The sequence below is a fragment of the Pteronotus mesoamericanus genome, unplaced genomic scaffold (assembly GCF_021234165.1).
Source record: "Pteronotus mesoamericanus isolate MK-2021 breed Mesoamerican mustached bat unplaced genomic scaffold, CSHL_Meso_final contig_40, whole genome shotgun sequence".
Classification (NCBI taxonomy): domain Eukaryota; kingdom Metazoa; phylum Chordata; class Mammalia; order Chiroptera; family Mormoopidae; genus Pteronotus; species Pteronotus mesoamericanus.
In genome coordinates, this window is record NW_026555150.1 from 5,424,943 (window position 1) to 5,569,121 (window position 144,179).

Below are 144,179 nucleotides of genomic sequence, written 5' to 3' on the forward strand. Positions count from 1 at the left end.
TTTTTCATATTTTGATGGGTCAAAATGAGTGCACGGCGGGGGTTGAGAATATTCTCTGGTATGTTATATAGTTTTATTTTTTATCTTCAGTCTGCCTGGTTTTTAATGGTTACTTTTTTTATTTGTTCCCCTATTTTTATCTGTTTTTGCGTTTACTTGGCACAAATGGCAGTAACTGGGTCTCTGTTCTTTATTTTCCCAACCAGGGAGATTAAAGCTATGCATTCTCTGATTAGGGAGGAGAAGTATGAACCATTTTCTCTCAAGTTTCCTTGGTTAGGGAAGATAAGGTCTTGTGATTCACCAGCTGGCTGTAAATTGCTCAAACTGTTTGGCTTTATTTAATTTTTTTTATCTCAGTTTCCCTATTCGACTAACTTGCTTAGGAATTTTTCTAGCTTTTTATTATCCTGTCACAAAAGAAGGTGAAGGGATCAGCCAAAGAGTATATATTCATCATCCATGGACACAAACAATGGTGTGGTGATGGCCAGAAGGAAGAGGGAGCAGGAATAGAGTGGAAGTGGGTGGAGGGTGATGGAAACAGGGACATTTGTAATAGTGTCTGCAAAAAAAGTAAGTTAAAAATAATAATAAATAAGTAAATCAAGAAATAGAAATACTATGCTGTATACCTGAAACTAATACAAAATAATAGAGTGTAAATTGTAATTGAAAAATAAAATTTAAATTTTTTTAAAAAGATTACCAAACCTACTAGGTTACAGGTATATTTTCCTAAACGTTCTTATGATTTAAAAAAAAGATTTCATTTATTTATTTTTAGAGAAGGGAAGGAAGGATGAAAGAGGGAAACATCAATGTGTGGTTGCCTTTCGCATGCCCCCTACTGGGGACCTGGCCTGCAACCCAGGCATGTGCCCTGACTGGGATTCGAACTGGTGACCCTTTGGTTTGCAGGCCAGCACTCAATCCACTGAGCCACACCAGCCAGGGCCTTATGATTTTTCTTGGTTTATTGTTTAAACATATGGTGAGAGGGAAAGGATGGAGGCAGTCGTTGGCTGTAGGCAGGCAAAAGTCGGGGAGGGGGAATGGGGACATCGGTAATAGTGTTAATAATTTTTTAAAATGAAAGAAAAGTATTCTAGTTTGGAATTTTAAAAAGGCTTTTAGCATTTTTAATACACCATCACATTGTCTTCTGACTCTGGATTCTGTTCAAAAGTCATCATCTATCCTATTGCTTCTTTGAAAGTAACCATCCTTTTGTTATGCCTTCCTTTAACATTTTCTGTCTATGATTTTTCAGCTTAAAATTGGTGTGGTTTTCTATGAATTCATCCTTTTTTGGGTCTACTAAATTTCTGGAATCTGTGTGTTGATGTGCTTAATTAATTTGGCAAATTTTAGCCATTATGTCTCCAAACATTCTTTCTAACCCATTCTTTTTATCTTCCACTTTGGCACTCTAATTCAATGCATGTTGTGCCACTTAACTATGTCTCACTTATATCTTATGCTCTGTTCTGTCCTTTCTATTTGTTTTTCTTTAAATCCTTCAGCTGGGAAATATTCTATTCACCTTTCTTTGAGATAACTAACACTATTTTCATTTATAGTAGTCTCTCTTACCTGCAGAGAATACTTTCCAGTAACTCCAGTGGGTATCTGAAACTACAGAAAGTACCAAATTCTATATATTTATATATATTTTATATACACAGTATATAAAAATACTGTGTATTTTTCTATACGTATGTACATACCTTTTCACTTTAAGGAAGCACTTTATGACTTCTTTTTAACATCTGAACTGTCAGCATCATTACTCTTGCACTTCGGGGGCCATTAGTAAATAAAATAGAGGTTATTTAAACACAAACACTGTGATACCACAACAGCTGATGTGATGACACAGATGGTTACCAAGTGACTAATAGGCAGGTAGTGCATGCTGCATGGGTGCACTGGACAAAAGGATGATTCACGTCCTGGGCAGAACAGAGTGTGACAGTATGATATTTCATCTTCAAACACAGAATGATACAAAATTGAAACTTATGGGTACTATGGACATTTTAATGATGTTAATTCTTCCAATCCATGAACACAGTATATGCTTCTATTTACCTGTGTCTTCCTTAATTTCTTTCTTCAATGTTGTATAGGGTTATACCCTAAGAATCTTAAAACACCAATTTAAAAGAACCTATGCACCCCAATATTTATAGCAGCACAATTTACAAGGGCCGGAAGCAACCTAAGTGCCCATCAGTAAATGAGTGGATAAAAAAACTGTGGTACATTTTCACAATGGAATACTACACAGCAGAAAGAAAGAAGGAGCTACTACCCTTTGCAACAGCATGGATAGAACTGGAGAGCATTATGCTAAGTGGAATAAGCAAGGGGGCAAAAGAAAAATACCGTATGATCTCACCTATAAGTGGAATCTAATCAACAAAACAAACAAACAAGGAAAATATAACCAGCAACACTGAAAGAACAAAGAAACCAACAGAATCAAGAGGGAAGGAGGGAGAGGGGGCTGGGAAAGGGAAGGGAAGGGTCAAGAATCATGTATAAAGGACTCATGGAGGTGAAGAGGGAAAGGATTGAGGGAAGGAGGGGTGGAGCGGGGCAGGGGAAAGTGGTGGCAGGAAAATGGAGACAAATGTATTTGAACAATAAAAAAAAATAAATTAAAAAATTAAAAAAATTTAAAAATATAAAAAATAAAAATAAAATAAAAAACAAAAAAACCCCCAAAACTGAAACTTATGAATTATTTTTTCTGGAATTTTCCATTACAGATTTTTGGACTGCACTTGACTGCGGGTAAATAAAACAACTAAAAACAAATCCATGGAAAAGTGAGACTACTGTATTACAAGCCTGCTATCAAGCCCATCTGAATTTTTAACTACCAATATTGTTTTAAGTTCTAAAAAGTCCAATTAAGTCTTTTAGATTTCTATATCTAATAATAATGCTCATATTTTCATCCATTTTATTCACCTTTCTCTTATTATCTTTGACATAAGAATAATTAATCTATAGTTCTTGTCTGTTAACTTCATCATTTGGATTAACTCTGGAATTTTTAAATTTTATTTTCTACTCTTTCTCCTATTTCTTGCATTTTTCCTGAGCCCATGATTATCATATTTTTATTATATGCTGGTTAGTGTGTATAAATGAGCTGTGTAGACTGGGGATCTCCCCGAGGGTTCATTCTTTTATTTATTAAACTAAAAAGCTGATATGCAGATCATGCCAACGAAATCAAGGGCTGAGCTGGGTAAGGGCTGGATTGCAGCTTTGATTAGTTCAGTCCATCTCATGTCTCTGTCATCTCAGTGGTGATATATGACACATGCCTTCACAAGACTCTGCTTCCAACAGGACTCTATCTAACCAAGCACTTCAAGACTCCATTTTCAGATTGTGTTCTTCTCTTGATTTACCTTTGTCATGCTAGCTCTTATAGCTACCCAAAGTTCTTCTAGATTTTCTTCCTCCCAAGACAAAAATTATGCCTAGAACAAGTCAGATCATAAGCCCAAGACTTTGCTCACCTAGGAAGCATGTTATGGTATTTGCACTGAGACTCGTCCCTTCCTCCCCCTCCCCGCCAAACACTGTAAAATGGAAACTTTACTTCAGATTGGTGCATCCAAAACTACAGGGCTTCTTCTACCTTTTATCCTGAGTCAGAGGGTTGCCTTCCTAGGATGTGTAGGAAGTCAGCATTTTTCATGTTGACCCCAGACCTGTTGCTGAGACTAAATATTGAGTAAGTGTGGCTGGGAGGTGGGAACTCCCTTCTTTTACCCAGCCCCCATTTAAACACTGGAAGATCTTCAACAACACCACTGGAATACTGAGGACCAAATCATCCTTGAGTCAGCTCTTGCTATGCTCATTCTCAAACTAGTGCTATTAATTTGAGGAGCATCACTGAAAGAGAACAGTGCTGTGGCCCCAAACTCATTTCTACAGCCAGATAAGATTCTGTCTGGGGAAGCAGAAAGCCATAAAAGAGACAACTCCAGTCTTTTCCCAAAGGATATGACTCCATTTACAACAGAGTGTAGAGAATCCTGAGGGGCATTGTCAAAAACAGTGGAAGTAGCAGTAAAAGGTAATTGGGAGGAGATTAGCAGATACACGTAGGCTAAACTGTAGGTCAACCAGAATTGCATGAGAAAACCAGGGAGGTAGCTAGCAAGAGCCCCCCTGGGGTCAGCATGTATCTCAAACAAGGCTTCAGGAACTATCAAAAAAGAGTGAATTTGAATAGATGGGCCTGCAGCAGCAAAGTATGCCTCATGGTATTATTGAAAACGATAGTGAAATTAAGCAGCTTTAATAGCTGACTATGGTCATGAAAAAGACAATTAAAGAGAGCCCTAGGAAAACCACTGTCATTCAGCATGACTGCACACACTCAAGACTGAGGAACAACACAAAGGCCTTCATACGGAAAGGAAATTGACTTCACAAAAATAGTCTATTCAAGTAAAAATAAACAATCAAGCAAACAATCATTTAAAAAACAAGGTTCATAGTGAGGGTAATCGGAATTACTACAACATATTACCTTAAATATCCAAATTTAAACAGAAATTATGAGACAAGAAAGCAAACAGGAACATGTTATCCATATATTGGGGGGAAAAGTAAGCTACAGAAGCTGCCTATAAGAAGAATGAAGATTTTTAACCATGGCTAACTTTTACTTCATAATGGAAAACAGAATGATTAAGTACGTTGATAATTCACCGACACATTTAAGACTTGTTAACATTTAAAGCTATAGATAGAACTCCTGAAGGAAAAACCCAACAAATATTATATCTGCTCAGTGGGCAACAAAACTGGAACTCAAGTAGACTAATTTCAAGAACCCAGGACTGAAAGAAATTAGATTGTGGCAGTATAAGTTATTCATTGTAAACTGAATGCTTAATCCCTGGTCTTTAAATAAGTACACTAAAGATTTTTTTTTTGCATATGAAGAGGTAAAAATTCCATAAACTTGCAGCAGTGCATCAAGCTTTCTGCCAAAATTTCTTGTTGTCAATGTTTATCTTGGGAACCACCCAAATATCAATCTTCTATTGAATTTCCATGCCTAATAGGTGCAGTGTGTCTCTGTTTAAGCTCTTCACTCTTCTACTTTAAAAAAAAATCTTACACTGCACTCTCTGGGAAGGGCACTCCATAATTATCAAATTCTGCTGTATTCTTAATAAAATTTGGAATGTTTTTTCTTCAAATACTCCTTATGTCTCAAAATATTTCCTTCTCTTTCTTGATGTCATACTATTTTTTATTCTTTATACTTTTCTTCTATAGATAGAGTGTTCCTTCTCAATCTCCTTTATAGGCTCCATAATCTTTTTCTGATCATTTCTGATCTTTCTCAAACTTATTGCCTGAGTTTAAAGTTCAAGACCTACATATCTGAATAATTTGATATTTTTTTTGGATTCAGATCCCTGATATGAGCTTAAGATTTGTATATCGAATTGTCTACCTGATATATCCAATCGGATTGTGCAACGAAAGTTCAACTCAACAAGCCTAAGGTTAAACATTTCATGTCTCTCTCCAGCTCTGTTCTTTCAGTGTTTCCTCTATCCAGTTGCCCAGACCATGAATCATCCTTGATACCTCCCATTCTCTCATAGGCCATACTTATTCCATCAACAAATTTGCTGATCTTACCCTCTGAGCCCTTCTTGATACCATCTACTCTTCTCCACTGCCTCCATCCTGGCCCAATATACTGACTTCTCTAGAATAGAATATTGTAATAGTCTAATAAATTGTATCTTTGTTTTCTTTTCTGCCTTCCCTTTAAGCAGTTCTCTGCACTGCAGCCAGAATGATATCTCAAAACACAAATCTAATCATACAGTCCTTGGAAGGCACTATAGAAAATTTTGAACAGAGTTTTCTAATCAAAAGCCACTCATTCTTCCTTCCAGGATGAACCCAAATATTGTCCATCCTTCTCTAAGAGATTTTGTCTTCCACAGAGGGCTTGGCCCCTTTCCAGATACAGTGGGTGACTCTTGATCATTCTTGCCCAGTTATAGTGGTTTTATTTCCCTTGTCAAGTAACTGTTTTAGCAGTGGGGATGTGATGCAATTTTGCGCAATGAGATATTAGGGGGAGCAGGCTGAGAATCCTCTGGGAAGGTTTTACTCACTTTTAGAAGGATTCTGAGACAGGGATGTTGATTGTTTTCCCTCTGAAAATTGATAGTAGCAAAATGATGCATGAAGCTATATCAGTAATTTAGGACCACAGGAGGATTCAGTCTAGGAAGAGAAGACAGCAAACAGGAAGGGTGAACTAAAACTCATAAGAGATCTCTGTCCCTGGTGACTTTGTTAAGTCAGTGAATTTACTAAATCTGGCATCTCTCTATCTCTGGAATTATTATGAGTTAATGTCTTTACAGTTTAGCACACTTCTGATTGGATTTCCTGCTAGTTATAGCTAAAAGCTTCTTAACTGGTATACATAGACTTGCTTAAAAACTATCAGTGGCTTTTAAATTATTCTGAGAACAAAACCAAGACCCTTAATATGGCTTACAAAGCCTTACACATTCAGGCCACTGTCATATTTCCCAGGTTCATCTCACACAGGTCTCTGTTTCACTATGGGTTTTTTTTTTTCCTTCTTCCAATGTATCATATTTCTTATGTTCTCCTGCCATAAGACCTGTATTAGTTTGCTGGGGCTTCTGTAACAAAATATCACAGTCTGAGTGGTTTAAACAACTGAAGTTTATTCCTCACAGTTCTGAGGTTGGAAGTACAAGATCAACATATCGGCAGATCTGATGTCTTCTCAGAGCCTTCTTGGCTTACAGATAACTGCCTTCTTGCTGTGTCCTCAAATGATCTTTCCACTATGTGCGCACATATTTGGGGTCTCGCATGTTCCTTAACTTCCTTTCTTTTCTTCTTATAAAGACACCAGCCAGGTTGGATTGGAGGGGCTCATTTTAATTTAATTGTCTCTTTAAAGTCTCTATCTCCAAATACACTCACATTCTGAAGTACTGGGGTTAGAACTTCTGTAAATTGATTTGGGGGAAACCAATTCAGTTCATAATAAGGTCATTGTAATTGTTAATTTTTTCCACACTCCCCACTTCTTCACATCCCCACACACCCAATTTTTCTGGTATGCTAATTGAGCCTTACACATGATTTATGCTAGATTCAACAGTTTTCTCTGAGAATTTTTTCCCTAAACTTTCCCTAATATCCAATTTCCAAGTCCAGTTTATATTTTTATATTTATTAATATAATGGTTTGTTATTTTAAGTGTATGCTACCTAATGATCAGTAATATGAAAACTGGCCATGTTCATTTTGGCTCATCAAAGTGATTATGGTTCTTAATATAGCACATAAAATATAACACAAACTCAATAAATACCTTTAATGAATGTGTGCCAGAATGAACACTGTATCACATAATCAGAAATATAAATATTGTTTCCAGTGATAGTTTTTTATGCACATCTGTATCCTTATTATATAGCACAGTGGGTAGAACATAATAGGTGCTGATTCATGTTTTCTCTCAAGGAATGAAAGAATGACTGTCTTATGCTTTAGGTAAATACAATTTTGCAAGATTTGTTAACTAAAACCATTGATTGTTTTGCTGAGTTAAATATGCCCATCATTTCTCTTCATCTTTCTTTATAGAAAGTATAAACAGTGTTTAACAACCATTGAAACTCAAATTTAGTCTGCAGTTTTATTTAGGCCTTCTTCTCACTTGTTTTTATAGTACGTGCTGCTTTTGTACACAGTACTGGATGAAACTTTTCTATATCCATACCATTTCAACTGTATATCGTGACTCTAATTCTTATTTCCTACCCAGGCTCTGAATTTGATACCTGTTTTTGGTAGTGACTACACATTGATGTTCAATAATGTTTTCCCATCTCTGATTTCATGTGTTATAACTAAGGATAAGAGGGGCTTCATACCCTCACATATAGCATTCTATAGCCTCAGAGGCTCATAAAGGCCACATTCTTCCTCAAAGTTGAACCTTTTTCACACAGAAAGAGAACTGAACAAGATGCAGGTATTTCATTATGCAACATATAACAATAATTATAATATTTATTTAGATGAATAATAGAGCTTTTCAGAAAAAAGAAGTGTGTGTGTGTGTACATGTACATGTGTGCCCATGTGGTTGTGTAGAGAGAGGGGGAGATCTCTAATAAATATACTTAATAAAGAAATCCTGATGTGTTTGAAATATGAAAGGGGACTATGATTGCATATGCTACCCCAAATTGAACCAAAAGTTTTAACTTCCTCTTATAAATAATTATGTAGATAAATGGGAGGAAATAATGAAAAATAGCTCTACAGATGAATAATAAATAATTGACAAAAATGACAATGAACACTTTTTAAAGGTTTTGCTATACAAATATCAAAAAGATAAAGATGAATGATGGGCATATTAATTCAGCAAATGTCAGCCTGAAATTATATCTATATTATTCGAAGAAAAGTTTAAATCATATAAATAAACCTTTCAAAATGAATCACTGAAAAAAAGATATAAAGGAAGAGAGCATCATTTCATCTAAAAATATAAAAGAGTGGTTAGTGTAGATTTTTGCATTGTTTCCTGGCATAAGCTCATAGCTTCCAATCATGGTCTCTTTCTGATTTGTTATATAACACACATGTCTTTCAAATGAAAGGAACTATACATTTTTAAACCAGAGATTCACTGATTATTATTTTCACGTTAAGTTCCAATGAAGCTGGAACAATCTAGCCCAAAGATTCCTGACATAGGAATTTGCAACTTTAGGTTATAGTTTAAGATGTTTTCTTTTCATATTTGTGTGTTGTCTAATCTATGCATTTACACTTGAGTTTGCCTGTCTAGGATTTCCCTAATTCATTTGGCTCCTTGTTATAAAAAATATAACACCATAGCTCATACATATCTTCAAATTTAGGAATGATTTGACATAGGGATAAAGGAGCAAATCAGTAACGCATGACTCATTATCTATTTCTTTATAACAAAATATCCAAAACTTAGTGACTTAAAACAGCATTTATCTCAGTTTTTGTGGTTCAGGCATAGCTTAACTCATTCCTTTTGCTCAGAGCCCCTCATGAAACTTCAGTCAGAGCATCTGGGCTCAACCTAGGTGTTTGGGGTGGGGATCAGGGTGTCAGGATCTATTTAAAAGCTCACTCATATGGCCATTGGCAGGCCTCAGGTCCTCACAATCAGCTGGTGGGAGATATCGGTTCCCTGTCAGTCTCTATTGGGCTACACGCAAAGGGGCAGCTTGCTTCTGACGGAGACTGAGAGACAGGGAGAGAGAGAGGGGGAAGGAGGGAGGGAGGGAAGAAGGGAAGGAGGAAGAGGGAGAGGGAGGGAGCAAAAAAGATATATCAGTGTAAAGCTATGGAGCTTTTGGAACCCAATCTCAGGAGTGATGTTTTATTGCTTGTTTCATATTCTATTTGTTACAAATTATTCAGTAAGTCCAGCCAACATTCAGATGAAAGGAATTACACAAGTGTGTGAATTCCTGGATGTGGGGAGCATTGGGACCCATCTTAGAGATCTTCTATCACAAATACCACAGAAAAGCAGAACAGGATAAGACTGCAATTAAAAAGTGAATTATAGAACTCGATATATCACTTTCGATCAAGCATCTTTCTGGTCTCAAAATAATATGATCATAAAAACCTCTGCATAATTATTTGACCTCTGACAGTTACTCATAAAATTATTTCAACAGTTACGGGATAGCTACTCTTCTTTGTCAAGGATCAGGAAACTATGGGCCTACAGCCCTGTTTTTGTAAAGAAAATTTTATTAGAACAGTGCCATGCCCATTTGCATATGGTCCATGACTACTTTTGTATTGTAACAACAGAGAAGAGTAGTTGATACTGTGGCCTATAGCTTGCAAAGACTGATTCTTTCACAAATTTTACGTAACTATGTCAATGATTTTAATTATGAGTGTCTGTAAAAAGCCAAGATTTTGTGAAAGGGTTTTTCCTTATAATACAGGCCCAATTCTCTCCATTTCACATCTGCGAAGAAACTAGATAAGCAAATCTCAATTAGATATTGTGTCATCCAGGAAGCTTTTCCTAGCTGCTAAGGATGAGTTAGATGGCCTTCCTCTATGCTACTGTGGATGTAGCTATATCTCAATAGCACTCAGTATATTCTCCTTTTTTATTGAGGTAAAATTCACGAACATAAAATTCACCATTTTAACCATTTTAAAGCGTATAGTTCAGTGGCTTTAAGTATATTCACATTGTTGTACAGCCATCACCAGTACCCAATTCCAGAACATTTTCATAACCATAAAAAGAAACCCCATACCCATTAAGCAGTCATTCCCCATTCTTCTCTTTCTGCAAGCTGTGGCAATCTCCTTTTCCTCTTTATGGATTTGCCTGTTCTGGCTATTTTATATGAATGGAATCACATAATATATGGCCTTTTATGTCTGGCTTCTTTTTCTTAGCATAATATTCTCAAGAGTCATCTACATTGTATTACGGCATGCATCAATGCTTCATTCTTTTTTATTGCATGCATATACCACATTCTATATTTATTATGTGATGGCTTTTTGGGTTCTACTTTTTGGTTAATATACATAGAGCTTATATGAATATTTGTAGAGAAGTTTTTGTTTGAACACCTGTTTTTGGTTCTCTTCATTGTTTACCCAGGAGTAGGATTGCTGGATCATACTGTAATTCATTGTATAATCATTTGAGTAACAGCCAATCTGTTTTTAATAGTAGTTGCACCATTTTACATTCCTACCAGCAATGTATGAGGTTCCTAATTTCTACACATCTTTTCCACCATTTGTTATTTTCCTTTTAAAAAAAATATATCCTAGTAGTTGTGAAGTGATATCACATTGTAGTTTTAATTTGTATTTCACCAATAACCAATACTATTAATCATCTTTCCATGTGCTTAATGAATATTAGCTGGCCCAATAGAATGAGTAAGTGTTCTCTCTTTTGTACTTTTAGGAAGAGTTTGTGAAGATTTTGTGTTAATTCTTCTTTAAACTTTTGGTATAGTTGACCAGTGAAGAGCACTTCTTTTTTGGAAGTTTTGATGTCTGGCTCAATCTCTTTGCTTGTTATAGATCTATTCAAATTTTCTTTCTTTCTTTCTTTTTTGAGTCAGGTTCATTAGTTTGTGCGTTTCTAGGAATTTTTACATTTCATCTAGCTTTTCTAATTTGCTGGCATACAGTTGTTCAGAGAATTCTCTTAATAATACTATGTATTTCTTTATGGTAAGCAGTAATGCCCCACTTTTATTTCTGATTTTAGTTATTTGTATCCTCTCTTTATTCTTAGTTGATGTAAGCTAAAGGTTTGTCATATTATTGTTCTTTTCAAACAACCAACTTTTGGTTTTATTGATTCTCTATTATTTTTCTATTCTCTATTTTGTTTATCTGTCTTGGAATTATTATTTTCTCTTTCCTTCTGTTACCTTTGGGTTAAGTTTGCCCTTATTTTTCTAGTTTTTTAAGGTATGAAATTAGGGTATTGGTGTGAGATCATTCTTCTTTTTTCTTCTTTTTTTAACATAGTCACCTACAACTGCTTTTGCTTTACCCTCTAAGTTTTGATATATTGCATTTTTATTTTCATTTGTCTCAAAGTACTTTTTAATTTTCTTTGTGTTTTCTTTTTTGACCTGTTGGATATTTAGAAGTATGTTGTTCGATTTCTATATATTTATGAATCTTCCAGTTTTATTTTGATTATTGACTTCTAGTTTCATTCTGTTGTGGTCAGAGAAGATAATTTTTGTAATTTCAACCTTTTTATATTTATTGAGACTTATTTTGTGGCTCAACATGTGATCTACTCCCTTTTACATGCATTATAGGAGCCCCATTTTGAAGGAGGCAGTATCACAAGATGAAAGTAACTGAGATTCATGAGTCATTACTTAAAAGAAATCTACTCAGGGGAGTTATTTAGTCCATTTTTACTCATGGCAGGATCCAGAAATAAGTTTTTATTTATGTTACACCATTGAGATTTAGAGCTTTTCACAGCAGCCACTGTCACTTGCCCTGACTAATGCAGATAACTGATATATTATTTTGGATGAAAAACTCTGTCTCAAACATTTCAATGGACTGGACCCATAGATCATATCAAACAAAAATATTGGAATAGGCACAGTCAAAAGTCTTCCACATGTGTCTACATTAAATAACAGTCTATAGCACTTTCCACTGAGGTGCAATTAGATTTAGATTCAATATGGAAAAATGTGTATGAAGAATCAGAGCTGTATGACAGCGATATTACTGCCTTAAGGGTTGGTGGGATCACTGTCACCAGAGACATCCAAATGAAGGTTACATGCACCATCACTTTCTAAGAAAGAAGTAAATGGGATTTGTGCCTCAGGCTCGATTTAGACTGAATTGTCTGTGAGGGACCTTCTTATATTTTATAGTCTATGATTGCAGGAAATGTAACTGGTAGTGGGGAGGAGCTGAGTGGTTCAGTAAGAGAGTTGGCTATATTAGTCAAGTTAAGCTATGAGAAAGACCCTCAAAATTTCAGTGCCTTATAGAAAGAAAGATTTATTATTTCTCATTCAACTTGCACATCTTTTGTACCTAAGTTATGGCCGTGCTCCATGGCTTGGCCATTTGAAACCTCGGGTTGAAGGAAGAGCCCTCATCTGAGGCATGCACGGTTTGGTGCAGATCTAAAAGAGCAACGGTGGAACCACACAGCCTCTCATCACTTCTGCTTGGATGAGGTTTACGTCCTTTCCACCCACATTCTGTTAGCCTAAGCAAGTCACATGGATAAGCTTGACAGCAATATAGCAGTGATGATAACCTTTCTACGCCAGGCAGACCCCAGGGAGATAGTGATGAATCTTATAGCATGGGGCACAGAATATTTTGCACAAATAATACAGTATCCCACAGTGACGTATGATGGTCCCACCCAGAAGTGATGTTTTTATATGTGAGGTAGGCTTGTGTGGTATGAATTTGTAGAGTAAGCCCTCTTTCTAAATGTTCCCTCAGTTTATCAGTGACTCTACCCTGAAGTGAATTAATTTGAGTTCCTGTGCAACAAGAGTAGCACAGAAGAAATAGGAATCTGATTGAGGAAGGGAGGTTAGAAAAGCTCTCAGTTTTCACTTCAATTCTTGATCCATTAAATAAGAATATTTTAAGTGCTCTTTCAAGGCAAATTTCTAGCCCTGAGCTATCACAAAAGGAGAACCTCATCTCAGATAATTAGATTTTTGATTTGTTAAACAGAGTTGTTACTGCTTAACAACTTCAAATCTACCCCCCCCCTTTTTGGGGGGTTTCAACTAGGTTTCACACTGCAATTTTTGTTCTGTTTGCTCTTGGTCTTTGTCCGATGGCCGGCTGACTCTTTATCTAGTTCTGGCTCCTTTAACATTTGATTTTCTTTCTGTCATGTCACTAATGCTATTTGCTCAACCATATTTTTAGTGTAGCTTTATTGCCTATACAGCCTGATATCATCTCTTGCTATGTCTTCAGTTTTTCAGCTCTTGCTTCATTCTGACTGAATAATTCACTCACCTGGTTGCCCCCTTAATTTTTCAGCTACTAGTTTAGACACTAGGTGGTGCTATGCTTTTATTGCTGCTCTAGGTTTAACCTGGAGTAATACCATTGATTCTGGTAAATGGGATGATTCTGGAGAATATAGATTATCAGGAGAAGGGGAAAGGCTTGGAAATCATAGTGTAGCTTAAAATAATTTGAACACACAGAAATGAGTCCACTTTACTAGTAGAACTAGGCCCTGGAAGAAACCAAATTTGAGGGAATCTTCTGAAATTTGTTGAAGTGTCACCTGAGAGAGAATAAACAAATGCTCAAAAAGAAGAGGAAATGAGAAATGAATGGGTGCTGTTATAAGCAAGTACACGATTATGGTGTAATGACTGAAGGAATCTTTTCATGTTGGCCTCATTTTTCTCTGTGAAGAGGGCTGAGAGTGAAGGATAGATGGAGAATAAAGGATTTAACTAAATGAATATTATTTGGAATAGCCACTTAAGGAATTGCTTAAGGAGCTGTCTAAAAATAGACATATTAGATTACAGAGAATTAGCCAAGTAGCTGTGATATTTCAGGATCAAAAATAAATCACAACACTCAGAGAGGGTACACTATCAATGTGTACAATATTTTTTGGTACAGTGAAACCTAAGTTGGAGCTATGGGTTCATTTTGTGTATTTTAAGTTTACCTAATATTAATCCTAAAATATTTCAAGGTTTATGGATTTATTTTTAAACACTGGCTATGCAAGAAAATGGAAACCTGAGAACTATTTCCTTGGCATTTTTTAACATCCTAAAGAGAGACAACAAAAATCATCCACAGTTAAATGAATGGAAGGGGTATAACTTCACAGCTGGAAGCTGGATTTGACAGTGAGTACCAGTGATAGACTATTTCCTGTGGAGGATATCACAAAGTAATACAGTAGCAGTCGAAACAACACTCTTTGTAACATATTGTACTGGCTTCATTTATCTGTTCAATGAATAGGAAATCTACTTAAGCCACAGTGCCAAGATATGCTATTTTTTTCACCTCAAATGCATTTTTCACATTGCCTTCGTGATAATGGAAAAAAAAAGTGTAATAAACAAAATGAATGTCTTTTATACCACAGAACACTTAATTCATGCAGTGAAGCTACAAGCTGAGGTTTCTGTTTGGGTTTTAAGAAATTGAATAATTTAAAATTCATTACAACAATGAGGCATTTGGAAAACGGATTTATAATCTCCATAATTAAATCTACACACTAGATAGTTTTATATGAAAAATGAGAATGTAGAGGAATACGGAAAATGTTTGCTATATTAAAATCATAAGTAAGGTACTTACACATGTTGACAAACTTCATAATGAATTTTGTCTCTTTCCAGACTTATGATGTTAACAGAATCTTTTGGTGAAGTTCAAAGTTTTATTTTATTCTAAAATTTCTATTGTCTTCTGAGAAGACATTAGCTTGAGTAAGAAAAACAATAAGATAGAATGGGTTCAAAAAAAGACCATAAAAATATAAAAAGTGCTAATCCTGATCCATGGTTGGAAGACAGACATAAACATTGTTACAGGTTTTTTCCTATTTTTAATTAAATGTATTGGGGTGGCATTGGTTAATCAAATCATGTAGGTTTCAAGTGTCCATTTCTTTTTTTTTGTTTTTTTCTTTTTTTTAAATTTTATTTTAATTTATTTTTTCAAATACATTTGTCTCTGCCTCCCCCCCCACCACTTTCCCTTGCCCCCTCCCTCCTTCCCTCCCTCAGCTCTTCCCCTTTGGTTTTGTCCATGAGTCCTTGCTGTACGATCCTTGACTTTCCCCTTCCCTTCCTTTTCCCCACCCCCCCCTTCCTTTTTGTCTCTGTTGATTTCTTTTCCTTTCAGTGTTGCTGGTCTTATTTTCCTTGCATCTTTGTATTGTTGGTGAGGTTCCACTAAGAGGTGAGATCAAATGGTATTTGTCTTTCGCCCCCTGGCTTATTTCACTTAGCATGATGCTCTCCAGTTCCATCCATGCTGTCTCGAAGTTTAGTACTTCTTTTTTTTCTGCTGCGTAGTATTCCATTGTGTATATGTACCATCACTTTTTGATCCAATCATCTACTGATGGGCATTGAGGTTGCTTCCAACATCAAGTGTCCATTTCTATGATACATGATCTGTATATTGCGCTGTGTGCCCACCACCCACAGTCAAATCATCTTCTGTCACCATATATTAGGCCCTCCTCCACCCCCAATCCCCTACCCCTTTCCCTCTTGCAACTGCCACATTGTTGCTTGTGTCCATGTGTTTTAGTTTTATATCCCACATATAAATGAAATCATATGGTTCTTAGCTTTTTTCAGACTGACTTATTTCATAATATTTTTAAGGTCCATCCATGTTGTTGCAAATGGTGGTATTTCATCTTTTTTTATGGCTGAGTTGTATTCCATAGTATATATGCACCACATCTTCTTTACCCAGGCCTCTATCAAAGGACACTTTGGTTCTCCCCATGTCTTGGCCACCATGAACAATGCTGAATGAACATAGGGGTGCATACATCTCTATGAATACATATTTTTGAATTTTTTTGGTAGATACCCAAGAAAGGGAATGCTGGGCCATATGGTAACTCTATTCTTAATTTTCTGAAGAACTGGCAGAAAAGCAGTCATTTTCTGTAGTGGTTGTAGCAGTGTACATTTCCACCAGCAGTGAATAAGGGGAATTTCCACCACCAGCAGAAAAAGGACTCCCTTTTCTCTACAACCTCTCCAAAACTTATGTTTTTGTTACTAGTCATTCTGACAGATGTGAGGTGGTATCTCATGGTAGTTTTGATTTGCATTTCTGTAATAGCTAGTGAGATTGAACACCTTTTCATATATCTGTTTGCCATTTATATGTCTTCTTGGGAGAGGTGTCTGTTCAGGTCCTCTGCCCATTTTTCAATTGGATTGTTGTTTGTTTGGAGTGAAGTTTTATGAATTCTTTTGATATTTTGAATATTAAACCTTTATCAGAAGTGTTGTTTGCAAATATCATCTCCCATTCGGTTGATTGCCTTTGTTTTGTTGTTGGTTTCTTTTGCTGTGCAGAAGCTTTTTAGTTTGATATAGACCCCTTCAGTTAATTTTCCCTTTACTCTCATTGCCTTTGGGTTCAAGTTCATAAAATGTTCTCCACAACTAAGGTCTATAAATTTAGTACTTATGTTTCCTTCGATGTAATTTATTGTTTCAGATCTTATATTTACCTCTTTGATCCACTTTGAATTAATTTTAGTACATGGGGACAAGCTGTAATCTAGTTTCATTCTTTTCCATGTAGCTTTCCAATTATCACAGCACTATTTATTGAAGAGACTTTGGTTCTTCATTGTGTGTTTCTGGTTCTTTTGTAAAAAATTTTCTGGCCATATACATGTGGTTTTATTTAAGTATTTTTAAAAAGATTTTATTTATTTATTTTTATAGAGAGGAGAAAGAGAGGGAGAGAAACATCAATGTGTGGTCGCTCTTCTCATGCCCCCTATTGGCGACCTGGCTCGCTGTCCAGGCATGTGCCCTGACTGGGAATCGAACCGGCAAAACTTTAGTTGGCAGGTCAGCACTCAGTCCACTGAGTCACACCAGCCAGGGTGTACATGTGGTTTTATATATGGGCTCTCAATTCTGTCCTGTGTATCTGTGTGTCTGTTTTTCTGCCAATACCATTCTGTGCAGATTATTGTAGCTCTGTAGGATTTGCAAATCAATCAATGTAATATACCACATTAACAAAAGAAAGGATAAAAATTGTATCATATGATCTTATCAATAGATGCAGAAAAAGCATTTGATAAGATAGACCATCCATTTATGATTAAAACACTCAATAAAATAGAAATAGAAGGAAAACACCTCATTATAATAAAAGCCATATATGATAGACCCTCATCCCATATCATAGTCAATGGTGAAAAACTGAAAACTTTTCCTTTAAAATCTGGAACAAGACAAGGATGCCCACTCTCACCACTCTTATTCAACATACTGCTGGAAGTCCTAGCCAGAGCATTAAGGAAAGAGAAAGAAATAAAAGGCATCAAAATTGGGAAAGAAGAAGTAAAAGTGTCACTTTTGCAGATGACATGATTCTGTACATAGAAAACCCTAAAGACTTCACCAAAAAAATTATTAGAAACAGTAAACAAATACAATAAAGCCATAGGATTGAAAATCAATGTACAAAAATTCACTGCTTTCCAGTATACTAACAATGTAACTTCAGAAAAAGAAATGAGAAAACAATTCCTTTTGCAGTTGCAACCAAAAGAATAAAATGCTTAAGAATAAACTTAACACAGGCTGTGAAGGATCTATATATTGAAAAGTACAAAGCATTATGAAAAGAGATAGAAAAAAATACAACAAAATGGAAAGGTTCTCCATATTCATGGATTGGAGGAATTGACATAATTAACATGGCCATATTACCCAAAGCAATATACAGATTTAATGCAATCCTCATCAAAGTCCCAAAGTCACTTTTTAATAAAATAGAACAAAAAATCACCAGATTTATGTGGATCCACAAAACAACCTGAATAGCCAAAGAAATTCTGAGAAAAAAAGAAAAAAGTAAGAAACATTGTCACAGTTTTAATGTCACTATAGTATCTCATCAATACTGTTATGTAGCTGAGGTGACTAAGAAAGAACTGGGAGTCAAAAGGGGCCAATTAAGGGTTTTTATTTGAGGTGAGACACTGTTATCTGGTGCGCTGTGTCCAAGCAGACTGCAGCAGCAAGGGAAAGCGCAGAAGGGTTTTTAAGGGTGTGTAGCAGACCCCAGGGGAGGGTGAGTCACCCTGTTGATCTACCCCAAGTGTCCTCGGTATGGGTCTTTGCAAGACAATGTTCTCTGATCAGGGATGGGCTGATTTGGACACAGGAAGTCCCGGAGGTATATGGGCCTTGTTTCTGGGAAAAGCTCTAGGGAGACGGAAGGGGCAGTGAGAATTCGATAAGTTTCCAACAGGATGCTGGTGGCTATGCCTCAGTTGCTTCTGATAGTGGGGAATCTCGTGGTCAGGTAATTAGCTGGTGACGCATACATTTTTTTTTCCAGCATAGGCAGTGATTTTGGTCCTCCGTGTCCCAGTATATTCTAACAGATACCCCATGTGGCATGGTTATTGACATTTTGTCAGAGACACATTATGTAATTCAACCATTTGTGTGCATCAAGGTTATATAAGACATTAAGTGAGAAAGCAGAAGTGGATGACCACAATTTCACATGGAATTCAGCATTGTATACACTCTCTTTTCAAAAATAAGGACAATTCATAATCCAAGAGATGGGTATAAAATAACATTTTAAAAGCAAGCAAAGGCTCTGGGTGCAATCAGAAGCTATTGATTTTCACTGTTACTGAACAAAATTTGTATTTAATTAGTGGTTTTTCAAACTACCTTGGCAATATGCATAAATACAGTAGAAAAACATACTACATTTATAAAATGAAAAATAAAAAGCTACTATTGTTCATGTCCAGAGAAAGAAATAACTTGTAGAAAAGTGTGATCATGGAGCCAGATCTGCACTGGAAATTTCCCCCTGACATATGGATGGCTTTGATTGATGATCATGGAATGCCAACTTATTTAAACATATATGCACCTACACACTCCATCAAAACTTTTGGACAGGAATTGATTATTCTTTAACTTTGATACTGCATTCAGAATATAAGATTGTTATCAGAACACTCAATCACAACTGGCAGATTACTGATATTAGCATTTTGTAAGTCTCTGTAAAAATATATTTTACAGTTTAGATATTTACAAAATAGAGAATCATCTCCCACCTATAAATTTTACAACAAGGGAACAGACAGATAATAACACATTTTAAAAAGGTATTAAGTAGGAAAACCTTTAGGAAATTATAAGAACAATAACAATTTCCTAGGTGGACTCCTTTCAAGTACAAATGTGCTCTGGAAGAGGGAAGGAGTGAGGGGGCAAGGGAAAGTGGTGGGGGGTAGGCAGAGACAAATGTATTTGAAAAAATAAATTAAAATAAAATTAAAAATAAATTTCACAGTATCCTATTGGCAAGAAGAAGTAAAGGGGGACTAGAGAGATTATCATCTAAGGGAACTGAGTGATAAGGTGTTTTGTAGGTGAATAACACATTAGAATGTGAAATATTACCTTTTTAAATAAAGCTTTAAATTTTTTTCACCAATTCATATTAATGTTTGCGCCTGTCATAATGTTAACATTTGAAAACGGCTTTGTTCAAATGGGGGAAAAAATAACAAGGCTTTCCTGGCCAATATCCAAAGATCTCTATGTGGACTTGATTATTAGCAATAACACACTAATCACGCTTTTGTCTCACGACCTTTGTACTCCCCCACTTCCTTTGCTAGAAAAATTTTTCCCTTGAATATCTATGTGCTGCTCCCTCTCATTTTATTCATGCTTTTGCTCAAATGTCCCAATATCAGAGAAAGATGAAAGGCTAGAATACATTATTTGATGCTGAATTAGAATCAAAGATAACAATAAGGACAGGTAGAGAGATAAGAAGGATAGATGATAGTTAGTTAGATAGATAGTAGTAAAGGTCTTCCTTGATATTGGTAATTTGTGTGTTATCTCTACTTTTTTTCTTGATAAGTAAAGCAAATTTATTGATTTTTTTTCTACCAAGGAACTAGCTTTAGATTCCATTGCTTTTGTCTGTTTCTATTTTTAATTTCACTGATTTCATTTCTGATCTTTACATTTGCTTTTTTTTTTTTTGTTTTGGGTTTAGTATGTTCTTTTTGTTTGTTTCTTTGTTTCTGTTGTTTGAAGATGTAAAGCTATGTTACTGATTTGAGAGCTTTTCTTCCTTTTAATATAAACATATATAGTATGAATTTCTTTCTCAGTACTACTGTACTTGTATCTCACAAATTGTGATATGTTATACTTTTTATTTATTTTTTTTTGGTTCAAAAATAATTTGTTAACTTCTCTTGATTTCTATTTTGTTCAATTGTCAGAGAACATGTTATCAACCATTTTTCTCTTTAAAATCTTTAAGGGTTGCTTTATGTCCAAGAATATGGTCTATATTGTTGAATGTGCATTTGAAAGAAATATGTTATTTTGGGGTTGAGTGTTCTACGAGGTCCATCAGTTTAAGTTGGTTGACAGTGTGTTTCCAGGTCTTCTCTGTCTTGACTTATTTTCTACTTTGTTTATAAATTACTGAGAGAAGAGTGTTGTTGTCTTCAGCTGTAATTGTAGAGTTTTCTATTTTCCCTTCCAGTTCTTTCAAGGTTTGCTTCAGGTATTTTGAAGTCCTGTCCTTACATGCATGCACATCCAGAATTGTCGTGTCTTCTTGGAGAACTGGTTTCTTTATTATTATATAATGCCCTGCTCTTCCCTGGTAACTTTATTTGTTCTGAGGTCTATTTTGCCTGATATTAATACAAATATTCCAGCTTTATTTTTGATCATTGTGTGTATTTTCATTACTTCCTTTAAATCTCTCTCTCTCTCTCTTACACACTCATACACACACACACAGAGTGTTCTTATACACAACATACAGATGGCTGTTAAAATTTTTATCCGATATGGCATTCTCTGTCTTTTAATTCTCACATTTGGACAATTTACCTTTAATGTGATTATCATTATGGTTTGATGAAAATTCACCAACCTACTGGCTATTTTCCTTTTGTTTCACCTGTTATTTTCTTCTGCCTCTTTTTTAGCTTCATTTGGATTAATTGAGCATATCCATGATTTGATTTTATCTCTGTTATTGATGACTCTATCAACTATAATGATTATATAAAATAGTGGAATTTAAAATATACATCTTTAATTAATTAGAGGCTTCCTTTGGGTAATATATCATTTCCTGTGTAGAATAAGGTCTTTTCAACTGTATATCCTAAATTCTTTTCTCCTGTCTTCTGTGCTATGTTTGTAATAATTTTCACTTATATATATATTTTAAAAATACAATGCTTGGTACTATTTTTGCTTTAGACAAGTAAGGAAAGATGTAGAACTAATTAAAGCAATAAGAAGACAAAATTTTTACCTTCAGTTTTTTTCAGTTTCCAGGGTTCTTCATTTCTTTGTGGAGATTCAAACTTCTTCCTTCTGCTTGAAAAACATTGTTTAACATTTCTAGTAGTGTATGTATGTAACAATGCATTCACTCAGTTTTTGTTTCCAGGGAAATTATTTATTTCTGTTTTTGAAAGGTATTTTCATTAGGTGTAGAACTGTGAGTTCATTTTTTTTTTACTTCAACATTTTATAAGTGCCATTTGAGTCCTTTGTGTCTCATGGTTTCAGAGAATAAATCTTCTGTAATTCTTATTATTCTTCTTCTGTATGTAATGTGTTCCTTTTCCCTGAATAACATAGATTTTCACCTGTTTGAATGTCTAGTTGTGTGTGTACACATGTGTGTGTCTTGGTAATTATTATTTTTTATGATTTTATTTATTTATTTTTAATGAGGGAAGGAGAAAAAGAGGGACAGAAACATCAATGTGTGGTTGCCTCTCTCACGCCCCTTGCTGGGGACCTGGCCCACAACCCAGGCATGTGCCCTGACTGGGAATCATACCAGAGACCCTTTGGTTTGCAGGCTAGTGATCAATGCACTGAGCCCCACCAGGCAGGGCTCTTGGTAATTATTGCATTTATTTTTCTCTGAGCTTCTACCATCTGTGGTTTGTCATGTGCCATTAATTTTGACAGACTAGTAAAAGTTGACTATGGCTACAGCAGCAATACAGTACCCCTGGGGGCACAGCTATAAGTGGAATGCACACTCATTGCAGGCTCTCTCCATGGAAGTCACTGGACACTTAAATCAAAGATTAGTGAGAGCCTGGAAAAGCATCCCTAATAGTACAAGCCTGGAAGAGGGGGATAGCAGCAGCAAATCCAGTATTTCTCCAAATACTTATTTCCTGTGCTCTGTTTTCTTTTTGGGATTCCAGTTACACATGCGATAGATCATTTGATATTGTCCTTCAAATACTGGTTGCTCTGAATTTTTATTTACACCTTTTCTTTCTTTGTGTTTCTGTTTGGATAATTTCTATGGGCATATCTTCAAGTTCACTGGTTCTTTCCTCAGATGTATCCAATTTACCGGTGACTCCAACAAAGGTACTCTATCACATTTACTGTTTTTCATTTTTAACCATTTACTTGATTTTTTCCATATAGTTTCAATTTCTTCTGCAGAATTTTGCCCTTTTATTTTGAATTTTGTCAACTTTATCAATGATAATATCTAACATATTAATCATAGTTTTTAAAAATTTTCTTTCAGATAGTTCCATTTGTTTCAAATCTTATTATGGTTTTGTTGACTACTTGTCTCTTGGAAGTATGCTATTTTAATTGGTGTTTTAATATAACTAATTTTTTGGTTGAATTTTGGACATCTTATGTAAGACAGTATAGACTGAGGTTAATACTTAAATGTCTAGGAACTGGCATGTCTTTGTTTTTACTATACTCTTAGTGTGGGGGTTGTGTGTGTATGTGTGTGTGTGTGTGTGGGAGAGAGACAGAGAGAGAGAGAGAGAGAGAAAGAGAGAGAGAGATTCTAGTCAAGAGTTGAGCAGGGTTTGGAGTTTCCTGTTGCTATTGTTAACCTTGGTGGGCCGGGCTTCAATTTCCTCTGGTGACGCATTATGTTTAGGTTGGGTTTTAACATTTTTATTAAATTTATTGGGGTGGGTTCTTGTTGCCCAAGGTTTTTTTTTTAAATCAGTGGCTTCCCCATAGCTTTAGACCTTCCCTTGGTTATCCCTCAGAGAGGGTCTCCTTTTAGATCCTCACAACACTCTTATCATTATTCCACTGTTACTTAACTTTGATGATGGTGTTCCCTGTTGTTTTAATTAATCCTTCATCCTAGGCAAGAACTGTGTCCCTGGGTCTCGTAGGTGTGACCTTCTCAATACTCTTATCCCTCTGCAAATATAATTCTTGGCCCAACCTTCTGCTCTCCCTGTAGATAGTATTTTTTTTCTTGTTCCTTTTTATCAGTTGCAGTGCATTTTCACCAGCCCCTTAAGGGTGAAATTTTGTGTTGCCCTTTCTTCTCTCACAGCTGAAGGTTTCTGTTCCATAGGTAAAATAGGAGAAACAAATCTGGGTAGGATTTGTGGTTGCCATTCCCTTCACCCAGACATAAACTATGAGAGATGCATTTTTGGATCTCACCAATCTTTATTTTGAGTGTCCAGCAATGTCCATGGAGAGAGCCTGCAATGAGTGTGTATTCCCCTGTGCCCCCAGGAGTTCTGTATTTTCTTTCAAGCCATAGTAAGCTTTTACTAATCTGTCAAAAATTTATAACAGTTCTTTTTTAATTTTGAAATACTATTACACTTATTATTCCTATTATAGTCTAATAAGAATAATAGTATTCTATTACAGGAAAATTTCAGAAGAGGGACTTCCTGTATGTATAGCATTTACCTGCTTTTTTCTTAAGGTTAACATCTTATGTAACCATGAAACATTGATCAAAACTAAGAAATTTATTTGGCATTATATTATTCACAAAAATGTTTATTACTTCTTTGTTCTTAGTAGCATGTGGCTATATCTTCTCCACATAACTTAAGTGCTTGCACCTTATCTCTCCTTGCCTGTCTTTCCTTAGATTTCAAGTTATATGATTCTCTGTAATCTCAGCTTTCTGATAGGTTCAAGAAAATGATAAATGTGCAGTCTCTCTAGCTGTGTTATTTTTGTTGTCATAAAGGTGTAAGTGATGCTCTTTCCAGCTTTTTATAACTTGTAGTCCAAGTAGAAATTGGGAGTAAACAAACATTTTTAAATGAATACATATATAAACAAATGATCTGTTGTCCACAAGTAAATTTGATATATAAGGGAAGACAAGAGAACTGTTTAAATATTAAGGTACATCATGCAGATTATTTTCTAATTTAGTATGTTTATATACTAACTTAGAGACCCATTTGGGAGCCCTTCATAAGTTAGACCTAAATGTACTATTTAGAAACATTTCACAAAAATATGTTTTTGCATTTTAGGTAAATATGTGTCAAAAGGTAGTTGTTTTTTTTTTTTCAAATTTGAGATTTTTTTTTAATTGGATCCATCTACAGGGTGCAAATGTAGAAAGCAATAGCTCTATGACCTTAAGGTCTAATTCAGGAATCTTTGGGAAAAGGCTAGATATGCTTCAGGTTACTCTCAGCTCTAAATTGAAAAACTTCTCTCTTTACACAGTTATATAAAGCCTAACTGTGGTAATATATTGGTAAATATGACCTTGTTATTTGTCAATGTGATACAATTACAATGGCTAACTAAATTTATTGAGTCTTTCCATTTTGGCGAATGGACAATAGTGTTTTAAGATATCAGCACTTAATGGCACTTAATGTTGTAATTGTTATCACTTAGAACATTTGGGGGCACAACTGTGGAATAGAAGGATTATGTTTCTGAAGACACAAGAAATTACACTCAAATTAAACATATGTGAGCTATACATTTCATAGCTTTTACAATAGAATGGGATTTCAGAGTTTATTTAATTCGACATTGAGGGAATGGAAGCTCACAAAAGTAAAGTATCATAGAAGATCACATGTCCAGTTAGGAAGAAATCTGTTTGAATCTTCTCACTCTGTGCCCTCGGTACTTTACATCACATGCATTGTTCCTTTGAGTGTTTGCTTTTAAAAAAAAGCCTACCAGAACTTTTATATAAAACATTTAAAAATATTTCATTTGTTTTTAGAGACAGAAGGAGGGAGAAAGAGATGGAAAGAAACGTCGATCAACTACCTCTTGTATGCACCCTAGCCAGGCACCAAACCTGAAACCCAGGCATGTACCCTGACTGGGAACTGAGCTGGCAACCCTTTTCTTTGCAGGACGACACCCAACCAACTGAGCTACACAGGTTTATATATATATATATATATATATATATATATATATATATCTCCATGGCAGTTCCAAAGATCTTAATATCTATAGAAATAAAACACTTTTAAGATCTTTGGAACTGTCCATAGATTAGTTTAGGAGTCACACAAGAAAATAAGTCTTGTTACTTTTGTCATGCTTAATATACTTAAATTGTTGGTAGAAATTATGCATAAGGAAAGATTTATATTAGTCAAATGCTCTCTCTCTTTCTCTCTGTAATCTTGGCACAAATGACAAACATCCACAGTACATAGTAATTATACATTCTCTAAGATTCTTTGCTTATTAAACTTAAAAGGTATGTAGGATGGTAATTGCCACTTAATCTACACTCTGTTTTGGAGGAAAGAAATTAACATATATTTATTTTGCAAATGCAGCAGTGGCTAAAATTGCACTGATTTCACAACATGATATTTTTCTTTATTTTAATGCCAACAACTGTGAAAAATTTTAATATAGCTCAAAAAATCTTATGTAGAGAATATATTGTACAGTGTGATATTTTCTATTCTCCATCCTTTGTTTAAAGGGAAATACTCCTAGACCTTATGACATGTTGGGCCTCAGATAACAGTACAAAACTTAAAAATTTCTAGGTTTTATTTTCAATGAAGACATAGTGTCTTTTGTTTACAAATGAAATACAAAAGCCAATTGCTTCTAATGAAATAATATTGTATGTTTTTATTCAACAAATATTTATTTCATAACTACAAATATACATATGAAATTACAATAGTGAAGAAAAAAGATAAAAATCACTGTCAATGTGGAACTTAAATTTTAACAAAAGAGACAAAAATAATCAAAACACATAAAGCATACATGATTTTAAATGGTAACAAGTGATGAGGTAAATATTTAAAATAGGGGAGCATGTTAGGAAATATTGGTCTGCCTAAAAGTATAGATGTTGGAGCTGGAGGAGGGTTAATTAAGATGGTGGCTTTTGAATAAAGACCTAAAGGAATGAAGGGAGCTAGTCATGAGTATAGCTCTCCCTTCCAGAGAGAAAAATAACATGTACGAAGATCTTAAGTCTAGAGCATGCATAGCAGGTTTGAAGAATAGCAAGGATAAGTTTGAGTGGGTAGATAGCAGAGGTTAGGGAAGGGTGGAGGATGACAGTACTAAAAAATGAGATTAAAGAGGTAACAGAAGGCTAAATCATGTAAGAATATGAAGACTATAGTAAGGAACATGTCTTGTTGTCTGTGTAAGATGGAAAGCCATTAAAGGATTCTTAAGATGAGGAAATATGCATTTAAGATGTGTTTTGTGTTAAGAGATAAGTGCCATGGTAAAAATAGAACAGCATAAGGGAGACCAAGTATTGTAAAGATCAAGGTAAAAATAAATAAATTATAAATTGAATGGTAAACTTCTTTGGAAAGATAGCATTTAAACAAATACTTTTTAAAATTAATAAAGTTAACCAAATAGATAACCATAAATGATTTCACTAAAGTTATAGGATAAAAACTAATTTTATTCAGAAATCTGTTTCATTTCTATACACTAATGACAAACTGTCAGAGAGAGAGATTAAGAAAACAAAAGAATAAAATACATAGGAATAAATTTAATAAAGGTGATGAAAGACCTGTACTCTGAAAATTATAAGACATTGAGGAAAGAAACTGAAGATAACACAAATAAATGGAAAGATATATTATGCTCATGGATTCGAAGAATTATGTTATTAACATGTTCATATTGCCCTGGCTGGTGTGGTTCAGTTGGTTGGAGTGTCATCCCATATGCTAAAAGTTTGGGGGTTCATTTCCGAGTCAGGGCGCATACCTACGTTGCAGGTTCAATCCCCGGACAGGGCAGGTACAGGAGGCAACCAATGGATGTTTCTCTTTCATATCAATGTTTTTTTCCTCTTTCTCTCTCAAATTAATTAAAAATATTTTTAAAAATGTCCCTACTACTCAAAGGAATCTATAGATTTGATGTAATCCCTATTAAAATATCAAGGACAAATTTTACAGAACTAAAACAAATAATTCTAAAATTCACATGGAACTGCAAAAGACCCAGAATAACCAAAGCAATCTTGCAAAAGAAGAAAAAGGTTGAGGGTATTTGCAGTCTGAGTTCAAACTATATTACAAAGCAATGGTAACCAAAACAGTATGGTACTGATGTAAAATCAGACACATAGACCAATGGAACAGAATACAAAGCCCAGAAATAAAGCCATGCATATATGTTCAGATAATCTATGACAAAAGAGGCAAGAGTATACGGTGAGGAAAAGATAGTCCATTCAATAAATGGTGTTGGGAAAACTGGATAAACAAGTGCAAAAAAAAAAAAAACCAAAACAAAACAAAAAACAAACAAAACCCAAACAAACATGAAACTCCTTTCTTACATCACATGCAAAAATAAACTCTAAATGTATCAAAGAGTTTAATGTGAAATCAGATGCTATAAAACTCCTAGAAGAATATACAGGCAGTAAATTCTTTGGCTTTGACCGTAGCAGTATTTTTTGGTGTATGTCACCTCAGGCAAGGGCAACAAAAGAAAAAATAAACACATGGGACTACCTCAGACTAAAAAGCTTTTGCAGTATAGGAAACCATTAACAAAATGAAAAGGTAACTTACTGAATGGGAGAAGATATTTATAAATGATATATCTGATAAGGGGTTAATATCTAAAATATATAAAGAACTCAACATCAAAAAACAACCAATCCAATTTAAAAATGGCCAGAAAACCTGAATAGACATTTTTTCTGAAGAATACATACAAATGGACAATGAACACATGAAAAGATGCTCAACATCATTAATCATCAGGGAAATGCAAATTAAAACAACAATGAGATATTATTTACACCTAACAGAATTGCTATGATTAAACAAACAAACAAACAAACAACAAATTACGAGTATGGGCAAGGATGTGGAGAAAAGGGAGTACTTTTGCACTGTTGGTGGGACTGCAAATTGGTTCATCCACCATGAAAAACAATATGGAGTTTCCTCAAAAATAAAAGTAGAATTAGCATATGACCCAACAATTCCACTTCTGGGCATTTATCTGAAAAAATCAAAAATGCTGATTTGACTATATATCCACCCTTATATATATTGTAGTATTATTTACAATAACAAAGATATTGAAGTAACCTAGGTGTCCCTAGGCAGATGAATGGATAAATGAAATATGGAACATGGTATAATACATACATATATATATATGTATATATATATGAATGGAATATTATTCAGACATATACAGAATTAAATCCTACATTTGCAACAACATAGATGGACCTAAAGGATCCTTTTAGTTCGGTTTCTGTAGTTGAACCCCCACTGATGAAATGTCAATGAACATGTTAATCAGAAAAAAGGGAGCCATATAGTGTAAAAACAAGAATATGCTGTTGCCATGGAATGGAATCTGTGGTTTTATATTTAAATGGGCTCCTTTGTCCAGTATCTTGTAGATATAACTATAAGATACATAATTAAGCCAGGCTTCTTTAAAGTAATTAGCTTTGGGAATAGAAATGCAACTAGAAACACAATTAATGAATATGTTAATTCCACCCTGTAAAATGTCAGGGGATAGTTGATCTTTATCCATGGCTTAAAAATGCATACCAGATTAAATTGAAGAGTCCCAAAAATATTTTCTTCATTTCTAAAGAACAAAACATAATAATGTTATTTCAAGGTTAAATATAAAACAATAGAAGAAATTCTTTTATCTTGAGGTTAATTAAATATAAATTATAAAAAAATACCAGAAGGCTGTATTGATGTATAAAAGACTAGGCAGCTAATAATGATTCTTAATAATGGCCAGTGAGAATAGAATCACACCACTCTCTATTAATGCACACTATTCCTTCCTTTTTGCAAATAAGCTAGCATTACCATAATAAACATGTAAAACATCATAAATAACTAAGTGTGTAGGCAGTAATAAATTACTTCTGCTCTAAGAAACTTACCAGAGGGAACAAATATTCTTCTGTATTTGGGGCAAGCAAAGCTCTATAGCAAAATCAAACATTAATTTCTTGGAAAGAATCTAAAATTTTCATTTTGTAGTGGTTTTCTTCAGAGGATTTTTTAAAAAGACTTTATTTATTTATTTGTTTGTTTCTTTGTTTGTTTATAGAGAGGGGGAAGAGATGGAGAAAGAGAGGGAAAGAAATATTAATGTGTGAGAGAAACATCAATCAGTTGCCTGTCGCAAGTGCCCCACAACCCAGGCATGTGCCCTGACAGATTGAAACCGGCAACTTTCTCTGTGTGGAACGATGCCCAAGCTACTGAGCCACACCAGTCAGGGCCCTCAGAAGATTTTTAAAAATCTGTTTCTTTAAAAAAATTTAAATCTGGTTTAAGTGAATTATTTAAAAAGAAATTAACCAGAAGTTATGTAAAACCTTATTTTAGACCTCAGCTAAAATGTTCCATAGTTGTTCAAATTGGTTGTTTTTGAAAATGTGGGTTACTTCTGTGCCTTTGGTTCATACAAAATTATACTTTAAGCATATGTAAAAGGTGTAATTTATTCATCTATCAAATATATAAATAACATATAAATAACAAATTAAAATCAGATTTAACTATTAATTTTAGCATATATGTCTGGGTTAGGCATAGGCCCCAGGTTTTATTAAGTCTTATAGTTTGAACTAAAATTTTCTTTTGACCTTCAGGTGTTTTCTACTAACCTCTGCTCATGTAATGGACATTTATAGAAGTAAAACAGAGTCTCATAATATTAAAGTCTGTGGAGACTAATTTGACATACTAACAATTTTACAAAACCAAAAAAGTAAAACAGCCAAGGGAAAGCAGAAAGAAATTGACAGTACCAAATGAGAGTGCAAAGTATGTTTTTCAACATACACCCCCCCGGAGACAACTTTACTAGGACTTGAAGTATTAAAAGTTTGATGATTGCTATTATCATTATTTGACTCATTCAGTAGGAGGCCATGTACCATACAATACAAATGATCAAGAAAATACACTTCAAGTATGCTGCACAACCCTGTTTATAACAGCATGGAATAAATGGCAGCCTCTATTTTACTGTGATGGGGTTTTCTTTAACAAGCCCCAGTGAGACAGAGCCTTTTTTGAAAATACAAATGCTACTATACCTAGTTCAATTATTTAGCTCCAGGTTTTAATATTTTTAATGTGCTTTAAAAGGAGACTTTCATGACAAAAGAGAATTTCAAATACCCTTTTCTTTTCTAAACTGGCCCTTGCAGTTATTTGACATTTGAGAAATATTCCCTGTCTTAAATAATCAGTTGGTTTCTTTCCTACGAGCGTTTATCTTTAGGACTCACAGTTCTTATATTGATTTTAATAGAAGATTCATTCCTGATTTATTTTGTATATTTGATTTCATTCTAGATTTTCTTTGATGAATAATGCAAACAAAACAATAGAAAATAAAAATCAACATGCAACATACTGCCTCATTATGCTCTTACATCATGCTCCTAATTAAGAAGGCCAATGCTGTAGATTTTTAGTAACACTTAGGAAATTCTATCTACAGAATATTAACTTATCTATCAGAAAAGTAGCATCGTTTAAATAAATATGGGCACTTTGAACATGTAGGAAACTAAGAGGACCAAGGTTCTTATTTTCTATGTGTATAGTGTGTCATACTTCTCTCTGGAAATTATGAAAGTCATTAATCTCTAAGAAGGTCACCTATTTCCAATGCCTCACCTCTCCCACACACATATGTATGCCCACAAGTCCCCACTTGGTTTGTTAAGTTTTCTAATTAAATGAGTTTGAGTTTAAAACACCTCTCTACCATCATTTTCTAAATATCATAGATAAACCACACAAAGATACCCAGTGCAGCCAAAGTTTACATATTTTAATGCTCTATTATATACTATTGTAGCATAGCAGAAACATGTTTTCTCATGAATTGTAATAAACCTTTAGAACTATATCTCACCAATGTGTAAGTTGGTCTTTGGTAATTTAAGATGCTTCTATGACACAATATTGTCAACTTAAAGATGCTGGTCTTCAGAAACAAATTAATATGAAGCATTTCTCTTTTTATTAGGCATAATTAAAAAGAGAAAATATTTATCATCTTTGTTTTGGCATCATAGAAAGAATATAAAATGCAAAGGCCCAAAGAGTGGGAAACTTTCATTGAAGAATAGCAAGGAAAAATGTGCCTAGAACAGATATAATAAGGTAAAAAGAGCAGGAAGTGAAGTTAGAGAAGAATAAAAGGAAAGGAGAATATCGTTAAGTGTTTGGGTTATTGTAAGTATATTTGTTTACAAAAGTAAGTTGAGAACCATTGTGATGACAAGGTCTGGCTTAGGTAAATGGATCTGTTTTTTGCAGTGTGAATACTAGACTGTGTATGTAGGCTGTGGCAGGGAGTGAGCAAGGGTGGGAACAGATAGAGCAGTTAGTAGGCTTTAAGTCAACCAATAATGATGGCTTCTTGGATCATGGTGAGAGTACAAGCTGTGAGAAACTGTTACATGCTTGGCATACATAAAAGATGGAACCAAAAATTTTGTTGATGGGTACAGTGTGGTGAGTGAGAAAGAGTTGCTATAAACTGATATGGGAAAAGACTGGACTCTTTTATCAGGGAGAAAATGAGGAATTAGATGTTTATCAGATTTGAGGAGCCTATTAGTAACTTACAGCTACTGTGGAGAAACCATTTGAGAAGATATACAGCATCTACAATAGTCATATTTTCTGATACCTTATTATTAATATATCAGTCAAGATGTCATTGATAGTATTATAAATGTTGACAATCTTGGTATTCATGACATATTATATAGTATTATATATCTCTTTGATTGTGAAATAGATTCTTAGGTTTTAAAAAAAGTGTCTCCTTGCTATCATGACACTGACAAGATGTGACAAATGTTTCCTCCAACTTAGAAGCTAGTTTAACAATCAGAATGGGATGGGTGGAAACATTTCTATCACAGGCATGCATCTCATCTTTCAAGTGCAACTTAGAAAATCAAATATAAAATTTTAAAATGAGAAAATTCATATGTCCATTTGTATTAAAGTACTGAAGGAAGAAAACTGTTTGCTATACCCTGTTGCCTAGCTTTATCCCTAACTCCCCAGACTTGCAAGAAGAATGTTACTAGTTTCTAGTGAATGACACTAAATCTCCTACACCGTGACAGGCACAATCCTTTGATAAAATAGGTTTCTTTATCTGTAATGTTATCGTCTGTCAACTAAAGTGATATGAAGTCACATCAAGGACAGAGTATAATGTGATTTGTGTATGGATACACTAAGTTTTCTTTTGCGTGAAATAATCTGATTTAAAGATATCTGACAAGTACTGTAATTATTTAAAGAACTCATGACAAAGTAGAATAATTTGTCAATATTGGGGACATAATTGCAATGTGAGTAGTCAAAATAATTGTGATTAAACCACTCTTTAAGCATTGTTTAGAAGAAGATAAAATGAGAATGACAGGGAATTGTGGTTGCTGACATTTAGAACTCAGGGAGAATTTTCAACCTATTTGTAGGGATTGTTGTCATGAAAAAATTTTTCCAGTTTTGATTTTGATGTTACAAATATATATGATAAGGAGTGTTCATTTATGTGGAATTGTCAAGTAAATTCTGCTTTTCATATGATGTACCATACAGTTTATAATTACCATTCTATCATGATAAAATAGTTTTATCACTCTCAAACTTTAGCAATTGTCCTCTCAGAATCTCCTTTTATTTTTCTTTAAATAAACCTAGATTATAGGACAAGTACATCCCTACATATTTATGTTAATCTTCTTCTGAGTCTATTTATAAATTTATTTATTCTTAATCATTTTATTTATATAATTGAACACTTTTATTTGGAATGGATGTCATATTTTTATTGCTTATTTGCTGTGAAATTTATCTATAACATTCTGTCAACTATGCATCTGTATTTACTTTGATTGTTTTGGTTGTTGTAAAGATATACTTTTGTTTAACTCTTAGCTTGGTATATTCTTTCTTCTTACCTTTAATTTTTAAGTTGTATCATAGTAGCACACACTTCAAATTCATAAATACTGATTTATGAGACCATTACCAAATGAATACAAGGTCATTTAGACTCCCAAAGAAAACTATAAATACTTTTTTTGTCATTGTAATTAGCTATTGGCCTAGCAAACTGAACAATACGTAATTCATTTAAAATCAGTTAAACACCTACCTTACTAATACTGCAAGAAAGTTGAGCATAAGCATCATTGTACAAATATGGTTCTGAATATAAACTGTGATGAAAGATCAGATTTCAGACTGCACACTGCTGTCCATATAATCTTCCTTTGAGTAAAACTTGTGTGTGTGTGTGTGTGTGTGTGAGTGTGTGTGTGAATATGTATGGGTGCCCTAAAGATGGGACATACTTCATTGTTCTTTTAAGGATAATTATTCATGCCAACACTATCATCATTAATCAGAAAATGATATTGAGTATCTCCTCTTTCTCAGAATATTTGAATCTCTGAAGTCCGATATATATTCTCCTGAATTTATTTTGTAGATCATTGATCTGACTCCTCTACACTTTACAACCCTTGGTGTTTTCAATTAGAATCACGGATTAAATTTAACTGATATTTCTATATTTTCAGCTTTTGTGATATAACAAGGCTTAAATCATTGAATTCAGTGTTTGAAATGGCATGTACAGTTGGGTGACACCCTATAAGATATTTCAAAATAAATGAAAGAGTTCATAATAATTTACTCAATCTAAACCTGATTAGACACAAGGTTAAAATATGTGGGAGTTCCATTTATGCCTAAAGTTAAGTATTTCTATATACAAATACCATATGATCTCGCTTATAAGCAGAACCTAACCAACAATACAAAGATGCAAGGAAAATCAACAACACTGAAGGGAAAAGAAACCAACAGAGACAAGAAGGAAGGAGGGAGGGGTGGGCTGGGGGAAAAGGAAGGGAAGGGGAAAGTCAAGGAACATGTAGCAAGGACTCATGGACAAAACCAAAGGGGACGGAATGAAGGTGGGAGGGAGCAAGCGAAAATGGTAGGAGAAAGGCAGAGACAAATGTATTCCAAAAAATAAATAAATTAATTTAAAAAATCTGTAAAAAACCAACAAAAAAACCAACAAAAAATGCATAGACTCATACAGTGAAGTTCTGTTCAATTTACCATACATAAATTTTACCTTAAAAGGATATTAAACTTTGAATGTTACATAAAAAAAGAAAATTTTCAATTGAAATCTTCATCTATACTAACATTCATACAGAATTGCAGCTTTAAAACTTACATGTGATATGTTCTTCTCTTCTATTACTAATAATACTAACAAGTAAGATGATATTCTTCTGGAACCTTAGTTAACATCCTTGTAAAATTGAATAGACTTCCAGTACTTGGGGCACCTGTTTCACTTATAGGCCAGTTAGATCTAATTTAATAAATAAAAATACATATGTTTTACCATATTTTTTACAGGATTAGAGCCTGTCTGAATTTAAAATTTTGATATTTTATTCACCATGGACTTTTTGGCATCAATTTTTAAAAATGTATTGGGGCAACATTAGTTAATAACATTATATAGGCTTCAGGTGTATAATTCCATAACATATAATCTGTATATTGTATGGTATGTTCACCACCCAAAGTCAAGTCTCATTCCATCAACATTTATTTCCTCTTTACCCTCTTCTACCTACCTCCATCTGCTATTCCCTCTTGTAATCACAATACTGTTCTCCCTGTGTATGGATTCTAGGTTTGTTTTGTTTGTTTGTTTGTTTGTTTGTTTAGCTTATCCCCTCACCTTTTCCACCCAGGCCCACAGCCCCTCCCCTCTGACAGCTGTCAGCCTCTTCTCTGTATCTATGAATCTGTTTCTATTTTATCTGTTAGTTTATTCTGTTAATTATTTCCACATATGAATGAAACCATATGGTATTTGTCTTTCTCTGGTTTATTTCACTTGGCATAATGTTCTCCAGATCCATCCATGACCTTGCGAAGGGGAAGAGTTCCTTCTTTTTTATGGCCAAGTAGTATTCCATCTTGTAAATGTACCACAGCTTTTTTATCCACTCATCCACCAATCGTTACTGGGCTTCAAAATCTTGGCTATTGTAAATAACGCTGCAATGACATAAGGATGCATATATTACTTTGAATTACTGTTTTGGGTTTCTTCCGATATATTTCCAGAAGTGGAATTGCTGGGTCAAAAGGCAGTTCCATTTTTAATTTTTTGAGGAAACTCCATACTGTTTTCCACAGTGGCTGTACTAGTCTGAATTTCCCACAACAGTATAGGAGGATTCCCTTTTCTCCACATCCTTGCCAACACTTGTTGTTTGTTGGTTATTGATTAAAAGCCATTCTTTTGTTTTGTTTTTACTGTTAAAATAGTTTTCCTCATCCCCCCCCATTATTCTCCCTGGCCCTCTCCACTCTCACCTCCTACATTGAAACATCCCCGCCCTGTTTTCTTTGTCCCTGGGTCTTTCATATATGTTCCTTCATGACCCTTCCCCTTCTTTCCCCCGTTATCCCCTTCTCCCCTTCCCTCTGGTCACTGTCAGTTTGTTCTTTATTTCCATGTCTCTGGTTCTGTTTTGCTCCTTTATTTGTTTTGTTGATTAGGTTCCACTTGTAGGTGAGATCATATGGTACTTATCTTTCACTGCCTGGCTTATTTCACTTAGCATAATGCTCTCCATTTCCATCCATGCTGTTGTGAAGGGTAGCACTTCCTGCTTTCTTCTGCTGCATAGTATTCCATTGTGTAAATGTGCCAGTTTTTTGATCCACTCATTTACTGATGGGCACTTAGGCTGTTTCCAGCATTTGGCTATTGTAAATTGTGCTGCTATGAATATTGGGGTACATAGGTATTTTTTGAATTGATGTTTCAGGATTCTTAGGGTATAATCCCAACAGTGGGATTGCTGTGTCAAAAGGCAGTTCCATTTTTAGTTTTTTCAGGAAATTCCAAACTGATTTCCACAGTGGCTCCACCAGTCTGCATTCCCACCAACAGTGGACTAGAGTTCCCTTTTCTCCACAGCCTCGCCAGAACTTGTTGTTTATTGATTTGTTTATGATGGCCATTCTGACCAATTTGAGGTGGTATCTCATTGTGCTTTTAATTTGCATCTCTCTGATGGCTAGTGATGCTGAGCATATTGGACAAAGGAGAGAGGAGCATAAAATGTAATAAAAATAGCCTCTTCAACAAATGGTGTTGAAAGATCTGGACAGCTACATGAAAAAAAATAAAATGAAACTTGACCACCAACTTACACCATACACAAAAATAAGCTCAAATGGATAAAAAGACTTAAATAAAGTTGCAACTCCATAAAAGTTCTAGAGGAGAATATGGGCAGGAAACTCAGATATTCTACGCAGCAACATTTTCACCGATATGTCCCCTAGAGCAAGGGACATAAAGGAAAGAATAAACAAATGGGACTTCATCAAAATATGAAGCTTCTGCATGGCTAAAGAAAACATTAGCAAAATGGAAAGGGAACCAACTGTATGGGAAAATATATTTAGCAATGATACCTCAGACAGGGGTTAGATCTCCAAATTATATAAAGAACTCCCAGGACTCCACACCAGGAAGACTAACAATCCAATTAAAAAATGGGCAAAGGATCTGAACAGACACTTCTCCAAGAAAGACATACAGAAGCCCCAGAGACCGATGATAGCCATTCTGACAGGCATGAGGTGATATTTCGTAGTGAGTTTTTTCACTGATTTTCTCTATTAATTTATTTTTTTATTATTTTTGCTATATAGATGTCCCCAATTTCCCCCTTTGCCCCCTCCACCCAGCCCCTGACCCCCAGCCTTCACCAGATTGTTGTCTGTATGCATAGGTTACTGCGGATATGCGTATGTTTTCATTAGTTAATCTTTTCCAGTTAACCCTACTCCTCTCCCCTCTGACATCTGTCAGTCTGTTACTTGTATCAATGCCTCTGTATTTATTTTGTTTGTCAGTTTATTTTGTTCATTAGATGTAACACATGATTGAAATCATATGGTACTTGTCTCTCTCTGTTTGGCTTATTTTAATTAGCATAATATTCTCCAGGCCCATTCAAGCTGTTGCAAAGAGTAAGAGTTGCATTTCTCTAATGACTAGTGATGTTGAGCATCTTTTCATAGGTCTATTGGCCATCTATCTGAATGTCTACTTTGGAGAAGTAGTTTTTCAGGTCTTTTGCCCATTTTTGAATTGGATTGTTTAGTTTCTTTTCTGTTGAGTTTTAAACGTTCTTTATCAGTTTTGGATATTAAACAGATGTATCATTAGCAAATATGTTCTCCCTTTCAGTGGGCCGTCTTTTCATTTTGTTGATGTTTTCTTTTGCTATGCAAAAACTTTTCAGTTTGATGTAGTCCCATTTGTTTATTTTTTTTCTTTTGTTTCTCTCGCTTCAGGCAACATATCAGAAAAAATATTGCTACTAGAAATGCCAGAGATTTTACTATGTTTTTTTCTAGGATTTTTATGATTTCAAGTCTAACATTTAAATCTTTAATCCATTTAGAGTTTATTATTTTGTATGGTGTAAGAAGGTGGTCTGGTTTAATTTTTTTGCACATATCTGTTCAATGTTCCCAACACTATTTATTGAATAGACTATCTTTCGCCCATTGTTATGAGCTTGCTTTCTCTGTTGAATATTAATTGACAATAAAGGTGCATGTTTATTTCTGGGCTCTCTGTTCTGTTCCATTGATCTATGTGTCTGTTTTTATGCCAGTACCATGCTGTTTTGATTATTATGGACTTGTAGTATAGTTTGATAACAGGTAGTGTGATTCCTTCAACTTTGTCCTTCTTCTTCAAGATTGCTGTGGATATTCAGAGTCTTTTGTGGTTCCATGTAAATTTTTGGTATATTTGTTCTAGTTCTGTGTTCTAGTTCAATATATCATTGGTATCTTGAGAGAAATTGCATTTAATCTATAGATTTCTTTGGGATGTATGACCTTTTAAAGATGTTAATTCTTCCTGTCCATGAACACAGCATGTGCTTCCACTTATTTGTATCTTCTTCAATGTCTTTCTTCATTGTCTTATAATTTTCTGAGTACAGATCTTTTACCTCCTTGGTTAAGTTTATTTTTAGGTATTTTAGTACTTTTGAAGCAATTGTGAATGGGATTGTTTTCCTCACCATATTTCTTCTATTTGCCTCTACTACTCTTCATGGCAAATGAAGAAATCATAGTTGAAAAATGAGGAGAGAATTCTCAGATAACTTTTCTTTAATAATGAGTATTTTATTTGTTTATTTTGACCATTTATTTTTATTAAGGTTACACTGCTCTAAAACTGTTATATAAATTTCAGGTGTCCAACATTATAATTCAACAGTTGTATACACAACTGTGTGTCACCACCAAATATCTAGTTTTCATCTCTCCTCACAATTGACCATCTTTTACCCTTTTTGCCTTCTTCTCAAACCCTTTGCCTTCTGGTAAACACCAATATGATTTCTGTATCTGTTACTTTGTTTTCTTTGTTTTTATTCTACATGAGTCAAATCACATGCTATCTGCTTCTCTGTATGACTTATTTCACTTAGCATAATACCATCAAAGATCATCTGTGTTGTCACAAGAACAAGATTTTATGTTTTTTATTGCTGAGTAGTACTTCATTTTATCTATCTATCTATCTATCTATCTATCTATCTATCTATCTATCTATCTATCATCATCATCATCTATCTATCATGACATCTTCTTTATCCATTTATCAGATGCCTTTTTGGGTAACATTATTCCTATGTTAATGAAAACAAATATGTTGGAAAAGACTTTTTAAAGCTATACTTGATATCATTGAATGCATTTGGTGTCTTATTTGTCTGGTATTATTTCCATAAAATGATAAAAAACAGAATTTGGTAAGCTAAATAGCTTCACAAGGTTGAGTTGATCATTCATATTTCAAAGGTTTTCTGTTATGTTCTTGCTGAATTCCAGGCTATCGTTGGAACTTTACCAACATTAGAACCAGGACTTAAATGCAGTCTACTAGCTCATTCGATTGTGGTGGTCCGTATGTCCTGGACTTGGGGACCAAATAATTTTTGGAGGGTACTTAATTTAGTTTTACAGCCAGAGAGTTGAAAGAACTTGCTGGATATGCTATTCAACTATAGACTTGTCCATTGTTTAGATAAAATCTTGTATAACACCACATTACCTGTGTCTCAAGGTAGTACTCCCAGTGAAATAAGAGATTATGTCTGACAGAGAGGCTGACCTCTAAACAAACATTTTAACATCTAACATCTAAATAAACATAGAAGCAGCATTCTCAGACTACCTGAATTGAGGTGATTCAGATTTAACTTGCTTCCCAAAATAGTTTTGGTATAAGTGTAGTCCCATCATATAGCAATTTTAGGCCATTTCAGTTCTTTGGAGAGAAACAATATTTACATTTGAATTTGCTGACAAGTTTGTCAAAAAATGACGAGAACAGTAATTTTTAACTGTTATAATGGTAATTACATTGGTAATAATAATCAGTATATAATCTCCCAAGCTGACTACATCAAATGGTACTTTGGATAGTTAGATGCACAATTTCTAGCATGTTAAAAATGTCTCATTATTCCAGTCACACTTTAAGCTTGAGCAGTCAGACTCAAAGTATTCTTCCTAAAGAAAAATTAAGAAATTTCCTCCATTCCTGACTTATGGAATTCGTGTCATCATTTATATTTATCTCATTAGTAGACATATCTATGTGCCAATCCTTGTCTGATGCACAAACCAAACAAAGTAGGAGCATTTCCAAGATAGGGGAAACTAGTAAAAATGACTTATTTGTATCCTAATTATTATAATTGAATTAAGTAAATCACACATAATTTTAGATAATATTCACATGAACCTTTATAAACTACATATCACCCACAAACATGTTGAAACTTCACAGGAGAGATCCATTTTTCAATAGTGCATAATTTTGCTTGTAATTTTAAAAATATTTTATACTCTACAGTTTTCGATAACTATAATTTTTCACCACTCTAATCCATACCACTTTAGAACATAGTAGTTCTATTTGACAAAAATCCTAAAGGAACCATAATAATAATTGTTATAATGACTAATGTAATCTGTCATGAACCAGGCTAGTACTGGTAGAACCCATTTTATTTGCCAATTACTTTCCCCCAAAATATTTTAATTTTATTTTCTACTACTGTTGCATTGCATTTCTTTCAACAGACAAGACTATAAAAATAACATTCAGCAGTAATTTCTGGCAGGAAGTCAGAGGTTTTAGAGACATTGGACAAAGGATACATACTGTGTGCTATATAGTTTAAAAATATATATGTTTATAGAATGTTGACATGGAGTTAGTAATGTAGTTCATATCACAGAACAAGATGCACATTTCAGGAGATGCATATAGAGCCTGTGACATTTTGTATTGGAAAGTCGGCCTCACTCTTACTAAAAAATAAGCCTTGGTCTCATTAGATCATTAAATTAAAATAACAACTATGATTTACAAATTAGAAATCCACAAGGAATAAATGATAGGTTAAACTTTGAGTTTTTAGGTATTTAAATTCAAGAAAAGGAAAATTGCACTTTTGTACATAGAAATGTGAAGAATAAGTTATTTCAATAAACCAGTCACTGTAAGAAAAAAGCATATCCTTTGGACTCAGACAAATCTCATTTGAATTTGAGCTCTACAATTAACTACCTGTGAAGTCTGCAGCAAGTTACTTAATTTCTCTGCTTTGGGTTTCTAATCTGTAAGTAGGCATAAGGAAATTTACCTCCCAGTATTGTATTGAGGATTAAGTGGGATAATGAATATAGAATGATGTTAACTGTGCATATTTATTGTAATACGTAATACCTTATTAATGTAAGTGTTTTACTAACTAATTTTATTAAGTTATTGTAATGAGACTAGATATCTGAGAAAGGCTTAGCCAGTCTAAGTTTTTTGTTCTTGCCCTATTTTTCCCCTGCTCTTGTCAGATTTCATCCTGGCTGCCTAATTTAGCATTTATAGGCTATCTTGCTATCTATAAATGTATATAGATATAGATAAAGATAGATATAGATGTATCACATTGTGTTTGTCTATAATTTTTTAATTTATTGTTGTTCGTTTACAGTCGTCCCACTTTTTCCCCCATTGCCCTTCCCTTCGCCGTCCCCCTCCACTCCCACTGTCAATCTCTCCCATTGTTCATGACCATGAGGCCTCTATTCACGTTCCTTGGCTACATTGTGGTTTTAAGCCTATGAAAACTTATTTCAGATTTGAGTCTTCCTCCTGGAATGTCCAGGCATGTCCATGGATGTAAATTATTTCTTTTATTCTAAACAAGGTTTCACAGTAATTTAAGCTATATATACATTAGGGAATTAAAAAAAATATACGTTAATCCACATATGGTCTGCTAGAATATCGACCTTCAAGCACTAAACAATGAACAAAAAATCAGAAAACCTCCAGCTTTTAATAAAGAGCTTGGATTCTTATAGTAAGAGACATAAGGCAGTTGACATCATGACTAGTTGGCTTACCATGACTTTTGAAAGATAAAGGATCAAGTTAGACATGCTGAGATGAGAAAGAAGTGTGATTGAATGAGCTTGGTTGGGAAGAAACAATGAAAGAAATGTTTTGTATATCAAAAAGTGGAAAATAAAGGATAGTTATGGGAAAGTCTATAAAGTATATTATGGGTGAGGACAGAAAGACTGACACAGCAGTGAGCTCTTCAGCATCTGGTAGAAGTCCATAGTGTTCTTTGATTGATCAAAAATAAGCTCCTGATATATTTTCAAACTATAGAATTCTTAAACCATTATTCCTTAAACTTGGTACAATCCATTTCTATAATTTTGATGTAACAGATTATTTCTTAATTTCTATTCAGGGTCACTCACTGTTTTCTCTTAGTTTCAGTACTTTCAAATTAAAGATGTGCACTCTATAAAATACTGGCAGAAATCCTTAAAACTTCCTAAATACTACATGTATGTATATTCAATTTCTTTTAAATGTTCCTTCTCGTTCATTTTCAGCTCTACATGGAGAATTGGTGATTTTACAACTAGCTAAGGTGACTCCATTTGGAATTGTACGTGGAAGTCATTGATGCTGTAGCAAAAGTTGCAGTTTGCTTCTCTTTAGTGGCTACAAGGCAGGGTTGCACTTTCTGTACAGCCTCTTTGTAGTTGGATGGGGCTATAACTAGTTGTGGCCTGCATTGTGAGCCATTTACATGGTAATGTAAAGCATTTCATTTGAGATGAAGAACTTTCCAGATCTTTAATTTCCCTGATATTGTTCATGCTGGTGATAGTTCTATCTGCCTAAGTTCCAGAATTAGGTGACTCTGAGCAGAGCCCCTAGACAACCAATAACAGGTTGGTATTGTATGTGAGAATAAAACTGCTGTTCTAAGCCACTGACATTTCAGAGTTGTTACTGCAGCATAATTTATCGTGATGAGATTATTAAATTGTTCTTAGCATCGTGATTAAACATCAGAGGTATGCACTCATATTTATTCCAGAAAAAAATACCACATCACTCAATGACAACATGTTTTTCATTTTTCCCTACATGATGTTCTTTCAGACCAGAGGAGGGCTCCATGTGTGGAGATGTTTTAGTTAAGCCCAGATTTTTTAGTGTTTAGCATTATATCAGTGAAATGCAAGAATTTATCAAGAGACTAGAGTTTGGAAACAGACTTGAGGTACTATATGGCCTGACACTCTGTGTATGTCTCTGGCTGTCCAAAAATCTTATCATCCAAATGACTGCCTTTATTTTCTTATAGATTACCCAAGAACTCCAAAAGTCCACAAAAACAGAGAAGGATCTCCTGATATAAAAGATAGCTAATGGTCTTAAAGGTATGTTTCCTTGCTCTGGTTGGTATGGCTCAGTGGATTGAGTGCTGCCCTGTGAGCCAAAGGGTCGCTGGTTCGATTCTCAGTTAAGGCACATGCCTGGGTTGCTGTCCAGGTCCCCAGTAGGTGGCGTGAGAGAGGCAACCACACACTGTTGTTTCTCCCCTCTCATTATCCCTCCTTTTCCCTTCTGTCAAAAAAGAAAAAAAATATGTTTTCTCTCCATTGGGGGTTAGGAGTGAACTCCTCAAGACCTATCAAACAGCTGCTATATGAAACATCAAATTCTTACACAGAAAAACAAATTCCTTAGAAAGCCAAGAAAAGTGGCATTAATTGCTACTGCTTCTTTTTTTCCTTCCTCTCTATTTTCTTCCTTTTTCTTTGTCTTTACACATGACCTTCACTTGGCACTCCTTCCCTGCTATGGTTGTCTCTCAGTTTATACACATTCTCATATTATGTTGTAAATAGAAAATATTTTGAGAATTTCTGGAAATAGAAAGTAACACAGAAAATAATACTAAGTTATTTGGGCTTCTATGGGTTTTAAATTCCTGGCTTAAGAGATCTATGAAAATTATTAACTCAGATTTTTTTTATCTTGATTTGTATGGCTAGAGTTGACACATTCTTTATACAGGACGATTTGAAATACTCATCAGTAGCTTCCTTCAGTGCCTGGTTGATATTTAACAAATGAGAGTTAACAAATAAATTGGTAATGTTCTCTAGAATAAGCATCATTTTTTTCATAAGTCTATAAAAGACTGACTAGGTTCATCTTAAATTGCCTAAATTTCCCATTGCATCCACAAACAAGGAGATGATTAGAGAATGGCACTGTTGGGAAGACAGACCTTCTGAAAAGGTATCTGGCTTAGTGAGTTGAAAAGAACAATGAGAATATACATAGAAATAGTTTAGGATTTTTTTTTAGTAGTTGAGTTTATTTCTTATAAAATCATCACTTAATTTGTGAAAAACAATAGAACAATCCTAATGTTTTACTCTTTTGTAACCAAGAAAATCTTTTTAAAGTTATGTTATTTAAAAAATTTTACTATTTCAAAACATACATAGCATTGAAAACTACCCTTTTCCACTGTTTTTTCCCTAAAACCCTACGAATAAAACTTGAAAGCAAATCTGCATATAGAGGGAAAGATTGTAACTGCTCTGGTTCCCAGAAGGAGAAAGTCCTCACTGCATGTAGGGAGCGCTTCAAAGAGTTGGTGGCATTTGACCCATAAGATGTAGTAGCTTTTCTTGTGATACAAAGACTTATAGGCAAAGGAAACTGTAATTCAAGACACATACATTCAGATGTATGATGTGTTTAAGAACATGTGCTATGGGTAGAACATGTCATATTAAGGAAGATTAATAGAAGATGAGGCTTGGAAAGAAAGCCGAGCCAAGCTGGAAAGCACCTTGTAGATCATTGTTAGGGTATAGTGCCGAAAACACATCCCTTTAGGTATTTTAAATTATTTTCCCAAGATCACATAAGTACTCATTAACAAAATTGAGATTTGAATGTAGGCACACTTGTCTCTAGAGTTTGTACTCTTTTTTTCTTCATTTTTATTGTTGACACTATTACAGATGTCCCCATTCCCCACACCTTTGCCTACTTCCACTCAGCTCTTACCCCCGCCCTTTCCTTCTGGCCATCACCACACTGCTGTCTCTGTCCATGGGTTATGCGTATATGTTTTTGGGCTAATCCCTTCTCCTTCTTTCATTTGTACTCTTAACCTTAACTACTATGTTGTAGATAAATTTATAAGTAACAGCTTTTTTCCCCTTTTAAAAAAATTTTTATTGAATTTATTGGGTGACATTGGCTAATAGAATTATGTAGGTTTCAAGGGTACAATTCATGATACATCATCTGTATTGGGTATTCACCACCCAAAATGTAATGACATCTGCTGAATCCCTTCACTGTTGCCATATAATCTCACCTAATTACCAAAGTGACATACCACCATATTCAGATCTGGCCACTCAAGAGGAGGGGACTACATTATTGTGGAATCTATGTTACCAGTCTGCCTATCATACGTGGTCTCTTAGATGTCCTCTATTTCACTCATTCTGTCCACCTCCACTAAAAGCAAAAATAAATACAAAAATACACAGAAAAGCCTTTAAATGTGTGTCAGTTTTTCTTGTTATTCTATTACAGTTGTCCCACCTTCCCACCTTCCCACCCCCACAGTCAATTCTCACACTGTTGTCCATGTGCACTGGTCATTCATACATGTTCTTTCACTAGCCCCTTCCCTTTTTTTCCACCATTATGTTCTTCTTCCTCCATCCCTCTGGCCACTGTCAGTCTGTTCCATCTTTCCATGACTGTGGTTATGCTTTACTTGTTAATTTACTTTGTTCATTAGATTCCTCTAATAAGTGAGATCATATGGTATTTATCTTTCACTGACTGGCTTACATCACTTAGCATAATGCTCTCCAGTTCCATCCATGCTGTCACAAATGGTAAGAGTTCCTTCTTTTTTTCTGCTGCATAGTATTCCTTTGTGTAACTGTACCACAGTTTTTTGATCCACTCATTTACTGATGGGCACTTAGGCTGCTTCCAGCACTTAACTACAGACATATGAAAAGATGCTCAACATCACTAGCCATCAAAGAGATGCAAATTAAAACAACAATGGAATGGGATACCACTTCACACTGGTCAGAATGGCCATCATTAATAAATCAACAAACAAGTGCTGGCAAGGATGTGGAGAAAAGAGAACCCTAGTACACTTTTGGTGTGAATGCAGACTGGTGCTGCCACTATGGAAATCAGTTTGGAACTTCCTCAAAAAACTAAAAATAGAACTGCCTTTTGACCCAGCGATTCTGCTGCTGGGAATATACCTTAAGAATCTTGAATCACCAATTCAAAAGAATTTATGCACCCTTATGTTCATAGCAGTGCTATTTATAATAGCCAAATGCTGGGTAACAGCTTCTATGAATAAAGTACAAGCTAAGGATCAAGAAGCAAGTGATAATTGTATAGAGGAGCATTCATAATAGTTGTCTTGTGGAAAATAAAGTTTGGATTGATGATTGAAATATGTTATTTTCATGGTGATCAGAGAGGAAGCAGAAGGTAGCCAAAAAAAGAACAAATATTCTCATACCTCAATTGATTCTATGTTAAGGTAATTTTGTATTTTCTCTGTTCTTTTTTCCCCCTCCTCCTGCCCTTCTTCCCACCTTCTGTGCCATTGTAATAGAGAGAACTGAAACTCAAGTCACCAAACCATTCTAACCATGTATAATTTAAAACATGCAATAGTTGTTTCTGAGGTATATTTTACAGTTAATGGACAAATAGGAACATACAGTGTATTTCTTGATCTTGTTTACAAACTCTAAATGTATGGTACCGTATTTCTCTTTAGATCTCTCACAGTGTTGTTTTTATAACACATTATGGATCTGCATTAAAATTACATTAACAGAGAACTCCATCACCGTATCTACTTATTACACACAATTATAAAACACCTTGCTTGGCTAAGGTATTCATTAACCTTTTCAGAGCTTATAATAAGAAATCTAATCACATGGAGGTGGTAGACTGCATGCTGAAAATGAGCCCAGTTGTCATGTATAGTAAATTTTAATACCCAAATTCTCTGTAAATTGGGCAGTTTTATGAAATTGAATGAGGAGACTCTATTTAATCAGCTTGAAAGTATGAAATTTGAATTCATTTGCACTGCAAAAAAAAAACTATATCTGAGATAAATGCTAAAAGAACATTTTAACTTTTTATTCTAATTAAAGTTCCTGCATTTATTAATTTTATTTCTCTTTATATGTTTTAAGACTTTTAAATTCTGATTAAAATTTATATTCAGTAATAACCATTGTTAATTTTTTTCTCAAATTCCAACATTCTCTTAAAATGTAGAGAAAAATTATGTTTCCTCTTTTTAATAAAGTTTATCTTAAATTTCATATTGCTTCTGTAGTGTATAATGCACATCAGCCCTGATGATTTGCCATATGTGGTGTACCTTTAATTCAAATTATTCTTAAATTTTTCGCATTGCTTGAATTAACCCTACTACACTGTGTATTAAAATTCTATACGTAAGAATAATTTAACAATCATAGTTAATTCCAGTTATCAAACTACTTACCTTTTTAACAGCATTTGGCATTATTAGTAAGTCCCAATTCCTAGAATATTTTCCTTCCCCTTGTTTTATAAGTACTCATTTTCCTCCTTCTTCTTTCAACATCCTTTTTTCTTATCACACTATTATTTAATTCTGGGCTTCCTTAGGGTGCTATGCATGCCTATTTTTATATTCTTATCCTGATTATCCTCTCTGAAAAACATAATTTCTTCCCTTGTCTTCGATTTTTATCTATATGCTAATCAAATTATTATTTTTTTTTTGCTTAACTACTCATTCACTTATTTAAGAAATAGTCTTGGCTATTTTGATATGTATTGGATTAGTCATAGTCTCTGACTTCTAGGAATATATAGACTAATGAAGGACTTGGGCAAGTAGATGTGGGGTCTTTTAGTGCAAAATCAAAGGTTTTGGTAAGTATTTTTGTGGTTGGATCAAAGTATATAAGGATGGGAGTGGTGAGGTATGAGGTATAAAGTCTTTTTTAAACATTTGAAGAAATATTTGCAATCAGGGGTTATTTTATTAAAATAGTATTTAACCTGGATGAATTTATACATGTAAATATTTTGTGATAGAGATAGTAATGTCTTAACTTTAATAACATCCGTTATTCATTTTAACAGCCTTTTCTGAAAACCAAATTCAGTAGTGCCTTATTACTGTATTCTCGGGATATTCAATATAGACATACAATTTCATGTGGCAAAGTTCTTAAAAATCACAGACACTAACAGAGATATAGACATTATCAGAGTAAGAATTGTCTTATTGTTAAGCATTTTAAATATATGAGTTGGTGACAGGTATATCATTTACTTATGCACTTGGCTCTTCACCTATATCCTTATTTTACCTATTACAACTAATTTCATCATTAAATAGTCTACAAATTATTTCTGACATAGAGATGCAGTTTTTGGTTTAAGAATTCTTTGAGCAAATTGTTGGCATAGGACAGACCACACTAAGATGATATTGCTATAAAATGTTATTAAGAACCTGAAGCTATTGGCAATTAGTTCTGAAAGCCAATATGTGAAAGGTAGAGATAACTATCTAGACATTTAAACATTCCTATTTCTTAATGGCAGTGTAAGGGAAGTGAAAAGTCATCAAATGATGCTCGGAATTATATCAACAATTCTTGTGTAAGTGACATGGAAATTTGACTAAAAGGAGGTGTGGATAATTTATAAATTTTAGTGCCACCTGTAAATATAGTCATGATTTTTGCAATTGCATTCTATTTCACGTTTAGTTGACTAATGAAAGTATACAGACAACTAAAGGATTTCTTGTTAAAAGCAAAGAGCAACCTTATCTTTAAAATATCAGGAAACCTAAGTGCTGAAGTACTAGCAATTGAGTTTTTAGCCCTCAACATTAAAAAATGTGTCTGGAGTAAATTTTTCTCATTATAAAATTGAAAGAGAAAATGCTTTTGAGATGCATAATGGTCAAGTGAGAGGCTCAGAAACTAAACTGTATTGATTCAAATATCAGGTCTACCACACATAAATTATTATGTTTCATGTTGTCCTTCAGCTCTCTTAAACTCTCTTTGCTTTTTTTATAGTCTTTTTTTGTTTGTGTCTGGGAGTTTTTTTTCTATCTTGTCCTCCAGCTCACTGATTCAATCCTATGCTTCATCTAGTTTGCTTTTAATTCTTTCTAGTGTATTCTTCATTTCAGATATTGTATCCTTCATTTCTTCCTGGTTCTTATTGATAGTTTCTATTTCCTTTTTAATGCTGATGTAATTCCTAGTAAGTTCTTTGCAGCTTCTATAGAGTTTCTCATAGTTCTTACTGAGCTCCTTGAGCATCTATATAACCATTATTTTGAACTCAATGTTTTATAGGTTGCTTGCCTCAATTTCATTTAGCTCTCTTTCTGGGGATTCCTTCTTTCTTTTTGATTGGGTGCTGTTCCTTTTTCCCCCATTTTAGATAACTCTTCTTGTTTGTTCCTGCATATTAGATTAGTCTGCTTTGACTCCCTGTCTTCATGGCGTGACCTTCTGTATTAGGAGACCTGTGGCTCTAAGTGGTGCATTCTTCTTGATCTTCTCAGCTAGAATCTCTTAGGATGCTCTTTATGCTGTTTATGTGGGCTCTCTTGTTGTAATTGGGTTTTGGTTGTTGTTGGATCATTCTTTGTTGTTTTTTTCCCTCCATCTGACTGCCTGAGAGTTATACTACCCACCACGTCTTGTCTGCTATTGTACATATACTTAAGGGGTTAACAGCTCTAAAACAGCAAGAAAGAGACTTCAGTTATCCATCTTAGGCTTTTCAGCAGCTGGTGGTCTCTTAGATATGGAGTCTCAGGCAGAATCAGTGTTAGAGAAGAATACAGGATAAAGGGGAGAAAGTGGCCCTCTTCATCCTTGGTTCCCTTCCCTCTTGCTCCTGACACATACCTGGGCCAGTTGTTTCTTCAGGCAACTGTAAAGTGTCTTGAACTTGTCCCAGAAGACTGCTGCTGCAAGTCCCTTCAGCCTTGCCCCCAAAAGAACTGCTCAGTGTACTGCTTTCTCACTCCACCAAGTTCAGGGCATCCAAGGCAGCTGAGAGAAGGGTGTATTCAGGCTGCAGGTGCTGCTACCTGAACTACTCTTTCCAGAGAAAACCATAAAGGTTTTAATATATATATTTCAATAATTAAAACTAAGGGTTTTAATTTATATGGCTCAATAGTTATGGATAAGAAAAGATTTTCAGTTTAAGATAATGGAATGCTAGAGACATCTGAAAGACAACTTATACAAATGCAATCACATGAAAATGCAAATGTCAATGAAACCACATCCCTAGAGATCTTCTGGTCAAATTTATGCACTGAGAGGACAAAGGGGAAAAAAGAAAGTGATACAAGCCCTAGAATTAAAAAAACCCAACACCTTTTTTCTATATAGCTCTGACAATCATAGTGGGGTCAAACATCTTTTTAACAACAGTTGAAGAAAATTTTAACATATCTCTGGCATTCAAAAGAGAAAAAAAGATTGCCTATCTAGAAATCCATACACACCATTTAATCATTGTAGTGGAAGGGCAAAATAAAAATAGTTATTGACTTATACTGTTAATAAAAGATAAAAATAACACATTTATTGAGCACTTACTATATGATCATCATTATTCTAATTTATTGCACATATATATACATATATATAATGCATGACAGCATTTATAGGTGAGATGGCAATAAAACTCATATATATGTGTACACATATATACAGAGAGAGAGAGAGAGAGAGAGAGAGATATGTATTGTCAGAAAGTATCCAGCCATGTACTAGGTACTATGAAAAAAGAGATATTTAATAAAGAAGATAAAGGATACAAGAAACATTGTACACAGGACAATTACGCTTCAGTCCCCTCCCAAGAAGGCACCTTGGGACCTCACATAGTTCTCCCAATTGCCATCAGTTGGCCCACAGTATTTTCCTGAATCTCATCGATGGTCTGATATCTCTTCCCTCTCAAAGATGATTTTAGTTTTGGGAAAAGCCAGAAGTTGCAGGGCACCAAGTCTGGGCTGTAGGGGGGCTGGGTCAACTGCGTGATTTGATGTTTCTCAAAAAAAACTCTGCATGAGACATGATGCGTGAGTGGACACATTATTGTGATGAATCTGCCAATCATCAGTTGCCCATCGCTGCAGCCTTCTGAATCATCTGAATAGTTTCTGCAGAGGAATTTTCAAGCTTACTGCAAATTTGATGCAGATTCATTGCTCTGTTTGCTCATTTTGAATGCGACATCCAAGAGTTTCAAGATGGTGGAGGAGTGAATAGAAGTCACACTGACCTCCTCTCAAGCCAAACTGGAATTACGATTAAATTGTAGAGAAATCACCCAGAACAAACAACTGAACAATAGTGAGATTGAAGCTTTATAACCTCAGAAAGGCAGAAGAATCAACTTTAGCACCTGCTTACCAACAACCTGATTGGTAAGAAGTACAGCGGAGACTTGAGAAGGCTGGCTGGGCACCCATAGGCTGCAGTGCCAAAGGGATATGTAAATGGCCAGTTGGATCCCCCTGAGAAGAGTGGGGTCTAAACCATAAGCAGGGACCCCCAGCCTATAACACCAGAGCCGAAAAAGTACACAGATAATAGCCAGCTGCGAAAAGTGACAAGGTTGCTGTCTGCCAGAGATGGGCTTCTGGGGACACAAAGAGACATTTAAAGGGCCAATGCATAGATTTTTGTTTGCAGCCACTTACCCTGGGCTCCAGCAAAGGCAGGGACAGAGTGAGGTAGAGACGCCTGAGTAGAGACAGGGGAAAGAGGTTTTGGCGAGAACTGAGGGAATAGCCTGTGGGATCCTGGTGCTGACTCATACCCCATATAGCAACAGCCATCTTGCTCAGGCAGACCACTCCCCTGAGCAGCAGCAGCAATGTGATAGGAAGAAATAGCCATGTCCCCAGGAGGGACTCTGCCCTGGCCATGCACTGGCTAAGCCTGACTACTGAGTGCAGAGTGACAGCCACATATAGTAGACCTCTGGCTAAGGGGGATACAGAGTAGACTAGAGACACCTGAAGAGAGATTGGGGACAGAGGTTTTGGGGAGAGAACTGAGAGAGTAGCTGTTTAGGGTCCATCAAGTTTGTGCATATTAAGTCATTAGATTTTATGCTAATAGTTTATTTTTCTTCTTTCTTATAATAGTCTTAATCTCTTTACAGCCTTATTAACTCTGGTTCATTTGCTATTGATAGTGGGATTGCAGAGAGAGTTATTTTTGCAGATGTGGGTTTGTATCCTGGGCTTTGTGGTTTTGTTCTGGCAGCACCTGCACAAAAATACACACTACGTGGTAGGTGGAGTGACCTTCAGTCAACCAGCTGGAAGGTAAGACCCACCAAGGAATGACCAAACAACAATCAAAACCCAATTACTTCCAGAGAGCCAACATAAATGCTATAAAAGGCAGCCAAAGAGCAGCAAACTCAGGAGATCAAGGAGACAGAACCACTGAATCTCACAGGTCTCCTGCCATAACTGTTCACTCCACAAAGTCAGGAAGTCAAGACAGATCAATTTAAGAAACAGAAGCAAAAACAGCAGTCTCAAAAATAATGGTAAGACAAAGAAATACGCTCCACTCTAAAGGAAAGGAGGAATCCCCAGAAAGAGAACTAAATGAAATAGAGGCAAGTAAGCTATTAGATATTGACTTCAAAACAATGGTTCTAAGGAAGCTTAATGAGCTCAGTGAGCTCAGAGAGAATTAGCAAAAACTACAGGGAAACTATAAGGAACTTACAGCAAACTATATCAACAGAAAAAAGGATATAAAAATTATCAACAAGGGGCAAGAGGAAATGAAGAATACAATTGCTGAATTGAAGAACACAGTAGAAGAGATCAAAAGTAGGCAAGATGAAGCAGAGTATGGAATCAACAAACTGAAGGACAAAGTAGAAAAAAGCGCCCAGAAAAAGCAAGAATATGAAAAAAGACTAAAAAAAAAAACACCCAAAAAGCAAATGAAGAGGCATTTAGGGAAATGCAGGACAACCTGAAACGTAATAATATCTATATAATAGGGATACCAGAAGGAAAAGAGGAACAGGAATGGATGGAGAACTTGTTTGAAATAGCAACAATTGAAAACTTCCCTAATCGAAAGAAAAAGTCACTTAAGTCAAGGAAGCACACTGGGTCCCTTACAAGAGGAACCCAATGTGGCCCACTGCAAGACACATCATCATTAAAATGGCAAATATCAAAGACAAACAGAGAATCCTAGAGGCAGCAAGGGAGAAGGAAGTAGTAACATATAAGGGAGCCCTGATATAGCTAGCATGTGTCTTCTCAATAGAAACACTACAAACCAGAAGGGAATGGCAAGAAATATTCCAAATAATGAAAAACAAAGGCCTGCAATCAAGACACATTTACCCAGCAAGGATTTCAATTAAAATGCATAGTGAAATAAAGAGTTTCCCAGACAAAAGAAGGCTAAAAAAAATACCTCCACCAAACCAGCATTGGAAGATATGCTAAAGGGACTGCTTTAAAAAGATCAATAAAAAGAGTGAGAAAGAGAGGAACACAGGTACAGAGGGAAAAAAATGAATAAGTACCTATCAATAATAACTTTAAATGTAAATGGATTAAATGCTCCAATCAAAGGTCATAGCGTGGCTGAAAGGATGAGGAAACATGACCTGCACATACACTGACTACAAGAGACCCACCTCAGAACGAAGGAACTACATACATGGATAATAAAGGAATAGAAAAAATATTCCAAGCAAATGGACAGGAAAAAAAAAAAAAACCCAGGGTAGCCGTACTTATATCAGACAAAATAGATTTCAAAAGAAAAGACATAAAAAGAAACAGGGAAGGACACTTCATAAAACTCAAAGGGAGAATCCATCACGAAGACTAAACATTGTAAACCTATATGCACCCAATATAAGAGCACCCAAATGTATATGGGAAATCTAGGAGGACTTCAAGAAAGATATTGACAGCAACACACACATAGTAGGAGATTTTAACACCCTACTGTTAACACAGGATAGATCTTCCAAACAAAATATCAACAAGGATATTGTGGAACTGAACGATGCATTAGACTAAATGGACTTAGCTAATATATATAGAACCTTGTATCCCAAAGGAGCAAAATACACATTCTTTTCAAAGGCACAAAGAAAATTTTCAAAGACAGAACACATGATAGGACACAAAACAAACCTCAACAAATTCAAGAAAATTGAAATCATAACAAGCATTTCCTCGCACCACAAAGCCTTGAAACTAGAAACGAACCTCAAGGAAAAAACTCAAAAACATTCAAACTCATGGAGAGTGAATAGCATGCTATAAAACAATGAATAGGTCAATAATGAGATCAAAGAAAAAATAAAAAACTTTCTGGAAACATATGAAAAAGAACACACAACAGTCCAAAACCTATGGGACACAGTGAAGGCACTCCTGCGATGGAAGTTCATAGCAACACAGGCCTGCCAAAAAAAGATAGAAACAATCTAACAATACAGCTTCAAGAACTGGATAAACAACAACAAACAAAGCCCAGAGTAAGTAGAATGAAGGAAATAATCAAGATCAGAGCAGAATTGAATGATACACTGACTAAAAGAACAATTCAAAGGATCAATAAATCCAGGAGCTGGTTGCTTGAAAACATAAACAAAATCAATAGCACTTTAAGTGGACTCATCAAGAAAAAAAAGGAGAGGACCCAAATAAATAATATCAAAAATGAAAGAGGAGAAATAACAACTGATTCCACAGAAATACAAAGGATTCTAAGAAATTACTATGAACAACCATATGCCAAAAAATTTGAAAACCTGGAAGAAATGGACAAATTTCTAGGAAAATATAACCTTCCAATACTGAATGAAGAAGAAGCAGAGAGTCTGAACAGACAGGTAACAGCTGGTAAAATTGAAGCACAAATCAAAAAACTCCCAACACACAAAAGCCCTGGACTGGATGCTTTCACAGGAAAATTTCATAAACCATTTAAGAAGAGATAATCCCTATCATTCTCAGACTATTCCAAAACATCCAAAAAGAGGGAAGACTCACAAACTCTTTTTATGAGGTCAGCATCATCCTAATCCCAAAACCAGATAAACATACAACAAAGAAAAAAACTCCTGGCTAATATAGCTGATGAAAATAGATACTAAAATCCACAACAAAATATTGACAAACCCCATCCAGCAAAAAGATTGTCCGCCATGACCAAGTGGGATTCATCCTAGTAATGCAAGTATGGTTCAATATTCACAAATCAATAAACACAACATATGACATAAACAAAAGGAAAGGCAAAAATCACATGATCATATCAATAAATGTGGTAAAAGCATTTGATAAGGTACGGCACCCATTTATGATAAAAACACTCAGGAAAGTGGGAGTAAAAGGGGCATACCTCAACATAATAAAGGCCATATATGAAAAACCTACAGCCAACCTCATACTCAATGGGCAAAAACTAAAAGCTTCTCCACTAAGATTGAGAACAGGACAAGGATGTTTGCTTTCACCACTTCTATTCAACATAGTATTGGAAGTCCTACCCACAGCAATCAGAGGAGAAAAAGAAATAAAATGCATCCATGTTGTAAAGGATGAAGTAAAACTGTCATTGTTTACAGACGATATGATAGTGTACATAGAAAATCCTATAGACTCCACCAAAAAACTACTCGACCTAATAAGTGAAGTGGGAGAAACAGCGGGATACAAATTCTATATTCAGAAATCGAAGCCATATTTGTACACCAACAATGAAATATCTGAATCAGAAATTAGGATTAAAAAATCTCCTTTGCTATAGTAACAAGAAAAATAAAGTACCTAGGAATAAACTTAACCAAGGAGGTAAAAGACCTGTACTCATGAAACTACACAACACTGAAGAAAGAAATTCAGGAAGATAGAAATAAATGGAAGCGTATACCATGTTCATGGATTTGGAAGAATTAACATCATCAAAATGTACATACTACCCAAAGAAATTTATAGATACAAAGCAATCCTTTTTAAAAATACCAATGATGTATTTCACAGATATTGAACAAACATTTAAAAAATTCATATGAAACAATAAATGACCCCGAATAGCTGCAGAAATTTTAAGAAAGAAGAAGAAAGTAGGAGGGATCACAATACCTGACATCAAACTCTATTACAAGGCCACTGTAATCAAAACAGTCTGGTACTGGCATAAGAGCAGACATATGGATTACTGGAAAATAATAGAGAGCCCAGAAATAAACGTATGTGCCTATGATCAATTAATATTTGACAAAGGGGGCAGAAGCATAAATTGAGGTAAAAATAGCCTCTTCAACAAATGACGTTAGGAGTTCTGGGCAGCTACATGCAAAAAAAAATAAAAATAAAAGAAAGGAAGGAAGGAAGGAAGGAAGGAAGGAAGGAAGGAAGGAAGGAAGGAAGAAAGGAAGGAAGAAATTCGACCACCAACTTACACCATACACAAAAATAAGCTCAAGTTAGATAAAAGACTTAAAATGGAAGTCGTGAGATCATGAAAGTACTAGAGGAGAACATAGGCAGGAAACTCTCAGATATCCCATGCCACAATATTTTCACCGATATGTTCCCTAGAATACGGGACATAAAGGAAAGAAAAAATGAAATGGGAGTTCATCAAAATAAGAAGCTTCTGCATGGCTAAGAAAAGCATCAGCAAAATGAAAAAGAAGCCAACCATATGGGAAAATATATTTGCCAATTATATCTCAGACAGGGTTTTGATTTTCAAAATATATAAAGAACCCACACCACTCCACTCCAGGAATACAAACAATCCAATTAAAAAATGGGCAAAGGACCTGAACAGACACCTCTCCAAGGAGGACATACAGAGGACACAGAGACATATGAAAGAATACTCAGCATCAGTAGCCATCAGAATGATGCAAATTAAAACCACCATGAGATACCACTTCACACCTGTCAGAATGGCCATCAGAAACAGATCCACAAACAACAGGTACTGGAGAGGCTGTGGAGAAAAGGGAGCCCTAGTCCACTGTTGGTGGGAATGCAGACTGGTGCAGCCGCTGTGGAAAGCAGTATTGCATTTCCTCAAAAAGCTAAAAGTGGAACTGCCTTTTGATCTAGCAATTCCACTGATGGGATTATACCCTAAGGAACTCAAAACACCAATTCAGAAGAATCTTTGCACCCCAATGTTCAAAGCAGCACTATTTAAAATAGCCATGTATTGAAAACAACTTTAGTGTTCAAAGGTAAGAGTGATTCAGAAAAGTATGGTACATTTTCACAATGGAATAATATGCATCAGAAAGAAAGAAAGAGCTACTACACTTCCTGAACACATGGATGAAACTAGAGAGCATCATGGTAAGTGAAATAAGCCAGGTAGTGAAAGACAAATATCATATGATCTCACCTACTAGTGAAACCTACTCAAGAATACAAACAAGTAACAAAATATAACCACTAACATTGAAATATAAAACAAACGAACAGTAGCCAGAGAGGATGACAAAGGGGGTAATGGAGAAAGGAAGGGGGAGGGTCAAATCAAGGAACTTGGACAAAGCCAAAGTGGGGAAAGATTGAAGGTGGGATTTGGGGTGGGTCGGAGGGAGTCGTGGCAGGAAAATGGAGACAACTGTGCTTGAACAAGAAAAGAATAATATAATTCAAAAAACTGAATTTATTGGGGTAACACTTGTCAATAACATTATTTAAATTCCAGTTTCACAACATTGTAATTAGACATCTGTATACTCTGTGTGCTCACCACCTAAAATCTGGTTACCTTCCAATACCATGTATTTGACCTCCTTTACCCACTTTATCATTCTCATATCCTTTCCTCTTTGGTAAGCACCATTCTGTTTTCTGTATCTATGAGCTTGTTTTTGCGTGTTTGTTGCTTTTTATTTTATATCCCACATATGAGTGAAATCATGTGCTTTTTTTCCTTTTCTGTCTTGACTTATTTCACTTAACATGATGTTCTTGAGATCCATCAATGTTGTTGTAAATGGCAAAATTTCATCTTTTATGGCTGACTGTTGTTCTGTTGTATATGTATACCATATCTTCTTCATCCAGTCATCTGCTGGAGGTTACTTAGTTTTTTTTTCATGTCTTTAATATTGTAAATAATGCTGTAATAAGTATAGAGGTACATATATCTTTATGAGTAAGCATTTTCAAATATTTTGGGTCAATACCCAGAATAGGGATTTCGGGGACATATGGTAGCCCTAGTTTTAATTTTTTGAGAAAATGTTATATTGTTTTCCATAGGGGCTGTGCCAATTTACATTCCTACCAGCAGAGTATGAGGGTTCTCTTTTTTACACATCCTCTCCGACAGTTGTTATTTCTTGTTTTTTTTTCCCTTGGTTTTTTTTTTGGTAGCCATTCTAACAGGTGTGAGGTGGTATCTCATTGTAGTTTTGATTTGTATCTCCCTAGAAGCTAGTGAAATTGAACATTCTCAACATGTCTTTTGACCATTTATATATATGTCTTCTTGAGAAAAGCATCTGTTCAGGTCATTTGACCTTTTTTTTTCTTGTTATTTTATTTTCAGTATTATTTTGTATTCAGGTATACAGCATAGTGATTAGATAACCATATAATTCAAGGAGTGTTCCATCTGATATTTCCAGTACCCACTCATCACCATACATAGTATTCTCAATATTATTGACTATATTCCCTATGTTTTATTTTACAGCTCTGTAACAATTCTGTAATTACCAATTTGTACTTCTTAATCCCTTCACCTCTCTCACTCAGTCCGCCATACCCTCTCCCCTCTAGCAACCAGCAGTCCGCTCTCTGTGTCTATGGATCTGTTTCAATTATGTTTATTCATTCATTTTATTCTTTAGATTACATGTATAAATGATATCATATGGTATTTGTCTTTTTCTGACTGACTTATTTCACTGAGCATAATACCCTCTAGGTCCATACGTGCTATTGCAAATGGTAAGGTTTCATGTTTTACGGCTGAGTAACATTCCATTTTATATATTTTCCACCACTTTTTTATCCACTTGTCTATTGATGGGCACTTGAACAGCTTCCATATCTTGGCTATTGTAAATAATGCTAAATGAACATAGGGGTACATATATTTTTTTTTGAATTAGTGTTTTGGGTTTCTTTGGATATATACCTACACGTGGAATTGCTGGGTCACAAGGCAGTTCCATTTTTAATTTTTTGAAGACTCTCTATACTGTTTTCCATAATGCCTCTGTGCATTTTTAATTGGATTATTTGGTCTTTTGTTGTTAAGTTGTATGAGTTTATATATATGTATATATATATATAAAATATATATTTTATACACACACACACACACACACACACACATATATATATATATATGATATTAGCCCCTTATTGGAAGTGTATTTGCAAGTATCTTCTTCCATTTGATTGGTTGTCTTTTTATTTTGTTGATTGCTTCTTTGCTCTGTATAAGCTTTGTAGTTTGATGTAGTCCTATACATATATTTTTTCTTTTGTTTCCCTTGTCTTTGGAGTCAAAGTCACAAAAATATCTGAGACCAATGTCCATAAGCTTAGTGTCTATGTTTTTTCTATGTATTTTATTGTTTTAAATCTTACATGCAAATCTTTAAACCATTTGAGTTAATTTTTGTATGGTGTAACAAAGTGGTCTAATTTCATTCGTTTGCATATGACAGTCCAGTTTTTCCAACAGCATTCATTAAAGGGACTTTCCTTTCTCCATTGTAAATTCTTGACTTGTTCTCAAAAAATAGTTGCCTGTATATGTGTGGGTTTATTTCTGGGCTGTCAGTTCTCTTTTACTGGTCTTGGCATCTGTTTTTCACCATCAATGATTTTGAATGTGCTTGAAATATAGGTTATATTGGGTTGGCCAAAAGCTCAGTTTAGTTTTTTCCATAAAATAAAATAAACATTTTTTATTTTCACCAATAACTATTGATTTGGATATTTTGAATATGTTGGCTAACTCCCACTATTGGCTTCCAGTGGGTAGAGTCCAGGGTGCTGCTAAACACCTTCCAATGCATAAGACAGCCCCACAGCAAAGAATTATTTGGCCAAAATGTCAACAGTATTAGAAACTTCACAAACCACTTTTGACACTTTCGATCAGTCACAGCACCTACTCCATGCACTGTACAAATCTTTTTTTTTTGCACTTCCCTTGCATTTTTACATCTCTTGAAATAATAAAGCATAATATGTAAAAAATGTTGCATATTTTCTTCAGTCTTCAACATTAATTGAATGGCTACACAAAAATTCAACAGTTTTGCTAAGTTTTTTTAAATGCATGCTGATATAACAGCTGTCACTATACAATCTAACAAAATTATTTCAAATGAAGTTAAAGAGAGCTAAGCACTACTAGAGCTATGGTACAGAAAAAACTAAATGAATATTTTGTCCAGCCCAATATCTCCAGAGGAGACCTAATTGAATATATAAAACAGCTAAGAAGGTTAAGAAAATAATAAAAATTAATTGAATGTCTCATAGGGAATAAAAATTATGATGGAATAGATGACAAATTTGGTTTTAGATATGTATAACCTGTGGTATCAAGACATCCAGAAAGATATCAGTAAGGAAATTGGAAATACCAGACTGGAATTTGAGAGAAAGTTCAGAGCTATAATGTCAAGGGAGAAAGAGAGAAGTAAGAAAATAATGTTGGAAAATAGCCTTGAGTCTTATTCACATTTATAATTGCAACACTTAGCATAATGCTTTCAAATTGTAACTACTTAGTAGATGTATGCTGAATAAATGAATGAAAAAAACAGAGTTTCATTTAATATAAAGAATAAGGGGAAAAGTCAGAGAGGTAAGAGTTTCCTTGGTATTAAGTTCTTGAAAAGAAAGTTCTGCGAAGTTTAACTGATGAGCACTTTTGGAAAAAAAACCCACATTAAAAGAAATATAAAGTAAAATTGAGAGAACAAGAGTAGTATTTTTGTACCAATTTCTATTTTCTACATGTCGCCTACAAAATGAATGGTATGATATACAGGTGTGAGCAAAAGTGGGTATACAGTTGTTCATGTGAAAAATAATACAATAATCAATAAATAATAGTACAAGAATAAACTCTGTTTCACATGCTCACAACTGTAAACCTACTTTTGCCAAACCCTGTATACTTTTCTGTGTAGCATTACCTGGCCCTTATTGCCTATCAAATAAAGCTGCCACACTATTTCATTCCTCTTTAGGCTTATAAATGAAAAACTTAAGATATCTATAGAACCATCTGGGTGGCCTCTTATTTTTCCTTTTGTATGGTAACTGAATTCTTTCTAAGCACAAATGAAATCAGCAGTTGATGAAAAAACTTTCCATTTGTAATAAAACATTTTGAGAATAAAAAAAAAGACATCTATAGAACTAAATGTAATTGGCACTGCACTGTGTGATTTTTACTCTCTCACTTTTTTCATTGGTGAAGTCATCCATGACTTCAGATGAGTATTTTCCAACAGACCACCAGTTTCCAAATGAAAACTTTTCTTTGCTATTACATTAGCTACCCGAATTACACTACTCTTTATCTTGCTATTGAAATATAAGTGGCTTTTGTTTAGTTAAGTAAAGTTATTAATCCAAACAATATCATAATCATAACCAGTTTTCTTTAGGAAAAAGTTTATTGTATTTCCAGGCTACCAATATTATTTATTTTAATTATATTTTATTTAGCATAGCATCATTCATCAGATCTTTTAAACTGTATCCTACTTAGAAGTCACTTTCACATTTTATAAAAGGATATGACCCTCCATAACATAAATTAACTTCCAAAAATATTTAAAATCTCTTCAATTGAAATTTTAAATAATAACTAAATTTATCTTCCTGATTGGGTAAATGTATCAACTGTAGAATGATAAGATAAAGAATGTTGTCTTTTCACATGCTTAGACTTTTACCTGTTTGTTGTAAAAAATAACCATTTAATACCCTTGGGATCTATTAAATCATTTTGTGATCAAGATACATTTTGTAATGGGAAATATATTGTTAGATGAATTTAAAGCACATTAAAAAATTTTAAAAATAAAGCACATTAAAACCTTAGACTTAATTTTATCAAAAAATAAAAGTAGCTAGTTTACTTGTCCTCTGCCTTTTCTAAAATTCTGCTGCTCAGTGAAACAATAGTCATCTTACTTTAAAACCATTTTGAGCACATCATTACCCTATTCAAAAGCCTGCAGTTTCTTACCACTACTTTTTATAAGATTTCTATTATCAAGTATCTATGGTCTGCATCGGCTCTCACTTTCCTATCTCATTATGCTCCAATTCACCAACTTTATTTTTAGATACTCTCTAACATGATTTTCTCTCTCCAGCCAAGAAAACTAACTTCTCATTCTTAACGAAGCTTTCTTACTTCTATATATCTGCCTCCACAGGTTAACACTCAATTGTTCAGTGACCACTCTCCCTGGTTATATTTATATTTGATTTCTATTAAAGACTTGATTTTAAAAATATCCTATTGCTGGAATTCTTCCTTCATTAGCACAAATCATATATACTTTATTCCTCTATCATTGATTTATACAACTTGCTCTAAATAATCAGCACTTATTTATGCATTCATTTTACACATTATTATTGTCATTTTCACAGTTGTCTCTCTCTAGGTAACTCATTATGACCTGATTTCACTCTAGTTCACATGTCTCTCTAAATTGGAATTCTAAGGCACATTAATCCAGCACAGCCATCTCCATGGGACAATATATCAAGCAAAGAACACTGGCTCTGGAGACGTAGCCCGCATTCCAGTCCTAGCTGCAACACTTACTAGTGGTTTGACCTTGAGTAATTCATCTAACATTTATGAGCCTCCATTTCTCCACATCTAAAATGGGGTGATAGCAGTAGCTGCTTCATAACATTAATTTAAAGATTAAATTAGATAAGCATATAGGACGCATTCAGTAACTGAAGGTTTAACAGTATTATTATAACCCATCCTATGATATTAATGCTGCTGCTGACAAAAGATGTCCTGTTTCTGGGGAACAGCTGTCATAATCTTGTTGCCCTTTGCAGATTTGCTCCACTGCGTGTGTACTCTACTGGCTATATCTTGCAAGCAGGCCACTCTCGCAGTTGTTTACATTACCCCATTTCCTCTATCCCTCTGAAATCAGCTCTGCATTCCTAAGGATTTGCTGAGAGATCATTTTTCCCATGTGGCCCCATCCACTTTGATGGCAGCAGGCAGTTATATTCAGAAAGTTAGTCTGGATTTTCATGTGTTCTGAGTAGAGTTGAAAGTGTTAAGTATTTTCAGGAAGGTACAGAGGAAATGATATAGGAGTTCAGAAAAGAGGGTACTTGTAATAAATTGTCAACTACAAAGATACTTGCCCTTTTATAATTTAATTTACTTATTATTCCTTATGTATGATAGGATATCTCATAGGCAAATATGTGAATAAAGAATTAAAAATTGCATATTTAAGCAATGTTTCCATTAATAATTTTAGCTAAAAACTTTACTAAGCCAATTAAAAATATAGATAGAACTCTAATTTATTGCTAATGGGTGTGTAAAATAGTAATACGATCACTTTGGAAAGTTATTTGACATTCATAAATTAAAAATATGTCTACTTCATGTACCAGAAATTTATTACTAGGTATATACTGAAGAAAAATGAAAATGAGTGCATGTGTACAAGGAAAGATTTGTACAGGTATGCTCTTAGCAACTTTATTGATAATGGGCCAAACAAGAAATATGAAAAATAAACCAAATATCCAACAAGCTAAAATAGATAAACAAATTGTGGAATAATCACAAAATGGAATATTATCTGGCAATAAAAAGTACAAACTACTGACATATGGAACATCATGGATGAATTTTTTAAAAATACAGTATGTTAATCCAGAAATGAAGCCAGGCACTGAAGGGTGTATGTTGCATGATTCAAATTATATGAGGTTCTGAATCAAACAAGGCTATTTACGATAATAGAGATCAAACAAGGCTAATTATGGTAGTAGAGATCAGAAGTGTTAACATGAAAGGCATATATACTGGGAAAGGTGTTGTCTGAAAAGTGGCATCTTTGGGGGTGGTGAAAATGTAATATTGATCTAGATAACTGTTTTTTTAAAGATTTTATTTATTTATTTTACAGAGAAGGGAAGAAAGGGGAAAAGAAAGAAAGAGAAACATCAATGTGTGGTTGTTTCCTGCATGCCCCCTAATGAGGGCCTGGCTCACAACCCAGTCATGTGCCCTGGCTGGGAATAAAACTGGGAACCCTTTGGTTCGTAGGTTGGCACTCAATCCACTGAGCCACACCAGCCAGAGCTAGATAATTGTTATAAGAATATGTATGTATAGGTAAAATTTCTTCAGGAAGTATACATTTTAGTATATATAAATTATAGTTCAATAGACAATGAAAAAATGAAAAGCAACAAAGAGGCAGATGTTTAATAAAAGCTGACTTCTACAATGTGTAAGTAATACTTACCTGTGGAGTTGGAAGAATATAAAAATCATAGATATATAGTTCATATATATAAATTGGTTTTTTATTTCTCTAACATATACTGTAATGAACTTTACTTTTTTAATTATTAATTTTTATGTTTTAAATTATATCAAAGTTATGCTGCATTATTGCTGTTGACATGGGGCTCCTGATGCCTCAAGACAAATGTTTACAACTTTTTTAAAATAAAACTTATTATTGGCTTGTTAGACAGGAAAATATTTGGCTAGGGATCACTTAATAAGAGGATAGTTGATTGCTGATATAGTTTACTGATTTGATCTTGTTCCGGTTTTGAAACCCAAGCATTATAGAGGACTATTTTTGTGGATGCATACATGACAGTATTGTATAGTTTTAAAGGTTCTTTTGCAAGTATTTATGCCTTAAGGCTAATGTTATATTTCAGTATTTTAAGACAAATTAGCAAATGCCATAGTACTGACAAAGTAATAAGCTCTGACTTATTTGAAGTGAGATCTCTCTCTTGTCTGTTCCCTCCATCATTCAACGAATTTCTAAGCTTTATGAAGAACTTAAAATTGGGATGAGAAACATCTAACCACATGAATGTAGAGTGAAGTAAACTGTAAAACAGGCTGCACAAAGCTACTCTGCAAGGGAATGTTCTTCTACAAGTGTGTCTTTGTTCAAATAAATTTTGGCTGACATTTAATGAACAGTGACATGTCAAAATAATTAATAACAACTAACAATTGTGTAGCACTCTCTAATTTGCAGAGTGCTTTTTGCAGGTTTTGTCTCATCTGGTAGCCTATTATATTTGGACAGGAACATTTAATGGGATGTTTTGTTTATAGAGTGTCCCGTAAACACAGTCCTGTTACTTGACTAGAAGCATTATGGACTTTATGCTTCTAGTCAATATGGACTTTAATTCTGAATATACCAATGTCTCTTTCATTTTGGTTTTGTGGGGAATTAAATTGGTAAACATAATTGGATTTTTCTAGATAACCACAGCTTACAGTTCAAAGGGCCAAGACTTTTAATTATAATCACTTTTAAGAGGAATCATTATAAAATCTACATAAAATTTTATCACCTATCATCTTTTTACAAGTCATGTTTCATGGTTTTTTAATCCTTGCCCAAGGATACGTTTATTGGTTTTATATAGAGAGAGAAACATTGATTGGTGGCCTCCAATATGTACTCTAACCAGGGATCAAACTTGCAGGCTACATATGTGCCCTGACCAGGAATTGAATCCACACTCTCTTCATGCATGGGATGACATTCCAACCAACCAAGCTATACTGGCCAAGGTTTGATGTGTTTTATAGTTAAAAAGTAATACATGACCACATTATAATATTTAGAAAACACACAAATGTGTAAAGAAGAAAACAAAAAGAATCCACATTCCTACAATTCAAAGATAAATATCATTAATATTTCAGTCTATTTACAGTAAAATATATTTCTAGGTGACTAAATATAGTTAGGTATTAATCATAGACTTTACATACTGTTTTATCTTGCTTTTTAAATCAATATTATCTCATGATAATAAGTTTCATATCATCCCATGTCTAGACATACTATAAAATTACTAGTCATATTTTCTATATCCTTTTTATCTACTTTTTAAAGTAATTGTGAAGTAATTGTATTATAATTTAATTAAGTAAATGTTTAATAAGTTTCACAACTGTGTTTACATTAAAAATTAAGAATGCTTAAGTTATAAACAACAGGCTTCAATCTATTCTCATAAATCTATATATCATACTACATAATTTATAAGGAAGAATTAAACAACCATTCAGTGAATAAAGAATTTATGCTATGTAGTTAGAGATAATCTTTTATAGAGTTATTCTGTGATTATTTATACTTATATAAATCATGATATCAATTTTTAGTATCCGTGAAAGATTACAAATAGACACTATCTAGAAGATTCTTAATAGGGTTAAATTTAAATGCAGCAGGGGAAAGTGGTGGCTGGAAAATGGAGACATATGTATTTGAACAATAAAAAAAAATAAATGCAGCATTCTCTAAGCTTCTTAGTATGCTTCCTCATCTTGAAAGACAAAAAGCTAATAATAAAATGCAATTTCAATAAACCAATAATTAATCTGAAATTTCAGAATATATATATGCTGTTCAGTATGAAGTAGAAAGAGATTGTAAAAGTAGGTTAAAGAGGTCTATGCAATTTTATGGAAAATGAACACATCTCTGTATTAAGGAATCAGAATGCTTCAAAGCACGTCCCACCCTTGAGATCCTAGGAAATATAACCTAAAAATGGTGGTGACATCTGCATTTGTATTGAGTGAAAGGTACAAAGATAGCTACCTACTCAAATATTCTTTATATGGATCCTCCTCGACATTGAGAATGACAGATGACAAATATAAACCCTCAGGGCTTTATTTATAAAATCACATCTGTATATTCACATTGGCACTGTTTATGAAAAGAGACAGGCTGAATAAAAATAGTCAAGCATGATAACTCAATGAAGGCTCAAAGAATGTTGTTAAACATGTAGTCAACTGAAAACCAGTTGGCCCTGTACTCTAGGGTTAATTTTTCAAAAAACCGTAATGTAAGTTTTCCTTAAAATTAGACTAAACCACAATTTTGTCTTTTCTTTGAATTTCAGTGTGGACACAGCAATTCTCCAAGCTCAGTGAGGACAGGAACCGTAGGCACTTTGTTCTCTCTTGCATTATTAGCAGCAAGCCTAGTGCCCAGATTTAGCCAGTGCTAAATACTTTTGTTAAATGGAAAAATACAGCTTGGTTATAAAGTAACTGGAAATTAGAAATAGGTCATTCTGGGGAGATTACATGTTGTAGGTATATATAGGAATATTCATATCCATATATATGTCTATCTGCATTACAAAGTAATTTTAAAAAAGCCTTGTTAAAGAAACTTAATCAATACTCTCTCTTCCTTTAAAATAGTTTCATTTCAAAAATATTTTTGTTCCTTTAGTGCAATAGATCTGAAGCAGGACGTTTTAAGCAAGCAATATGATGTAACTAGTTAATAAAGGTGTTTAATATTTTCAAGAGATATAAAAAAACTTCCAGGTATTATATAAGAAGTACAGAACAGGGGTTAACTACCTTCAGATATTATAGCAGGTAAGTTAGGTCTTTACAAAATACTGCCCTTAAATTTTTACTATTTTTTTCTTGTTCTATCTTTGGTACTCATAAGCTAATGTTCTTTAATTTTCTAAGAATTATCTTCAATGTAGTGTCTTTGAGAGTTCTGGCTGCAGTAGATACGCCCTAAGTCTGTGAGAGTTATTAGCTGGTGTTTGTCATTTTAAGTTTAAAACTATTTATGTAATCTGAATATATTATATTGCAGATTTTCTTTGCTCAAAAAAAGAAAAAAATTGTAAAACTCTTAAACAAAATAGTATTGTGTTCTGTCTATGTGTATCTATAGATATACTTACATATGTCTTTGTGTAGGTCTTAGACATATATATTCATTTTACTTGTGCTGGAGAGTGTTTTGTATGTCATTCGTTAAAATATGTCATCATTCGCCTAACGGTTTTGTAAAAACACCATAACTGCCATTCTACACATCAGGGTTATTGTCCTCTGTTGTGATATAAAAGCAAAATTTTGTACTTCTTATTCATCCCAGTGTTTTTTTGTGTTAATAAGTGGTTTATGCTTATCTTATCATTTTTATCCAGTGAATGTTGGTGTAACAAGATGACAGTTTGTGAATAATAGCTTGATTGAAATGTTTTCCATGATATTTAAAGAATAAATGCAGTTTTTAAATAAATGAGTATTTCAAAACAATATTCTGGTATGTTTTCCCATTAGAAGTGTGTGTGTGTGTGTGTGTGTGTGTGTGTGTGTTGATATGAAAATTTTCTGCTCTCTTTGATAAAGCTGTCAATGATCTCTCATTCAATTTAGTGGTTCTTTTATCCCCCACCCATTAGAAGTGAAAGAATGCAAATTTTAAATTGAGGTAGAGATATCAATGTACATAAAAACAGGCTCCTGTCAATATATAGAGAGTTTTATGGTGTTGGTGGGTTATCATTGTGTACTAGGGCCTAAACTCAAAATGTCAGGACTTAGGACAAAAAATGAAAGGGAGCACATTTTTACTGCAGGGGCTCTTTTCTCAGCTTCCAAACAACACTCCATGGGTTAGTTTAAAGACAGTAGCTCTTAGGTGAGAGCAGTAACTCTTTCAGTTTTGAGTCTCCCTATAAACCAAGTAGTAACTGAGTGATTTTTAAGTGTATTGAACATAATGCATCAGAGTACACGACTTTAGTAAACTCCTAGGGTTTTACCCCCACTTTACAGATGAATAAACTAAATTTCAAAAAAGCTAAAAACACTGCCCAAGGTCTCCTAAAACAAACACAAGAAGGCTGAGATTCTACCGTCCTCATACTGCAAAACCTGTGCTTTCTTTTCTTCTCTGTGATGTTTCCCAGTAATGTTAACACTGTAATTAGAAGGCTAAATTTTAACTTAAAGCCTTTACATGTATATCTCTTTCAAAATTTCTCTCGTTTACTCAGAAAAGCCATTGAATATAAATGAACATTTGCCTTCCCTTCAGTCAGTATTCCCTAGGAAAAAATCCCAACCATTTTATTCTACAGTGAAAAACTGCACTGCTATTTTGAGAGCATACTTATTGCATTGAATAGTTTGGAATGATTCACAGGGTAAAATATCAGTTTTTCTTTTTTGCTCCAGCTCTAGTTAGATTTGAAATGTCAGGTTGAGTCATTTCTCCATATTCTGGAAGAATGTGAGACAGTAGGGACTATTTGGAGATGCCAGACACATACAATGTGGCATCCAGACCAAGGGAAGTGATAGGTCAATGCCCGGCAGATGGCATAATGAGCTGGAGAGACTATTGGCAGATGGACTTGACAATTTAGGCAAAGCAAAAGAGCTTTTGGCTACCAACACAAAGCACAAGGAAGGTACTGAAGGAGTCTATTCCCTTCTGATGAGGATGCCAACTTGGATTTAGCAGATGATATGGTGAGGATGAGGCATATGGAAAATTGTAGGTTTTAGGTTAACTAAACCCTTATGTGTGTGTGGGAGAGCATATTTTAAATTTACCCAGTAATATTTTGAAATTGTCAAGGTAAAGTATAAATTCATAAGTTGCTTAATAATATTATAATGTTAAACTTTAAACCTTATTACAGCCTTCATGAGTTAAGCAAATTAACTTCAATGATATATTTGATAGGAAATGAGATAACCATACCACTTGAAACAACTATATGAAGTCGATTTTCTAAGCTAGATTTTTGCTGTATGAGTACTTGAAAGGAGGCTCTATTTTTTCAATTATTGATTAAGGTAGCTTTTTGTGTGTCTGGTGTTCTACCATTCCAAGTACATGATGAAACTATTAACCAATAATAAAGCATTGAGATGTTTTCTACAATAGTGATGATTAATTTGCTTCAGTCTTGTCAAATTCTTTTTTATCCATATGTAATACATGCAATGTTGTATAACTGACTGGCAATTTCTGGTTTAAAATATATCTGACCTTTAGATCCTGATGAAGTCTCTCCCAACTTTCTATGAAAAGATTATGAATCCATAGAAAATGATGAAACACATACAGCAAAAAATAAAAACAAATAAACAAAACAAAAAACAAAGGCCAGTATCTGAACTAATGAGACCAGATTAAGAAACTAGCAAAAAAATTGTCTCATAAAAGTAAGATTGGTGAGGTTATGCAATTCTATACTGTAGCCCATGGCTCAAAGTTCTGCGATATATACTAACCAGAACTCTGCTCAACCATATCTCTATTATGAAGGTACTATCTTATAAGGCAAACAGAATATGCCTACCTCTATCCATCTTTCTATGCTCATTGAGAGGCTGCAACTCCTCAAAAATGACAGGACAATTGGTAGTAGTATAATTAACCCTGGGAACATGTAAGAAAAATTCACAAATAAACTGTTATAGTTGGGTGATGGAAATTATAAATTTTATTGTACATTGTGGAATAAAGTTGCATGTAGAAAAAGTTATTAAAGTAAAGCAAAACTATGTTAAGTGCATGGCAACTAAAAATAGGAAATAGGACTCAAATATGTGGACATTAACCTATCCTCTAACTAAGGACCAAAAACGTGATTTGACCATTCTTTGAGTTGCCAAAGACTAAGATCAAGGGCAAACAACTCATTGGTTCTGTTGCCAAACATTTTGTCTGAAGAAAACTTGATTCATTTGAAAATAAGAGAAAAAAAAACTGAGCACATGGGTTATAAAAACAACACGGCAGAATGGGAAAAAGAAACATAAAATTTAAAAGGACAATATCACAGAAATAAGTTCCTGCAAGATTCAGAAGAAAATACCTTAAAATATTTTGACATTCTAAACGTAGTGCAGCAAAAACATGCCTTGAAGATACAAAAGCACAAAGTCATTTGGACAACTTTGTGAGACGCTGGCATGATGGGCATGATAAGTAAGTGTTTCAACATAACTAAAACTGCAATAGAAGATCAGGAAATTAAAATGCATGAATGACATAGAGACTAAAAAATCAAATGAAAGGATCAACTAATCCAGAAGCTGGTTCTTTGAAAAGATAAATAAAATTGATAAGCCTTTAAGCAAACTCATTAAGAAAAAAAGGGAGAGGACCTAAATTAATAATATCAGAAATGAAAGAGGAGAAATAACAACTGATACCATAGAAACAAAAAGGATCGTAAGAAACTACTATGAACAATTATCTGCCAAGTAATTTGAAAACCTCAATGAAATGGACAAATTTCTAGAAAAATATAACCTTCCAACACTGAATCAAGACGAAGCAGAAAGCCTGAACAGACTGTTAACAGCTGGTGAAATTGAAGCAGTAATCAAAAACTTCCCAGCACACAAAAGCCCTGGGCTTGACCGTTTCACAGGAGAATTTAACAAAACATTTAAGGAAAAGATAACCCCTGTCCTTCTCAGACCTTTCCAAAAAAATCCAAGAAGAGGGAAGACTCCCAAATGCTTTTCATGAGGCCAGCATCACCCTAATCCCAAAACCAGATAAAGACATAACAAAAAAGAAAACTACAGGCCAATATTGCTGATGAACATATGTTGAGGATGATGAAATCCTCAACAAAATTTTGGCAAACCGCATCAAGCAATCATTGAAAAGATGATCCACCACGATCAAGTGGGATTCATCCCAGTATGCAAGGATAGTTCAATATTTGCAAATAAATAAACATAATACATCGCATAAACAAAAGGAAAGACAAGAATCACATGATCAAATCAATAGATGATGAAAAAAACATTTGATAAGGCATAGCACCCATATATGATAAAAACACTCAGGAAAGTGGGAATAAAGGGGGCATATCTCAACATAATCAAGGGCATATAGGAAAAACCTACAGCCAACATGATTCACAAAGGGCAAAACTAAAAGCTTTCCCAATAAGATTGGGAACAAGATAAGGTTGTCTGCTTTCACCGCTTCTATTCGACATAGTATTAGAAGTCTTAACCACAGTGATCAGACAAGAAAAAGAAATAAAAGACATCCAAATTGGAAAGGAGGAAGTAAAACTATCATTGTCTGCAGATGACATGATAGTGTACATGGAAAACCCTATAGACTCCACCAAAAAAGTACTTGACTTAATAAGTGCATTTGGCAAAAGACCAGGATACAAAGTCAATATTCAGAAATCAAAGGCATTTTTGTACACGAACAATGAAATATCAGAATCAGAAATCAGGAAAAAAATCTCATTTGATATAGCAACAAGAAAAATAAGGTACCTAGATTAAATTTAACCAAGGGGATAAAAGACCTGTACTCAAAAAACTACACAATACTGAAGAAGTGAATTAAGGAAGACACAAATAAATGGAAGCATATACCGTGTTCATGGATTGGAAGAATTAACATCATCAAATGTCCATATTACCCAAAGCTATTTATACGTTCAATGCAATACTTGTTAAAATACCAATGAATATCACAGACATAGAACAGACATTTCAAAAATTTATATAGAGCCATAAATGACCCTGATTAAATGCAGGAATTTTAAGAAAGAAAAACAAAGTGAGAGAGATCACAATACCAGACATAAAACAATATTACAAGGCAATTATAATCAACACAGTCTGGTAGTGTCATAAGAACAAACACATGGATCTATGGAACAAAATTGGGAGCCCAGAAATAAATCCATGTCTCAATGGTCAATTAATATTCAACAAAGGGGGAAGAAGCATAAAATGGAGTAAAAATTGCCTCTTCAACAAATGATATTGGGAGATCTGGGCAGCTACATGCCAAAAAAAAAAAAAAAAAGAAGAAGAAGAAGAAATTCGACCACCAATTGACACCAGACACAATAATAAACTCAAGATGGATAAAAGACTTAAATATAAGTCGTGGCACCATCAAAGTCCTAGAGGAGAGCATTGGAAGGAAACACTCAGATATCCCACACAGCAATATTTTCATCCATATGTCCCCTAGAGTAAGGGACACAAAGGAAAGAATAAAGAAATGGAAGTTCATCAAAATAAGAAGCTTCTGCATGTCTAAGGAAAACAGTAGCAAAGTGAAAAATGAACCGAAAATATGGGAAAATATATTTGCCAATTATACCTCAGACAGGGGTTTGATCTCCAAAATGTATAAAGAACCCACACGACTCCACTCCAGGAAGACAAATGATCCAATTAAAAAATGGGCAAAGGACCTGAACAGACACCTCTCCAAAGAGGACATACACAAGGCCCAGAGACATATATAAGGATACTTATCATCGGTACCCATCAAAAAAATGCAAATTAAATCCACAATGAGAAACCACTTCATACCCATCAGAATGGCCATCATAACCAAATAAAAAAACAAAGGGTTCTGGCAAAGTTGTGGAGAAAAGGGAACCCTAGTACACTGTTGGAGGGAATGCAAACTGGTGCAGTCACTGTGGAAAACAGTTTGGAATTTCCTAAAAAGCTACAAATGGATCTGCCTTTTGACTCAGAGATTCCACTTGTGGGATTATACCCTAAGAATCTCAAAACATCAATTCAAAAGAACCTATCCACCCCAATGTTCATAGAAGCACAATTGACAATAGCCAGTGTTGGAAGCAAGCTAAATGCCCATCAGTAGATGAGTGGATCAAAAAACTGTGGTACATTTGCACAATGGAATACTATGCAGCAAGAAGAAAGAAGGAACTCCTACCATTTGTGACAGCATGGATGGAACTGGAGAGCATTATGCTAAGTGAAATAAGCCAGACCGTGAAAGACAAATACCATATGATCCCACCTATAAGTGGAACCTAATCAACAAAGCAAGCAGGCAAGGAAAATATGACCAGCAACACTGAAAGAAAGAAGAAACTGACGGGGACAGGAGGGAGGGTGGTCGGTAGTGGGGAGGGGAAGGGGAATGGTCAGATCAAGGAACAGGTGTGAAGGACACATGGATGAAGCCAAGGTGGGGAAGGACTGAGGGGGGGATGTGGGGGGTGGGTTACGGTAAAGTGGTGGTAAGTAAATGGAGACAAATTTATGTGAAAATTAAAAAAAATAAATTAAAAAAATAGGAAATTAAAATACATGTAGGAGTTACCAAAAAGAATAAATACATTATAAAATATCACATTAATAATGTAGAATAAAAACATAGGAATTTTATTGGAGTCCCAAGGGGAAAAAAAGCGGGGGAAATGTGAGTGAAAACAGTAACTATGGAGGAAAGAATATTGAGATCTAGCCTATGAACAACAGGAGTATCTGAGGAACAAATGTAACATGAGTTACAAAAAATAGTGGAATGTAACTTTCTTGAGTTGAAGAAATACCCATGTATTCATGTCAAAAGGGCTTAACTAAACTTCAGATAATGATAATGAGAAGAAACCTAAATCTAAGTATACGGTTAAACTTTTACATTATAAAGATACATTTTAAAGTCTTGTTGGCATCTCGGAAGGGAAAGCTAATAAAGATAACTTAGAAAAAAAAAAGAAAGCTGGCTCCAGATTTATCTGTAACACGTTAGTCCTAAAGGCAATATAACAGCATCTAAAGAGCTCTGGTGGGAAAAGGAATTGACATGTTTTATTGATAAGTTCAGCCATGAAGACTTCTGTGTGCAAAGGTGATATAAGTAAATCTTCATATATGGAAAGATTCAGAAAAGATGCCACTCATTTAGACTTTTCAAATAAGTTACTTTAGACCTTATTCCAGACAACTGAGAGAGATTTTTTTTTTTTTTTTTTTGGTTAAGAATGTGAAAATCATGGAACTAGCAGAATTTTCTTTAATCAGTTTGGACATCATGTTGAGGAATCATGGTGAGGAATTCAGGTAGATTCTGCAACCTAGAGACAAAGCTCACATTTGCAGTACTGTCCTCAGATGCTATTCTTCTTTCTTTCCGCTACTTTTCTAGTCTTGGGAAATGTGTTTTCAAGCCATGTCTTTTATTTCACAGTTCAGATGAAATCCTGTCATATTTAATGACAACTTACAACAATTATTGGCGGTGTACTACTCCAACACTTGTTAGAAATAGATAAACAATTTACATAGTTACTGTATCAGAACATTGTGCCAAGGGAATTGATGAATAATTTTGCACTTCTACAGAATCATACCTGTTTAAAGGAATACAATGGTCTTATTCATTATAAAGAAACCTGAATAGTAATTTACTATATCATGGAAACTCACTGATTGTTTTGACCAATTGCCGCTATAGACTGGTGTTTTGTTGTCTAGCATGTCTAAACTCAGGCTTGATAATAATAATACTTTGAGTAATAACTAAAGTTATGGCATTTATTTGAGAATTTCTAGATGGATCTTACTCACCAAAATATCTCATTTGCACTGGAATGTGAAATCTTGTGTAAAGGAAATTAAGAAAAGAAAAACTCAGTAAATGCAGAATTTTCCTACTCTTTCGACCAACACAATAATTACATTGTCAATATGATGGACCCAGATATACAACATTATTCATTTACTCATTCAACAAATATTTATTAAAGAACTTTCATGTATAAAGAACTTTACTGGGACCTAGATACTCAGCTGTGATAACCTTGTCTGGTTATCATCTCTTTTGCACTCCTTCACTCTTAGTAAACTTTTTTTCAAGCACATTGTAATATTCAAACCCTAATCATTCTATTTTGATGATTTCCAGGATTTAAAAATCCCATACCCGTGCCATAGTACAAAGCCGATATCTCCAATGCCACTCTTACCATTGTCTTCAGTTCCCTAAAGACTTTTATTTTGGCTGCTAATCTCTGACTTTATAATAGATCTTATGATATATAATGAGAAGGTTATTGAACAGAAAATACTGGGCCAGGGCAGGGGATGATGGCGGAGGAGTGAAAGGGAGTCACGCTGACCTCCTCCCAAAACCAAACTGGAATTTCAAATAAATAACGGAGTAATCACCTGGAAAACAATGGAACGATAGTGGGAGAGGAGCCTTGGAGCCGCGGACAGTGGATTCGATTCTCACACATCCCAATGGGTGAGAAGTGCGATGGAGGCTTGAGAGGGTGGGCTGGGTGCCCATGGGCACTGGCACCAGAAGGACATTGAAACGGCCAGTTAGCGTCCCCCTGAGAAGAACGGGGTCTGAATCATAAACAGGAACCCTTAAACTACAGCAGCTGAAGCCAATAAAATATAGACAATACGCAACCCCAAAAAGCTTAGGGGCGCTCTCTGCCAGAGACAGGTGGCTGGGGATGCAAAGAGACATTTAAAGGGCCAACGCAAAAGTTGCAGTGGCAGCCACCCTCCTTGATCGCTGGGTACAGGCGGCAGCAGGGTGGGCTGGTGCCTGGGAAAAGACTGGTGAGGAAAACTTTGTGAAGAGAACTGACATGGCAGCCAGTGGAGCCCGGGTGATAACGCACCTCCCACTCTGCAGCTTCCATCTCGCTCAGGCATAAGGGAATCAATTAACCTGCCTTTTGTGCGCACCGCACACAGCTTGTACGCCTGTGAACTGCTGGGCTGAGTGCAGACTGGCTGGGAGAGCCTTGAGGAGAGACTAGAAATGGAGGCAATGGGGAAAGAACAGGAGGAGGAACCGGGGAGTCCCGACTCCTTCTCCTTCCCATAGTCTCCATTGCGCGGGAAGAGGCCACACCCCCAAAGAGCCAAAAGCCGAAAAGCACACATAGACTCCCCCAAAACACCCAGTGCAGGCGCGCACACTTGCGCCAAGTGACCGGCGAGGGTTGGCAAGCATGTGTGTGACCCCCGCGGGCTGGTGAGTGCTTGGACTGGCCGGCAAGGCCTCCCACAGATTAGCACCCATACGGCCTGCGAAGGAGTGCACAGAGCAGGAAGGGCAGGCGTAAATTGACCCACCCGCCTGCGATTGTGGAGCGGCCCACAAAATTAGTAGAACTCCCCAGAGTCCCTGGAGGAGGGACAGAAACAGGATTAACCGGAGAGTCCTGGAACTGACTTCCTCCCATTTTGGTTGTCCCCATTAGGCGAGGGCAAGCAAAGCACCCAAAGGGCCAGAAGAGGGGAAAGCACACAATAGAAGACCCTAAACTGACCAGTGCCACGGAACTCGCCAGCCAGGGGGGCCATATGAGTACGCAAGGTCGCGAATAAGCCCCCGGTTTGGGACAAGCACAAGTGAGCCCCAGGAGGTGGGGGATCCTGCTGCGCTGGGAGCGTGCTCAATGAGCCCGCGTGAGAGTGCAGAGAGATCCCAAAAAATAGCTCAGCCCTGACCGAAGGGGTCACAGAGCTGCTCCAAGCAGGAGTCAGACACAGGCATTAGACTCCGGGAAGGCTCAAACAAACAACCCAAGGTCCTATAGGGTCAACAACTGACATCATTAGAGGCAGGCCCAGAAAGAAAAGTAAAGGACAAAAATACTTAACAGACTCTCACAAAAATGGGAAGAAAAAGAAGTGCCCCCCAAATGAGGGGAAAAGGGGACTCCCCACAGAGAGAGCTCAATGAAATAGAGGCAAGGGAACTATCAAATACTGAATTCAAAACAATGGTTCTAAGGAAGCTCAATGAGCTCATCAAGCTCAAAGAGAACTATGAGAAACTGCAGAGAAACTATCAGGATCTTACAGCAAACTATATGAGCCTGGAAAAGGACGTAGAAACTATCAAGAAGAAAAAAGAGGATATGAAGAATACCATTTCCGAATTGAAGAACACAGTAGACGGAATCGAAAGGAGGCTGGATGAAGATGAGGATCGAATCAGTGAGATGGAGGACAAGGTAGAAAGAAGCTCCCAGAAAGAACAAGAAATAGAAAACTGACTCAGAAAGAATGAAGAGACATTTAGGGAAATGCAGGACAACCTGAAACACACAGATATCTGAATAATAGGGATACCAGAAGGAGAAGAAGAGGAACAAGGGATAGAGAACCTCCTCGAAAAAGTGATGGAAAAATTCCCTAATTTGAGGAGAGAAAAGCTCTCATGGATCCAGGAGGCACAGAGGACCCCATCAAGAGGGACTCAAGGAGGTCCACTCCAAGACACATCATCATTAAAATGGCAAATGTCAAAGAGAAAGAGAGAATCCTCAAGGCAGCAAGGGAGAAGGAGAAAGTAACATACAAGGGGGCCCCGATACGCCTAGGAGCTGACTTCTCAACAGAAACACTATCAGCCAGAAGGGAATGGCGACAAATATTCCAAGCCATGTAAAGCAAGGGCCTACAGCTAAGGCTGCTCTACCCAGCTAGGCTCTCAATTAAAATAGAAGGGGAAATATGGAGTTTCCCCGAGAAGAGAAGACTAAAAGAACATATCTCTACCAAACCAGCACTCCAAGATATGCTAAGGGGACTGGTTTAAGCAGATGAACGAAAAGAATGAGGCAGAGAGGAACACAGGTACAAAGAGAAAAGATGAGTCAGTTTCTATCAGTAATATCTCTCAATGTGAATGGACTAAATGCCCCAATCAAAAGACACAGGGTAGGTGAATGGATAAGAAAACATGACCCACACATATGCTGCCTACAAGAGACCCACCTCAGAGCAAGAGACCTACATGGATTGAAAGTAAAAGGATGGAAAAAAAATATTCCAAACAAATGGGCAAGAGAAAAAGGCCAGGGTTGCCATACTTGTATCAGACAAAGTAGGTTTCAAAACAAAGGCCATAAAGAGAGACCCAGAGGGGCACTTCATAATACTGAAAGGAAGTATCTATCAAGAAGACATCAACATTGTAAACTTATATGCTCCCAATATAGGAGCCCCCAAGTTTATAAGGAATTGTTGGATGACTTCAAGAAAGATATAGAGAGCAACACACTGACAGTAGGGGATTTCAACACCCCACTGTCAAAAATGGACAGATCTTCCAAACAAAACATTAATAAACATATTGTGGCCCTGAATGACACACTGAATCAAAGAGACTTAACTGACATATATAGAACCTTACATCCCAAAGAAGAAAAATACAAATTCTTTTCAAATGCTCATGGCAGTTTTTCAAAGATAGACCACATGATAAGACACAAAGCAAGCCTCAGCAAATTCAGGAAAATGGAAATAATACCAAACTTTTTCTCGGACCACAAGGCCTTGAAACTGGAAATCACCCTCAAAGAGAAACTTCAAAAACTTTCAAACTCATGGAGACTGAACAGTACACTATTAAAGAATGAATGGGTCAATATTGAGATAAGAGAAGATATCCAAAAATTCCTGGAAACAAATGAAAATGAACAGACAACAGTCCAAAACCTATAGGACACAGAAAAGGCGATCCTGAGAGGGAAGTTCATAGCAATACAGGCTTACCTTAAAAAGACAGAAACATTTCAAATAAAAGACCTAACACTACAACTTCAAGAACTGGAGAAACGACAACAAATAAATCCCAGAGCAAGTAGAAGGAAGGAAATAGTCATGATTAGAGCAGAACTGAATGACATAGAGACAAAAAGAACAATTCAGAGGATCAACCAATCTAGAAGCTGGTTCTTTGAAAAGATAAGTAAAATTGACAAGCCTTTAAGCAGACTCATCAAGAAAAAAAGGGAGAGGACCCAAATTAATAATATCAGAACTGAAAGAGAAGAAATAACAACTGATACCACAGAAGTACAAATTATCATCAGAAATTATTATGAACAATTTTATGCCAAGAAATTTGAAAATCTTGAGGAAATGGACACATTTCTAGAAAAGTATAATCTTCCAACACTGAAGGAGGAAGAAACAGAAAGCTTGAACAGACCGATAACAGCTGGGGAAATTGAAGCAGTCATCAAGAAACTCCCGGCACTCAAAAGCCCAGGGCCTCACAGTCTCACAGGAGAATTTTACAAAACATTTAAGGAAGAGCTAACCCCTGTCTTTCTCAGACTATTCCAAAAAATTCAAGAGGAAGGAAGACTCCCAGACTCTTTCTATGAGGCCAGCTTCACCCTGATCCTAAAACCAGATAAAGACCCTACAAAGAAAGAAAACTACAGGCAATTTCACTGATGAACATAGATGCTAAAATCCTCAACAAAATATTGGCAAACCGCATCAAACAATACATTATAAAGATTATCCACCATGATCAAGTGGGATTCATCCCAGGGATGCAGGGATGGTTCAATATACGCAAATCAGTAAACGTGATACATCACAGAAATAAAAGAAAAGACAAAAAACACATGATCATCTCGATAGATGGAGAAAAAGCATTCAATAAGGTACAGCACCCATTTATGATCAAAACACTCAGCAAAATGGGAATAAATGGGACATTCCTCAACGTAATAAAGGCCATATATGAAAAACCTACAGCCAATATCATACTCAATGGGCAAAAACTGAAAGTTTTCCCACTAAGATCGAGAACACGACAAGGATGTCCGCTCTCACAACTTCTTTTCAACATCGTATTGGAAGTCCTAGCCACAAGGGTCAGACAAGAGAAAAAGATTAAAGGGATCCAAATAGGAAAGGCGGAAGTAAAGCTATCATTGTTTGCAGATGACATGATACTGTACATAGAGAACCCTGTAGACTCTACCAAAAAACTCCTCCACCTAATAAGTGATTTGGCAAAACAGCAGGATACAAAGTCAACATTCAGAAATCAAAGGCATTTTTGTACACCAGCAACGAAATAGAAAAAGAAGAAATCAGAGAAAAAATACCATTCGATATAGGAAGAAGAAAAATAAAGTACCTAGGCACAAATTCAACCAAAGACATAAAGACCTGTATGCAGAAAACTACACAACATTGAAAAAAGAAATTAAGGAAAACACAAATAAATGTAAGTATATACCGTGCTCATGGATTGGAAGAATTAATATTATCAAAATGTCCATACTACCCGAAAGCAATTTATAGATTCAACGCAATCCCTATTAAGATACCAATGACATATTTCACAGAAATAGAACAGACATTTCAAAAATGTATATGGAACCATAAACGACCCCGGATAGCCACAGCGATTTTGAGAAAGAAACACAAAGTAGGAGGGATCACAATACCGGACATCAAACTCTCCCACAAAGCCACCGTACTCAAAACAATCTGGTACTGGCACAAGAACAGACCCATAGACCAGTGGAACAGAACAGAAAGCCCAGAAATAAGCCCCGGTCTCTATGGACATCTAATATTTGACAAAGGGGGCAGAAGCATAAAATGGAGCAATAATAGCCTCTTCAACAAATGGTGTTGGGAGAGCTGGATGGCTACATGCCAAAAATTGAAATTGGATCATGAGTTGACACCATACACAAAAATAAACTCAAGATGGAGAAAAGACTTAAATAGAAGTTACAACACCATCAAAGTCCTAGAGGAGAACATGGGCAGGAAACTCTCAGATATCCCACGCAGCAATTTTTTCACTGATATGTCTCCTAAAGCAAGGGACATAAAGGAAAGAATAAACAAGTGGGACCTCATCAAAATAAGAAGCTTCTGCACAGCAAAAGAAAACATCAGCAAAATGAAAAGGGAGCCAACCCTATGTGAAAGTATATTCACTAATGATACATCAGATAGAGGTTTGATCTCCCTGATATATAAAGAACTCACTCGACTCCACTCCAAGAAGACAAACGATCCAATCAAAAAATGGGCAAAGGTCCTGGGCAGATGCTTTTCCAAGGAAGAGATTCAGAGGGCCCAGAGGCATTGGAAAGGATGCTCAGCATCACTAACCATCAGAGAAATGCAGATCAAAACCACCATGAGGTACCACCTCACACTGGTCAGAATGGCCATCATAAACAGATCCACAAACAACAGGTGCTGGCGAGGCTGTGGAGAAAAGGGAACCCTAGTGCACTGTTGGTGGGAATGCAGACTGGTGCAGCCACTGTGGAAAGCAGTGTGGCATTTCCTCAAAAAGCTGAAAATGGAACTGCCTTTTGATCCAGTGATTCCCCTGCTGGGACTATACCCTAAGAACACCAAAACGCCAATACAAAAGAACCTATGCACCCCAATGTTCATCACAACACAATTGACAATAGCCAAGTGTTGGAAGCAACCTAAATGCCCATCAGTAGATGACTGGATCAAAAAACAATGGTACATATACACAATGGAATACTACGCAGCAGAAAGAATAAAAGAACTACTAAACTTCGCAACAGCATGGATGGACCTGGAGAGCATTATGCTAAGCAAAATAAGCCAGGGGGCGAAAGGCAAATGCCATGTGATCTCACCTGTAAGCGGGACCTAACCAACAATACAAAGATGCAAGGAAAATAAGACCAGCAACACTGAAAGGAAAAGAAACCAACAGAGACTAGAGGTAAGGAGAGAGTGGGGTACAGGGGAAAGGGAAGGGAAGGGGACAGTCAAGGAACATAAGCAAGGACTCATGGACAAAACCAAAAGGGAAGGATTGAGGGAGGGAGAAGGACGAGGGGGCAAGGGAAATTGGTGGGAGGAAGAGAGAGACAAATGTATTTGAAAAAATAAATAAATTTAAAAAATAAAGTCAATGAGGTTTAAAGGCAAAAAAAAAATAAAAAGAAAGAAAATTGAAATCATAACTAACATTTCCTTGCAGCATAGCAAGGAGAAACCTAACAAGCATTTTCTCACACCACAGAGGTTTGAAACCGGAAACCAACCTCAAGAAAAAAAACTCAAAAACATTCAAACTCATAGAGACTTTATAGCATGCTATTAAATGATGAATGGGTCAATAATGACATCAAAGAAGAAATCAAAAAGTTTCTGGACACAAATGAAAATGAACACACTACAGTACCAAACCTATGGGATACAACAAAGGCAGTCCTGAGAGGGAAGTTCATGGCAATGCAGGCTTACCTAAAATAGATACAAACATTTAAAATAAACAACCTAACCCTACATCTTCAAGAACTGGAGAAACAACAACAAACAAAGCTCAGAGCCAGTAGAAGGAAAGAAATAATCAAGATAAGAGCAGAATTGAATGACACAGAGACTAAAACAATAATTCCAAGGATGGATAAATCCAGGAACTGGTTTTTTGAAAAGATAAAATCAACAAGCCTTTAAGTGGACTCATCAAGAAAAAAAGGGAAAGGACCCAAATAAATAATATCAGAAATGAAAGAGGAGAAAGCACGACTGATACCACAGAAATACAAAGGGTGGTCAGAAATTACTACGAAAAAGTATGTGCCAAGAAACCTGAAAACCTGGGTGAGATGGACAATTTCTAGAGACATATAACTTGCCAACACTGAGTGAAGAAGAAGCAGAAAACCTGAACAGACTGATAACAGCTGGGGAAATTGAAGCAGTCATCAAGATACTTCCGGCACACGAAAGCCCTGGACTGGATGGTTTCTCAGGAGAATTTTACACACCATTTAAAGAAGAGCTAACCCCTGTCCTTCTTAGACTATGCCAAAACATCCAAGAAGAGGGTAGACTCCCAAACTCTTTATATGAGGCCAACATCATCCTAATCGCAAAACCAAGTAATGATACAACAAAGAAAGAAAACTGCAGGGCAATATTGCTGATGAGCATAGAGGCTAAAATCCTGAACATAATACTGGCAAACTGCATCCAGCAATACATTAAATTGATCATCCACAATGATCAAGTGGGATTCACTCCAAGGATGCAAGGATGGCCCAATATTTGCAAATCAATGAATGTAATACATCACATAAACAAAGGAAAGACAAAAATCACATGATCACATCAATAGATGTGGAAAAAGCATTCGATAAGGTACAGCACCCATTTATGATAAAAACACTCAGCACACTTAGAGTAAAGCGGCATACCTCAGCATAATGAAGGCCATATATGTAAAACCTAAGCCAACATCATACTCAAAGGGCAAAAACTGAAAGCTTTCCCACTAAGATTGGGAACATGACAAGGATATTTGCTTTCACCACTTTTATCCAAATTCAGTTTTTAAAAATCATTGATTGTGACTTCCGAGTCTGTCCATGATTTCTTCTGTAAGTTAACAATGTTAAAACTCAAAAAAATATATGAAACAGAGGTTTTTCTATATTGCAATATCAAAAACCACACAATGGGAACTCCTCTTTCAAGCACAGTGGAAAAACAGGGAACAATTTTACGTTCCCTCTTGAAAAAACTAAAATTCTGGTCCAAATATATGAAACATTTCCTAGGCCTCAGACATTAGCCAACACAAGACAGTGATTCCTGTGAGGTGGGAAATAAATGAGGTGAGCCCTACAACTGCAGCCAAGCTACCTCCTGGAGAGAAGTTCCGTGATGCAATGCAGTGGGCAGAAGTTGAAAGGAGCCTGACAATCTCTTTGAGTTAAAGAAATAAGTTGAGAGATCAAGGAGGTGAAAAAGGCTAGAGTTCACAGGATAGAGTAATGGAGAAGTGAGGGGTGCTTTGAGAGATCTGCAGATCTGCAGAGGGTTCCTCTTGAGTCTTGAGCCAAGTATTGTTCAGTAGGTGCATGTGCAAGAATGAATATAGACTTCTTGTCAGAAGTAATGCAAGCCAGAAAGACAATAAAATAATATCTAAACTGTTGAAAGTACAAAGGGTCAACCTAGATATCTACAAATAGGAAAACATTCTTAAAAAACAAGAGTGAAATAAATAGTTTTTCAGAAGGACAAAACTGGAGAGAATTCTAATGGACCTACATAATAAAAAATGCTAAATAAAGTTCTTTAGAATGAAGACAATGATGCTAAATGAAAATGTGATTCTATACAAAAAATAAAGAAGGATAAGAATGTTAAATGTGTCGGAAAATATAAAAAAATTTTATAAAATTTTAAACAGTGGCAATTTCAAACAAATAATACCACTGTATTGTGGGACTTATAAAATATGTTACAGTACCTTTTAAAATAATGATAATGCAAAAGGTATGTAAATAGAAATATAGTATTATAAAGTTCTGTTGTTCTTAAATTATATGTGAAATACTATATTAATTGAAGAAGAATTATGATATTAACGATGCATATCACAACCCCAGAAAAAATGCTTAAATGAAACAAAGTAAAATGCCCATTAAATAAAGAGTAGATGTAAAATGGAATATTAAAAATAATAATTTTCCTCAATAAATGCAGAAAATGATGAAAATTAGTGAACAAATAAAATGTGGGACAAATTGAAAAACATAGGAAATAATAGACTTAAAGCTAAAAAAGTAAAAAATGTATTAAACATAAAATTTCTAAATGCTCAAAAAGGCAGAGACTACAAAACATTTAAAAAAGTCAGCTCTATCTTTATGCTATGTAGAGAAAACTTTCTTTCTTTCCTCCCTTCCTTCCTTCCTTCCTTTCTTTCTTTTTCTTTCTTTCTTTCTTTCTTTCTTTCTTTCTTTCTTTCTTTCTTTCTTTCTTTCTTTCTTTCTTTCTTTCTTTCTTTCTTTCTTTCTTTCTTTCTTTCGTCTTTCATTTTTTCTCTCTCTCTTTAACAAGATTATGCAACTATCATCACCATCTAATTCCAGAACATTTTCATCACCCCAACTAAAAACATCCAACTACCAGCAATGATCTTTATTCCCCTTCCCTGCACTTCCTCATATAATGTATATCTTTGGTGTATAGTTTCTTTTACTAATTAGAATAAACTTTAAATATAAAGATTGAAGATTAGTTAGAAGCAAAATGATAGAATAAGATATGCTATGAAAACCTTAATCATAATACATCTGGATTGGTTATATTAATATCAGACAGAGTAAACTTCAGAACAAATGAATATCACTAGAGGTTACAAGGGACGTTTTATGGATATAGTGGTTTGGTTCATTAAGACCTAATAGTCCTAAATGTGTATGTATTTAATAACAGATATTTACAGTACATAACACAGAAAATGATGGAAAGGAAAGAAAAAATAAATCCTCACAATTAGGCATTTTCATACTGCTTTCTAAGTAATAAGAAAAACAGAAATCATTAAGGATATAGGATACATGAGAACACTGAAAAAACAACTTGACCTTTTTGAATGTCTTGTTGGGAGAAGTGTCTATTCAGGTCTCCTACCCATTTTTAAGTGGATTTTGTCTTTTTCATTGTTGTTGTGTTGTATGAGTTCTCTATGTTCATGAAAAAAGAAAAATACTTGACTTAACTGACATTCATGTAACTCTAACAAAGCAGAATATACATTTTTTCATGTATGCATGGGCATTCTCCAAGATAAACCATGTTCAGAGCGACATAGCAAGTCTCAATAAAGTTGAACAGATTGAAACCATACTGTGTATTTCCTGTGAACCTGAATAAAATAAATTAAAAATGAACAGCAAAATGATATCTGAAATACACCTTATATTTAGCAATTAATTAACACCTTTGGCTCAAATAAGAAATCACAGGGGAATTAGAAAGTATTTTGAAATAAATAGTAATGAAAAAAGATATCAAACAAGTGAGAGACAACTTATATCATTTTTCAGAGGAAATTATATAACATAAATGTTCATATTAAAAAATAATGAGATAAGTGATTTAAGATGCTTTCTTATATCTATCTGTAAAATAAAAAAGCAAAATAAACCTCCAATAAAATGAAAGAATCAAGATAAGAAAACCATGACAGAGATAATAAATAAACAGTAGAGGAAATAAAAAGGTGGTTTTTACAAGAAGAAAAGACAATCAAAGGTCAATTGAATTGGTAAGCTTCTAGATTGAAAGGATTTAGAAATAGAGAGGAAACAATTATGAATATAAGGAGTGAAAAGGAGAAAATTACTAGAGATCCAACAGATATTAAAAGAATAAGGAAATATTATGAGTAAACATAATATTTATACCAATAAATTTGATAACTGATGAAAACAAATTCCTTGAAAGATACAATCTTCTAAAACTGACTGAAGAATACATAGAAAATAGAAATATATCCATTAAAGAAATGGAATCTGTAATGAAATACATTCTCACAAAGAAAAGTGTAAGCCAAAATAGTGGTTTCAATGGTGAATTCCATCAACTATCAAGGAAAAACTAAAATCAAATCTCTATAAACTCTTTCAGAAATACAAGAGGAAGGAATGCATCTCAGCTATTTTCATGAGGACAGAGCTAAACTAAAAGTTTAAAAAACATAAACACATTAGTAAAGGAAAAGTATAGACAAAATATTACTCATGAATATAGACAGGAAAATTCTTAACAAAATATTAACAAATCAAATATAACATTGTATAAAAAGTATAATATATTGTTACTAAGTGTACATCTGAAGAATGCATGCCTGGTTTAACATTTGAAAATCACTCAAGGTACTTCATGTGATTAACAGAATGAAAAAAAAATCCATGACCATTTCAATAAGTGCTTAAAGGACATGACAAAATTCAGCACCCACTCAGCCATTCAGCATAGAAACTCTAATATGATTAAGAGTAGCAGGAAACTTCCTGAGCTTAAGAAATGACATCCAGCCCTGGCTGGTGTGGCTCAGTGGATTGAGCCCTGGCCTGTGAACCAAAGGGCTACCAATTAACAGTCTCAATCTAGGATACATGCCTGGGCTGTGGGGCAGGTTCCCAGTAGGGGGCATCCAAGAAGCAACCAAACATTGATTTTTCTCTCCCTCTCTGTTTCCGTCCCTCTCTGTTTCCTTCCATTCCCCTCTTTGAAAATATATAAATAAATACTCTTTTTTTAAAAAAAGAAATGGCATCCACAAAAATCCTACATTTAACATTATATTTAATAGAATAATTATTTTCCTTAAAAATTGGAAACCAGCTCAAATGTCACCTCCTATAAATTCTATTTATGTTAATACTGGAAGATCTACATGTGCATTAAGGCAAGTAAAGGAAATAAAAAGCATGAAAATTGTAATTAATTATATTAAACTATATTTGGTTTTCCATAACAGTGTCAAGGCAATTTGAAAGGAAATTATGGTAAACAGGATTTTGGCTCTTGTGATTTTTGTCCCTTCATGTAATGCCTGTGTATGTTATGCCTGTGTGTATTATATTTCATGGCAAAAGGACTTTGCAGATGAAATTAAAGTTATAGACCATAAATAGGGTGATCATCCTGGGTAATCCACGTGGACTCAAGGTAAACAAACATATGGGTTCTTAAAAGCAGAAGAAGGCAGAAATGTCAGTCATATGTGTCAGAAGATGAGGCTGGTAACATTCAAAGTGTGAGTGGTACTTGACCAACCACTGTTGACATTGGCTATAGGAAAAGGGGTCCACAGGAATGGGGGAGGCCTCTAGATGTTGGTAACAACCCTCAGCTGCTAACTAGCATGAAAATGGAGACACCATCGTTATAGCCAGAAACAACTGAGTTCAGCCAATAATCTGAATGAACAAGGAAATGGATTCTCCCTTAGAGCCTCCAGAAAGAGAGTCCTACCCCTCAATTTTATGCCAGTGAGACCCATGTCATACTTCTAAACTGCTGGCAGTAAGATAATGAATGTGTGTTGTTTCAAGCTCCTAAATTGTTTGGGAATTTATTACAGCAGCAGTATAAAACTAACACAGGAAGCAGTGGTATTTTCAACAAATGAGGCTAGAATAATTGAATATCCTTATGTAAAAATATAAACCTGAATTTTTACCTCATGCCATAAATGAAAGTTAACACAAAGTTAATAAAAAAAGTCTAATGATAAAAGATATAACTATAATATTTATGGAAAAACATAATATCATGTCATAAAATATATTTTTCTAAACTAGAAGAAGTCAAATATTTCTTATACAGGATATGAAAGGCTAAAATTTTAATAGAAAAAAATTGATAAATTGAGCTTTATTAAAATAAAAAAATTCATCTTCTTTAAAGACACTTTTAGTAAAATGAAAAAGCAAAATGTATATTGGGAGAAAATATTTGTACAACATGTATCTAACCAAGGGCTCATATCTAGATCCTATAAAGAACTCCTATAAAACAATAATGAAATGACAAATAATCCAATATAAATACAAAAATATAAATATCTCACAAATGAAGGTGTAAAAATTATTAATAAGCACACAAATAGACTCTCAATGTTATTAATCACAAGGGAAATAAAAATTAAGATCTTAATGAGATACCCCTCTACACCCAGTAAAATAGCTAAAATTAACAAGACTGGTAACACAAAGAGTTTGCAAAGATGTGGAGTAAATGGAACTTTCATATACTACTTTTCTGAATCTAACACAGTACACACACTTTGAAAATCATCTTGTAGTTTCTTATGAATTTAACATACATTTACTATAACCCAGTTTCCACATAGAATTAAAATAAAAAATTATGTTTATACAAAGACTCGTACACATATTTCCATAAAAACTTTATTTATAGAAGACAACATTTGGAAAATATCCAAAGACCCTCAAGAGTTAAGTGGATACAGAAATTGTGAGATACACACACACACACATGCACACACAGGCACACACACACAATGGAATACTATTTAACAATTAAAAGAATAAATGGTGTTGGGAAAATTGGACAGGCACATGCAAACAAATGAAACTAGACCACCAGCTTACAATATACGTCAGAATAAACTCAAAATGGATAAAAGACTTAAATGTAACTAGTGAAAGCAGAAAAATCCTAGAAGAAAACGTAGGCAGTAAAGTCTCAGATATCTCTTGTCGCAACATTTTGCTGATATATCTCGTAGGGCAAGGAAAACAGAAGAAATAATAAACCAATGGGACTATATCAAACTAAAAGGCTTTTGCACAGCAAAAGAAACCACCAAAACCTAGAAAGAAACCCACTGTATCAGAGAAAATATCTGCTATTGATGCATTTGATAAGGGGTTAATTTCCAAAATATATAAGAACTTATACAACTCAATGCCAGGAAGACAAACAATCCAATTAAAAAATAAGCAAAAGACCTGAACAGACTCTCCTTTGAAGAGGACACACAGAAGGCCCATAGACATATGAAAAAATGCTCCTCACTAATCATCAGAGAGATGGAAATTATAACTACAATGAGACATCACCTCACACTTGCCAGAAAGGCTGTCATCAATAAATCAACAAACATCAAGTGTTGGTGAGGATGTGGAGCAAAGGGAAACCTTGTGCACTGTTGGTGCAAGTGCAGACTGGTGCAGCCACTGTGGAAAACAGTATGGAGTTTCCTCCAAAAACTAAAAATGAAACTGCCTTTTGACCCAGCAATCCCACTTCTGGGAATGTATCCTAAGAATTCTGAAACACCAACTTGAAAGAATATATGGACCCCTATGTTCATTGCAGGGTTATTTACAATAACCAAGATCTGGAGATGGCCCAAGTGCCCATCAGTAGACGAGTGGGCAAAAAAGCTGTGGTACAGTTACACAGTGGAATACTACCAGCCATCAAAAAGAAGGAACTCTTACCTTTTGCGACAGCATGGATGGACCTGGAGAGTTTTATGTTGTTAAACAAATCAGTCAGAAAAAGACTAATACCATGTGATCTCACTAATATGTGGAATCTAATGAACAAAATAAACTGAAGAACAAAACAGAAATGGAGGCACGCACATATGGAAGAGACTGACAACTGTCAGAGGGCAGGAGGGGGACAGGGTGAAAGAGGGTGAAAGACTTATTCAGACAGCACATATGCATAGCCCATAGGCAAGACAACAGTGTTGTGATGGCCAGAGGGAAGGGGAGTGCAGTAACAGAGTGAAGGGGAGCAAAAAGGGCAAAACTGTGACATCTGCAGGTGTATCAACAGTAAAAATAAAGTAAAAAAAAGGAATCTATACTGATTCGAATGACAATTTGCATTAATCTTAAATATATTATGCTGAGTGAGAGAGACCAGTCAAAAAAGTGTACATAGAATATTATTCTGTTAATAGTCATTTCTAGATTGGCCAAAATAATTTATAACGGCAGAAAATAGGTTAGAGGTTGCCTCTGTTTGGTAGAAGAGTTGGAATTTAAGTGCACAGCAGGATGAGATTCTTAGGGTGTTGCATATGTTTTTGTTCTGATTGCAATGGTGGTTAGATGGTTTTTATGCATTTTCATAACTCAGATTGTAGTTTTAAAATGGGTTCATTTTATGCATTAATTATGACTCCATAGATGTGATTTAAAATATGACTTGTATGGGAAAACAAACAAACAACAATAACAATGACAGACCCTTAGATGCTACTCTGAAGCTTGGCAAATTCTAAGTATCTCATTTTAGTGTTCAAGTCACTGTCCAATTTGGCCCCAAACCACACTTCCACACTTCTCTCCTGCCACTGACTTGCATACATCAAAAGTGACTTCGAAGTTTCCAGAAAAACATAATTATGTGTTATCCTGATATTTTCTATTGTCTTTCCTTTTTAAGACTTTTTTTTGCATCTGATCCTTTCTCTTAACTCCATTTTTACTGCCACAAGCTGCATGATCCACTTAAATGCTTACTCCTTTATGACCCTTTTCCTGAATTCCCCCTTTATTTATACTTCTCTTGATCTGTCCGAACCTTTCCATTTTGTATTGTTTGCTTATGTAAATCTTATCTAAGATACATATTTGGCTATCCATCCAGGATCTTGTCCTTTTTATTGCATATAATAGTCCTTGTATATTGAATTTATAGATATTTTACATAATATATATAAAAATAGTCCCTATATTTATAATGAATGTATGAACAAATGAATGAATAAGTATATGGATATGAAAAAGTGTTTAAGAGGCAAAAATAGGAACAAAATTGTTCATTCAGTCAACAAAAATGTACAGTTAAATATAATTTTTCTCCTATTGTTATTATTTGCAAGATTTAGCTAAACAATCCAGTCAAGCAGCCATGAACATATCAAGTACAAACCGATGATTGTCACAACACAGAACACCTTTCAAATAATGAGCCAATCACCTAGAAAATATGGTGGTACATTGATAACTACTGGACTTGGAAAGTTAATTGTTCTTTTAAATATCCAAACTTCTGTATCTATTTCATGCTAAAATGGCAACCATTGCATGGAACTATCACATACTGCTATATTTCAGTCATTCTCTACTTTTTGGAATTAAATCCTATTACTATGCCTTCCCTCTTTTCTCTCACCCCCACCTTTTTACAAATCAATTATGTTTGGAAGGTCTTTGACATTCTCAATAAGTCTTTCTGCAAAGCTGAATTTTGAAACTATTTTATTGTTGCCATTGATAAAGTATCTTCCCTATTTCATTAAAAATTAAATGAAGACCCATGGGATCGACCGAAAATGGATTTCCATTTTTCTCTTTGCTCTTGAGAATGATTTATGAAGTACAAATACATTCATAAACTGAAATACTATACCCTAGGGAAAATAAGCTGGGATTTATTCCATTGTTAGTGGTTTGCATTACAAAATGGTTCTTTACCAAATTTATATGGTGAATTTAAGTCATACTTAACCATATAATGTCATCCCAGATGATGATGAGAAATGGAAAAAGCAAACTTCTATTTGTCATCCAGATCAAAAACCATAGAGTAGTTTGGAATCATGTATCTATTTTACATGGCTGAATCGAAAATTATAGCACCACAACTGGGTTCAGTTCATTAAAGGGTATTTATTCAGAAGAACAACATTCTTCCTGCTGTATTTTCATATGACTTGAGCTATTTATCCAACTTATGTTTCCACAGAAAAGAACAGCATAACAGAATTGAGGTTGGTTTTTAATCTTTATTTATTGTACCAATCAGAAATACCACAGCCTGAATTTTTTTTAATGTTTTCAAATGTATATGTGTTAAGTTTCTGGTCATCTTGCCCTTGAATTTCCCACTAAATAAAACTCCATGATGTCCTAAATATCACAGAAGTGTAGATAAACCTTTTCATTTAATCCAGAAGTAATTCAGCAATAATCTAAAATAGCTAGCATAACTCTGACGGTGATTACAAAAAATTTAGAGAAAACCTTTAACAAAAGCAGGGACCATCTAACAAATTGGTACAATTATCAACATGACCAGCCAAGGGGAAAACTACATTTGAATAATGGTATATATTTTTAAACCTACACTCTAACAGAGAGAATCTTTTCATGTTTTTCTTTAGTCCTGATATGTATATGTAATTTACTCACTGCAGACATGCGTCTTTTGCCTTTTTAAAATTAAAATTAAAATAAGTGTTTTTAAAAAAGAGGCCTTTGATTTTTCCACCCACGTTCTTATTCTGTGCCCCTTCTCAAGGTCACTCTGCAGATTAAAATCTCTTGGTTTGTCATTGCCTAAAGTAAGGTTTACTTGGGGCAATTTCAGTTTATACATGTAGCCCTGGCATTATCATTAGTAGTTCCCTTTTCATTCTCAAAAGTGTTCTAGTTTAGATGCTATATTATATAGTCAGCCTATCCTTAGGATGGAATCACTAACAGTTCATGAATTTCTTTATAGTTTGGCTCCAAGCTGTACTTTTTAACTCTCTCTCTCTCTCTCCTACTTGTACCTTATCCTTCTTACACATGAAATTATTTACTCTACCCTGAAAACCCAATGCATTGTTATTCCTTTATATTCTTGCTCAAATTGTTCTTCCTGCCTGAATTGTACTTCTTCTGTTTTGGGGTTTTTTTTTTTTCAAATAATGATTTCTATTCATTCTTAGTAATACAAATGTCAGGTCCTCTGGGATAACTTATCTAATTACCCTGGGCTAAGAATGCCATAGCAGTTTCCCCTTGTTTTGTTACAGATGGATTGTTAAACCATATTTCAGTTCAGTGAGAAAATGCCTGGAGCATTATTAGCAAAGGCATTCTGCCATAGGCAAAGGCGTAGAATGGAGCAAGTGAGTCTGCTATTTTACTATTCCTGCCCTAAGCAGTGTGTGATGGCCCCTGCTCTGTGGTTTGGGGCATTTAATTTATTTATAGCCCTTAGAGCATTGTGCTAGGCAGAACTTTGTGGCTGGATTCTTTCACTGAGCATAATTTTTCCAAGGTTCATCCACGTTGTAGCATGTTTTAGACTTTATTCCTATTTGATGTTGAATAATATACTACTGTGTGGATAGAACATAATTAGTTTACTCATTTTTCAGCTGATGGGCATTTGGGTTGTTTTTTTACCTTATGGCGATTATGAATAATATTACTATAAACATTATTGTACAAATATTCCGTGGATCTAAAGTTTGATTCTAAAACTGTGAAACAATTAGAGCAGCGCTGTCTAATATGATCTGCAATGATGGAGATAGTTTGTATCACCAATGGCCAAAGCGGTAGTAGCTGTCTAGATGTGACTAGTAAGCACTTGAAATACAGGGAGTTTGAGAAACTATGATGATGTTTTAATTTTATTTCATTTTTAAATTAACTTGAACTTTGTTAGCCACATATTGCTAGTGGCTACCATATCAGGCAGCACAGAAGAAGACTTGGGTTTAGGAAGATAAATAGTGACAGTAAAATATGGATTGGTAAGGAATGAGGCTGTAGGCAGGGAGACAAGACAGGAAATTGTTTAAAAATTTCACTTTGAGAAGCTGAGGGTTAGAACTAGGTCAATAATAGTAGTGATGATATCCTCAGGAGAGAGATCCAAGAAGACATCATAGACCAGACATGAATAGGTTGATGTTTTAAGGGTAATGAAGTGAGAGGAGGACGTAAGCTCTGCTATATATCTAGGTCTCACCTTGACTTGTGCACAGATGTTTAAGCTTGTTTGTTAACTTTTGGCAACATATAGAAGTTCTTTCTAAATTCTGTCAATATTCAATTAATTAAAATCTGGAACTCATTGACAGAAACAGTATACTCACTGCCAATTTGAACGCGTTAACAGTTACTATTACAATTATAATTACTGCTGTTTTTTTTAAATTTAACTAGAAGTTTCCATATTTATTTTTACATAAAAGTACATTTAACATACAATGCTTATGCTATTACTATATTGAAGAAATAACTAAGGAAAATCATATGACTTTAATTTCAGCAGGTGAATTTGTAATCTACAAAAGTCATCTACCACTAATGTCCAAAGATGGACATTCTTCTATTATATAGTTGCAAAGCATAGCAGAAACTTGGGTAGTAATTATGTAGTAGCTACTGTAAACAGAGTATCAAATTCACAGTACATATTTTTCTAGGTTCTATCATTCTGTTATTTAATTGCTAATGAAAAGAAAATTAAGAAATGGTGTTTTTTTTTGACAGTGACAGCTCTGATGATTAGTAAAAGTGTAGTCAACAAGACATATTTTATGGAAAAGCAATAAAATACACAATTATCCTTTCCCTCATCTCGACCCTGTTTACCTCAGATTGTCCTTCACCTGCAGAATATATTTATAGTACAGTAATAAAAACTGGTGTAAATTTAAGGCATGTGTTCCCTTTATCTATTGAATGACTGGGAGATAAAAAGTTCTTTGAGTGGGTTTTCAGAAGAGTGACATATATCATTTCATGAACTCAAACCTTTTAATCCTCATCCTGCTTCTCAATTAGCTATATGACATAAATAAAGACATTCACTGTGGTTTAATTTTCATCATCTACAAAACCATCTGGTTGCTAGTAAACAAGGATATTTAAATTAAAAAAATCAATAGCATGTCATATTTTATCAATCAGGTTGGCAAAAATTAAAATATGAAAAAACATGAAGTGTTGTGACCGCGTGAGGCAAAAGCAAATTTTATACATTTCCTATGTGTGTAGAAATTGAATACCAGTGTTAGTTTTCTATTGCTGCCTTACAAATCACCACAAAGTGAGCAGCTTAAAACAATCCCCATTTATTACGTTACGCAGCAGTAAGTTAACAGTCCTGACACATCATAACTGGTCATCTGTTTAGAGACTTACAAGAATGAAATCAAGATGTTGGCCTTCTCTGTTCTCATCTGAAAATTATGGAAAAAATATGTTTCCAAACTTATTCATGATGTTGGCAAAATTCAGGTCCTTGTGGCTGTACAACTGACATTCCCATTTTCTTTCTGGCTATTGGCTGGGAGTCACTCTCAACTTCTAGAAGCCACTCTGAAGTCCTATTTATGGTGCTTACCCATCTTTGATGCCAGCCACAAAGAGTGTCTCTTGTATCAAAAATCTCTCATTCTTCATCAACTTTTTTTCTTTTCAGAAATAGCATAGTCTCTTCTGGGAGTTCACCTGATTAAGTCAGGCTCATCCCAGATAATCTTCCTATTTTAAAATCAACTGATTTGGTATTTTAATTATATCTGCAAAACTCCTTAACAGCATCATGCAGATTATTGCTTGTATTGCTGGGAGAAGGTAAATGTATATCTAGGGGCCAGGATCTTCAAGGTCATAAGAATTCCTCATCAGAAGAAGCTTATAGTTCTGTTTTAACATCATCAATCAAATTAAAAACACACACACTCTATGAAACAGCAAGTCCACTTCTAAATTAAAAAAAAACAAACCTTAGAGCCATTATCACATGTGTGCATCACAAAATATTTTAAGTATGTTTTATTGATTATGCTGTTACACTTCTCCTTTCTTTTTTTCTCCCCTTTATGCCCCTCTACCTGGTATCCACATCCCCTCCAGCAATCCCTGCCTTAATTCATGCCCATGGATCCTATATATAAGTTCTTTGGCTTCTCCATTTCCTATACTATTCTTAGCCTCCAACTGTCTATTTTGTACCTATAAATTACCCTTTTTATTCCCTGTACCTTTTTCCCCATTATCTCCTTTCCCCCTCCCCACTGATCTCCCTCCATGTGATCTCCATTTCTGTGATTCTGTTCCTGTTCTAGTTGTTTGCTTAGTTTTTCTTTTTTTTTTTTTTTAAGGTTCAGTTGCTGATAGTTGTGAGTTTGTTGTCATTATACTGTTCATAGTTTTGATCTTCTTTTTCTTAGATAAGTCCCTTTAACATCTCTTATAATAAGAGCTTGGTGTGATGAACTCCTTTAGTTTTACCTTGTCTGGGAAGCACTTTGTCTGCTCTTCCATTCTAAAATGATAGCTTTGTTGGATAGGGTAATCTTGGATGTAGGTCTTTGCCCTTCATGACTTTGAACACTTCTATCAGCCCCTTATTGCCTGTACAGTATCTTTTGAGAAATCAGCTGAGAGTCTTATGGGAACTCCTTTGTAAGTAATTCTTTTCTCTTATTGCTTTTAAGATTCCCTCCTTATCTTTCTTTAATCTTGAGTAATTTAAATATGTTGTGTCTTGGCATGTTCCTTTTTGGGTCCAATTTCTTTGAGACACTCTGAGCTTCCTGGACTTTCTGGAAGTCTATTTCTTTCACCAGATTGGAGAAGCACTCCTTCATTATTTTTTCAAATAGGTTTTCAATTTCTTGCACTTCTTCTTCTCCTTCTGGCATCCCTATGATTTGGATGTTGGAACATTTAAAGTTGTCCCAGAGGTTCCTAAGCCTCTCCTCATTTTTTTTTTTGAATTCTTGTTTCTGCATTCTGTACTGGTTGAATATTTATTTCTTCCTTTTTTTGCAAATCATCGATTTGAGTCCTGGTTTCCTTTCCTTCACTGATGGTTCTCTGTATATTTTGCTTTATTTGACTTTGTATAGCCTTCACTTTTTCCTTTATTTTGTGGCCATAATCAGTGAACATCCTGATTACCTGTGTTTTGAATTGTACATATGATGGGCTGGCTATCTCCTCATTGCTTAGTTATTTTCCTGGAATTTTAATGTATTCTTTCATTTGGAACATATTTCTTTGTCTCAGTGCACCTGTTATTTGTAAGTGGCAGAGCCTTAGGTATTTGCCAGGGCAGGGCAACCCACTTGCTGCCTTGTGGCTCTGTATGTGGGGGAGGGGTCAGAGAGGGAACAATGCAGGTTGCTCAGCTCTCATTCTGCTTTCAAGAGACTAGCAGTTTCTCCTGCCTCTACAATCCCCCACAGGTTTTTAAGGTTCTGAGGCCTTATCTTGCCTGCTCTGGGGCCCTGGGTTACACCGTCTATCTCACTTCCCAGCTGTTCCTCATGGTTTACCTTCAGGAAAATGTGGGACTGCCTGGTCTGTCAGCCACAGCCTTGCCCACCCAATCCACCAGCCACTGCCTTGCTGCAGGTCTTCTCTGTCCCAGCTGCCTATCTCTGCCTCTCCTGCCTCTCTGGATGAATGCTTCTCCTTTAACTCCTTGGTTGTTGGACTTCCATACAGCTCGATTTTCTGGCAGTTCTGGTTGTTTTTTGTTTTTTAAATTGGTTGTCTCCTTCTTTTGGTTGTGCGAGGAAGCAAAGTGTATTTACCTATACCTCCACCTTGGTCAGAACTACAAAATATTTTTAAATGTGTGTATTGCAACATAGTTTGAAGTACAAAATTGTTAAGAACCCAATTATCCATTGGAATAATACATATATTGTGGTATATTTTTATAATAGGTAATACACAGTGGTTAAAATAAACTAAACACATACACACATATTGGAAGATCTCAAACACATAATGTTGAGTGAAAAAAGAGGAAACTGCCAAATAAATTCAGCATATAATTTATGTAAATTATATAAGACACACAAAATTAATAAAAGTTATTCTACATATTATAGCTAGAAACATACATATGTACTGATTGACTCTGAATATAGCTCTGCATCTTATTACCTCTTATTTCCTTGGGCAAATATTTAATTACTCCATTGTAAAATGGTTATCCGTAAAATGTGGATTCCTATCAAGGTTAAATGAGCTACTTTTTCAAAAGTGTTAATAACTGACACATACTAAGTACTTGAGTATTTGTTAAATAGATATAAACACATAACAGTATAAAACTTGAACTGGACAGATACTTGTTGAGCTGTTAGAGTGAGTGTTTACCTCAGGGGAGGCAAGAAGGGAATTTTTTCATTTTTATTTTTCAATTATAGTTTATATTTAATATTATTTTGTTTTAAGTTCAGGCATATAGCATAGTGGTTGGACAATCATATATGTTACGAAGTGATTCCCCCAATATTTTAAGTATCCACCTGGCACCATATATAGTTATTACAATATTATTGACTAAATTCCCTATGTTGTACTTTACTATTGTCCCAATGACTATTTTGTAACTGCCAATCTGTACTTCTCAATCCCTTCAATTTTTTCATCCAGCCCCCTAATCCCCCATCCCTCTGGCAACCATCAGTTTGTTCTTAGAAAGGGATTTGCGAGCAGGGACTGAAAACACTTGGAATTTAGTTATAAAAAATTTTGTGTTTAGCCCTGGCTGGTGTGGCTCAGTAGATTCAGTGCCAGCCTGCAAACCGAAGGATCACCATTTTGATTCCCAGCTGCCTGTCTCTGCACATGACCGGGTTGCCAGCCAGGTCCCCAGTAAGGTGCGTGTGAGAGACAACTATACACTGCTGTTTCTTTCCCTCTCTTTCTCCCTCCCTTCCCCTCTGTCTAAAAATAAATAAATAAAATCTTTTTAAAAATTTTGTGTTTACTGTTACATGTTTAAGCTTCAGTCACCTTCAAAGTACTCTCCATTTGATGCAATATACATATTGAGGTATTGACCTGCTGAGGTTAAATCCAGTGGAAAAATTTTTTTGAACTCATAGATTTTGATGTCTTTTAGTGCTTCTGCCATTTTTTGTTTCACCTCTTCCTCATTGTCAAAATGTTTCTGTTCAAGGACTTTTTTCATCTGAAGGAAAAACAAGAATGTCGCCCTGCAGAGATCAGGTGAATAGGGAAGGTGGGGCATGGGGGAGGTCATGATGTTTTTGGTCAAAAACTACTGAAAACAGCACAGTGTGGGCAGGTGCACTAGTAAATCCGCCATCATGAAATGGGCAAATACTTTGAAAGAGTCTTCAAAAAAGTTCAATGAAGTCAAACACAGCCTCTGACAACAATGCCAGGTGGTACACTGGCACAGATATGTTCCTAGAATGTTCACCAAAAGGGGAAACCTGTATTGCAAGCAGCCCACCTTCCAAAAGATAATTCTGTTTTTTGAGGGGTTCCCCCTCATACAGTGTTCAAGGTGGGTTTCCACTTCATCCATTAGCTTATTTAGTTCAGTCTAGAGGTTGAAACAAGAGTTTGTGTTACATTTCATTTATATTCTGTTATTTAAAAAATTGGATATCAGGAACCACACTTAAAATTACCACTATAAAAATACTTGATATTTAAAAATGAGAATTATACCATATGATCTTTTTTAAAAAAGATTTTATTTATTTTTCTTAGAGAGAGAAGGGAGAGAGAGAGAAACATCAGTGTGTGGTTGCCTCTTGCTCGCCCCCTGCTGGGGATCTGGCCCACAACTCAGGCATGTGCCTTGACTGAGAATTGAACCATTGACCCTTTGGTTTGCAGACCATCACTCAATTCACTGAGCCACACCAGCCAAGACTATACTATATGATCTTTAACAGTCTTTATAGACCTACACAATTTTATCATTCATTAATCCTATCCTAGGCGATACGTTTGTAGTTACATATTACTAATGAGATGAGGAAATTATCACACATATTTACCAATTTTTTTCTCTATATAAGGTGACCTTAAGAAAAGCTTAATGGGTAGTACAGTTTCTGAAATGAGTCACTTCCTCCACCTGATTTCCCATAAGCACTGATTAACGCACAGTATACACTTTGTACCTTGATGTTCGACATTTACAATGACAGAACTAATTGCTATCATCTGAACAGCACTCAAAATATTGAGGTAAAATGAAGGCTTGATTATTACATAGCTTTGAAGTTTTAAGATTTTTTGAAGTTTTGAGATTTTTAAAATGTTTATTCTTAAAGAATGGTAGTGCCATTACTCAATACTCAGCCCAACAAACTGAAAAAAAAAATACAACAATAAAAGATGCTGTGGGTGACTGCAGTGCTCTGCCATTACTTTGACTTGTGTTTTTCATTTTGAGACTCTGTGAGTCACCCACGGAGAGTTATAAAGTAAAACAAAGAAGATTCAAGATTTTAATAAGACATTACCTTGAGCTCCTTTCATTGAAGATAGTTTATCTCTGTCTGGATGCAAGTGTTTATATATGTGAACACTCATACAAAGATAGAGACCCCAATAAACAAGCATAGTAATAAAATCCCTTTCCAGGTGAAGATGAAATACTGGCTACTACTTACATAACTGTGACACAGGATCATTATTCTATTGAGATCTTGAAGGTCAAATATATGTTTTTATCAAATGTGCCTTCTCAACAGAAGGTTCTGGTCCTATTATGATGTTTCTGCTCCTTTGCTTATGGAAGTTGCTTATTTTTAAATGAATTAATTTAATCCATGATCTCAGTCTTTTATCTTATTCTATAGAGAATATTTAGTTGGTTTTCCACAGCACTATTATATTCTCAGATTACTAAATTCAAAACAGCTAGATAGGTTGAGTGAGGGAGAGTATTACTGCTATTCAATTGGTGGTTTGGTCCACATTCGAATAAATCACTGATTTGAGTGACTTTTTCTCAGTGAATTGACTTATCTATTTATAGCTACATCAACCAGCTATTATGGTATGTGTCAATATTATAACTGATTACTGGATAAAACCTAGTGAAGAACAAGATAAGTGGGCTAATTTAGTCATTACATTTTGTTTTGCTTTTTTTTCCCCAAGTTAAATATTTATGATATTTTATTGAAGGCTCATGCATTCATCATAACCTTTGTAAGTGAGAGTGTTTAGATTTCAGGAGTAGCCTTTGTAACAATAAAAAGATATTTGCAGCAAATACCCTCCCATGTGTTAATATTGTTCAAGTTGTAGTATTGGGAATAGAAGAAAACTCCATAAATTGTTTCTTCCCTCTCTGTGGCTGTAGATTCAGTATACCTTTTGAAAGTTCTGAGTGAATTTTTTTTCTTGCTCCCTGTAAATAATAAAACTAAGCCCCACTTTTTCAGAGATTAAATTAATGTAATGTAGGACTGGCCTTATTATCAGAGATGGGAATGTGTTGTGTTATAGCAATGACTGAGGGTGTATTTTGGCCTATACCAAAGCTAAAACTCACCTACCCCTTTAATTATAGTTGGGAGTGTGGAAGCAGAGATTAATGGACATTTAGGTGTCAAGAAAAACTAATATTATGTTCATATGATAAGCAGAGATGTTTTGAGAAAAAAAGAGTATGCAAAAAATTAGAAGTCTCCAGTGTTACAGGTTCTTTTAAGTAGCTTCTGGCTATTAATTTCATATATTATAATTATATATCATAATTATTAGTATATATTATTATATCATTCATTACACTCACATGTATCAGAAAAAAGTTAAAGAACAGCATGGATTCTTAAAGTTGGTAAGGTTCTGGTTCATATCTCCTCTTTGTTCTGCATGTGAGTCAGAAACAAGTCCCTATTCTGCATATACCATGAGTGAGTGCCTATGTCGCCCTCACACTTCTCATCCAAAAATGAGGGGTTTGAAGAGATGAGAAGAATGAAATAGAAAACCACAATTCTCTCAGGGGTTAGTGAGACAAAAATTTACATAGTCAATTTTGAGATGCACTGAATTCTTCATCCTTTCTTGGAGAGAATGCAGTTGGTCACTATTGCAGTTGTTCTGGCAAAAGGCCTCCATTAACTTCCATGTTACATAGAAATGAATTTTCTCATCTTCAGTTTATTTTAGCTTCTTGCTTCATTGAGCACCATTGATACTTGCCTTTTTCCACTTACCAGTCTGACCAGGCCTTTAAAAATATATCTTCATTGTTTTTCCCCCTCCTGTTTACTAAAGAAATGCATGTTAATATAGACTGTTCAAACATTATGTAAATATATAAAATATGAATAAGTTCTCCTATTACACAATCTCTTAGGGGTAACCCTTTTGTATATATTCTTCTATATATACTGTATGCTTCTTCCTTTCATCTTCCTCTCTCTATTTTTAAACAGAAAAAAATAGAATTACAATGTGTCTCGAGTTTGCAATTTGCTAATTTCACCTAACATGATCAAAGTGAAAAATATTGATCGGTATCAGTATATGAAGAACCAACTCCAGAACTTATAACAACCTTATAGTATTCCATTATTTGGAGAAGGGCCAAGACCCCACAGGGACAGTCCTCAAAGACTGTGCTTGCCACTTTAGAAATCAACCCCTGCTCTGGATGTATGTCGAAGTATAGCTTGGGACCTTTGGGCTAGACACTCTATGAAGACTGGCTCCCATCAAAATGTCAGCATTCTTATAGTGGTATCTTATGCTTGTGGTGACTCTGCTCAGCTTCGTTAAAGCGATCTTACCTCGTTTCTTTATATCTCTTTAGGGATAAAACACTATTGAGTGTCTATTACATCCTATGAAAACTTAAAATGGGTCACAGCATTAAGAGCTCCTGGTTTTGGTCCCACAAGATCTCTTTGAAATGATCTATAGATACTACCTGTTTTCTGTTTCCCAGAACATTGTCAAAGTATCTGATCTGATAATGGCATGCTTTCTTATTTATAACACTAACATGGAGGTATTTAATTTAAATATTCTTTACTGTCATTTCTATAAGATTCTTAGAAGGAAATGTCTGTCATTTTGAAAGAAAAACTCCATTGCTGTTTTTAAGCTGATTAGTTTTACCTATATAGCATGACCATGTATTATATATGGTCATATAACATATAACCATAAAAGGATGATTTTGTGGATCACCTTTAATCTGCATTATGGCAGTAACCTACTGATTCTTTTCTTTAGTTTTTTCCCCCACTAAACTCTACAGTATATTATCTACACAGCATTCAGGATTCTTTCTAAAACATAAATACCCTGTTCAAAACCCTCCCTGGTTTTTCAATTGATTCAGAGTAAAATCCCAGGTTCTTATCATTACTTGCACACCTTAGCATGCTGCTGTCCCCTATTACCTCTCTGACTCCACTCCTTCCTCCACACACTCTGCTCCAAGCACACTTGTCTCCTCTCTGCTCCTTGAACACTTCAGGCGTGGTTCCACCTAGGAATAGCTTTTCCTTTCTCCTGGAAATCCTCTTCTCTGATATAGCTGCATGGCTCGCTTCATTACTTCCTTCAAATGGCAGCTTATTCACCAGTCTTTCCCTAATAACTTTATGTAAAATTGTATCTCTCTAGAATTGTTATCTCCTATTCTCTTTTGGAAAAGCTAGAAATAAACACATACACATACATATACGCAGTTAATTAATTTATTATATTTTTATTGTTGTTCAATTACAATTGTCCCACATTTTTCCCTGTTGCTTTCCCCATGCATTTAATTTATGAGAAAGGAGCCAAGAATATACAATGGGGAAGGACAGTCTCTTCAATAAATGACATTGGTAAAACTGGACCATTCTCTTACACCATACACAAAAATCAATTCAAAATGGATTAAAGAGACTATATCAAATGAAAAGGTTTCTTCACAGAAAAAAAAAAACACACACAAAAAAAAGCCTTCTTATGGAATGGGAAAAATAATATTTGAAAATTTATATATCTAATAAAAGGTTAGTATCCAAAAATACATAAAGAGTTGATGCAACTCAATAGCAAAAAAAAAATTCTATTAAAAAATGCACAGAGAGCCCTGGCTGGTGTAGCTCAGTGGATTGAGTGCCAGCCTGAAAAACAAAAAGTCACTGGTTTGAGTCCCAGTCAGGGCACATGCCTTGGTTGTGGGCCAGGTCCCTGGTGGGGGTGCGCAGGAGTAAACCACACATTGATGTTTCTCTCCATCTCTTTCTCCCTCCCTTCCCCTCTATAAAAATAAATAAATAAATAATTTTAAAAATACACAGAGAATCTGAACAGATATTTTCCCAAAGACATGCAAATGACCAACTGGTACATGAAAAGGTGCTCAACATCACTAATTATCAGGTAAATGCAAACCAAAACCACATTGAGCTATCTCCTCACTCTTGTTAGAATACCTATTATCAAAAAGATAAGAAGTAACAAGTGTTGGCAAAGATGAGAAGAAAAGGGAACACTTGTACACTGTTGGTGGGATTGTAAATTGGTGCATTAAGGAGTTTTCAATAAAAAAAAACCAGCTATATAATCCAGCAATTTCATTTCTGGTTATTTATCCAAAGATAGATACCTAGAAAAGATACCTGTGCTCCCATGCTCATCACAGCATTATTTAAAATAGTCATGACATTGAAGCAACCTTAGTGTCTATTGGTGGATGAGTGAATAATGAAATGTAGTCTATATACACAAAAGAACTATTATTCAGCCATTAAAAAGGAGGAAATCCCATCATTTTCAACAACACGAATACCTGAGGGTATTATGCTAAGTGAAACAAATCAGACAGAGAAAGACAAATACCTATGATCTCAGTGGTATGTAGAATCTAATGAACAAAATAAATTAACATACGAAAGAGAAACAGACTCATAGATACAGAGAATAGACTGAAGGTTGTCAGAAAGGAGGGGGGTTAGGAGGCTGGGTGAAAAAGGTGAAAGGATTAAGCAGTACAAATTAGTGGTTACAGAATAGTCACAAGAATGTAGATTACAGCATAAGGAATATAGTCAATAATATTGTGATAATTCTATATGGGGTCAGGTGGGTATGTGAAACATCAGGAGGACCACTTTGTAAAGTAAATGATTTTCTAACCATATTTTTAATAATTTTATTTATTTAATTTTTTTCTGATTCTTCTAAAAAATTTTTCATATACATTTGTCTCCATTTATCTGCCACGACTTTCCCCTGCCCCATCCACCCCTACCTTCCCCCCTCAATCCTCCCCTACCTTGGGTTCATCCATGTGTCCTTCACACCTGTCTAACCACATCTGAAATTAATACAGAATAATGTTGAATGTAAATTGTAATTGAAAAAATAAAAAAAATTGAAAGATGAAATCCATGAAACAAACAGCTACTTTGGGAAAAATGTCTAGCCTCATAGGTCAAATTATTTTGTTAACCTAATTATTTGAATTCAGAAACTGTGTTGAAAAAGCTTGCTTTGATTTAATATACAAATTTATTCTTGTATATTTTTTAAAATAAAGATTTTTGGAAGCTGTATAAAAATTAAATTTTAAAAATATTATGCAATTACCTAGCTCAGGTTGAAATTGTATTTTGTTCACGATTGAAGCCCACTGCTTAGCAAAGTGCTGTTATATGGAATTTAATTAATAAGTCAATAAACGTACTGTTTAGTGGGTAAACAGCCAAGTATACAGACTATCACAATGAAGTATGCAATTGCCTGGCAAAAAAAAAGTGGTCTATATATTCAAGTGAAATATTATCTAGCCATAAAAAGAAGGAAACCCTACCCTTTGTGACAATATAACTGGACCTTAATGGCATTGTGCTGAGTGAAATAAGTCATGCAGAGAAAGAAAAATACCATATAATTTCACTTATATGTGGAATCTAAAAGAAAATACCAAAAACTCATAGATACAGAGAAAAGATTGTTGGGAGAGGGGAGTGCAAAATAGGTGAAGTGGGTCAAAAGGTACAAACTTCCAGCATGATGACTGCTATAGTTAATAATACTGTAGTGTATATTTGAAAGTTTCTAAGAAAGCAAACCTAAAAAATTCTCATCTTAAGACAAAAATCTGTAACTATGTGTGGTAATGGATGCTAACTAGACTTATTGTGGTGATCATTTCACAATTTGATATACACATATCAAATCATTATGTTGTACACCTGAAACTAATATAATGTTGTAGATCAATTATAGCTCATAAAAATAAATTAAATTTAATCTCCCCTGGAATTCTTACCCTATATTCTCTTTTACTCTGATTTATTTTATTATTTTTAAAAAGATTTTATTTATTTACTTTTATACAGAGAGGAAGGGAGAGAGAAAGAGAGGGAAAGAGCAATTTGTAGTTGCCTTTCATGCGCCCCCTACTGGGGACATAGCCCGCAACTGAGGCATATGCCCTGACTGGGAATTGAACCTGTGGCTCCGGTTCACAGGCCAGCGCTCCATCTACTGAGCCACACCAGCCAGGGTAACTCTGATTTATTCTATTTACTAGTGTTGACAACCATCTGACAAACTATATATTTACTAGTTTATATGTTTATTCTCCCTTTCATTTTCAAGGGACTGCAACCTTTATCGGGGCATGGCTTGCTTGTTTTGTTTACTATAGTATCCCTAGCATCTGTATCTGTGCATAACAGTGCTTTGTATATGGGAAACATTCAGGAAATACTTGCTGAATGAGTAAATATGTGAAAATATAAAACTATTGATTATGTGTTAAGTTTAAAACTTAATATCTTATGAAATTATTTGTTTCTAACATATTTTTCAGTTGTTTTTATTTTAAATAACTGCATCATTTTTTCCAATATTTATACCTTTTATTTTGTTATTATTTCTACTTGCTATATCTAGAATTTTCATGACAACATTAAATATTGGTGATGATTTTTAGAATCCTTGCTTTGTTCTGTACTTTCATAAAAATTCACTTAATGTTGTACCATTAAACAAGATTCTGGTTCAGGTGTGAAACTCAACACAACACAGATACACACAAACATACACATACTCTCCATATAAGGAATAGAGATCCTCCCACTTACTAAAGATTTTATCAAAATTATAGTAGGGTTTTCCTAAATTGTTTATTGGAATTTATTAGCATGGACATGTGTCTTCTCAACTGTGCTGTTAATATGACACATTGTAATAAATAGATTTCTCAATAACGATCACTCTGCGTTCAAGAACCTAGTTTTTCTTCCCATTCATATAGTTTCCTTTTCGTACACTGATGGATTATATCCAGTGTTTTAATAATGTTTCATTAATCTATATATGTAAAACTGATTTCATTTTGTGCAATTTTAGTCAGGTTTGAAATGAAAATTATGCTGGCCTCATAAAAGAGTAAACGTTTTATGTTCTGAAGCAGCTCAAAATTAAATGTTTCTTGACAATGTGAAATAATTAATGGGAGATGATCAAGCCTAACATGCCTATTATATGTTAATAATTATTTAATTATGTGTTATTTTCTTGGAGGAAAGGGCAGATTTAAAACCTTCACAATTTTCTAGGGTTAGTGGCCTATTCTGATTTCTAGTTTCTTCCTGGAAAAAATTTAGTTATTTGTATCTTTTCAGTTGGCCTTTTTGGGGGGTATAAATTCCAATAAATAATTTTTTCAACCAGATCATACATTTACCTGCCTAATTAATCTGTGCCTGTTTGTATTTCTTCTTTCTTGTTTCTAACGCTTCGCATTGTACTTTTGTAATTGGGATGCTGAAGAAAGAAGCATCCTCCAGTGAATATTTCCTTTGTCCTTTGGCAGCCTGGGAAAATTGGCAGAGAACAGCACCTGTGGCATTGAGGCTGGAACTCAAACATGAGCCAGGAGCAGCTGCCAGTGAGGTGATCCTTCACCTCTGTGAGGCTGCTGGCAATGCGGGTGCCAGCAGGCTGTCGGGAATTCTGGACATATCTCAGACCAGCAGGCTAGTAATCCAGAGATCACTGTGAAGCTCTGCTTTGTGGATAAGGTCTGACTTTTTGTTCTCCAAGAAGGTGCCAGAATGTGACCAATGAAAAAAGCTTAGTGGACTGACGCAAGGCCCTAGATAAATGCTTGTGGGGGATATCTGGGAGAAAAACTGTCCTTTGGAACTAGAGACTCCAAAATGATTGTAATTTTAGAATTAAAATTTTGTAGTATTAGCCTGATGAGGTCAAGGTACTCAGGGAAAATAAGCCTCTTCTATTCTGAATCTTTCTCTTTTTTCATTGATTTTAAGATTCTTAGTTGGCTTTCTATTGTGCTTGTCGCTAAAAGGAGAGTTTCCTAGCATTTAATACCACTCACCTTCCCAACATTCTGGGATATACAGCCAATACTTCACTGGGCATGTTTTTCTGATGTCATATAGGTGCCTCAAATTCAGCATGTGCTCAGTTGTGTTGGTCACTTCTCATATGTATCCTCTATGCCTATGTTCCCTATATTCACTTGCTGCCATTATGCATTTACATTCAAGCCAGAGCCTTAGAGTTTACCTAAAGTCTTTGGCTTCCTTCACTCTTCACATGAAATACCAAATACTCTTTATATTTTATTTTTCCCTCATTTTCCCTCTCCACATGTTTACCTCAGGCATGCTAGCTCGGGCTCTCAACTCCTTCTTGAATTTTCTTCACCGACATCTGATGCACTGAATATAAATGAATCCAGGGTGCAATAAACCAGGAAAGCCTGCTAGGTCTACCTAAGTATCTAAGGAATGCAGTTGTTTGTAATCTATCTCCAGATGTGTAAGTCTGTAATATGGTGTTCTCTACCTTTGGCTTGACAGTATTTTTACTGCTTACCCTCATTTCCTCATATTCTTGATCTTGTTTCAGAACCTTCTTGGTACTTTGACTACATATCTAATTAACTCAGCTACAGTGGCTTTGAAAGGAAGTATCAAAATCAAGTGGACACCTCATTGTCAAAGAGCACAGAATTTGATGACACACTGTTGGCAAGGTTGTGGTGAAGCAGGCATGCATTTTTATGGAAGGTTATGTTGGTCGGATCTCTTTAGAGGTTAATTTGGCAATGGTTATTAAATATAAAATTGACCCACCAATTCCATTTCTAGGAATTTATCCTTCAGATATACTTATGCATGTGCACAAAGATGTATGCACCTAAGTAATTACTACAGGATAGTTTACAGTAACAGAAAATGAAACCAAATATACTCATCAAAGGTGTAACGAATAAATAAACGATGTTGCAACCATATTGGGGATTACAATTAAGATGAACTAAGTAGATAGGTATAAGAAACAATGTCTAAGATTTTGTGATAAAAAGGTAGATATGTGCTGCATGTGCTATCATTTGTATACCAATTTTATACACATATACATATATACTTGTATATGCATATACTATAAATAGACATACACATTAATGTACTGCTTGTGATCTATAGGCAGGAAATGAGGGATCCCAAGGTTTCAGACTTTTCACTGTACAACTGTTACAAAGTATGATCGACAAAACAAAGAGCAAGTGGGAAGTCTTGATGGCTCTAGTTTAAAATCTTAAAAATATCTGCATAAAATGGTATATATTGATAATTTCCTCACATGGGAAATAACATACACAAATATATAGTGTATGTGAATAGGTAGTTGTAAGCACATGTGTATTTGTGTAAGTGAAAAAGTTGATTAAATCATCTTAAAACACAAGTTGACACCTATAGCAAGTACATTTAGACATTAATGTGTTCACGATGTTAATCTTTTAACCCATGTTAGTAGCATAAGTTTGCTTTTCAAAAACAAATGTACAAAGCAATGCATGCATAGCTGATGTTTCAACCTCAGTTTCTCCCCTGGAAAATTTTGACTTTGATAAATACATTCGTAGAAGGACAATTAAGAACAAGTAAAATGTATATTTACTCATTTAAAAACTTAAGCATGGCACTTAATTGCTAAAATGCTGAACATGTTTATTTTTTTCTGCAACACATCACAAACTTATTCAAGATAAAAGAATTATTCATGTATACAAAAAAAAATACCTGTCAGCAACAACTACATTGAGTACAACAGCCGGCCTTTCACTGTAAACGGCTGCCTGGATAATGTTACCTGAATTTTAAAGAAATGTTTAGCCTAAGAAGAACCTCCCTGATTGTCCTGCCACATATAGGCCAGTTTTGATTAGCTCTGAAAATCTGTGGCACAAAAGCTACCCATGAAAGCAGGCCATAATATAGCAGCTTGAAATTAAGAATGAGAGCGTGGGGGTATCGATGCTAAACTTCTATCGAATAATTAAAATTGTGATTAATAAGATGAACATTATTGTAAGATTTCTAAACTAAAAGAACATATTTTTTGTCCTAGAATCATATTTTTAAAGTACATTATGCACCAATAATAAACAAACAACAAACACCGAGTTTCCAGCATCCAAATGCAACATCCCCAAGTGGTGGCAATCTAGAACTTGAACTGTGTTTTCTAATCAGAGCAGGGCCATAAACCTGCCCTGTTATATTACGGGTAGTTCTTCAGGCCAGCCCAAAAGATACTTTTTAGCACACACTTTCCTGAAATAACATACACCAGAAATGTGTAATAGACCTGAACATACTGTTGAAATACTGGTAAAAACTAAAGTACTAAATTGTAATGAGAACCATGACTGTACAAGCCCAGAGAAAGAGAATATGTGAATTACTCAAAGAAAGAACACCAAGGATTAGTCAAAATTCTTTGTAAGAGAAGGCAAAAAAGATGGTGGTATGAAGGAAAATGAGAGGGGAGCTAGAAGGAAAATCTGGGCACTTGGAGAACACAGAGGCCATCCTTAGCTCCAGAGGCCTGCGTAGTTCCCGTGGAGGCCTGAAGGGAGAGGCCCCCCAGCCACAAAGAGCTTCATCTCAGGCCAGTTGTAGCAGTGGGTGTAGAGCGCGTTGGGGAACTCGTCCAAGCCACCAAAGTAGTTCACCCACAGGTCATCGTGGTTGAGCCAGCCTCTGCCGCAGGTGAGCCTGAGCTTCCTCCCCGAGGGCCCCAGGGAGGAGTCCCGGCTGGTCGAGGCCCTCTCCTCCAGGAACTTCTGGGCGCGGGTGTCGTAGAAGAGCAGGGAGCCGTGGCCGGTGCCCACGGTGATGATGTGCTGGTAGAAGCTCAGCGAGCGCACGCCAGTGCCTCCCTCTCGGGAGCACAGTGGCCGAATGTTCTGCTGGCGCTGGCGCGGATCCAGAAAGGAGACATGGGACTGGGAGCCTGCCGCGTACAGGGACAGCTCGTCACAGTAGGTCAGGCACACGTTCTCTCGGCAGTAAGGCAGCCTGATAGACAGCAGCCTGGACAGGTTGCTCCGGGCTTTCCACAGGTGAAAGTAGCCATCTAGGGACACTGCTCCCAGCTCCTGGTTCTTGCCACTGAAGGCCAGGGCCCGCACCTTTCGGTTACTGGGGTTGGTGCTGGACCTGGGGATGGTCTCTATGTCCTTCGGACGGATGTGGGCGTACACCGGGAGCCCCGCGTCGTTGTGCCAGGCGATGCTGCCATTGACCATGTCGGGATCCATTCTCCACAGAGCCAACGTGCCGTCGCGGGACCCGCTCACGGCCACTGTGTCACTCATCCAAGCGATAGCGAAGATCCAGTCCCTGTGGCCGTGGCGGTCGCCCAGGCACACGGGGTCCAGGGTGGGCAGCTGGTAGACAGCCAGGCTGTTGGGGTTCTCGCCCCCGGTGGCCAGCAACGTCTTGGACGGATTCAGCTCGATGGCGTGGATGCCGCAGCTGGGCTGGGCCGGAGCCAGCTCGGGTCCCCGATCCCGCATGAGCGGGATGCGCGTGATCTGGCCCGACTGCACGTCCACCACGAAGAGCGTGTTGCACTTGGTGCCGCACACCACATGCCTGGCGTTCAGCCACTGAGACGCGAACACCTTGTTGAGGGTGCCCAGGGCCAGCTCGCGCTCTCGCAGCAGCCCTGGCAGCTTCTGCACCGCGTAGCCGCGCAGCTCACCCTCGAAGCCCGGGAGCCCCGCGCGACCCTGCGCGCTCACCTCGCGGCCCTTCAGGTAGTGCACCAGCGAGCGCCGCGTAGCCGGCCGCTTGTGCCTTTTGGGCTGCAGCGGGCCCCCGCCGTCCGCTGCCAAGCCCTGCGACGACGAGCTCGCGGCGGCCCCCTCGATGGCGGGCTCTTTCCGCTTCCTGCTACCTGTTTGCTGCACGGCCATGGTGGGCGGCTGGCGAGTGGTGGCGGTGACGGCGGCGGCGCGGCGGCGGTGGCGGTGGCGGTGTGAGGCACCCGTGTTGGCCGTGGCGGCGGCGGGGACGGTGGCGCCTCCTAGTCAGCCGGGAGCGCGGGCTCTCTAGGGCCAGGAGTAGGGGGCGATCGAGGGCGCGGAGCCTGTGGAGTCCCGGGAGCGGCGGCGGAGGCGAAGGAGGCGAGGGCAGCAGGCCAGGGAAGAACGCGGATCGGAGAAAGCGGAGAGCGGTGGCGTGGGAGGCGAGGTGGGCTGCGGGGTTCTAGGCGAGGGCGGGAAGTGCGGCCGGCGGCAAGGCTGGAGCGCAGTCGGTGTGGGACGAGGACCACGCGGGAGGCGGTTAAAGAGGGGGCGGAGGCAGCGGGAGGAGCCGGGCGGGGACCGGGGGTGGGGTGCCTGGTAGCACACGCCTGGGTGGGAGGGGTCGGAGGGGGGGCGCTTGACTGGGGGATGGAGACTCACCGGGGCCAACGCTTCAGGATCCCCAGCCGGCTTCATTGGGGACACATCCCCCAGATAACCTACTCTAGGGGTTTCACTACCCTCTGGACAGCAATCAACCATCCATCTTAAAATCCCTACTGAAATATAGTGCAAAGCTTAAATGTGGTCAAGTATGAGGCTAGAAGGAGCCAGGACAATTGTCTGTCGATGAAACAAATGTGTACTTGTTGCAATCCTGGGAGACCCTCGGCTGCAATTAGATAGTGAACTTGATGGGTGATGAGGATGTTTGGTAAAGACAGGGAGATCCTCCCCATTAGGTCTGTCCTGCAGCCCTGTTTGGTTTTGGACATTGACCACCCGTTCATAGTAGTTAAATTGGACAGAAGTGACTAAAAAAAAAAAAGTATTTGGATCAGGCAGGCACATAAAGGAAGACATGAATGAGGTTATGCCTACAAAGTTCATTGATTTTCCAAATACAAATTTTATAGATTGGAACAGAATTTCAGGTATAAAGGCACCTGTCTTCAGAAATGGGATTACATAATCATTTTTGATATATTGTATATAGATGTAAAGCAAGAATGTCCTTAAAATATTTTGACATCTTGTCTACATTTGTATATATTGCCCTTGCATTATCTTTATTATATCCCAAGTTTGTAATATCTTAACTGGATGGAGATACCCAGTTATTGTTTCCCCTAACTTACATAATGACTTATAACTAGTTTTAACTACACCATAAATTCCAATGTCTCCTAATTGTTTTAAACTCCATCCTAAATCCCCATGTCCAACTTCCTACTTGACATTTTGCATATCAAAATAGAACTTCAAATTCAACATGTATAAACTCAAGATTTTGATTTCAACTCTTAGGCACAATCATTTATTGTTTCCTATCTTAATGAATAGCACCTGCATCCGTTGATCTTTGTAAACCAGAGTCCTCTGAATGATTCTTGACCCTTGACACATAATGCTTCCTTATTTTCTGGTTCAATATCCATCTTCTAAGATCTTTCAAATCCATTCAGTTCTCACCATGTCCACTGTTACCACTCTTTTCTATGCCACTGCTATGCCTTGACAACTACAATAGCCTTGTAACTAATTTTCCTGTAACTATTCTTGCCCTCCTTCATTCAGTTCACCACACTGCAGCCAGTAATGTTTTCAAAATGCAAATATTGCCATGCCACTGCAATGACTTAAAGTAACCTGTATTTTCCTATTGTCTTGTGATAAAGACCAAAACCCTTAACGCAGCCTACAAGGCCCTGAATGACATGACCAACATTCTCCAGCACATTTCTACCTTCTTATTACTTGTTTTGCTCTGTACCAGCTGGTTCTTTTTAATTTCCTCAATAATATTAAATAACATCATGCCTCAGATCCTTTTTTTACATGCTGTTCTCTCTGAGTGGAATGCTTTGTACTTCTGGGTCTTCGTATCTTTTAACCGCCCCCCCCCACACTGATTCTTTACCTTATTAACTCCTTATCATTCAGATTTTAGGTGAAGTGTCACTTTCTTAGGGAAACCCTCCTTGACCCCCTGAATAAGTCAGATCTATTCTACATGGAGATCCCCTTAACTGTATTTCATGGCACTTACCACAAAGTGAAATGCATGGTTATTTCTGTGACTGCTTCATGTCTATATCTAGTAAAGGATTGAACAAAAACTCCTTGGGGGAAGAGCCAATATCCGCTGTGCTCTCTACTGTATCTCCAGTATCTAGCATGCCATAGAAATACTCAGTAGTTGTTGAATAATGCTGACTGAAATTTTAGAGATCCCAAATATCTGTTTAACTGGTACATCAGAACCCAATCCTTTACACTATTTGATCAGCTACCTCTAACTTAATAGATCTTAGAGGGAAGACCCTTCATTATCTGACATTTTAGGGTCTTTCAAATTGTTTACTTTTAGGTTCCTCCAGTTGTAACGTTCTCTGGATCTATTTAAACTATAATCCACTCTATCTTTCCCAAAAGGTTAAACCTCCATCCCTGCAAAATTCTGGATCAGATTATGTGATAGACAGCCCTAAAAAGCTTTATACAATTAGACTGAAAGTAGAATACTCTACCTTCAAACATTACTGTGTTGTCTTTCAGCTGTAGAGACAACTGCTCGAAATGCCAGAAGGTTGTTTCCAGGTGTGGTCGATCATCATAACTCCAAGAATCAACCTTGACAGGGTGATAGAAGTTTCAAGTAGAACCTCAGCATTACTGACCTTAAATGGGCATTTCGATACCATGTAATAATCACAGGAGATTGCTATGGTCCTCTGAAAGATCACTATTTCAAGCGGTATCAAAGAGGGCTGTGTCTTAGCTGTTATTGCCTTAACATACAACTTAATGTTTTAATATCACTTGTAGACATATCCAATCTCCCAGTGCGGATGCTGTGTACAAAAAGTTTAGTGTCTATGTATACCTAGCTATGTAGCATGGTTTTACTGTCAAGAACTAGAGTAGCCTCATTGACAAATCACTACTAAGAATGTATCAACATGAAGGTAAAATCCTAAACCATTGTTTTTGGCACTAATCTTTCCAAATTCAGCTAGCCAGTTCAAAATGGCTTCTAGCAGCACAGAACACATTTTGTTACATTCATGGAGTGGGGAATCTTTTGAAACCAATGTATCATAGTAAAACAGTGGGAAAATTTTGCTCTATCAAATTTCACGTTTTCCTCCTTCATGAAAAGTGCCTATAAACTATCGTTTTCATCATTTTTCTAGGTCACTGCATTTATGTCATGCTTTGTTAGAACTTAGGTGTCTGAAGGGAGCACTTGTCCAGATACACCAGAATCGGTCTAAAGATGCATCCCAAACAAAGTCTGGTTTTGCCTGATAGCATCCCCACATATTACCTCTGTGAGAAAGTAGGGTGCCCTGTGATTGGATGCAAGTACTGGTCAAGCTTCTCAGTTTTCTTAAGATGGCAACCTTATCACATTAAATTAGCATAGTAGTTGGCAACATGGCCCTTTTAAAGAATGATATGGCTTAGGCAACTTACTTGACCTTTCATTGCCTCTGAAAAATAAACTTTTTAAATCCTTATAATTGTGTACAAACACATGCTTAGTAAATGATAGCTATTATTAATATCTGGATTTTCTAGACTATGAATTTGCATATAACGAGCACTATATACTACCGCCCCTTCAGACATCATCAGAGAATATAAACTCAATGCATCTTATCCATGCGGATTGCCCACCATCCCCTTGACTTCCTGGGAAAGTTTTACTCATCCCTCACGTTTCTTCTCAAATTTTACCTTCACTATGATAACTTTTTTGACTCTTCCAGAGAGGTATAAGGGGGCCTTCTTTTGTACAATATAAACATTCTTCCACTATAGTATTTAACTTATTTCATTGTAGTCATTGGCTTGCCTAATTTGAAAATAACTGCAAGCCCTTTTGAAGTAGAAACATTTTTAAAAATATGTTTGGATTCCTCATATTCTTGCACAGTGCCTGCCATATAGATGGCTTATGCACATTTGCTAAGTGAATGAACAAATGAATTGAGCTACTATCTAAACTCTTGCTAATAAAATATAATAGTTAACATTCTGAAACCTGATTCATGTACTTTCAATTTTATTTTTGAATCACCTTATGCCACCAGAAGACTGTATCATAAGATCATATTAGCTTAGTATTTGCTGAATCAGTTTCACTAACTTGCACTTTAATGTTATGCTTTAGACAGTTATCAAAGATCATTAAAAATAGCCAAACAGCTATATTGGTATCCCTTCTGCATTTATTGTAAAACTATTATGAAGGTCACTGTTCATCATATTGCTCAATGTCTCCTTTACACAATGTCATACAGAAAATTAACTTTATAATCTAACACCAAAAAGTCTTTATCTCTGTGGAATTACTATATGTTATCCCTTCTGACCCTGAGAACTATTTAAGAGTACTCGCTACAAAGTCTGAGAGTCCTTGATTTGAATCTTGACTTCACTTAGGATTGTAGTTTTGTGACACTGGGCAAGACAGTTTTTCCAACCTCAGTAACTTCATCTGTAAAATGAAGATACTAATACCTAATTATTATGATTGTTGTGAAGATAAATGTAATGTCAAGGCACCTAGCAAATATCTATATTTTATTTATATATATATATGTGTGTGTGTGTGTGTGTGTGTGTGTGTGTGTGTGCGCGTGCGCGTATAGTATATGGTAAAAACTAATTTCCTTTTCTTCCCCTTGGCTGCTAGGAAGCACAAAGACAAATACAATACTTAGTCATGGCAACTATATCAACTTTTCTCCTTTTTTTCATTCTTGATCCTGATGTAGGCTTTTTTAAAAATTGTATTCTTAAAATATTACTTCAATTATGGAAAGAAGGCATATAAAATATATAAATAGATTATTGCCTGTGACCTCACAGCCTAAGTGTCCATCAACAAATGAGTGGATTAAAAAACCATGGTACATTTATACAATGGAATACTATGCAGCAGAAAGAAAGCAAGAGCTATTACCCTTTGCAACAGCATTGATAGATCTGGAGATAATTATGCTAAGTGAAATAAGCCAGGGGGTAAAAGACAAATGCCATATAATCTCACCTATAAGTGGAACCTAATCAACAAAAGAAACAAGCAAGAAGAATATAACCAGCAACACTGAAAGAAAAGACAAACAGACAGTAATGAAAGGGAAGGAGGGGGTGTAACAGGGAAAAGAAAGGCAAGGGTCAAATCAAGGAACATGTACAAAGGACCCATGGATAAAACCAAAGTGAGGATAGATTAAGGGTAGGAGGTGGGGGTGGGTAGAACAGGGGAAAGTGGTGACAGGAAAATGGAAACAAATCTATTTGAAGAATAAAAAAAAAGAAAAAATCATCATTATTTAGAAACCCTATAGTTATAATTATCAAAGATTGATATAGAGTAGGAAATGTTGAGATTTAATGGACAAAGTAGAAAACCCCAATATTTCTACATGTTCCCCCACTTTAAGTGCCATAATATCTAAAATGCCACCATTAGAGATCATTTCAGAGATTTATCTCCCAATAGTACTCTTGAAATATAAATATATACATATATACAGGGGTGGCAAAGTAGGTTTACAGTTGTGAGTACGTGAAACAAGGTTTGTTCTTGTATTATTATTTATTCTTGTATTATGTATTTTTCCACATGAATAACTGTATGCCTAGTTTGGCCCACCCCTGTGCATTAAGGTATTGTTGACTTTTTATCATCAAGATTAATAGGATCAAAGACAGGAAGGATGCCTAGAGGAAAATGTCTCAAAGAAGAGAGCGGTAGAGGAGGGAGAAAATAGCTAAACACAGAATATTGACTTTGTTCATATCCTAATTTGCTTCAGGTGGGCTTTCTCATATTATTCTTTAGGATTTAATTTAAATAAGAAATAATCACCTTACACTATGTTTTTTAATTAAAGAGACCTATTATGGAACATGCTTTTGAACTGCTCACAGATATCCTTGTGGGAAAAAATGGAGAAAAGGAGGCAAAATGCTAGAACAATAAGGTAGATTGCAATGTTAATTGTTGATTAATGGTTGCATTTATTCAACCAAGATTTATTAAATGCCTACGATGTGATATAAAGGAATTAGATAGTAGGAAATACAAAAGTTAATGAGACATAAAGTCTTTCCCTTCAATGAATTGACTTTCTAGTATGACAAAGAAAAATAATGGAAAGATAGGGAAAAGAGACCAAACATATTCACCAAACACTTATATGGATAATGACTATGTATCAGGAACATTGCCAGGACCCATGGATTCATCGTATATATTTTTAAAATTAAAAAGTATATTTTGTTTACATATATTTGCATGTAATTTAATGTATGCATATAATTTTAATTATCATAGCCTCCATTTTTTGAAAATTTATGTTCCACTACAGGTTTTACATATATTATATCCATTCTTCACAACAAATCTGCATGATAGAGGACATTCTTTCAATTTTCACACTGGAGACATTGAAATGTATTTAAGTGGAATGGCTAATAAGTGGCTGAGATGAGATTGCAACCCAGGCCAGTGCCCTTTCTCCATCACAGTCTATCCACCACAGTATTCTTTTCTGGATCTTTGTCAGTACCAAACAGTGATGAGTGGGACATAAGGATGGGACCAGGTAAGTCAATATTCTCCAGTTCTCGTTTTTGGCCATTGAGTGATTTGGAGAGCTACCCACATCTGGGAGGTTCACAGTCTTCCTATCTTACCCTGTAAGTATCTTGCTAGGTATGGCAGGCAGCCTTTAAGTTGGTCCCTGATCATCCCTGTCTCATACTTTCCATACCAGCTAATGACTTGAGCCTAACCAATAGAACATGGCAAAAATGATGGAATGTCACTTCTGTGAGTAATTTACAAAAGACTGTGACATCCATCTTGTTTTCTCTTTGTCTCTTTTTCTCTGTCTCACTCTGTGAGAAGCCAGCTGTTATTCTGTGAGCTGCCTCATATAAAGACCCATATGGTAAGGAGCTGAAGTCAGCCTGCCTGCAGCCATGTGAGTGAGCTTGATAGTGGATTCCCCTCCCCCGCCCCAGACGAGCTGTGAGATGAGACCACAGTCCTGGCTGACAACTTGATTGCAGCCTGATGAAAGACCCTGAACCATATAAATCCAGGTAACTTGTGCTCAGATTCTCCTGATTTACGAAAACAATGAGGTAATAAGTGTATGTTGTTTTAAGCTAGTAGGTTTTGGGGTAATTTGTTCCACAAAATAGTTTATACACAAAAGAAAAAATGTTTTCCAGGTGCGTAAAGAGTTGATTCTAGCAGAACAATGATTGGGCTACTAACTCAACATAGCAACAAGTTCATGACTTGAGCTCTTAAGCCATTAAGTCATTTACTGAGCATTTACTAAGCACCAGACCCACAGTATATTATCCTAGTTTTTTAAAAATCAACTCTATGGAAATACTGTATTCAACGCTCTTTGGCTAATGAGGAAACTGAGGCATGAAGTTTTCTAATTTACACAGTCAATAAATTAGGAAAGCTTTGCACGCAACCCTGTGACTCTAGAGTGGGCATTCTTAAAAAGTTAGCCATATTGTCTCTACTTTGCTATATATTCTTGGTATATTGCCTACAGGTTCACTAAGTGGTTCTTTCTCAGTCTTCTTTTTTATAAAGATATAAAAAAACCTTATCAAATTTATAGATGGAATTAAACTGGAAAGCAGAATGAATAATATACACAGCAACTATGATTCAAAAATATTAATAGATTGGGGCAATGTTTCAAATCTAGCATGGCTGCATTTAATGGGAATATGTACTGTATCTGCATATTTTAAATATTTAAATATAAAAGGGAAGCAGCATAGCTTCACACTTAGAAAACTTTAATAGTAAGCCCAAAGAGTGAATAAGAAAGGACTTTTAATATTAGGCTATAACAGAAGTACTGTACATAGAATGAAGTGAGAGATCATTTTATTCTTTATAAGTAGGTTAGATTATATGTGAAGTGCTACATTTAAAATTGGCCACCTTATTTTAAAGAGCTTTAGACTCTCTAGAAGAGTGCATTTCTGGGGACTCTTTGAAAACTAGAGAGGGTGTTTTTTGTCTTAAAATTTGGTTGTACTTTACACATTGCAAAATATTTTATTCTATTATAAATTTATTTCATTAATTTATTATTTATATTAAAGTTCAAGAATTATAGATTTTTATTCATGATATATATAAGGTGGGTTTCATTATCTATAATTTAATTTCATTAAAGAGGTTGTTGCAAATTATAGGCATGAGATCACATAAGCTTAATAAGAATAACACTGGAATGCATTTAGTGTCGCATAAGCACAATGGTGAGAATTGGAACCATATCCTTTTGGAAACCATGGAAGGAGTTGAAGTGCCATGACAGGGAGAAGAGAAATATTACTGTAGGGTAGCGTGAGAGTTACTTTCAATATTAATGACTTATCCTGCAGAAAAGATACTAGAATTGTTTTTTTATGTTGCCCATGGTTTCCAAAATGATAATTAAAATAAGACAAACAAAGGAAGTCACAGAGAGCATATTTCAGTGAGATACGAATGAGACCTCTCCAACAGGGCATTCTGCCATACAATGGGTGGCTTCACACAACTGAGAGTTGCACGTCACCACATGTAGTTAAATACTATCTGTTTGAGTGGCTAGCACATATGAGGAATTTAGTGAAGATGTGTTCAATAAATGAATGAATTTCATATAAGAGATTCTAACATTAGGTCATTTGAATTAGATACACTTGAAGGCTCTTTCCTACTCTGAAAGTCTGTGATTAAGACCATAACTGAAGCCCTGACCAGTGTGGCTCAGTTTGGTGGGTGTCGTCCTGCAAAATGAAGGGTCACCAGTTCGATTCCTGGTCAGAACACATACCTGGGCTGGGGGTTCTGACTCCAAACAGGGCACATACAGGAGGCAGCTGATCAATGTTTCTTTCTCACATTGACGTTTCTTCCCCTCTCTTTCTCCCTCCCTTCCCCTCTCTCTAAAAATAAATAAATAAAATCTTACAAAAAAGACTGTAGCTGAAAAATATGAGTACACTATATATTCTTGTAAGTCATGTATTTCAGAATATGGAGGCCACTCTTGTGACACTGAAAAGAAAAATAAAAGCATGCCTGATCTACGTGCTGCAGAAATATCAACTGCCATAGTGAAAGATGACGATTGTCAATCTGCATGGTATACAGAATCACAAAATTGCCAAAGTATGTTTTAATAAAGCATAGATTATGAACTCAATTTTGGTAAAGTTTATAAGTAGACAAGGTATGTAAAACAAGGAATGATTTGTTCCCTTGTTAAATTAAAAGATAGAAAAAAGTGTACAGGACAAGTTTTCTCCTTTACTGGGTGCATGGCCTGGTGACAGTAAGTTAAAAATTCAGAAATGAGATGTAGCTCTAACTCTCCTTATCAAGAAATATTGATAGTCTCTTTATCAATAGATACTCATTGAGAATGTATTAAGTATATAATAATATGCTAGGTTCTAAAGAGCATATGCAAGAAATTACAAAGGCTTGTGCTTTCAAAGAGTTTCTACTTTGGTTAGGAAGGTAGGATGAAAATAATTTAACATTTAAAATAATTTTAAAAATTCATGACTATAAAATTAAGTGCCCGTAAAAGGAGTCATAAAGGAGTAATAAAATGTCTTATAGGAGATTCTAGAAGGAAATTACTCACTACAGACTGTGGGATGGAGAACATTTGTGGAGGAGATGTGACCTTCTTGAACTTCAAAGGTTCTTTGGTTAGCATGAACAGCACAGTGCAGAAAATAGCCTGATGGAAGCAGAGTAATTATGTAATGGAAAAGTGGGAAACTGACTTGAACAACTAAGCTAAGGGTCTTCCAATTATAAAGGACTTTAGAAATCATGCAGAATAGTAATGGTAAATATGGAAATACCATAGGTTTCTGAGAAGATGAGTGATACGATGGATATTTCACTTAAAGGAAATTAGATTAACCATGGTTTACTGGGTGAGCTTAATCAAGGAGAAAACAGTAGAGACAATTAGGTATAATAATCCAGTCACAGGGGAATAGTGCCTTAGAATGACGAATTTTCTCTGGGAATGAAATTTATGGTACAATCATGCCTAAAAAATACTACCAAGACTTTGTATTGTCCAGGTCTAAGAGATACAGAAGAAGAATTGCCTGCCTTCATGTTCTGAGTTTTGTAAATCAGTGAGTCAATAGCTCAGAAGGGATGAAATTAACCTATAATAAAAGCACCAGGGTGAAAAACACAAATAAATGTCTCCTGAAGAAGAATTGGTCAAGTGACTACAAAATTTTGAGCTTAAGAATTGACAGAGATAAGGAATTTAAAAAGAAAAGACAAGAAAAGTGAGGAGGGGGATTTCTAAATTGATTCCACAATGAACAAATGAATTTAAGATGGCTCCTTATTAAGAAAAATGGAAGAAGCACATCCTCATGACTTGCAAACATTTTTTGAAAGATATTTATCTTTTGATTTCTTCATAATAACAACCACAAGTATGAAACCTTTGTATTCTTTGGTTCTTATATTTGACTTGAGAATTTGTCATTAATAATGCTAAAATCATATTAATAATTCCTAAAAAAAACATGGAAGGCAGGAAGCTGCTCTAGCATTCTTTAGAAACTTAGTAGCAGATAAACAATATAGTCAGATGGATGTTAGAGCATTGAAAAAGGTAATGGACTAAGTGCTGGTTATAATTCATCTCACCCAGATGTTCTCATTACTTCTTTATCTTGGCAAGGAAAACTCTGTTTAGCTTAGTAAAATAACTGCCTTCAGCATCATTGCTTTTTGGAGGCAGAAACCTTTAGCTGTAATAGTGGATATACAGGGAGTTGACACGATTTGGAAAATGATTTTCTGTGCATGTGGGGAAACTTGAAGGCAAATATCCTATTTTTTTCATATTCAAATGTCCTAAGAAAAATACTAATGGGACAACGAATCATGAAGAATACATAAAAGAAGATGTAGATATTTGAATTTCCAGAATTGGGTCATGTTCATATTATGTCAAACAACTGGTTAAAAATCCCAAGAAAATTGCATTCAAATCAGCTTAATATTATATTTGACCAGAGTGGATTTTAGTGTACTGCACACTTAGGTGTTCGATAAATGTGAATAATTATACTAATGATTCAATATGATTTTGAACTTTTCAATCTTATGGGTTGAAATATCTAAAGTCATTCTGTTGTCTTGCTTAAAAAACCCTAAGCAATTAGCCTGACAGCTCTACACTAATCACTTCAAAGATCCTTTCTTGGGTACACTTTGACAAACATCTCATTTCCCCCACTTCCCTGCCTTAGGTAATCACCATTATAATCTCTGCTGCTATGTATTTGACTTTTTTAAAGCTTCCACATATAAGTGAGATAATGTAGTATTTTTCTTTATGTGTTTGGCTTTGTTTACTTTGTGTAATATCTTCCAAGTTTATCAATGTTGTCACAAATGAAAAGGCCATTTTTTGAGGCTGAGTGATATTTCATTTCTCTCTCTCTCTCTCTCTCTCTCTCTCTATATATATATATATATATAAAATCTCCATTGACAGACACCTAGGTTGTTTATGTATGTTGGCTATTGGGAATAATGCTACACTGAATACAATAGCAATCTTTCCTTATGTACATATATATCTAATAATTATGTTGCAGACTTTAAATATATATAATTTTTAATAAAAATAACAGAAAAGAAGATTTAAAAGAAAAAAGAAACTGGAACATGCTGCCTCCTTTTTGGACTATGTATAGAGTCTTGGGTCACACAAAAAGAATTAGACAAGAACTTTCAAGTTTTAAAAATATGGTTCAATCTCTTTTCTCTTGGTACAAATTGACATGTCCAAGAGTAGAAAGAATAAAAACAAGGTAATACATGGAAACATGTCATTGGTAACGAGAGAGAGCTAATAATTTACTTTAAAGCTCTCAACTTTGAAACTAAGGAGAGCTTAATTTACATCTACAGAAACTTATGCACTTAAATGAGCTATTTTTGTTCTCTTGCATGCAATCTCCTTCTTCTGTTCCTGCTGTGTTCCAGAGACAAATCAAAATAAATTTACAGTAATAAAATTAAGAGCTTAAACATGCTGTTCTTGTATATATTCATAAAGTTGGTTTTTTTCCCACCTACTGCTATTTACCGTGGAGTTTCAAATATTCTTTATTTGGTTGGTAGGAAAGCTATTTTATCACAAAAGTACAAAATGTTATTTTGAAAGACTAATAACTTTTCAAAAATTACATTGCAGACCATGGAGAATGCAACAATTTGTAGTTGTTAGTGAAATGTCACTGAACGTATTGAGTTAACAGATGCAAACAGCAACAACTCTCCTTTCTTCTTCAACTTTCCAGTCAAATAAAAACATTTTTGCAAGTTTTAGATGAAATCATGTTCTGAAATTTAAATCATATGCTTTCCTTGGCATGAGAAAGGCTGCTGACCTTCTTTAAGTACATAGAGCAGGGTGTCTCATGTTGTTTGAAGATATTTTGAGTTTGCTTTTTGAGTGAGTCCTATGTGAACAAGGAGCCTTGCTTGAGTGTGTTTTGAAAGTGGAGGGGATGCCAGATCCCAGTTCTCCAGTGGAGAGCTGGCAAGTTGCCCTACTCAATATTCATCCGCTGAGCAGAAAAATATTGATGTTCACAGAAGAAAAGAATTTAATATGCATTTAGAAGTGTAAATAAAATATGTCACTTTATAAGCATTTGAGGATTAGGAGGAATCAGATGTTCCAACTTTTAGTGACACATTGACACCAGCAATGGTAAAAAAGATAGAATGTCATAAGATTTACTTACTGTGTCTTGAAATTCTCATACTAATAAAAGTATTATTCCTGGAAGCATATAAAGATAAGAATTATCTGATTTCACATTCTCTGCCAACAAAACAGAGCTCTAAGATTCAAATTTTATACAGAAAGAGGGACACAGGCGACATTTATTGGTGTTTTTCAGCCTGGTGCTTTCATTATGGATTAATTTCATCCCCTCTGAGCTATTGACTCATTGATTTACAAAACTCTGGACATGAAGGTAGGCAATTTCACAGAGCATTGTGTTTGTTTGACCGGATAAATAGGGATTATCGGGACAAGTTAAAACGGCCACATACATATATTATTGTAAGACTCAATTATATTTTCTGCAATGTGTAAATTGGTCCAAGGTGTCACATTGAAGTTCAAATATCCTTAAACCCTTCTGACCTTGGTAATTAACAGTCTTGACAACACTATATCACTAAGCAAAACTGGGGCAGATGGTGACTCTCAACATACATTTATTATGCAGCATGAATAAGTGAAAATGTTGCTCTTCGGGAACATTTGAAAAGTCATTCTACTATAACAGATATTTTAAAATTGGCATGGAACTTTTAAAATGAAAAACTAAAATGGTTTGAGACTTCCAGAAAGTAAGTCCCTTCTATTTTATGAATGATTGACTATTGAGGAAGATAAATATACACCTCATTTTCTTTGAGCCCATCTTTCTATTAGATGCTTCATTAATAAATGAATGAATAAATTTTCTATTAGCTTTTTAAGGGAAGGAGCCATGATTTAAACATTTCTCTATCCTCAGAGCCCAGCAGAGCATTTGACACAAACACTCAACAAGGCTTTTTTCCACATTTATTCTAAAATGTAAAAAAAAGTATGAATACATCTCAAGCTTATCATTAAGTCCCTCCTTATAAACCTCAAGCTCTGCGAGATACCTCTTATCCTGAATTATGAAGTATCTGAGAAATCTCATTTAGAGTTAGCTACACACTTAACAAAAACGTTTATATGTGAAATATATAAACACTGCCTTGACAAGGAAACATATAATATCAAAACTTTTTCAGCTTTATTGAGGTATAATTTTCAAATACAATGTTAATACATTTAAAGTATATAATGTAATGATTTGATATGTGTATGTATACATTGAGAAAGGATTTCTCCCTTCGTGAAAATCACTGTTTTCTTGACTGTTTACATGGTTTAGGAAGGGGAAAAACCTTGGAGGAAAGACAGATATTGGTTTGAATGCTGGCTCCAGCAGATTACAAACTGTGCCATCTCAGGTAAGTTATTCAACCTCTTTGAGTCTGTTTCTTCACATGTAAAATATGGTTAATAATATTCATCTCAGATAACTAAATAATAGATATGGAAGCTCATTGGGGTATAAAACCTAGATAGAACAGATATTCGTATACAATGGAGTTCTTCACGTATATGTTTTTTGAATATTTTGTTTGTTACTATCCATAACTTTGTAAATAAAGTCTGTTTAATTAAAATAAGATTATCTGATAGTCATTTGTCTAGAGACAAATTATAAGTTCTTGGATGACACTGTATTTTAGTTTTAAGATTGCTGTGTTTGCAGGCAAAAGAGCTACATTAGAATCCTGCCTCTTCTACTTCCTGGCTCTGACTTTGGACAAGTGCTTTAGTCTCTCTGAGTTTTATATTCCACACCTCTAAATCGAGGGTAAAAACATCCACCTGCTTCTAAGGTTGTTCCGAGAAACAAATGAAATAATGGATGTGAAGATACTTTGTAAAGTGCCAAGCATCATGAACCTACTAAATATCTATTATTATTGCTTTCCCTGTGTTAGATTTGACTTGGTAGTTAAGTTCACTGATTTATCAAAAATGGCTATTTAGTGGTTAAGAGAATTGACTGAGACTAATGACAGAAATTGCTTAAGATACACATCACACAACGGCTGCAATGATAAATTTTTATTCCAGTCTCTAACATAGATATGGTATGTGACCTTGAAAAAATAAATTATTTTCCATTTCTTAGTTCTCAAAATGGGAGCAAGAACAACTCCAATTAATGCAGGCTAATGTGAGAATTACAAGAATGATAACACATAGAGAGATACTGGATTAAGAGGAACACTGTAATTGAAAATGTATCAGGGTGTTTCCTATTGTCAATAAGGATTTTTCATTATTCAATCTGTTTCTTTGGCTACGAAAGGCACTGAGTCAGATTTTCCCCTGCTGTGAAACTACTATGTTAACATTTTACTAAACGGAACTGTAGTACTTTCCAAAATGTCAATATAAGTAGCTCACTCCCAGGGAGTAGGTTTTCTATTGTAAGAGTTTGGCTTATTCATTTATGGTAGAGCAACCCAAGAATGAACCTTAAAATTCACTGAGATATTTATCCGAATGTAAAACCATTTACATTTAGAATTGACATTAATACTTGTCATATATAATGTCTTTAACTTGAATGATATGTTAAAAATCAAAGAATTAATTTAAAATAAGCTGAAAGAGAGCCCCAGTCAGTACAAAAATCTGAAATGATGTTTTATTGCCAAGTAATAATTTTTCTGATGATAGCTGAGCAAAGGATGGTGAGGGGGTGGAGAGTGGAGGTCATGAAATGATGGAGCACTGTTGGTAATAGATACATTTCATCAAGAAACTATTGCAACTAATAATTGAAAAATAAATCTTTATCTATTGCAATCCGACTCTTTATGTAGATATGGGATTTGTATGGGTGATAGAAAGATTGGAATCACTAGAAGCTAAAGATTGAAATCACTAGAAGCTTTCAGCCATGAAGGAATTGTACACTGTAAACACTCAAATCAAAATCTTTCATCCATGACAGAATGGCTTGTTACTTTGCACAAAGGACAATAAACTGGCTCATAAGCAAAGTGAGTAATTTTTTAAAACACTCTACTGCATGTATAACAATCCTTGTAACATACCTGTCAAGCACATCATTCGTAAATACAAAAGGGACTCAAAAATAAATCTTAAAGCAAGAAAACCGGGGAGAAAAACTTTGGTGGAAATCAAATGGGTCTAAGAAATAAGTAATCGTGAAGTCTGACAAATTACCTTTCATAAATTACCTTCTTGGCAATGTACATCCAAAATGGAAAATATTACTAAAAGATGGCGGTATTTACATACTGAAAGGGAGAAGAAATCCAGGGGTAAGGATTTTTTAAAAAATTATGTCTCCAGCTTACTGATGAAGCTTTAGTGAAAATAAACATGTAAGTAACAGGCATACATTTTATTTGCTGCAAATCTAAATGACACACAGTCAATTGTACAAACAAAAAACATGTTTGCTAAAGTAAGAGAATGATCCCATAACACAATTTTGAATGCAGATATAACTTCGGTTTTTCAATAAAAAGAAGTTGATGTTGTTTTTTGTTTGATAAGGTCTTACAAAAGAATCTTTAGCCAAGTCAGAAACAGTAATAGTACTACTACTACTACTACTACTAGCAAAAAGAAGTAAATGTAATCAAATGTCAGAATTAAAAAAAAAGACTTCCTTCTGACTGGTGTGGCTCAGCTGGTTGGAGCACCATCCTGTAAACTGAAAGGTCACAGGTTTGCTTCCCAGTGAGGACATATGCCCTGGGTTGCAGGTTCAGCGCATGAGAAAGGCAACAGATTTATGTTTCTCTCCCTCTCTCTCTCCCCCTCCCTCTCTCTCCCTCCTTTCCCTTCTCTCTAAAATTAGTAAGCATGACCTCAGGTGAGGATTAAAAAATATTTAATTCCTAAAGAATCAAATACATTTTATTTTAATTATATCAAGGTATAATAAAGGCTGTTTGCCAAAAATTATTCTATATTTAAGGAATTCTGTTATGCTTTGATTAAACTACACATTTAACAGGTCAATATATATTATCTTTAGTGGGCATAAAAAAATTACTACAGAAACTTTTTTCAAAATTAGTCTCCAATTAAAATTTAACACAATATCATTAGTTTATATGTTGGTAGTTAAGCTCAATGAAGAGTTAGCATGCACTTCGCTACCTCACTTATTTGAATTCTCTCCTTAATAAAAGTTAGAGAATGTGTTATCTCCCTCAACACCCCCTCCTCCTCTTCCTCCACTAGTTTCTCCTCCTCCTTTCTTTCTCCTTCCCTCTAGCACACATACACAGTGACACAGGCACAGACACACACAGACACACACACACTCACACATTCAATGCTTTCAAAGAAACCACTGTGAGGGTGTTTACAATCTACATAACACATACCTTGTTTTGGTAAAAATAAAAAAGAGTTACATATACACATTTAAAAATATGTGACAAAATATTTTTTGCTCTAGGAGGGTATTATATTTAGGTGGCCAAAAATGATAAACATAGAAAATTAACTGTCAGTAAACTTTTTACATTGATGACTGACCATTGATATGAAAATGCATATTTAAAATATTTTAAAACATACTGAACTTAGTAAAAATAAGATTGGTTGAAGAAAGAGGTGTTAATGGAGGTTTTGGTTTGTGTTTGCTCCAGTTGTTTTTCTTGTTTCTATTGACCAAATATTAAGAAAAGAATCTAATGTTTCAATATCAGATGCTGAAGACATTTGTTAAATGTTTTTTCTCTTTTTGTATATTTTTCACCTGACAAAGTGAAGTTTATTTTATCCAGCTTTATTGAGTTATAATTAACAAATAAAATGATAATATATTTAAAGTGTACAACATGATGATTTGATATAGGTATACCGTGTGAAAGAAATCAATAACAAGAAAAACTGAAAAATTTATAAACATGTGGAGATTAAACAACATGCTCTTAAACAATCAATGGGTCAAAGAGGAAATAAAAAAAATCTTGAGACAAATGAAAATGGAAACACACACCAAAACTTATCGAATGCAACAAAAGCAGTTTTAAAATGAAATTTATAGTGATAAATGTTTACATTAAGAAAAAAAATTTCAAATAAACAATCTAACTTTATACCTTAATAAACTAGAAAAAGAAGTGCAAACTAAGCCCAAAGTTAGCAGAAAGAAGGAAATAACAAAGGTCAGGGTGGAAATAAATAAAATAGAGGCTAAAAAGACAATAGAAAAGATCAACAAAACTAAGAACCGTTTTTTTTTTTGAAAAGGTAAAAGAAAATTGGCAAACTTTTAGCTACTATAAGAAAAAAAAAAGAGAAAAGCCAATTAAATAAAATCAGAAATGAGAAGATGCAACTGATAACACAGAGATATTAAAGATCATAAGAAACTAATATAAACAATTACATGCAACCACTTGCATAAACTGGAATAAATGTATAAAATCCTAGAAACAACTTACAAAGACTGAATCATGAAGAAACAGGAAATTGGAACAGACCAATTATGAGTAAGGAGGACAAATGAGTAATCATAAACCTTCCAACAAACAATAGTCCAGGCCCAAAAAGTTTCAATGGTGGATTTTACCGCATCTTTAATAAAGACCTTTCTTAATTGTGTGCTCTACATGCCTTTCATGGTAAGGTATTGTGGACATAAAACAATCAGGTAAACAAGTAAACCGTGAGGTACCTGGAAATTTCTGTTTTATGTCTTAGTTCTCACAGTAGAACAGCATGGATAGAGAAAACGTACTTTATAGAACTCTAGTTAGTAACTGAAAGTATGTTTTTAAAACATATTCCTGATATTATCTGGTTTCCTTTACATTTCCTTCTCCAAAAAAGAGAAGGAAATTTTCAAATTCTCCTCCCTAAAGAATATAATATAACCTTGTGAGCTTTGATTATTTACTACTACAAGATTTTTAAAAGACATTTTTTACATATGTGAAAAGAAATAAATAGTAAAGTTTCTCATACTTGTTTATAGAAATTCATTCCACAATATAAGATCACCGAGGATATTATGTAAAGCAAACTCAGTAATCTGTGATTTGTGAAATATGACCAACTACTCAGTGGATATTTTGCAGAACAATTTTACTTATAGGTCGTATACTATAAACCTCTATTTGTAAAATCATATCCTCTGCATTTTAGAAATTACTTTCACCTTCAAACATAATAAATTATTTTTTAGATTTTTTTGTCATTTAAATTGCAAAACCAATTTATATTTTTCCCAAGATGGGAATAGTCCTCTTTAGTTAATTTCTGTGTGGACAACTATGGATCACATGAATGTGTATAAAATGTTGCTTTGATTTATGAACCACATTTCAGATCTAAAGTTTCAATTCATTAGCAGTAAGTATAATGACTTAAGGAGCATTGAAGTGTCTCATGTCATATGTAGCTATCTAATGGCCATCAAGCCTTGCAGTAAAAGTCTAATATCCATTGGGTAGGAAGTTTATAACAGATCAAAACTTTTTAAGAACAAAAATGTCCTTTTGCCAAATGAATACAAGCCATCATCCATCTGATATGCAGGGTGCTACTGATCAATTCCCTCCCCACCCCAACTAGAGTATGAAATTCACATCGCTTTCTTTCAACTTTATTCTGTTATATATATTTTTTATGTTATAAAGATCTTATTTATTTATATTTAGAGAAAAGAGAACAGAGAGAAATGTCGATGTGAGAGAGAAATGTCAATCAGTTGCCTCTTGTACACACCCCGACAGAAGACTGAATTCACAACCCAGGCATGTGCTCTGACCAGGAATTGAACCAGCAACTTTTCACTTGCGGATGATGCCCAACCGACTGAACTACACCAGTTGGGGTTATTCTGTTATGTTTTTTAAATAACAAGGGTGTTGGAACATAAGATTGGGATCAGATGCAAGGTCACACAGTCATTCCTATATCTTTATGCTAGAAAGGTAGATTGTTGGACACTTCTGCTTAGAGTAAGAATGTTTTTCATATTTCAAATTAATAGACAGGTTTCCAGGTCCTACTTTAATATCTCTTAACCATTACTTCATGTTTTTTAATTGATAAAAATTTAATATTTTACATTAATGATAATAATTAAGAAATTATTTAATTTGGATTCTGTGTAATGGCAGTTTTAAAACATCAGTTATGAAGTTTTTGTTGATATTGGTGACGTGGTAATCTTTACAAGAAATTTTTATAGTGATTTGGATAGTCAAATCAATTTCAGGGGTGTCCGTACCACAATCTTTGCATGTATGCTCATACCTGATTGCCTAAAGATGGATAATAATGGCACATTTATGGACTGCTTTTTGTGTGCTAGGCACTAAACTAAGCATTTTACATTACTATCCCCAATTTAATAGATGAACGATCTGAAGCAAAAATAGATTATATCACTTACCTAAAGTCATTTGGCATGTATTCGGTGAAAGCAAAGGTATTTTGACTCTAGTGCCAACACTTTTAACCTGTAGACTTTACTGCCCCTAATGGCAATATGGCAATCCACTGGAATTGAGGGAAGCAATACCAAAATACTTGAGGATTTTTTTTGTAATCTTTCCTTTTTTTAAATTTTTTTTTTAGTCATATGCTTTACAAAGTGTTTCCCTCAATATTTCAAGTACTCACCTGGCACCATCTATAGTTATTACATTATTGACTATATACCTTACACAGTACTTTACATCCCCATGACTATTCTGTAACTGGCAAGTGAAGACTTAGAGATGCAGAGAACAGACTCATGGATGCCAGAGGGGAAGGGGTTGTGGGAGCTAGATGAAAACTGTAAAATACTTAAGTTTTTAAGTTTTTCTGCTGATATAGAAGGTATTGTTTCTTATCCAGGCTCTGAAAATGACACAAAACTTACCCTTGAACAAGTCACATCATCTCTTTGCGTCTTAGTTGTTTCATGTAGTATGAGAGTTCGAATGAGGTAGTACCTAAATTTCCTTCAACTTCGCAATGTTTGTATGTTTATATGACTTTACTTTGAATTCAAACAGGTAGAAATCAATGCATTGACTATTTACAGTGTAGAGAATGGGGAAAAAAAGGACCATTGATTCTTAAATTCATTTTGACTGATGCCATGCAAATTGACATCAAACAAGCTTGTAAACACAACCTTTGAATATTATTCATTATGCTTATAAAATATCTTTTCTTGATTCTTTATTTAGTTCATTCATACTTATGCTTCAAAACTTCTATTAACCTTTATCTCATTCAAGAAACCTTCTCTTTTCTTCAGGAAGCATTCTTCGTTCACTGCCATATCATAAACTAGGAAAAGTGACCTTCATTTTAATCATATGTGTGCCTTTACACCCTTTCCTAGCTGCTCCATGCAGGTCCACATCTTTCTCTCTCTCTCTTTCTCTCTTTCTTTCTTTCTTTCTTTCTTTCTTTCTTTCTTTCTTTCTTTCTTTCTTTCTTTCTTTCTTTCTTTCTTTCTTTCTTTCTTTCTTTCCTTCCTTCCTCCTTCCGTCCTTCTTCCTTCCTTCCTTCCTTCCTTTCTCTTTTGTCTAGCTGCCTTCTACTCATCTTTTGATAGCTTAGGCATTATCTGTTCAAGTATTTCAACCTCCTCCCCAAGCTGGTTGAATGTCCCTCTTCAGGGTCCTGATGCCATTTGGTACATTCTTTTAGAATGTTCAACAGATCGTGTTAAAAGGATGTACATACTTAGCTTCCTCAATCATTATATGATCAGAGCAGACAGGGATTATGTTTTATTCATTTTATAAACCTAGAGAGATTGCCTGGAATGGAATGTGATCAATATATATTTTTGATAAACTGAACTTAAATGGTAATTTAATGCAGATGTAGCCCTAGGGTAGTCTTTTATCATATCCCAAAGGGATGGCACTTTGATAAGCCCAAAAGGGAGGGTCGAGATTCAAAGATGAATAAATAGCCCCTGAATCTTCTCAAACATGGTGAAACTTACAGAGTTATTCAAAAGTATAATTCACTGTAAGGTTAACAAGTTTAACAAAATTAATAATTTACCATTACTAGAGACATGACTTTATTTGTTTGTACTTTGACAATCTAGAATGAATAAGATAGTTGTCATCTTCAATAAGTCATTCCCAATTGATATGGAATATAAATATTCCATCAGTTCACTTGGGGATGATATATCTTGTGGCAAATGATTGTTTATTCAAGCTTTCACTTCAGTGAAAAAATTCTATTGTTAGAGACTACAGGGGGAAAGCATGGATACTTTTTGATTTTTTTCATATCTACATATTTTATTTGATTTGGATTTAGGGACTGTTATTGCATTTTTAAAGGACACCTCTGATTATATCATTCGTCTGATATATGCAATGTTACTCAGTGCAACATAACACTCCAAAGAACTGTCAGCCTAAGTATTTCAAAAGTGATGAATTAGCAACATGAGAATTAAAGGACATCATGATGGATTGGGCAGAAAGCTCTTAAGTATGACCCCATGACATAAGCAAATGTGGACATGATGTATTATGAGAATAACACTAAAACTGTGTGTTTTAAAAATAGCATTTAAGAATGTTAATTATACGTATCATTTTAGCACTACGGAATCATAGAATCTCTATGTGATAATGCAGTAGATTCATTTTGCAATTCACATTACCATTTGTGGTATATCAGTGACATTAATAATTATTACTTTAGGCTACTGCAACAGCAAAGGGAAAAATAAGTGTGTGGTTCATTTCATAATAGAAGACATAGAGTCCTTGGAATTGAGATGCCACACTTGAGCACATTTAGTGTTCAGCAAATAATTTCTGAATGTCACTGATCCTAGATCGTTTTTAAAAAGCTACTTCCCCTTACTTTGAAAGATGTGTTATGCTGCATTTCATTACTTTCCTCCTTACTTCGTTCTGCTTTTGTTTTAAAATAAGTGATGAGGCTTTCTGTGAAGATTAAGCACTAGAAGGCCATAATGCAATGGCCCAAACAGGGTTTTAATTGGAACCTCAAATCCTGTAGAAAAATAAGAAATTAAATCATTAATAAAGTACACTTCCTAGAAGACACTATGTTGATATATGCTATGTTAAGAAACCTTCATTATGTTTTCCTCTAAGATTCCTTTACACGTACTTGTGAAATCTAAAATTCATTAGCCTTGCCATATTAAGGTTATATAATGAAACTTCAGCCCTTTCAAAGTTTCAAATATCAAGAAACAAATAAGAAACTCATAGCAGTTTTCCTTTTAAAAAGTTACTATTTTTATGCCAACATTAATCTTAATGCTTCCTTAGGATGTTACAGTACATTCATTATTTAATGCAATCCTGTAAGTACTACAGAAGTATTTCCATATGACCCAAGCAAAACCATGGTACCATGTTTAATGATACAAGTTGCCACATAGCTGTAAGTTTAGGAAGAAATATCAATTTTTCTGGAGACTTTCAAGACTCTAATTACAAATGCCTGTATTAAAGAAAATCATAAGAACACTCTTCTAGTGAGTCATAGGTTATACTAGGTATGTGACTAAGACACATTATAGAAATAAAAATGCAGAAGACACATTAAAGGGTACAAGATTTATGATCCTATTGAAAAGACACTTTATTATACATTTGGTCAATTAACAATAATTGAGAAACTGTGGACCCAGTGTTGCTTAAGAGCAGTGCAAAAATAGTTTATATTGAATAATTTAAATCTAATTGGAATAATCAACTGCAAATGTCACAACTACAAAATAATCCATATAAACTGGAATAATGATTCCAAGGTAATGATTTATCATTCAAATGGCATATTATTACAATTTATAATTGGTTTATGTTAACCTCTTTAGGGGGAAAGAGGTGGTTTTTTTGTAAAGGATAGGTTTATTTTATAAATATCAACATGGCTGTGTAGTCATACATACAAGATACATGCTATGTTCCATATATGTTCTATAAAGACATGTACATGCCAGCTTCATGTGTCACATTTTATTATTTGGTAGTAAACGTAAACAATAAAAATTATGCATTGTGTAAACATCTAAAATCTTCTTTACTTCATTGCTTCATTAGTTTCAAACGGATTATTTGCTTGGTAAACCTTAATGCAGATAAATCTAAAGCCTATACTATTGGCATTTAAAAGGTCACACATTTTTTCAAGTGTATTCTATTAATTATAACTTGCTATTATACCACATTTATGCTCTCATATGTTGATGGGAGGATCTATCCCAAAGATTATCAAAATGATTTCAATTCTCCTCTGCTTCTCTCTCTTGTCTCTATCATCTTATGCCAACAGGACTTCGTATTTTGATAAACATGCTCAAATCCACTCTTTCAACAAATATTTATTGATCACTCAAAATATTCAACTAAGTGCCATATGAAATAAAATAAAGTAAAACAAACTATGAATCGCACATGGATTCTTCCTCCAAGGTGCTTATAGTAAAGGAGATGACAATTCATTACTGAAAAGAAGGTAGAATATGATGAGTATCATAAAAAAAAAACTGAGCAAAAAGCTACACTAACAAGTTCAGAGAAAGAAAGTTTGCTTCCAGTCGAGAGGACTGAGAAGAATCTGTGGAATAGGTGGCATTTCTGCAGGTCTTTAAAGGACTCAGACAATTAGAAATCAAACATTGCATTTGGCAAAGAGGGAACTGCATGCAAAAAAGATGAGAACAGGAAATTTGTGGGGGCAGATTTGGAAACTAGTGGGCAGCTTTAGTTAGCTGAATCACAGAGAACTTGGATTGAGGCAGTGGAGGTAAGGCGTGAAAGATGGATCATTAACAGACAATGAGGAGATTTAAATATAAGCCTAAGGAAATGGCACTTGTTTCCCTAGGCGATAAGACTCACTGAAGTTTTTTCTCCAACAGGGGAATGATGTGATAGGATTTTGTTTTATGAAGATTAATCTGGCAGAAGCATAAATAATGAATTTGAAAGTTAGAAATAGATGATGGGTGTGGAAGCAGTTAGGAAATTATTGTGATAGTTCATAAGAGAGATATTAAGGGCCTGAATTAGGGCAGAAGCAACAAAAAGGGAAAAGATGAAACAGATGTGAAAAATGCTTTTTCTAGGGACATTGCAACTGACTGCTGAGCCTGGGGAGCCAAGAGGATGGTGGTGCTATTAACAGTGATGGGATATCAGAAAATGAACTACTAGGTGTTAAGAAATAAAGTGGGTTTATTTTAAATTTGTAGTGCTGGCAGGAGATGGCCCTGCAGGCATATGGAAACATATAACTGGTATCCAGAGAATTGTAGGCTGCATAAAGTAGGTGTGGGAAGCATCTGCATTCATTCATTCAATTAACATTTAACGAGCACCTAAGATATACCAGACATTAGAGGTAAAAGGTAAATACTACATAGTCCCCTCCCCCAGGGAGCTAACTGTCTAATAAGGGAGAGAGTCCCAGTAATAGAAACTTAAGATTTAATATGAAAAGTTCAATCACTGGAGTTTGCAAATATAATCATAGATATGGAGTGCTTGATACATCTTGGAAGGGTCATAGAACAAGTCTGAGAAAAAGTGACACCCTTGCTGAATTTCGAAGGATGAGGAGATATTTGCCAAGTGAAAGGGCAGTTTTTGAAGTGAAAAGAATAAGAGCAGAGACATGAAGGCATAAAAAGTGTGGTGTGTGTGAAGATATTACATATTTTTTGCTGTAGCAACAAGGAAGATGTAGGAAGTAAGACTGCAAATGTAGTTTAGGGCTAGATTGCCCACATTCTTGGACACCAAAATAGTCACTTGAATTTGTTTAGTAATCATGGATAACTAATAAAGATTTTTGAGTACAGGAGTGATTTAATTATATCTGTGCTTTAAGAAAATTAATTTAGTAGGAGAGTACAGGCTTAATTACAATGCTGAAAGCCTGTAGATAGAGGGAAGAGACAACTGATGCAAAATTCCAAAGGAAAATAGTGTGGGCTTTAAACTAAGGTATTGGTACAAGTAATAGAAATAGGGGACAAATTGCAGATGTATTGTGAAGGCAAGATTGACATTGACTAGAATTGATTGCTTTGATGTGGTAGGAAACCCCAATCTTGGAGTTTATAACCACATTCTCAAACTACTGTATATTGAAATTACTTGTCTTTATATAACTTCATTGTTGCTTATACAACACAACAGATAACCAAATGATGACTCTACCTCTTTTTCTAAACAAACGCTATAGTAGATCTAAAACCACTCCTCACCACAGATCTTGTCCTCATGGGCATTGCTGTGATAGAATTATCATTCACTTAGAAGAGCAGGGGCAGAAAAATAATTCGCCTTCCTACCTTTGTAAGTTCTTCTGGATGGACTAACAATCAAATTAATATGAGATAGATTCACAGAAGAAAATTTATGTCTGTACATTCAGGGACTCTGTAAGAATAGGGGACCCCAGGACAAATCAGGCAGTTGAGGTGTATATGCGGGTCTGGCCTAAAGAGAGGGAGGCAGGGGTCTGAAACTTCAAAGATAAAATAGGCAATTCGCAGGTAGAGGAGAAAGAGCAAACATGTGGTAAACAGTTTCTTGCTGAGTCACCCAGAACAATGGGGCACAGAGGGGAGTCTAACAGGCAGATCTTGCTTGGATCCTCCCGACACACTTAGTTCATATGTGCTAAAATGGAAGTGAATAGCTTTCTTCTTTTAAGCAGGGTTTTTTTCTATCTGAATTTCAAAACTATAAGCTTTAAATGATCGATATTCTAAAAAGCATATTTTGAGGTGGCAGACTTTGCTTCCCCTCAGAATTCATGCAAAAGATATTTGTAGCTACAAAGCTTTTTTCTTACTTTTCCTCTTGGTTTATCGTCACAGAACTGGGATTGTTAGCGTTAAGGAAATACATGTTTGATTCTGCTATAGTTTCATAAAGTCCAAGTGGAATTCAAGTTCAATTTTGCTTATTTTTACTGACTTATAATACTTGACCTATCAATTAAAAAAGCTGATTAGGACATATACATTTTTTCTTATGTTTATGTATACTTCTTTTGAAAGACCATTTGAAAAATAATATAGTGGTGAAAAAGTGTACATAACCTCTCTATATAGAGAAAGATAGACAGATCTATATAGAACTATAAAGACATTTTACCCAGGTGAATATCATCAGGGCTGAAACACACTTAGTTTTGACTTACTTTATTTTAACCATTTGGAGCAGAAGTCTTTTTAAACTGTACTTCATGCTCTTGTGCTTGGTTTCTAGAGGAAAATTTGCACATAATTCACTGTCTCTCTAATAGCCCCAAGTCGTGTGCTTTAGCATCAATTATTGTAGTATTTATGAGAGCTAAAGGGGCTATTGAAAAATATACAGTTGTTTGTTGGAGCTTGCCTTCATTTAATGGACTAGATATTTTAAGTAATTCATTTGATTTGATTTAGTTTTAGCTTTTTAAAAAAGTCTCTTTTCCTATCAAGTTGTTAACTGTCATTATTCCTGAATTGGTATAAGAGGCTCTAGCAGCCTCTGCATACTCTCCAAATTTAGTGCTTCTAATCTACTGGTGACTGAGGAATTCCATACAAAATGCATTAGGTTTGTGTTTAAAGTAAAAGTAAACATGTTCTAACAAGGGTTGATAGGGCTTGCTTATATGTACAGCATAAGAATCACAGTGCTTACATTCTGGCTTGTGTGTACTAGAGAGCCCACACCTACAGTAAATGGGACCATAGAGTGACACTAGTGTTTCTATGGTGTTCCAGTGATTATGTCTGTTTTTACAACCTAACCCCAATAATTACGTTGTGATAAAAATGTGACATCTGGGTACGAGGAATCTGGTACAAAATTTAATACAATCTAGGAGCCGACTGACCTAGGCACTTGCTATTGCCTTCTGTAGATCGCGATGTTCAAAACATAAATGAATGGCTAGATGGGCTCTGAGATTGCTTCCTGTTCTAACGTTAATGGACAGAGGTCTGCCTAGGGTCAGCTGCAGTGTGTGTGTTTTTGACTTCATGTAGGAAAGATCTCACAACATGAGTCGAGGTGACTGTGAAAGTATGTTTATTAAAGCTGGGGACAGTGAAACAAGGAAGGGCTTAGCATAGAGGAAGCAACATGAGAGTTTAGGATGGGCTGCCTTAGTTTACTGAGAGGTCACAGAAAAAGGGGGCTTTGGGGAAAATTTCAAGGGATTAGTCTGGGAAAAGCTGCCTCTGCCCATTGCTTTAGATTGTAGGAGAGGCGTGCCTGTGAAGAAAGAAGTAGGGGAAGAAAAGGGGAAAGGAAATGGCAAGGACTGCTCCCCAGGGGGAGAGCGTGTAAGCAGGGTCCTTTGTCTTGAGGCTTTTCTCTCTCTCTTGCAGGCAGGAATCTAAAGGGAGATCTCAGGGGAAGTTTTCAGTAGAATATTCATCAGTTCTCCAGGTGTGCCCTTTCAGGGTCATGGTCTCCACTGATTAGTCAGTGCTAGGGCAAGCGGTCATTAGTCATTGCAGTTGGTCCTGGGTCACCCACCTAGTTTTGCTGCTTGTCTGGACCTGGCGCTCAAGGACGATTGAGACTTAGATCTTATCTCCAGGGAGGAAAGGCCAGGGGAGGAGAGAATACCCTGGGGGTGAGGTCCTTGTTTTCCCAGTTTTACACCTGCCAAGCACTTGGGGCCTTCCGCCCTGGTGACCATCTGCTCCAGGCTGTAAATTGCTTGACCATTGTGTTCAGCTCTCTGTCTCAGTTTTCCTATTCTACTCACCAAAGCATTTTCATAGCTTCTCACAATCCTATCTCACTAACATTCTGGAATTTTGTGATTGTAAAAAGACTTATAGAAATGCATAATCCCTGAGCCAGAAACACATTTTGAATGATAAAGTTTGATGTTTTGATTAGAATTTTGCCCATTTTAAGTTGAATAACTAAAACCTAAGAGGAAACATGACCTTTCAGAAACTAGCTTGAGAGTAGATAAGTGGGGTTTAATTAACCTATGAAAGAAACTTGTCCATTACCTTAATCTTTTCAAAAGGCCAAAGGCAGTAATTAGACTGCTTGTTTCTAGTTGCCTGTGTCTTTTAGTAGAGCAAATGAAGAACATGGTCCAGTTTGAGCACCAGTAAAAAAAATTCACATGATGGCCAGCCAAATTGAGATATTTGGTCAAATGTCTTATCTGCATTATTCAAGTGATGAGGAGATAAGGCAATTTTAACTTCCTAGGCTAATATACCACATATTGAAAAAAATAACAGGGGGAAATAGAATAAAAGTTAGAAGGCTTTGTATTTTTCATCATTACAGGGACTGAGAAATTATTTAAAATAATTCAAAAGTTATTCAACCTACAGATTTTGAAAATATATCCAGTCTCTTCTCTCTTAGCATAACTTAAATTAAACTGCATGTTATTGGGCCCTAATATTTAGGTCTGTCTGCTTGCACACACTTGCTGAATGAAATGCAGGAACAAGAGTTTGCAGTGTAGAAAGGAAAATAGTTCAATATTGTTTGGGCCACTAAAAAGAATGAAATGTTTCTTTTTCTCCTCAATTTGGCACACTCCCTGTGTTTGGTTTTGTGTATTAGGGAGAGCTGCTTTGAATTCCAGTCTTAGTAGCATGACTTATTAAAAAAAAGATCAAAACTATGAACATTAAAGTGGCAACAAATTCACAGCTATGAACAGCTGAATCTAAAAAGACAAACTAAGCAAACAACCAGAACACGATCAGAGTCATAGGTATGGAGATCATTTGGAGGGTTATCAGCTGGGAGGGGGAAGGGGGAGAATGGGGGAAAAGGTGCAGGGATTAGGAAGCATAATTGGTAAGTACAAAATAGACAAAGGGGTGTTAAGAATCGTATAGGAAATGGAGAAGCCAAAGAACTTATATGCACAACCTATGGACGTGAACTAATGGGGGATTGATGGAGGAAAAGGGGGTACTGGGTGGAGGGGGGCAAAAGGGGAAAATTGGGACAATTGTAATAGCATAATCAAAAAATATATTTTTGAAAAAAGAATGAAATGTTACCATTTGAAACAGCATGGCTGGACCTAGAAGGTATTATGGCTAAGTGAAATAAGTCAGACAAATACCATATGACTTCACTTATATGTGAAATCTAAAAACAATATAAACAAACAAACAATAAAAACAGGCTCATAGATACAGAGAACAGACAAATGATTGCCAGAGAGGAGGAGGGTTGGGGGACTGAGAAAAAAGGTGAAGGGATTAAGAAGTACAGATTGGAAATGACAAAACAGTCATGGGGATGTAAAGTACAGCATAAGAAATACAGTCAATAATAATGTAATATTGTAATAACTATATACGGTGCCAACTGCATACTGGAAATGTTGGGAGATCACTTTGTAAAGTCTATCATTGTCTAACCACTATGCTGTACACCTGAAACTAATGTAAAATAATGTTGAGTGTAAATTGTAATTGAATTTTTAAAACAATTGCTTGTCAAAAAAAAACAAAGATACTGAAAAAAACATACCGTGTTGGCCAATCCAGAGTGTGTGGAGCTAATGATATAAAGATCCAGCTCCCTGATGGGCAAAATCACAAAATACCTGTGGGATAGAGGTTTGGCATCATACTGGGAGCTGATTGGTTGATGATGTAAACTTACATTGAACGACATAGAATTTCAATGGAGGTGAGGTAAAGGTGATAAATCATTTTTCAGGTCTTGAAGACAGTTCTGAGGTCTGTTCCAGTGTCCTTTGGTCTGGTTTCATGGGAGAGTAGCTAGAGGCTCCATTTCTATCTCCATTTCTACCTTAGGGCTCAGGAACTAAAACACAACTTAGGTTAAGGTATTATCTTTATCCTGCATGAGTCCCAACCTTGTGACCATTATTCAAGAATGGGTTGTTGTCTTCTTCTGTCTCAGGGGTTGCTGTTTATCCAGGGGAGAGGCTAGGTCTATGACAGGCATAGAGAGATATGATATCTACAACTAGGATTCAAAGCTAAATTTAATCAAAATCAAAATAATCCTCAGTTTCACTAATGTATCATTAATTTAGTCTCAAGTAACTAGGAAGTCATCACAAATAACAATTTATATTTACTGTATTGGCCATTGTTCTACATGCTTCAACTTTTTCTTTCTTTAATTATCTCAAAGGCCCAGTGAAGCAGATTCTATTCGTATCCTGATTTTAGAAG

At 35.3% G+C, this 144,179-nt stretch overlaps 1 protein-coding gene across 1 annotated transcript; it reads right to left on the reverse strand.

Annotated features, from left to right (window-relative positions):
- Nucleotides 1-111,806: 111,806 nt before the first annotated feature.
- On the reverse strand, nt 111,807-113,195 carry LOC129073291 (DDB1- and CUL4-associated factor 12-like protein 2). The gene has a single exon (XM_054576949.1). The coding sequence runs from the start codon at nt 113,193-113,195 to the stop codon at nt 111,807-111,809; it is 1,389 nt and encodes a 462-aa protein (XP_054432924.1).
- Between the last annotated feature and the right edge of the window lie 30,984 nt (nt 113,196-144,179).

What these genes read in the sequence shown, in the direction of transcription:
- LOC129073291 (XM_054576949.1), bottom strand. Translation starts at nt 113,195, where the DNA reads ATGGCCGTGCAGCAAACAGGTAGCAGGAAGCGGAAAGAGCCCGCCATC.